This window comes from Pelodiscus sinensis, chromosome 2 (assembly GCF_049634645.1).
Source record: "Pelodiscus sinensis isolate JC-2024 chromosome 2, ASM4963464v1, whole genome shotgun sequence".
NCBI classification, from domain to species: Eukaryota; Metazoa; Chordata; order Testudines; family Trionychidae; genus Pelodiscus; species Pelodiscus sinensis.
In genome coordinates, this window is record NC_134712.1 from 110274534 (window position 1) to 110376593 (window position 102060).

Genomic DNA, 102060 nt, shown 5'->3' on the forward strand with positions numbered 1-102060 from the left:
AAACACATATCAATGAAGACCATTATATTGATTCACCATTGTGGAGCGTGTTCCCAGTGGAGGCCATCTTCAAAGGATTCCACCCGCGGGTTGTGGGTTGAGCCCCATGTAAACCCAAACCACAACACAGACCACAAACAAATGAGCCATGGGCCACATGTTGAGTAGTCCTGTCCTAAACACTGGCTAAAAGGTTACCGGAAGCTACTTTCTCCTCTTCCCTCTCCCCTCCACCCTGATCCATGGATGTAGAATTAGATGTGTTCTGAGAACATCTCCCAGCTTGAACCTTGCAGGCAAGAGAGTCAGGACAATGCCCAGTTTGAAGATCCCATTGGGGTTGGGTATGAGATATGTGCCTGTGTCTCAAGGCAGTATGCATGTTCACTGACAGTAACTCAGGGTATGTCTACACTACCCTCCTAGTTTGAACTAGGAGGGTAATGTATGCATACCGCACTTGCTAATGAAGCCCGGGATTTGAATTTCCCGGGCTTCATTAGCATAAGCGGGGAGCTGCCATTTTTAAATCCCCACTGCTTCGAACCCCGTGCAGCGCGGCTACACGGGGCTCGAACTAGGTAGTTCGGACTAGGGTGCCTATTCCGAACTACCGGTACACCTCGTTTCACGAGGAGTAACGGTAGTTCGGAATAGGAACCTAGTCCGAACTACCTAGTTCGAGCCCCGTGTAGCCGCGCTGCACGGGGTTCGAAGCAGTGGGGATTTAAAAATGGCGGCTCCCCGCTTATGCTAATGAAGCCCGGGAAATTCAAATCCCGGGCTTCATTAGCAAGTGCGGTATGCATACATTACCCCGCTCGTTCGAACTAGCGGGGTAGTGTAGACATACCCTCAGGCACCTGGCAATTTTAAGTGCCTCCAGGATTAGGTGGCAACTGAGCAAGGCTTTTGAGGATTTTAGTGGTACCTAAAAGAATTTAAGGACTTAAGTCCAACTTTTATGAATCTGGAATCAGGCCATAGTGTACAGAGCAGCAGAAGAGCCAAACCAATGCTCAACAACATGATGAAGAGATCCCCTTTTTGGGAGACATATAAGGATTAGAAATTTCCTATTCCTTCTTCTCCCGCTAATATATCCATGCAGCAGTGGGTGGGTTCTAGCCTAGCATGAAATGGAGACATTCATTCTCAAGTAACATTTAAAGATGCAACAGATATACACAACAGATTTTTCTACTGCTTACATACAGTGAGATATAATTAACAGCGCTAGACAAACTGTAAATATATGTTCTTATTTTACTTACATAATTTAGCCTTCTGGCCGATCGGGGCTTTGTTTCAACAATACCTTACTGCTGATGTATGTGCAGTTTTATCTGGAATGATTGATTCCTATTCTGTGTTCTCTAAAGGATTCAGAAAAGCAGAGTGGAACTTCTAGTATGCTCACACGTGTACCAATACATATAGCACCCAGGATTTTCAGATATAAGACTAAACAGTCTGAGTTACACTGGTACCATTTAAAAATAAATACATGTTGTTTTATTTGACACGATGGGTCTGCCTGGACCCTCAGGCTACGTCTAAACTGCACAGTTATTTCGGAATAAGCTATTCCAGAATAGCTATTCCGAAATACAGTAGTTTATTTAAAAATTGAATGTATACACTGCAGGGAAGCCTCAAAATTAGTCCGAGGCAGGCTTCCCTAGTGTAGACATGCTCTCTTGATTTAGAGCCCCAGGGTGAATAACTTAGAATGGCCCTGGTGAGGGGCTATTTCAAAATAGCCACACATGCCTTATTTAAAAATAGCTATTTTGGAATAGGCATTATTCTTCATAGAATGGGGTTTACAAAAGTCAGAATAAGCCGTCTGTTATTTCAAAATAACAGAATTGTTGTGTAGCTGCTCATATAGTTATTTCAGAATAACAGCTGTTATTCTGAAATAACTTTGCTGTGTAGGTACACCCTCATTCTCTGTCTAGCAGGCACTCTGCTTAGAAAGCTAACCTGCTTTAAAGCATGTGGAGAATGCATTCTTAGGCCAACAATGCAACCATTATAACCAGTGTCCACCAAAGGATACATGAAAATATAAAACATTCCAGAGAACCTACACTTTTACTTCCATCAGGGCCACCTTGCTGAAATAAGTGACTGTCTGTATGTGAGCAGTTATAATTCTTTTGAGGTCTTGCTACCTGCTGGAAGGAGAACAGCAACACTGGTAGCATAAAAACACTGCATCCTTCTTGATATCTTCAATGAGCCAATTTCAATTCTCACTTCAAATGCAGAGTGATGTTACTCCATCAATTTCATTAGTATTATTTCAGGTTTAAACTTTAAGTGAAAGCAAACTTTGACCCAGTAATATTTTATAATATTGAACCTTTTATAATATTGAACCTTAAACTAGTTACGTAAACTACACAGTTGATTAGATTGTGCATTTAAAATAAAGGTAGACTTAGGGGGAGCTTTTTATATTTGAAGGTTCAGGCAGCTCCTTATTCAGCTTTTAAAAATGACAGTAACTTGTATTATTTTTGCACTGAATGGCAATTTCAATTATATTTGCTCTAAAAGTGTACTTTTAATCTGAGACATTGATTTAAAATAAAAATCAAGCCACTATTAGAAGTTTTAAAAAAGTCTCACAACGTTAATCAGCATTCATTATTAACTTTCAGTCACAAGCAAGTCAAGAAACTAGAAATCATACTTCTTCCTATAGCACATTTGATAAGGCACCATTCTATTACAAATATTCAGACTGAACTGGGACACCAGACTCTTTGAATTTTGGGGAAAGTGGGATCTGGATCAGAACTATGTGGCTCAGGCCCATCTCTAGCAGATGTAGCTGAATCACATTCAGCTGCTTATATGGTGCTTTTCAGTCATCTTACCCTGAAGCAAAACTGTAACATTATGGAATGAAGAAGCCAACTTTTTGCTGATGTGACCAAAATGGCTGTTCAGAAGTGACCATTTTTCCAGTTGCAAGAGTTACCTCTGCCTCTCGTAATTCATCAGAAATCAAGTGAATTATCTAAAGTGAAGATGAATAAAATGAAGATATTGATGGTGAATCTTAAAGCTGGCTCAGTATATAAAGCATTCAAGATTATGGCTGGTTAAACGAACTACTTGAGTCTGCAAAGCTGGGCTGGAAGTCACATAAGCACAGGTTTGTGTATGAGATAACTAGTACTTCCCTTTGCTGGACAAACAGTCAATATTGTGAAGATAGCTATTCCTAGTACATTTGTCACATTGCTGGACATGGTTCCAGGAATTAGAGAGTGAAGCAGTAACAACCCCTCCCCCCCAAAAAAATCTGTTGGCTTTCATTTTGGGTAAATGATCAGTAGGTTCTTGCTTTGGATAATGACATGAACATATATAATTCGAATACATTTTAGTTACTGAGGCTGGTAGCTATTCTGTACCAGAGTTATGACCCTGAGCTTTCATTCTGTTGTGTGCACAGCACTGAAAGCAAAAGACAAACAAATAATAATAAAAAAGAGAATCCTTGAGAGCTGGTCAAAAGTTTTCAGACAGAAAATTTTTCCTCCTTGTCGGCAAACACTATTTTGTCAAAAGTCAAGACTTTCTACGGGAATGTCAGTACAATTTATTCTTCAAAAATAAAATCATTGCAGCATTTAAATAATCCCAAAGAGTTTCTTTTCACAACATTAGTTAGATTTTTCATGTGTAAACTCAATCTTTGTTTTGAAACACATTCTTTTACATTCAACAACTTTTACCCTTAAAATCAAAATCAAAACAAAAAGTTTCTGATGATTTAAAAAAGTAAATTTTTGTCTTGTATAAAATCTCAAGATTTAATTTTATTCTAATTCCAAATGGAAACAATACTTGAAATTGGAGTATCCCACAGAAACTGAAAGTCTGATTTTTTCACAAGTCTAAGTATCCCAGTTTCTCCCAACCCTTCCATCCCTCATCATTCCACAGTCAAAGTATCATGAAAGTTTCATGAAATTGGGATTTCCTCCTTCCCACCTCTACTATTCCTCCTCTCCAGCTACCCAGTTGGTGTCAGCCGATGGTCAGGGCAGTGTGTGTGTGTGTGTGTTACACCCGAGTCTTCAACTGCTGGGACGCAAGGTCCCATCGCAGCGGGCAGCCTGGGAGGCTGAAGGGCACCCCAAGAAGTTTAACGTCCATGTCTTTATCTGCTAGGATCGGGATCCCTTCGTGGAGGGCAGCCAATAGGCTGACAGACGCCCCGAGGTTTATAGGAAGAGCTTATTACATCTCAGATTTTAACTGCTAGAATACAGGATCCCTTTGCAGCGGGCAGCCTAGGGAAGCCTGAGAGATGCCCCTACAGATCTGTCCCCTGGAAGCGACACAGTCCAAACGCCCAAGCTCTCCCTATACCTGTCCCTTATGACCGGCTGACGTTCTTTTAAATTGTGCTTGGTTCTGTTACAGCAACTGAAGGAGTCAGGTTAAAGCTTAAACAGTTACAGGTTTATTAAAGGAGCTTATAAATCATGTGGTTACAATGGCTATTGCTCTATTTCTTAACTGCTAGCAAATATAGATCTTAAAAATGGTTACAAAGAAAATAAATACAGAAAATAGAAATAATGGTACCAAGTGACAGCTTAATCTTTAAAGAGCTGTAAGTCTATGTGTACACTTAAGACAAAGGACCACATCCAGGTACAATTTTTACCCCCTTCTGTGCCTCTCGACTCCAGCGGGTCAGGCCAGGGCCAGTCCCTCAATTCCTAGGAAAGATGAATACGAGGTGGGCGTCCCCGTGGAACCTCGGGAGGTCAATCACCTAACCCAACCAGCAGATAGATGGAAGATTGACACTCAGAGTAAGTGTGCTGCTGGACCCATCTTTATACCCATAGGGCCCGTATCCTATTTCTTATCTAAAATGCCAAATTGTACTGGTATGTCTTTGTGATGCCAGTTCTTACAAGCAAGTTTCAAGTTAATTTACACTTGCAAGAGAGAGAACTAAATTGTGAGTACTAGACATTTTTTTTACTGGGCAGGGGATTCCTCCCCCCATGGACGGCTGTGTATTCGTATCAATATGGGTTTCAGTCAAGGGCACTCCTCGGCAGCCTCTTGGTCAGCAATTGGCATATCTCTGTTTACAGCCATCCAGGGTCACAGCAGCCTGCATATCGGGCCTTCTGTTCAAGGCTTTTACTGCTGTGTGTGCCCTGTATGCTCCAGGCAAGCAAAAATGGATGTTACAGGGGGGTTCCTGTCTGGCTACATTGGTCATTGCCTCCTGTGCTCAGAAGCCTTAATCAGTTTCCTTGTTCCAGTGCAGTGTAAGGCTATGTCTACACTACAAAGGTAAATTGGAAAAAGAAACACAATTTGCAGTATGCAAATTGCATATCTTTTTCTGATTTGCTTCTGAAAGAGGCTTTTCTGAAATTTGGCCCATTTACATGGGGCCAAATTTTGGGGGAAAAAAACCTCTTTTGGAACATCCCCCCCAAAGAAGTGGGTCGCAATCACCCTCTGGAAGCTCGCCACACCAGACATCTACCAGTCAGTGGGCAACCAGTTTGGGGAGGAGAAGTCCACCATCGGGGCCCTCCTTAAGGAGGTAAGGAGCTCCTGGGCTACAGTCCCTGCACGGGGGGAGGAGAGACTATTGGATGGGGGGCCCTCAGGAAAGGGGGGCTGGGGACCATGGGGAGTGACAGGAAAGCCCTGCCCATAGAGGCTTGTGATGCTCCACCCTCACACAGCCTTGCTGCTTAGGGGGAGCGGCCTCATAAAAGGTGAGTCCTGGGGCGTTTGGGGGGGGGCAAAGGAGTGGAGGGGGCTCATGCATCTCCTCTCACATTCTCTGTTTTGTGTGTTTATTTGTCTCCTTCTGCAGGTGGTGACAGCCATCAACTCCCTGCTGCTATGGAGAGTCATCTGTTTCGGAGACCTGGCCGTGACCGTGGCTGGATTTACTGCCCTGGGGTTCCCCAACTTCAGGGGAGCCATCGATGGGACACACATCCCCATCCGAACACTGGACCATAGAGCGACCCAGTACATTAATCGAAAGGGCTACTTTTCAATTGTCCTGCAGGCCCTGGTGGACCACCAGGGACAATTTATGGACATTTTTGTGGGGTGGTTGGTCAGGGCACGCGATGCCCGAGTGTTTAGAAACTCAAGCTTCCACAGGAAGTTGGAGGTAGTCAGCTTTTTCCCACATCAGGACTTTGTGGTTGGCGACATTCACATGCTGCTGTGCATAGTCGGAGACACAGCATACCCACTAATGCCCTGGCTAATGAAACCCTACACCAGCCACCTGGATCCCAGGCTGCAGAGACCTGTTTAATGCCTACCTGAACCGAGCCAGGATCCAGATGGAGTGTGCCTTTGGCTGCCTGAAAGGCATGTTTCCTGTGCCTCCTCACACATCTGGATGTAGGGGAGGTGGCCTGGGCATTGCTACGGGAGGGAGCAGAGGCATAGCAGGGTGGGCAGGTGCATGGGCAATGGCCATAGAATGGGGGGCAGGAGGGTGGAAGCCAAGAGCAGCAGCATCAAGAGGGTGCTACGCCATGCGGGATATGTTGGCACACATAGTGTCACACCGCTCCATCATCTGGTCCCAGGCATGCTCCCGCCACTCTAAGTCTGCATGGACCCTGTGCACCAGGGTCTGATGGATGTTGCAGAAGATGCTGATGTGCTGCTGCATCAGATCCTCCTGCAACCTGGTTCGTCTGTAGGTCCCCCGGGCTCTGGCAGGTGGCTGTGGTGGTGCGTCTTGGCCCTCAGTCCCGGCTGGTCTAGCTGTGGAGAACATATGAGAGGGAGAGGCCGTCAAGTCATCCCTACAGACACATTCCCTGGGGCCGTGCCCTGCTCTGTGACCAGCAACTAATAGTCCACTGCCAAGAGGAGAGGGATGTCCCTGATGCAAGGCCATGTGTGGCCTGCATAACAGGTCCTGTCTCACAGGGGCCCCAATGTGACCAGAGGATCGTGCTACCTCTTCCCTCCATACACACCATGGACAGGCAGGCAAGGGAAGTGTCCAGCCACAGTGGGATCCCCTCATGGGTGGCAGAGGAGCCAGAAGCAGTCTGGCCCTTCCTGGGGTCTGCACACATAGCTGCCACTCGCTGGGCTGTCTGTGGGAGCGGATGCTGCCTCGCATGTGCAGGTATGTCTGTGTGCTGTGTGCAGCACTCCTTGGTCTGTGTGGGATCATGCCTGCACCCTTGTGACTAGCCTGCTTCCAGCCGGGTGTGTGCCGCCGCTCCCCTCCCCGGGGGCAGGACGTGTGTGTCCTCCCCTGAGCCTGGCAGCAGAAACCCGGGCATGTTCAGGGGTTGCCTGCTGTGTCCGCAGAACACACACTCATGCTGCACATGGTTGCACGTGCATGGACTGGAGCACGATGTGCTGCCTGAGCGACACTTGCCCCCAGCTCCCTGTGCGCCTGCCTCCCCCACCCTGTGTGTATGACAACTCACTTAAAGATACCTCCCAGGAACCCAGGGAGGCCTTGGGAGATGTCCTGGCTGACCTACACCAGCTCCAAGGACAGGGTGATGATATCCTCCCTCTCCTCCTTTGGCTGGTCCTGGCCCTCTTCCTCCTCCTCCAGGGTGACCTCTGGCTGGACAACTATGGGGGTCTCAACCCCGGAGACCAGCAGGATGGGTAAGAAAGACATTTCCCCACCTCTCAGGATGCGGTGCAGCTTCTCGTAGGAGGGGCAGGTTTGGGGTCCTGCCCCTGAGCACCAGCTGTGCTCTGTTGCATGGACATATCCCTGGCAGAGCTCCTTGACTTTGCTCTGGACCTGTTGCATGGTCAGGGCTGGGTGTCCCCGCTCTGCCAGGGACTCGGCCATCCAGACATAAATGTCTGCATTCCACCGTTTGGCCCGGAGATCTTGCAGAGTCTCCTCCTCACCCCACAATTCAAGGAGGGACTCTATCTCCAGGCCAGATCACGTTGGGGCGTGCCTCTTCATCCCCCTGGGGGAATCCAGGGACCCCTCCTGTTGCTCCTTTGCAGGGATGGGGGGTGCCGGGGGCTTGAGGCTCTGCCATGGGTGTCCTGGCCTGTGGCAAGGAGAGCCATGCAGTCAGGTGCTGCTCTCTGGACAGTTTCCTGCCACAAGGCTTGTTCAGGGTGCTTGTAGCTTTACCAGGAGACAGGGACTATAAAGTTGTGATTAGCTGGTATGGAGTGGCCACCAGGTTACCTGTGCTTTTTCCTGAAGTCCTCTTCTTGCGCAAAAAAACCCACTCCTTCCCACCCACACATGCCTTTCTGTGAAAGAGCTCTTCCTCGTAGAAAGAGGAATACCAATTATGCAAAATCCCCTCTGTTCTTACATAGAATCATAGAATCATAGAACTGGAAGGGACCTCAAGAGGTCATCGAGTCCAGCCCCCTGCCCTCAAGGCAGGACCAAGCTCCATCTACACCATCTCCGACAGATGTCTATCCAACCTGTTCTTAAATATCTCCAGAGAGGGAGATTCCACCACCTCCCTTGGCAATTTATTCCAATATTTGACCACCCTGACAGTTAGGAATTTTTTCCTAATGTCCAATCTAAACCTCCCCTGCTGCACTTTAAGCCCATTACTCCTTGTCCTGTCCTCAGAAACCAAGAGGAACAAATTTTCTCCTTCCTCCTTGTGACACCCTTTTAGATATTTGAAAACCGCTATCATGTCCCCCCTTAACCTTCTTTTTTCCAAACTAAACAAGCCCAGTTCATGAAGCCTGGCTTCATAGGTCATGTTCTCTAAACCTTTAATCATTCTTGTCGCTCTTCTCTGTACGCTTTCCAATTTCTCCACATCTTTCTTGAAATGTGGCACCCAGAACTGGACACAGTACTCCAGCTGAGGCCTAACTAGTGCAGAGTAGAGCGGCAGAATGACTTCACGAGTTTTGCTTACAACACACCTGTTGATACAACCTAGAATCATATTTGCTTTTTTTGCAACAGCATCACACTGTTGACTCATATTCAACTTGTGGTCCACTATGACCCCTAGATCTCTTTCCGCCATGCTCCTTCCTAGACAGTCGCTTCCCATCTTGTATGTATGGAACTGATTGTTCCTTCCTAAGTGGAGCACTTTGTATTTCTCTTTATTAAACCTCATCCTGTTTACCTCTGACCATTTCTCTAACTTGGTAAGGTCATTTTGAATTATGTCCCTATCCTCCAAAGAAGTTGCAACCCCACCCAGTTTGGTATCATCTGCAAACTTAATAAGCGTACTCTCTATCCCAATATCTACATCATTGATGAAGATATTGAACAGTACAGGTCCCAAAACAGACCCTTGAGGAACTCCACTTGTTATCCCTTTCCAGCAGGATTTAGAACCGTTAACAACAACTCTCTGACTACGGTTATCCAGCCAATTATGCACCCACCTTATCTTGGCCCTATCTAAGTTATATTTGCCTAGTTTATCAATAAGAATATCATGCGAGACCGTATCAAATGCCTTATTAAAGTCTAGGTATATGACATCCACCGCTTCTCCCTTATCCACAAGGCTCGTTATCCTATCAAAGAAAGCTATCAGATTAGTTTGGCATGACTTGTTCTTCACAAACCCATGCTGGCTATTCCCTATCACTTGATTACCTTCCAAGTGTTTGCATATGATTTCCTTAATTACCTGCTCCATTATCTTCCCTGGGACAGACGTTAAACTGACCGGTCTGTAGTTTCCTGGGTTGTTCTTATTCCCCTTTTTATAGATGGGCACAATATCTGCCCTTTTCCAGTCTTCTGGAATCTCCCGACTGCCATGATTTTTCAAAAATCATAGCTAAAGGCTCAGATACCTCCTCTATCAGCTCCTTGAGTATCCTGGGATGCATTTCATCAGGACCTGGTGACTTGCTGACATCTAACTTTCCTAAGTGATTTTTAACTTGTTCTTTGTGTATCCTATCTTCTAAACTTACCCTCTCTCTGCTTGTATTCACTACGTTAGGCACACCTCCAGACTTCTTGGTGAAGACCGAAACAAAGAAGTCATTGAGCATCTCTGCCATTTCCAAGTTTCCTGTTACTGCTTCTCCCTCCTCACTAAGCAGTGGGCCTACCCTGTCCTTGGTCTTCCTCTTGCTTTTAGTGTATTTATAAAAGGTCTTCTTGTTTCCCTTTATGCCTGTAGCTAGTTTGATCTCATTTTGTGCCTTTGCCTTTCTAATCTTGCCCCTGCATTCCCGTGTTGCTTGCCTATATTCATCCTTTGTTAGTTGTCCTAGTTTCCATTTTTTATATGACTCCTTTTTTATTTTGAGATCATGCAAGATCTCCTTGTTAAGCCAACCTGGTCTTTTGCCATATTTTCTGTCTTTCCTACACAGCGGAATTGTTTGCTTTTGGGCCCTTAACAACGTCCCTTTGAAATACTTCCAACTCTCCTCAGCTGTTTTTCCCTTCAGTCTTGCTTCCCATGGGACCTTACCTACAAGTTCTCTGAGCTTATCAAAATCTGCCTTCCTGAAATCCATTACCTCAATTGTGCTGGTCTCCCTTCTACCTTTCCTTAAGATCATGAAGTCTATTATTTCATGATCACTGTCCCCTATACTGTCTTCCACTTTCAAGTTCTCAACTAGTTCCTCCCTATTTGTTAAAACCAAATCCAGAACAGCTTCTCCTCTGGTAGCTTTTTCAACCTTCTGAAACAGAAAGTTGTCTCCAATGCAGTCCAGAAACTTATTGGATAGCCTGTGCCCCGCTGTGTTAGTTTTCCAACATATGTCTGGATAGTTGAAGTCCCCCATCATCACCAAATCTTGGGCTTTGGATAGTTTTGTTAATTTCGATTTACTGTCGAAAGAACACGCTTGATGTGTGGATGTACCTCACTATGGCTATTTTTCTGACAAAACTCTGTAGCGTAGACATAGTCTGTTTGTCATCACCAGCCACCTAGGGCACATCTTCACAGCAGGGCTACACCCGAGATAATATGTGCAGCTTGAGCTATGTCAATTGCATAGCTTAAGTCAAAATAGCTTATTTCTGTTTTTGATGCTGTCTACACAGGAAGTCTGAGAAAGAGCACTCTTCCTCCGACTTCCTTTACTCCTTGCATAATGCGGGTTAGAGGAGTTGGAGTAAGAAGTCCTCCAGCTCAACATTATTTCAACATGTTGAAATAACTGCTTGTAGTGTAGATGTGGACTTTGGTTTTTTTTGTTTCAGAATGTTAGTTATTCCAAAATAATGCTGCTGTGTAGAGATAGCCCTAGATGCCCCCTGCAACTACACTCTTAGGCTCTGTCTACACTGCAAGGTTCTTGCGCAAAAACGGTTGTGCAAAAATCTGCGGAGCGTTCACACCTCAACTGAGCTTTTGCACAAGTAAATTGGCAGCAAAATGGCAGAACAGAAGGCTTTTTCTGGTGTAGGTAAATCTCCTTTTACAAGGCATAATGACAGCTGTTGCCCAAAAAGGCATGTGTGGATGCTCCGCAGGAATTTCTTGTGCAAATGAGCCTATCGGAAAAAGCACAGGTGCTCTGATGGCCATTCTGTGAATAGCCATCTGTGCTTTCTTGCCCAAGAGCGTCCACGCTTTGGGCTGTGGCCACACTTTTGCACAAGAAATTTTCAAGCAACAGCTCTTCCGCAAAAGCCTTCTTGCGCAAACACCCCGCAGTGTAGACCAAGCCTAGTTGTTTTCTAGCCACTGTCAGCGTTAGCCCTCTATTGGCACAGGAGAATTTGGGCTGGAGAGCTAGTTAGCTCCAGCCCAAGCTCACCTGTTAGCAAGCTTGGACCAGCTGCACAGCTGAGCACGCTTAAGGGGATGCTCCAGTGCGGCCGCCAGGAGCTGTCCTACTCAGACACACTAGTCAGCCCCCTTCTGCTCGTGCACCTGCCTCCCTTGCCAGCCAGCGCTCGCGAGGGGGTGGGAAAGAACCTTCCCCGGATCCGCCTCCCCTCTGAAGTCACCAGCTCCCGGCTGCGAGGGGGAGGAGGGGGGAGCATGTGGAGGCCGGGGCTCTGCTTAAGCTGGAGGGAGGGAGGGAGGGGGAAGAAAGGGAGCCGAGCGAGCGAGCGCGCGGAGCGAGCGGCAGGGAGCTGGATACCCTGGACAGCGCTTTGCTTCTCTCGCCCGCCTGACCCCCGCCAGCCCGCAGCATGGTGAGTGCGGGGGCCCCGGCCGCCGCTGGGCTCTTGCCGAGGGAGCCCCAAAGCGGCGGGGAAGGAGGGAGCCGGGCAGCCCCAGCAGCTCCCGGCCGCCGCGCTGCGCCCGCTCCCATTGTGCGGGCAGGGAAGGGCGGCGGGGAGCGGGGCGCGCCCGGCTGGAGCGGGACCCGCGCAGGCAGCGCCGCCAACCCCCCCGGTGCCCGCAACCCCGGCCCCTGCCACCGGCCCGGAGCCCCCGCCCCACGCCCCGGCCGGCGAGGGGCCTGAGCGCGGGGAACAATAGGAAATGGCTGGTGGGGGAGGGGGCTTCCCCCCCCCCCACACACACACCCCCCCCCCCCGAGCTGGCGCCGGGCGGGTGACGCGGCCCCCGCCCAGCATCTCCCTCCCGGCACGAGCGCGGGGCCCGGGAGAGCCCCCGGGGGCCGTGCGGGAGCAGCCCCGCGATGGACGCTCCCCCCCTGCGGAGAAGCGGTTTAACCCTGTGGCCTGGATTCGCCGCGCCCCTGGCACAAAGCGACCCTAAAGCCGGCTTAGCCCGGCCGGATTGCCCCGGGGAGAGGCAGCGCTCCTCTGCCACCCCAGCCCTAAGGCCGGCGGGGGAGGGAGGGGTTTGCCAGCGGGACAGGGGGGAGTGGCTGGGGGGGATCACTATCGCCCGGCAACCGCATAGGTGGGGCATGAGGGGGAGGGAAAGGAAATTTGTAACATCCTCTCTCCCTCCCAGCCCCTCCAAAATAAAGGTCCCGGATCTGATCAGCCCCAAATTACTAGGGAGTCTAAGATGAACTCGGATGCCAAGTTCAGATCTAAACTGGAATCAATTAATTGTGCGAGTCAAATTCCTGGAGCACTCAGTCTCACTTTCATCAGCTGCAGCTCGCTCTAGCCACCCCCAACACCCTCTTTCCAGGACTTAGGTTTCCTTACATTCATTAGTGGCTTGGGCATTATTGGAATGGGAGTCAGAAGAACTGGGTCTAATTCAGCTCTATTAGTGGGTGAACTTGGGCAAGTTAGTTCTCTTCCCGTGCCTCAGTTTCCCCATTCATTAAATGGGAATAATTGGGCTTCTTTAAAAAAAAATATTTGAAATCTAAAGGTAAAGAGTGTTGTAAAAATCTTGGCATTATTGTTGTGGTTATTTGTATAATGTGACTCTCTCCCATGAAGTATCACAGAGCACTTTACTCTATATTTAACACTTGGGATTGAACCTAGAATATAAACTTGCTTGTGTGTGTACTGGAGCAGAAAATGAAAGGCCAGTAAATGTGCCTCATGAATGACTCGGAGTGATTTCAGAAGGCGAAACAAAACAAAAAGAAAGACTCAAGCCACGTCTACTCTACAAAATTATGTTAACCTAACTTATGTCAGCATACAACCACAGCACTTATTAAATTGCTTGTGTCCGCAGCGTGCATCCTCATGGGAAGTACTTGTATTGATTGTACTGACAGAATGGTGTATAGCAGGAGGCCTGTTCAAAGCCAGTAACAGTCAATATAAGAAATGCAGTGTCCACACCGTCATTGTGTAGACCTAATTACATCAATGATGCTACACAGCCTGGGGAGGTGGTATTGCTGAGCATAGAATTGCAATTATTGGACCCAATATTAAGTGAAGACACTTACACTGCTAGCTGAGACAAAACATCTTATATTGACCTAATAATGTAAAATAGAACAGGCCTTAGCCACAATGACAGTACAGGGTGGTGGATTTGCATTTATCTATAAAAACCTCAGACCTGCCCATATAGAAAGACTCTCTCCTTATAGACTATCTGTGCCATCTATAAGGCCGAGATTGACAGGAAGAAAAGATCAGCTTCCCAAAAGTAATCTAGCAAAGGTCCTGAATTTTAGGACTGTAAAAGAGTCTGTATTTTGGACAAACATGTCATACTTTTTGCCTGAGAACCTGTCAAGTGTGTATTAGTGTTAACAATTCTGTGGTTTGAATATTGCAACCAATTTCCTACTACTGTCCTTTATCGGGGGAAAAGTGACTATTTTTACAGATAAAGAAAGCTTAACATACTGCATGGCTTCAATGCCTGTTATGTGGATTTCATAATGTTCACTCTAAAGAAACACAACTATAAAAAACTATTCATCTTATTTTACAAAATTCTTAAGCTTAAAACCCCGATTTCTAATTCCATCTTGAAACTGAGGCCCTTAATTCTGCATCTGCTTGATTTCCTAAATATTCAAGTTCATGTGTACACGTTATTGACTATTCATAAAGGTATGTTAATACACATTTCTGCATTAATCATGCATACATCTGTTTTTAGAGGATTTTTTTTCATTTAAAGATGAATGTAAACAGCATAATTTTAACACTCACTTTTAGGATGCTAGAGTGTGAAAACTGCAAAGTGAAGCAATTCTGGCACTTACTCTGAAAATGCAAGGATATTCTTATTACATATTACCAATTTGCATGCATATAGTACTTTCTTCAGGGGGCTCCAAAACACTTTAATAACAGTAATGAATTCAGCTTCACAGCATCTCCCTGAGTTTGGCCCATTATTACCCATTTTACAGAGGAGAACATCGAGCCACAGCCAGACAGTTCAGTGACTTGTCAAAGGTACCATCACAAATTTTTGGCATGGTTCACAACAGAACTCTGTGATGTGGTTTAGCAATAAGACTATTCATCCTCTTTAATAGTATGCATGTTACCTGATGAAAAGCCATCTTTCACACATAAAAATAGTTGGAAGGAGATTTTTCTTTCATCCATATGTGACATCCAGAAAGAGCCACCACTTTTGAAAGTCAGTGAAATGAAGTTAAAGAATTCAAAAGAGGTCACGTGTTCTCGTTCTAAAAATGGGGCCCAAGTTATTCTTTGTAAGTTGACCACTTAAGGGCCTAATTGTGCCTGAATGATACCTAGGAAGGCAGGAGGGATATGCTGCACCCACTGAATGGATGACAGAGATGATGCTGAGGTGCATACTGCTTCAGGGCTGCAGGAGGAATTCCAAATGAAGCACTTACAGTAGCATAAAGCATGGCTTAAAAGCCACAGTCCTGCTGTAAATGAGTAGCCCTTTTCCAAGAAAGCTTTCTAAAAGGTATTAGACCTGATCATGCTCCCATTGAAGTCAATGGGAATTTTGCCATTGGCTTTACCAGAAGTAGCATCAGATTCAACATCAGCTACGTTTTTAGACTCAGATGCATATGACTGCATTCAAAAAGTAGGCCTGAATATCATTACTCCAGGTTTGCTGGAGTAACTGTTGAAATCAGCTCCAGTGGAGAAACACTGCGGTCACAAGGCATACATTTGTACAAAAAAATTGATTATGTGGCTGTATGGATATATTTTGCAATGGCGCCTAAGTATGAATATGAAATAGAACAGTTTCTTTTTCCTTATCAATATGAGATTCTTTAGACTTGCTCTTTTCTTTAATAAAAGCCAATCTATAATCAAGAATGGACACAAGATCATTGTATTTCTTTTGCATTTTAGGGATATGGGGGATAATATCTCAAAAAGGAGGAATAATTTGCCCTATATACTTATAGGCTGCGTCTACACTGGCATGATTTTGCACAAATACTTTTAACTCAAGAGTTTTTGCGTTAAAGTATTTGCACAAGAGAGCGTCTACACTGGCATGTGCATTTGCGCAATTGATGTGCTTTTGTGCAAAAGCATCCATGCCAGCATAGACTCTCTCTTGCTCAAGAAAGCGCCAATGGCCATTTTAGCCATCAGGCTTTCTTGCGCAAGAAATTAACATTGCCTGTCTACACTGGCCTCTTGCACAAGAGGGCTTATCCCTGAGTGGGAGCGTAAGAGTATTTGCACAAGAAGCACTGATTTCCTACATTAGAACGTCAGTATTCTTGCACAAGTACTCGCGGCCAGTGTAGACAGGTGGCAAGATTTTGCGCAAAAGCACCTGCTTTTGTGCAAAATCTTGCCAATGTAGACACAGACAGTGAGTATGTAGACATCAGAATTAATAACATAAGTTCCTGTAGTTGTGCAGAACAAAATTAAGCCAATTCCAAATCTTGGTGATGCATTACTTAGACTACAGTAATGATGATTACAAGTGAGCTTTGTGTTCCAACGCATATTGTGCAGCATGAAAACATGAAAGTAACGGTGTACAATACAATTAACGGCCAGGTGTGCAGAACTGGTGAATCAGATCAAGAACTCCCACTGAGATTTTCTTGATAATCAAAGTTATACACAGCTGTTGGAACCTATCAAAGTGCTTCCCCTTATGTGAGAGCGGATTTCAGGTCAGTCACATTAGGCAAGTCCGGTGGCCCAACCCCAGACTCTGGCCAGAGTGATTCCATTTAAATCAGTGCAGTTACTCTGGATTTCCACTTATATATTTGATATCAGAGGCTGAAACCTGACACTCTCTTTTCTGGTTCACACCAGGGGCATAGCTATTAGTGGGCCAGATTGGGCCATGCCCCCTCCCCTCTTGCCATCCACACCCCTCCTGCCAGTTCTGTTCCTGCCCTACCACTTGCTTGCTCAGCCTGTCCGGCACTCCAGACACCCAGCTGGGTTGGAGCTTGCCCTGCTCTAGAGCTCCTTTTTGGGTGAGAGGGTCAAGGCTCAAGAGTTTGCCCTGATCTGCCCACCCAGTGCTCTGGCCAGAGTCTGGAGTTGGGCTATGGGACTTGCCCTGCTCTGCCCACCCAGCGTCTTGTTGAGAAGTGGGATTGGGGCTTGCAAAACCCCCAAATTCCATTGCCCAGCTGGAGTGCCAGAACAGGCAGATCAGGACAAGCCCTCATGCCCTGACCCACCCCTCTCTACTCAGCTGGAGTGTTGGGACTGAACAAGGCCTGTGCCCTGACCCCCACTCCACTGCAGGAGTGCCAACTGGATGGAGCGAGGCAAGCCCCTGACTTTGCTCCTCTGCTGGAGCACTGGACAGAGTGGGGAAAGCCCCTAAACACATTCTCTGGCAGGAATACCAGGCAGGGGGGCAGTGCAAGTGCAGCCTCCCCTTTTTGACAGAGCATCTATTATCCCCAGGGCACTGAACAGGGGGAGAGGAGACCCCAATGGTTCCTATCCCTACCCTCCTATCATTGCCCGTCCTCCCTGAATCCCCCCCCCCACCTAAGTGTCCCCATCTGCCTATGCCACTGGGTCACATAGCAGCTACTTAAACTCTGAATCAAATTGAATAGTTCTTGGATGTTTGGCTTTAATATACCGAAGAGCTCTGAGGCATATGGTGCATTGTTATGTTGCTGTTAGCAAATATTATGTATTCTTCTGCATCTGTATTGATCTGGAAGGAAGTGTTCCATGCATCGTGGACCTACTTGCATTGCAAAAGAACTCAGCCTAATGAAAAAAACAAGAATAAAAATGCATCCCTGGGTTTTTACCAAAATTTATTTAGGTGCATGCAAATCGAATAAAAATAATGTAGTGTGGTTTGCTTTCTCAGCAAGAGTGAGGAAAAAATATGGCTTTAACGAGAGTACACTCAGGGCAGAAGTCTTGCCTGAGTAAAAATTCCCCTTGGACCAAATTTATTTCTGAAGTAAATTAAATTACACGAGGGATAAATCTGACCTAGCAACTTCAATGGGACTTTTACCAAATAAATGTCTTGAAGTGCCATTTACCATTGACTTAAATGGGAAAAGAACTAGTTGGTTAAAATATAACTAGAACTGTTGATCCACATCTGAGAGGCAATGCTGGCTTACAGCCTTCAGATGAGTCAGGGCAAGGATATGGTGACAATGACGGAATCGTGGACAGCTGCCTTAAGGCAAACATGGTGACCCAAGTGACAATGATTCAAAGTTAAATATGTGACCAGAGCGAGCTAAAAAAAAAAAATCAGTGAAGAATATGGATAGCTGCCCCAAGAGTAGTGAGCACTTAAATAATTGGGCTGTGTCTAGACTGTCATGATTTTCCAGAAATGCTTTTAATGGAAAAGTTTCCCATTAAAAGCATTTTTGGAACAGAGCATCTAGATTGACACATACGCTTTTCCGCAAAAGCACTTTTTGCAGAAAAGCGTCCGTGCCAATCTAGATGCGTTTTTCCACAAAAAAGCCCCTATCGCCATTTTTGCTGAGCTGTCTACACTGGCCCTTTTGCGCAAAAGTTTTGCACAAGAGTGGCCCTTTTGCGCAAAAGGACTTTTGCCCGAACGGGAGCAGCATAGTATTTCTGCATGAACACTGACAATCTTACATGAGATCATCAGTGCTTTCGCGGAAATTCAAGTGGTCAGTGTAGACAGCTGGCAAGTTTTTCCGGAAAAGTGGCTGATTTTCCGAAAAAACTGGCCAGTCTAGACACAGCCCTGTTCTGTCTTTTTCATTGGTGTAAGCACAGCAATGTTATCAGGTGTCCTACTTAGCAAGAAACTTGGCGCCATGGAGCACACATCTGCTTTCACTTGAGTCCAGTGTCATTGATCTCCCTGTTGGGCTGATGTGATTTGTGGGCCAAACTCTGCTCCATGTGGATAAATACTTATTTTTTTCCTTTTATTTTGTTGAAGAAGCAAATCTAAATCTAGGACATCAGACTAGAGGATTATGATGTTCCTTTCTGAACTTAAAGTCTGTGAGCTTTTGCTATATTTTGCCTACACTGAACTCTTGGAATGAAATAATAGATGTGCTGGTCCAGATTTTCAGCTAGTATAACTTAGTTTGGCCCTACTGACTTCAGGGGATATTTGCCAAGTTACATCAATTGAAGATCTGAATCATAGAATCATAGGGCTGGAAGAGACCTCAGGAAGTCCAGCCCACTGCCCAAGGCAGGACCAATCCCAACTAAATCAACCCAGCCAGGGCTTTGTCAAGCCGAGACTTAAAAACCTCTAGGGATGGAGATTCCACCACCTCCCTAGGTAACCCATTCCAGTACTTCACCACCAACCTAGTGAAATATTTTTTCCTAATATCCAACCTACACTTCTCCCACTGTAACTTGAGACCACTGCTCCTTGATCTGCCAACCGCCACTACTGAGAATAGCCTTTCTCCAGCCTCTTTGGAACCTCCCATCAGGAAGTTGAAGGCTGCTGTCAAATCCCCCCTCACTCTTCTCTTCTGCAGATTAAACAAACCCAAATCCCTCAGTCTCTACTCATGGGTCATACACTCCAGCCCCCTAATCATTTTGGTCAGCCTCCGCTGGATCCTCTCCAATACGTCCACTTTCTATAGAGGGGGGCCCACAACTGGACACAATACTCCAGATGTGGCCTCACCAGAGCCAAATAAAGGGGAATAATCACATCTCTGAGTCTGCTGGCAATGCTCCTCCTAATGCACCCTAATATGCCATTAGCCTTCTTGGCTGCAAGGGCACACTTTTGACTCATATCCAGCTTTTCATCCACTGTAATCCCCAGGTCCTTTTCTGCAGAACTGCTACTTAGCCAGTCGGTCCCCAGCTTGTAACAATGCTTGAGATTCTTCCGTCCCAAGTGCAAGACTCTGTTGAACCTCGTCAGATTTCTTTTGCCCCAATCCTCTAATCTGTCCAGGTCACTCTGGACCCTATCCCTGCCTTCCAGCGTGTCTACGTCACCCCCTAGCTTAGTGCCATCTGCGAGCTTGCTGAGGGTGCAATCCATCCCCTCATTCAGATCATTAATAAAGCTGTTGAACAAAACCAGTCCAAGAACAGATCCTTGGGACACTCCGCTAGAAACCGACCGCCAACCTGACATCGAGCCGTTGATCACTACCCGTTGGGCCCGACAGTCTAGCCAGCTTTCTATCCATCTTACAATCCATTTATCCAATCCATATTCCCTTTACTTGCTGGCAAGAATATTTTGGGAGATGGTATCAACAGCTTTGCTAAAGTCAAGGTATATCACATCCACTGACTTTCCCATATCTGCAGAGCCAGTTACCTCATCATAGAAACTAATCAGATTGGTCAGGCATGACTTGCCCTTTGTGAATCCATGTTGACTATTCCTGATCATTTTGCCCTCTTCCAAGTGCTTCAAAATGGATTCCTTGAGGATCCCCTCCATGATTTTTCTGGGGACAAAGGTAAAGCTGATTGCTCTGTAGTTCCCTGGATTGTCCTTCTTCCCTTTTTAAAGTATGGGCACTACATTTGTCTTTTTCCAATCATCTGGGATCTCTCCTGATCTCAATGAGTTTTCAAAGATCATAGAATCATAGAATCATAGAATAATAGGACTGGAAGGGACCTCAAGAGGTCATCGAGTCCAGCCCCCCGCCTTCAAGGCAGGACCAAACTCCGTCTACACCATCCCTGACAGATGTCTATCCAACCTGTTCTTAAATATCTCCAGAGAGAGAGATTCCACCACCTCCCTTGGCAATTTATTCCAATATTTGACCACCCTGACAGTTAGGAATTTTTTCCTAATGTCCAATCTAAACCTCCCCTGCTGCACTTTAAGACCATTACTCCTTGTCCTGTCCTCAGAAACCAAGAGGAACAAATTTTCTCCTTCCTCCTTGTGACACCCTTTTAGATATTTGAAAACCGCTATCATGTCCCCCCTTAATCTTCTTTTTTCCAAACTAAACAAGCCCAGTTCATGAAGCCTGGCTTCATAGGTCATGTTCTCTAAACCTTTAATCATTCTTGTCGCTCTTCTCTGTACCCTTTCCAATTTCTCCACATCTTTCTTGAAATGTGGCGCCCAGAACTGGACACAGTACTCCAGCTGAGGCCTAACGAGCGCAGAGTAGAGCGGCAGAATGACTTCACGAGTTTTGCTTACAACACACCTGTTGATACAACCTAGAATCATATTTGCTTTTTTTGCAACAACATCACACTGTTGACTCATATTCAACTTGTGGTCCACTATGACCCCTAGATCTCTTTCCGCCATGCTCCTTCCTAGACAGTCGCTTCCCATCTTGTATGTATGGAACTGATTGTTCCTTCCTAAGTGGAGCACTTTGCATTTCTCTTTATTAAACCTCATCCTGTTTACCTCTGACCATTTCTCTAACTTGGTAAGGTCATTTTGAATTATGTCTCTATCCTCCAAAGAAGTCGCAACCCCACCCAGTTTGGTATCATCTGCAAACTTAATAAGTGTACTCTCTATCCCAATATCTACATCATTGATGAAGATATTGAACAGTACGGGTCCCAAAACAGACCCTTGAGGAACTCCACTTGTTATCCCTTTCCAGCAGGATTTAGAACCGTTAACAACAACTCTCTGACTACGGTTATCCAGCCAATTATGCACCCACCTTATCGTGGCCCTATCTAAGTTATATTTGCCTAGTTTATCAATAAGAATATCATGCGAGACCGTATCAAATGCCTTACTAAAGTCTAGGTATATGACATCCACCACTTCTCCCTTATCCACAAGGCTCGTTATCTTATCAAAGATAATGGCCAAAGGCTCTGCAATGACATTTGCCAACTCCCTCAGTACCCTCAGATGCATTAAATCCAGGCCCATAGATTTGTGTATGTCTAGCTTTTCTAAATAGGTCCTGACTTGTTCTTTCACCACCAAGGGCTGTCCAGCTCCTTCCCATGCTGCATTGCTTCGGGCATTTGTCTGGGAGCTGACCTTGTCCATGAAGACAGAGGCAAAGAAAGCATTGAATACTTCAGCTTTTCCCACATCATCTGCCACTAGGTTACCTCCCTCATCCAATAAGGGGCCCACACCCTCTCTGATCACCCTCTTATTGCTGACATGCCTGTAAAAACCTTTCTTGTTATCCTTCACATCCGTTGCTAGCTGCAATTCCAGTTGCGCTTTCACCTTCCTGGTAACTCCCCTGCATTCTCAAGCAATATATTTACACTCCTCCCTAGTTATCTGTCCAAGTTTCCACTTCTTGTAAGCTTCCTTTTTTTTGTTTAAGCTCACCAACTATGTCCCCGGTAAGCCAATCTGGTCGCCTAACATATTTGCTTTTCTTGCTGCTCATTGCGATGGTTTCTTCCTATGCCTTCAATAAGTCTTATTTAAAATACTGCCAGCTCTCCTGGACTCCTTTCCCCTTCATGTAAGCATCCCAGGGAATCCTGCCCATCAGTTCTCTGAGGGAGTCAACGTCTGCTCTTCTGAAATTCAGGGTGTGTATTTTGCTACTTTCCTTTTTTCCTTTGGTCAGGATCCTGAAATCTACCATCTCATGATCACTACTTCCCAGGTTGTCACCCACCTCTACTTCCCCTACTAGTTCCTCCCTGTTTGTGAGCAGAAGGTCAAGCTGCGCATGGCCCCTGTTCAGTTCCTTCTGAACTTGTACCAAGAAGTTATCCCCAACATTCTCCAGAAACTTCCCGGATTGTCTGTGTACTGCCATATTGGTCTCCCACCAGATGTCATGGTGATTAAAGTCACCCATAAGAACCAGGACCGGCAATCTGGAAGCTTTTCTCAGTTGTCCAAAGAAAGCCTCATCTACCTCATCCACCTGATCTGGTGGTTTATAGCAGATCCCAACCACAACATCACCCCTAGTGCTTCCACCTCTAAATTTAACCCATAGACTCTCAACAGTCTTTTCTTCCTCTAAGTACTGGAGCTCTGAGAAATCATACTTCTCTCTTACATACAATACAACTCCTCCTCCTTTTCTCCCCTGCCTGTTCTTCTTGAACAGTTTATACCCTTCCATGAGAGTGTTCCAGTTATGAGAGTCATCCCACCAAGTCTTCATTATTCCAATCAAATCACAGTTCTTCAACTGGGCCAGGGCTTCTAATTCTTCCTGTTTGTTTCCCAGGCTTTTGCATTAGTGTACAAATACCTTAGATAACCAGTTGATTGTCCTATCTTCTCCATCCAAATCAGGGGTCCTCCTTTGTTGCTCGTTCCTCCTTGTGATTCTTCCCGGTGTCTGACTTCCTCACTTACATCAGGGTTTTGGTCACTGTTCCCCAATGAATCTAGTTTAAAGTCCTCCTCACTAGTTTTGCAAGCCTGCCCGCGAAGATACTCTTTCCTCTCTTGGTTAGGTGGACCCCATCGCTTCCTAACAATCCTTGTGCCCGGAACAGATTCCCATGGTTGAAGAAACCAAAGCCCTCTCTCTGACACCACCTGTGTAACCATGCATTTACTTCCTCAATTTGACGATCCCTACCTGGACCTTTTCCTTCAACTGGAAGGATGGACGAAAACACCACTTGCACTTCAAATTCCTTAATCCTTCTTCCCAGCGCTACATAATGCTGTGACCCGCACAAGGTCATTCTTGGTCATATCATTAGTTCCTACATAGAGAAATGGAAAGGTTAGCGAGTTGAAGGTTTAATCACTTTCAGAAGACTCTCGGTCACATCCTGAATACAAGCTCCCGGTAAGCAGCACACTTCTAGAGATTTCAGGTCTAGACGGCAGATGGATGATTCAGTCCCTTTTAAGAAGGAGTGCCTGACCCCCACCCGTCTTCTTCTTTTGGGGGTGGTGGTCGTGGAACCCCCATTCCTAGGTCTATGCATCCCATACCTTCCAGTAGATGGTGTTCCCTTCTGCTTTCTTCCCTGAGAGGTCCCTGCCAAAGCATTCTCCACTGCAGTGCCCGTGGAGAGAGCCTGATAGCAGTTACTTACCTCTACAGGGATGGGGGATAACTGAGTTGGCCTCCTTCTCCTTCTAGATGTTGCATGCTGCCAGTTCTCTTCCTTATCCTATACTACCCTGACTGGCTTTTCAGCCTGCTGTGCCTGCAGGATTAAATGCTGTCTTCTATCGAGGAAGTCTTCATCCTCTCTGATAGAACGTAGGGTTGATACTTGGCCTCAAGTCCTCTAATTTTTTCTTCCAAAATGATGACAAGCTTGCACTTAGTACAGATGAAATCCCTTCTGTCTTCTAGGAGGACGACAAACATGGCACATGTTGTGCAGGTAACAACAGCAGACCTGTCACCATCCATACCTGGCTTCCTTCTGAGAGATTCCTCAGCTGTTATCAAATGCATCCTTGAAGGGCAGGAGTGTAGTGAAAAGATTTTAAAGAACGGCGAGTGTATCGCACCCCCTTCCCAACTCCCTCTCCAAGCTCCCTGTTAACAGCCCCTGGTCGCTGACTCACTTCTTTACAAAGCCCTGGACTGCCTGGTAACGCCTACCCCTGATTAAGGCTCAACCAATGAGCAGAGGCTTCTAGATTTCAAACTCTGATTAGAAGCTCACAGCTTCCACTTGCCAGCCACAGCACTCACTCTGTGAGGGGGAGGACGGGATAAGGGGAAGGGAAAGGTGGGGAAAAACCCCCGAACAGCCAAACACAAGCTCAGCACACAGCAAGAAGACCCCAAACACAAACACACACTAAAGACAGACACTTTCCTCCAGGGTCCTGTATTAGCTTCCTCCTTTATCTGGAGAACTCCCTCTCCAAACTCCCTGTTAACAGCCCCTGTTCGCAAGCTCCCGGGTCACTGACTCACTCCTTTACAAAACCCTGGACTGTCTGATAGCAGTCTTGATCTGAAGTAATGTTTAGTTGTTTTGTCCCTTTCATTCGTTTTGGGTCAACTCTGATTTTCACGGAGCAGTAGGTGTGTAATTGTGTGAAACTTTGGGACACCTTGGCTATGTCTACACTGCCCGTCTCTTGCACAAAACATATGAAAATGAGGCGAAGTGTGGAATATCACCACACCTCATCTGCATTAAGGAGACTCCATTTTTGCGCAAGAGGCTTTTGCTCAAAAAGGAGCAGTCTACACACCTCCTTTTTGTGCAAACCCCCCTTCTTGCACAAGAGGGCTACGTCTACACTGGCCCCTTTTTCGGAAGGGGCATGCTAATTTTGAAAGTGGGAATAGGGAAATCCACGGGGGATGTAAATATCCCCTGCGGATTTAAACAAACATGTCTGCCGCTTTTTTTCCGGCTTGGGGAAAAGCCGGAAAAAAAGTGGCTAGACTGGCCCGATCCTCCGGAATAAAGCCCTATTCCGGAGGATCTCTTATTCCTTTGAAGTAGGAATAAGAGATCCTCTGGAATAGGGCTTTATTCCGGAGGATCGGGCCAGTCTAGACGCTTTTTTTCCGGCTTTTCCCCAAGCCGGAAAAAAAGCAGCGGCCATGTTTATTTAAATCGGTGGGGGATATTTAAATCTCCCGCGGATTTCCCTATTCCCACTTTCAAAATTAGCATGCCCCTTCCGAAAAAGGGGCCAGTGTAGACGTAGCTGAGCTGTTCTTCTGCATTTTTTGAGGAAGAACGGCTTCTGCAAAAGAGGGGGGTTTTGCTAAAAAAGGAGCCATCTACATGGCTCATTTTTGCGCAAAAGTGGCTGCTCATTACTTATGCAAATGAAGCACGGTGATATTCCATGTCGCGCTTCTTTTGCATATGCTTTTCTGCAAGAAGGCTACAGTATAGATGTAGCCAAAGGGTCTTAAGAGAATTAGGTGTCCACTTCCAATTGGAATTCAGTGGCATTTAGGTGCTTAACTTCCTTATGGGACACTGAAAATCCCAGCTGTCAGGCTTGGGTACATTTCAATGGCAATATGCAAAGCTGTTATGTAAGGAAGGATGTACTGACCCATAACCTCCTCTCTGCAGGCAGGAGGCAAATATAATAAGAACCAAAAATCTTGTCTCATAATCCATTAAAGTTTGGAAATTGCCTTGAGATGCTTCAGTAAAAAGTGCAGCAGAAGTGAAGGGCCTTAGCCACCTTATCACAATGTGCTGTAAACTGGTCATTATCATATGCTTTCTGCATATCTCATCTCCATGCACTAGCATTCCTAGGCATTTATACATTGTGCCATCAACTGGGAGAAGGAGATGAGTTTCTGTTTTCTAGAAACTATCTTGGCACAAATCCACTATTTACACAGGACTCATTGGGGTGGGCTGGCTCGGCGGGATACCAGGAATTTCCTGGTGGGTTGTCGTCTGGTGGGCCATCGTGTCCACACACCATTGCCCCTCACTCTAATTGGCTCTGCGTCCATGCTGTATGCGGCATGCAGAGCCCGACCCGCCGCTCATGACGCAGGGGGTGGGACTTGAGGGACATGCTGGGGTGACGTCATAGGGAGGGCCAGTCTCAACCCATTGCCCAGGCCTATTTTGAGCATGCTCCTGTGACCCATGGTAAACAACGATATCTCAGCCTATTTCTGATCTCATGTGTAGGGGCCTACCTAATTCATGGTCCATTTTGGTCAATTTCACAGTCATAGGATTTTAAAAATGATTTCAGATATTTAAATCTGAAATTTCATGGTGCTATGATGGTAGAGGGGCTGACCTGAAAAGGAGTTGTGTAAAGATCACAAGGTATGGGAGTTGTGGTATTGTTCCCCTTACTTCTACACCGCTGCTGGTAGCAACATTGCTTTCAGAGCTGAGCAGCTGGAGAGCAGTAGCTGCTGTCTAGGAATCCAGCTATGAAGGCAGAGCTACCACCAGTAGCAGCACAGAAGTAAGGATGGAATGGTATGCTGTTTCTGCCCTTACTTCTGCACTGCTGTCTGCAGAGCTGGGCGCTTTGGCCAGGTCTACACTAGACCTGGCAGCTCGGCTTAAGGTACGCAACTCCAGCTACGTAAAATACATAGCTGGAGTCGACTTACCTTAAATCGAGCTTGGCAGTGTCCCCACAGCAGGAGGCTGATGGGAGCAAATGCTCCCATCAACTTCCCTTACTCCTTGCAAAAAGCAGAAGTACTGGACGCCAGGGGGGACAACCCTCTGAGTTCGATTTAGCGAGTCTTAACTAGAGGTGCTAAATCAAACTCCAGAAGATCGATCACAGCAGTGGTGATTTTCCATTGAATGTAGACAAGGCCTTACTCAGCAGCTGCCCCACTCTCTGGCCACCTAGCTTTGAAAGCAGCAGTACAGCAGTTATGACGTCATGGTCATAGTATTACCACCCTTACTTTTGTACTGCTCCTCACAGAGTGCTGCCTTTGGAGCTGGGAACTTGGTCAACATTATAACCACCACTCTCTAGTTGCTCAGCTCTGAAGGCAGTGCAGGAGTAAGGATGGCAATACATGACCCTCCTAAAATAACCTTGTGATCCCTCTGCAACTCCCTTTTGGGTCAGGACCCCCAATTTAAGAAACACTGGTCTACCACAGGAAATCCATATAGTACAAAGTAAAAGCACGCACAAGGCCAGATTTCATGGTTCATGATGAGTTTTCCATGGGTGTGAATTTGGTAGAGCTCTACTAGTGTGGCAATCTGCCTCATCAGATCTTCCATTCAAAATCCAAGGTGATGTATTAAGTCTATATCATTTCATGCAAAGGATTTGTATGGTGTTTATACGTAGACATACTCAGAAACCACAATGGTGTAGGACAATATTTCTTGTAATCTTTTCGGTTCATGTGCAGAATGCATTTTTATGTGCACCTAGGCATGTATGAATGTGCACCACCAGTAGAAATATAAAACCAATAGGCGCTCTGCTAATCAGCTGAGCAGCATTTGAATCTCTCTTGAGCAGCTGCACAAGTGCACAGCTTACAGCAGCTTACAACCAAGCCTAGTGAGTGGGCCACATGAGTGGCCCTCCATCTCAGTGTGCCACAAGATTGAAATCCAATGGTGGGCACCCCTTGGCCAGCAGCCCATCATGATTCCATCTGTAGCTGCATGCACCCCCTGTCTGCTCCCATCTCCCAAACCTCTCATGCACTGATTGGCTGATTCTTGCCCCATCCCTGTTCCTCCCCTTCTCTTCTAGAGCTTGAATGCCACGAATTAGATGACTCATAGAGCTCCAAAACTGCTGGGGGGGGAGGGCGGGAGAGACGGGAGACGTAGGGATAGGATGCTCCTCCCCCTGTCTCCCAGCATTTTGGGAAAACCATGAATCACCTGATTTGTGCCCTCTCCCCACTCCTCCCCTACCCTCTCAGAGCTTGAACAGTTGTGAATCAACTGATTTATGGTATTCAAGCTCTGAGAGAGAAGGGGAGAAGCGTCCAATTCATAGTGCTCCAAAAGTGCTGGGAGGAAGGGGAGGAGCAGGTAAGGGCGGGGCTCCAGTGCATGAGAGGTGCGGGGGAAGGGAGTAGAGACAGGGTACACAGACTTCAGGTAGAACCCCGATAGGCTGCATGTGGCATACAGGCCACAGGTTGCCCACCACCTGCTTATAAGGAACACTGGTGTAGGGTATTAATATGTGAGGATATGATGGTTGGATATGAAAACTCCTTTAAAGTTTAAATACAGTCATATTTTAGACTTCACATGGATTTCACAAACATGAAGGAAGAGATGATTGCAGAATCAGTACTGAACACATTTAAGATAATATTGATAATGCCTATTTGTATTATTCATAGAAGCCAGAATTCGGTTCATGTGTCTCCACAGGATTCATAGAACATTCTTTCTGTGGTGGCCAAAAATCTCACCCGTAGTTTTAAAGTAAATATAAAGAGAAGAACTTTCATACCCACTAACCACTAGACTGGCACCTTGACACAAACCTTAGAGGCCATGGACCCAATTTTCCTGTGCCTTTATAGCTTGTGTAGTTACTTACACATGTAGAAGGGTTGTGAAGAGAGCACTTCTCTGATCAGCTATCTCACATTGAATAAATAGCTACAGGATGATCAAAACAGTGGTGAATAAGGCCATCATGACTTTTAAAGGAGATCTGTATTTTTAAGTAAAAAGCTAGAGGGTTGTATGCCAAATGATAAGATACCCTGAGTACCTGAGGTAGTCAGCATAAATTATTTGAAGCTTTTCCTTATCTGTTTCATGTCTTCTGAAGCAGCTTCATCAGAGCTGTACTATAATGGAGAAGTGGTAGTGCAGAGTCCTGAAAACAGCTTGAAAATCCAGAGCCTCTGGGTGGTGACCCTGGTCTTCATCAGGTTCATGTGATATCTGAAAATCCACTGATTCATCAATTCCAATCACTGAAATGAAATGCACCAGTGTTTTCAAAAGGAGAAATGGAGCCCTAATTTGCATCAGGGCTGCTAGATTTACAGCAGTGTAACTTCTCTTTTTCCCAGAGAGGTTCTCTTTTCAGAGATGCAGAAATCAAGACACTCAGGTTCATGTGTTCTAAAATTGTTCTTCTGACTCTTAACTTTAAAAATACACCAGTTTTTACGAGGACAAAGAAGGCAGTACATTCTGAGTTTGCTTAAATATAAAGGACCATTTTATTCCATAGTGTAAGCCTGATGAAGTCAATTCAGTGATACCAGGGCTGAATTTGGTTTAAAGTTTCTCAGAGTCTTACTCCACTTTACAGAATGTTTTATTAATCTGGGCATATAAAGATGGATTAAAAGCTGAGCTGTTGCTAGGCATTTAGAATTAGTTAATGACTCTGATACAGTTGGAGTCTAAAGTATGTGAACAGTGATAGAGTAATACAAGTTGGGGATTAGTTTGTAAGGGAATGGGGGTGGGGTGAAAGTAAGGAAATCAGGAATAGGAATTTGCTTACCATTTAGTCAGGAAACAAAGTGTTAGCTTATTTTTGGTGGCGTCTGGGGATGCCATAAGTACATGAGGGAGCTTCCCTGGCTTCTCATCCTCAAAACCACTCCTCCTCATTTCCTACTCCAACCCATGGACCTGCCACCAGTAAAACAGTGGAAAGGTATAGGGCCACAAGTGGCACCCTGTCAAAGGGTGCAGAAGCAGCTGTGTTGTCATTCTGCCCTTGCCTCTTCACTCTCCTTTTTATGCCATTGGGGTCCATGAAGTCACATCATCATAAAATTGGTTTAACCATGCAGAATCAGTCCACCTGAGTCAAAACATTATGCTTTGTAATTTGGGTTCTCTCTTCTCCTTCGAAGTCTCTGTTCTGAATAGAATAAGATGGGAGGGCTTGAATCCAGCACTCTGTTTCCACTAGGGCTCCAAACATACTTTTGGGCTGCGTCTAGACTGGCAAGATTTTCCGCAAAAGCAGCTGAAAAACTTGCCAGCTGTCTACACTGGCCGCTTGAATTTCTGCAAGAACACTGATGATATCATGTAAGATTGTCAGTGTTCTTGTGGAAATACTATGCTGCTCCCGTTCGGGCAAAAGCTCTCTTGCGCAAATGCGGTATAGTTTTGCGCAAAAAAGCCCTGATCGCGAAAATGGCGATCGGGGCTTTCTTGTGCAAAACTGCATCTAGATTGGCACGGACACTTTTCCGCAAAAAGTGCTTTTGCGAAAAAACATCTGTGCCAATCTAGATGCTCTTTTCCGCAAATGCTTTTAACAGAAAAACTTTTTGTTCCATGAGCAGTTCCAACATTTTACATGCTTTTCCTACAGTGTAAAGCTGAATGGAACATCAAATTTCAAAATTGACCATGAAATGGAGTTGTAGAATTTTTGTTTCATTTTCAACTTTGATTTAATAGAAAAAAATATGAAAAAACCCCCAAAGTGCCTTTATCTTATTTAAACGATTCATTTTTAATTTTGGTTAGAAAAAATTTCATCGACAGTTACATGGTCTTGTGGAACATTTAGATTTCAATGATAGAATTGTTCTCATTTGAAAAAAAAGTCAGAATTTTTGACCAGCTCTATAAATTCTATAAAGAATTGGACTCTTGTGCAAGTAGTGTCTCCTAGATGATGGCATGTAATCTTTGTGATAATCAGATATATACTTAGCAACGTATTTACATTGGAATCTTCTGGTAATTCTAGAGAGTGGGGAAAAAACCGTAATGTTTGCCTTGGATAGTAAGTTATGATCCTCCCCGCCCCCCCTTTTTTTTTTTACAATCAACACATGGGACTATGACGTCTAAAAAACTGGATTGCATTTGTCTGTGTAATAAGACTGAGCATTTGTCTACACTACCACAGAAAGTCAACTGAAGATACATATCTCCAGCTGGAGTTGAGGTACCTTAGGTCAAGTTGCCATGGGGTCTGCACTGCAGGGGGTTGACAGGAGAAATTCTCCAGTCAATTTACTCTACTGCAGATGAGAAAAGTAATTGGGGTTGACTGCAGAATGATCTGCAGTTGCTTTGGCAGGTCTTCACTGGGTCTCAGAGCTTTGATTCCCTCTGTAGAGTAGATGTAGCTTTATTGTCAGAAAATGAGAAAGATCACATGTGACAGGCTTAAAAGATTAGTACGTTGGTATGGCAGAAATTATTTTCAAGCATTTCACTTATAAGATTAGTGATAAAAGCTGAAAAAATTCAATTAATAGTGAGAAGTTTGCCCTCTTATCTAAAGGAAAACCATTGTAAAAGGGATAGCATATTACAAATGCACTACTGGGGGAATGGTGTGGCAGTCTAGGATTTTGAATTTATAAAAAGTGTGTTGCTTATCTGTTGTTTTGTGTGTGGTTTTGCTACATCAGAAACCTGCTGTGGGCTGTGTAGTTTATGTCAGATTCAAAAGGAGATGTGAATTCTTGCACGGAAATACATGTGTATCAAATGCTGTAAGGTCTGCTAATCAGGTAATATTTAGACTTCTAAGCATATCTGCCCCTGCTGGCTGTTCTGACAACGTTGTGAGTGAAAAAAATAGAGGTTGAGTTAAGGTCTCTTCAGAAATTTTTCCCTTAGCAGAAGCTATTGACCCTTAGTGAGAATCAGTTAGAGATTTCTTTGTAAGGGTCACATATCCATGAGATTTCTTCAATAGAGATTTTTAAGGTGGCTTGTTTAGAAAGCCTATTAAAATCCAGCAGCATAATCAAATCTCTTCTGCAATGCAGCAGAAAAAACAGACCTCAGATATCACATTTGCTTAAATGGGGACCTGTTGTACTCTGAGCAAGAGTCCAAGGCCATAGTTCACAGTGCCCTTTCATTTCATCTAAAGGAACATAATTCACCAATGACAAATGATGTTTGGAACAGATCCTCTAATGTTTTCGGCAGATGTTACTCTCATTTGAGTCTCACAGTTGATTACAGAGCACAGGGGAGCATCTCAGTCTCTGCTTGAGAGACATGATTTGTCCCAAGAAAAAGTTAGGATGATCTCAGCGATCCTGCTCTGCTTAAACAACACAGACATATGCAGAAATTATAGAGGAACAATCATAAATAAAAACCTGGAATAATCTTTGCCCTTGGAGGCATGGACTGAATCAAAGTTAATTATCGTTCTTAATGGATAGATTTCCAAATAGATTTTTGAACCCTTAGCTTTGCTTATATCTTTTTGTTTGCTAAAATCTGAAGGGAGGAGATTGTAGAAGAGGTATTGGCCATATCTTTTCTTCCCTAGGTCCATAACTGTGGAATACCCTCTCTCAATTGGAGACTTATAAAAAAAAATCTCTTAAAGCAGGTTTAAAATCTTAAAAACTAGACTGGCAGAGTCTTTTTAAAGTTCTTTAAAAATAGTTAACCTGTTTTATCATGAAGCATTTAGGTTACTGTCTCTGATCAAATTCAAATCCCAGGCAAGAAGATTCATCTCATGTAAAATTAATGTAGCTATCTATACCCATTAGATTTGAGTTGAAGTATATTAACATACACCAGGTCTGAATTTGAATCTAAATGCCACTAAGTAGAACACTGGGGAAAATTTTACAGACACTTCAAATCTAATTGCTTTTTGATATGGTCACTTTGCATTTTCACAAACATTCATCGTTTGCCAAAAGCTGACAAATATTTGTTCTCTTAATATTCACATATGAACCAAAGTGCAATGTATTTGGAGCTGCTTTGTAATTTCTAATATTGTACATTGACCTGGCTATTGAGATGTTTTCTGTATTGCTATATTGGTTTAATAGAATAGGAAACTGTCTGGGGAAAAAAAGTAGGTTGGGTAAACATAACTCAAGATAAGCCATCTTTTTGCAAACACTTGATGGTTGTTGAAGGACATTGCCAGGACTACTCACCGTGAAGATTTTTTTTTTTTTGGCCTCCTCTTCATCTAGTCTACAAAATTTATTTGAACCAGGGAAGGAAAAGACCCATGAACACAGGAGAAGTTTAACAAGCTTAAGAACACATGCTGTCTCAAGAGAGCAAGTAGTTGATTAAGGAAATTATACTGACACACTAGCACCCACTGAGTGTCTGCCTGAGTTACCATCAGGGGATGGTGAACCCTTATCTAAGATAGATGGGTGTAGCTTGCTGTTTTAAAATCATGTTCCTCTAAATGCTTTGTTTCTACTGTTAAATAAACATTACTTTGGTTTTAAGAAGAAAGATTTCTGTATATGCCACTCATTATGGGCTCTAAAAGGAAAGAACTTCAGGGACATGAATTCAGTGGGATCTGCTGGGAAGGCACAATTGTGCCAAAGGGTACTGTATCCCAGGGTCTGATCTAAGAGTGGGAGAATTGTAGAATTCCACCCCTGGAGAGGTAAAGGCATAAGACCTAAGGGAGGTGAGCACTTGGAGATTAGGAAAGGGACAGAGTGATGGTAGCCCTGTAACCAAGACAAAGGATATTTGTTACTTGTACTGGGACTGCTCCCTTTTTCTTCATAATGCTTGTCGTCCAACTAAAGCAGAAACATTAGAGTAACCAATCATGTAACACCACTAACAAATAGTCAAATTAGTTAGTGTGTAGTCTAAAATAGCCACAAAGTGTGTAAGTAAAAGAAATCTGTTCAAAATGTCTTTTACAAAAAACGTGGGAGGAGTTATTTTATTGATGCACCAGTCACATGACCTTTCTAGCTTCATAGTTAGCAAGCTAAGGCTAGGTCTACACTGCTGGGGGGTGGGGTGTTTCGGAAAAAGGTATGCAAATTGCAAACCACAATTTGTGTACCTTTTTCCAGTTCTTTTTTCTACATGGGTCCAAATGTCAGAAAAACCTCCTCTTTCAGAAGGGCCTTTAATCCTTATAAATTGAGGAATACAGGGCTTCCGAAAGACTGCGTCTGCTCTTCTGAAAAAAATTTCAGAAGAGCAGACACGTTCCCTGGACATGGCGGTGTTCTTCCAGGATCCCGAAGAAACTCCATAGTGTAGACATAGCCTAAGTTACTTGTCTATTTCTTCCATCCATCCAAAGAACATGGAGATCATTCAAAAGCAGAACTGCTGTAGAAGGCATTATTTGGAATTGGTTTACCAATGAATGGAATGCCAGAGCTTTGACACAGTAATCCCCCCCAGAGGTCTATGCCAGTGATTCACTCTCTGCCAGTTTGAAAGCACATTACTCTTTGGAATGATTCTATCCATGCTGGCAGCAGCATTGTAGGAAACAAGGTTGCTTTACTTCAAGCTGGCTGTGAAAATACATGTCTGAAGTAGGAAAAGGAAGAAGCAGAATTTGAAAGACATAGGTTGTTAAGTGTCACTTGAGGATACAAAACTAATCCTGCAGAAACTATACCTCTGCATTTTAGACTGGCTGGTCCCAATTTTTTAAATACATTTAGGAGAAAAGATGTAGAAGGTTTAAGCAGTTTGCCTCAAACTGGTTGTATAAGGAGATTTTTGGTTTAAATGTAGTTGTGTGTGTTTTAAAGGAAAAGAAAAGGGTGAAAAGATGATGGGGGAGGGCATGTGCTTGCTTTTTTGTGTTCTGTCTGCATAGTAATGGGTTGAGAACTGTTTTCAAAAGAAGCTGCTGTTCTTCCTTGAGTCTTCCAAAATATTAGGAATGTCCAGTGAACTGCCAAGACTAGCTCTCTCAAAATGTATTCAGTGTATTCAAATTGTAATCTCAATCACATGAGCCACTCTGCTGGCACAGGATAAGACATCACACAAACAACTGAGTTTCCTCCTCTCCGCTGACTCCAGAAGTCAGTGTCCAAGAGCTGAATCAAACACCCTGTCCATGTTGCAGGGAGGTGAAGATAATGGGGTAGATTCTGCTTCGTTTACACTCTGTTTATCTTACTGATTTACTGTTGTGTTGCACAGCATGTTTATCAGGGCAGATTTAGGTCCAGAGGGTGAGATGCTCAAAGGTAGGGACCTAAATACCTTTGAGAATCTCACCCAAGGTATCTGTAGGGAAATCAGTTGTCCCAATTCTACTCTTCATTCATAGCTACAATTGTTACGGAGTTTTAAAAAGAAACCCAAAAGCAAACACACAGGAATGGTAACACTAACTAGTGGTGAAGAGTGGTGCCTATTCCTGTGGTTTATGACAAGTCTCTTGTATTTTTAAAGCCTCAACTCCTAGCATTATTGTGTAACTAAGGCTGTGTCTAGACTACAGGGTTTTCTCGAAAAAAGTGGCCTTTTTTCAAAAAAACTTCCCCTGCATCTAGACTGCTGCCACGTTCTTTCAAAAGTAAATTGAAAGAAGGCGGCAGTTTTTTTGACCACGGAAAACCTCATTTTACAAGGAAGAATGCCTTTTTTCGAAAGTGCTCTTTTAAAAAAAGGCGCTATTTAATGCAAACTGTGCTTTTTCAAAAGAGAGCATCTAGACTGCCTGGGTGCTCTCTTTCGAAAAAGCGGCTTGCTTTTTCAAAAGCACTGGTTGTAGTCTAGACGCTCTTTTTCTAAAGAGGCTTTTTGTAAAGTATCTTTCGAAAGAGGCTTTTTTGAAAGATACTTCAGAAAAAGCCTCTTTAGAAAAAGAGCGTCTAGACTACAACCAGTACTTTCGAAAGAGGCTTGCAATCTAGACGTAGCCTAAGTGAGAAATTCAGCTTTGATTTTTAAACAAGTAAGTTTTCAGCCCTTTTGATTTGAGGGAAAAGCTTAAAAATGTGATCTTAGGTGACGATTAGAAATATGGAAACCAGAAAGTAAACACTTCTCCCCCACAATGCATTATTTTTGCAAAATATCATGATTTCTGGGGTCTTGACTTGTCATTTTCACACACTTAGGATTGGCAGTACTGTGGTTACTCAGGAAGCTCAAAACCAAAAAGGGTCCTGTTCTTTAGGATTTACCTGCACAGGACTCCTACTGATTTCAATGGGTTTTCTGTGCACAGCAGGTTTGCAGGATCAAGTCACAAAGTTGGATTTTTAGAAAACTTAACATTACTAGGGGAAAAAGTTATTGTGATTCAGATGTAAAGCAAGTGTATGGCACATTAGGTCTGTTTCAGGTTTTATTTAAACCATTTAATGAGGGAGGAATTCGGTTAATCTTACTGGATTTGCAATAGTCTGATAGTACTTTCACACTAGTATCAGGCCCATTATTCTTACTTGTGAATTCAAGTCTTGTCTACCAGAGTATGTATCTGTTAAAATATATTTTTAATGAATCCTGAAGTCAATAAGGTATAATTATTGGGTTTGGAACAGAAAAGAAAGGTGTTAATTGCATGTATATTTCCCACTTTTCCAAATTGCCAGCTGCTTAATTAACACCTCCTCCTATAATGCTAATTAGCCTTAAAGACATCTCTACAGAAAAGAAAACAATGTTAGTAGACTGAAAATAAGCAGTGGACCATCTAGATTTTGTGTTGTGCCTATCACCATAGAAGCTCGGGACCTTATTTAATTAAATAAGCCTTAAACCCTTCTAATATACACACATTAAGCCATACACATCTTTTGAAAAAAAATTCTTATAACCAGGAAAATAATAGTGCTGAGTAAAATCTAGACTTCAGAACACATGATCAATCATTTTCACCGGTGAGTAGATATAGAAAATCGTATATCATGCTGCCTGCATTTTAATAAGCACAATTATTCCCATTACTTTTTGTTAAAATATATTTTTCATGAATTCTGAAATCAATAAGGTATAATTTTTTAATTTGGGGCAGAAAAGCAAGATGTTAATTGCATGTATATTTCCTAGTTTTTCCAACATTTTGTTTTTGAAACAGTCTCAACCAGATTTTAATTCTTATTATATGGTCCATTGGTTGAATTCAGTCTACTAACATATCTATCACTATTCTACTAACATAGTTTTCTTTCCTGCAGTGATGTCTATAAGGCTAATTAGCATTGTAGGAGGAGGTGTTAATTAAGCAGCTAGAAATTTATGTGAGTGATTAAAGGCTTTTTTGAGTTATTGAAACATTAAAAAAAGATAAGTGAAATTGAAAATCCAAGTCTTAAGTGCACATGGTTAATGCATCATTCTCTGGACATATGGCCAATTCAAGGTGATACTTTCACAGTGTTCCTGTGCTGGTCGTGTACATAGAAAGTGATTGCTTTATTGTGAACACAGCCCATTAACATTTTAGTGATTTAGTCTTCGAGCAGTTGCTGTGTAGAGATTCCTAAATGGTTGCTGAAATTTGTCTCCCATACCGGACGAGGAATAATGGATCATTGTCTAACTACAGCATAAATTAAGTGTAGCAGAAACTTGAAAGAAGCAAGTCCTGAAATATATAGATGTTCAGAAGGCTTGGAAATACTAGCCAGATTGATTTTTGTCCTGTCCATTGACATTTGCTTGCAGTAGAAGAACTGTACTGCCACACTAGAACAAGCTGCTTATGAAGGTCAAACAAAATTGTGCAGTGCGAGGTATGGAACCACACTCAGGAAACATGCAGTAGGAAATCCTCTCCAGCTGTAACAGGAGGAGCAGTCTCTTGTACATTAATCCTAGTCTTGGGGACACAGTGTTACATTACAGAAAGCTGGGACAGCAACCAAAAAACCTAATTCTTAAACATAGAGTCCCCTTTGTCTCATTGCCCTACTAGGAATTGTGGGAAAACTGAAGCTGTTCATTTATTTTAAGGTTCATTGTCTAACTAGCATAGGGGTCCTGTGAACAAGCTTAGCATCTACTATGCCTCTTATGTCTGAAAAGTGTTTCATCGAAAGAAGGTGATACTCCCTATGCTACAACCAGTATCATCTTTCTCTCCCCATCCCTCTTTCTGAGGTTGAGTGACAAATTAAACATGGAATTGTGTATGTCAGTTTGCAAAAAGTACTTTATGGTCTATGTGCTTTAATGATTCTATGATAATTTTTATCGTGACAGCAAGCAAGTAAAATCTCTATGTACAAAGGAAAAAACAAACATAAAGCATGTGGATACAATGTAACATACATACAAAATCCACACACACATATAATCTTGGTGCTGTAGCCTTTTCTTCATCTCACCTCCCACATTGTTTATTACTATTATTCCTCGTGTTAAGCCTCCATGTGTAAACCGTGAGCTCTTTGGGGTAAGGACAGTGTGTATTATTTACCATTAAGAAACTTTTTGGGTGCAAAGCGTACAAATAAGGAAATATTTTATAGTATTAATGTTCCAAATACAACTAATCTGAGTCATAATTTTTAAATGAGCAGTTACTCTCCGCTGTTTTGACAGAGTTGTTTTCTTGCTATAGCTCTTTACATAGAGTGACCAAATGTCCCGTTTTAAAGAGGCAATCCCATATTTAAGGACAAGAAGCAATGGGCTTAAACTGCAGCAAGGGACGTTTAGGTTGGACATTAGGAAAAACTTCCTGTCAGGGTGGTTAAACACTGGAATAAATTGCCTAGGGAGATTGTAGAATCTCCATCTCTGAAGATATTTAAGAGCAGGTGAGACAGACACCTGTCAGGGATGGTCTAGACGGTGCTGAATCCTGCTGTGAGGGCAGGGGACTGGGCTTGATGACCTCTTGAGGTCCCTTCCAGTTCTAGTGTTCTATGATTAAGCCCTCTTGTGATGTCCCAACTTTTTCTTAAAAATAGACAAATTGTCCCATATTTTCTGTCTCCTCCCCCTCAATACTGATGGATCCTGCTGCTGGCCAGATCCCTGCTCACCAGCTGTCCATCCACTGGGAGTGAGAGGGAAGGTCCAGTGACTGACAGTGGGAGCGGGTGTGCAAGGTGTGTGGTGGGACAAAGCTGCAGTGCGTGTGGTTGCTGCTCCCCCTGCTGGTTCATCAGTGCAGCTCCCATTGTGTGTTGGCTTTTGGCCAGCAGGGCCTTTGTCCTCCTCCTCCCCCATCCTATTTCTGGCCAGCATTGACTGTGAGCTGTGGTGGCAGGTGAGCACCAGGTAGTGGATGGTTATGTTTCGCCTCTGCTGCCCACCCACTGACCCTGTACACACTCCTTTCACCTCCCTTAGCTCCGCTGCTGCTCCAAATGCTCCCAGGAGGGCATGTCCCACTCCCAGCACTGTCTAGAAAATCAGCCCCTGGTGAGAATGCTCAGTCCCCAATAGCCAGGTGGGCAGGCACCTTCCTACTCCCATTGCCTCTGGCTGGACCAGTGCCCCAGAAAACCCCAAGAACCTCCAGCCTTGGGTGCTGGCCAATCCCTGCACATGCCAGCCCCGCACATTCCTGATACGGGGAAGACTCATCTAAGCTCTGGAGTGGAAGCCATTTCCAGCTTGTTTGTGCCCTAACCAGACAAGCGCCACAGCAGCTCAGCACCCTGTTCACCCACCCCACTTCTACCCTGGGTCCTGCCCCCAGGGAGCATGGGCTGCTCTGTCCCCTAAGCACCCTCCTCTTCTGAGCCCTCTCTCTGACTGGCGCCACAGAAGCCTTTGCAGTCAGGTTCTCTGAGCCCCAATGTACAATGAATCCTTAGGGCCTAACCCCTTCCCCCATGCTGTAGCTGGGGGACAGGAAACAGCTGGGTTATGTTGGTGGCCAGCAGCAGCCTGGAGCTGTTAGCTGCTGTTTTACATGGTGCGGAGAGGAAGGGACAAGCTGCTTCCAGCCACAGGGGAGTGAGCTCTGCAAAAACATGGGTCATCTCTTCACCCTCTACCGTTCCACAACTGGAGATAGATCTGTCCCTTTCCTCCCACACAATTCAGAAAGGCTGCAGCTGGACACATTCTGGTGTGAACCCTAGAAGAAATCTGCATGCACCCCATTATGTTGCTTCAGGAAGACACAGTGCCAACTACCAGTAGAGGTGGCTCCATCCTTGGGACCCAGACAGGCATTGATGACTGAGAGCGCTGGGCTATGAGGGCCGGGTCAGTTAGTCACCCCCTTGTGCAAGAGAAGTATATGAGATTTTTGTGTGTCTCACTTTTTTCTATGTGAACCCTAAAACCTTAAAGATAAGAAGGTAAATAAAAAAGAATCCAACTATGCAATATTTCTTTTTAACTGGGACTCTGCTAACTTGATGCTAATTTGAATGTTTGTACTGCATAGTTCTGACAGATTGCCATTGAACTTTCTTGAATGTGGGTAAACTTTCTTTTACAAGGTGTCCTGTATTCACCCTGTCTTTACACCCCATTGTCTAGATTGCTCCTTTGTAAAAGCAACTTCTAAACACTGCTGCTGCTTCTTAGCTAGTTTCATGTTATTAAGCCCAGCTGCTTGAAAATGTAGGTAAATATTCTGATTTTTGGTGTGCATGCGTAACTCGCAGTGAAGCCAAAAATAATTAAACATACTCCTTCAGAGGAGAATATAACAAAATTATCCTTTCTGTAACAACATTGCTGTGATTTTTCAGTTGTAGCACAGACAAGCACCCTTATTTTCCATGCAATGGCTTTCTCTTATTCTAACCAGTGTGAGAAAATGACCACTAACTCAGGTGGGTATGACTAGGCAGAATTCTCACTTACCTTTTCATTTTTGACTGTTGGTTCTCCCCCTCCCCCACTTAATCCCACTGCAGTGACACACACACAGGCACACTTACAATATGGTCATTGACAGGACTACATATCACCACTAAAGTTATATTATTCAAAAGTCATGGTTATGGAGACTTTTTGGAAGTCAGTAATTGCTGCCATTTTCTTGAGAACTGACATGCCACATCTAAGATACTTTCCCAATTAATCTTCTATAATTACAAGTTAAGCAGATGTTCTACTACGAAGTAGGTAGAATAGAGTAGGATTACTTTTAAAAGGATTGCATTGATCTGCTTTGGAGGCCATTTCATTTTGCAACACCGATAATAAATAAGTGGATAGATTATGCAGATATGCCATAAATACTTATTTGACAGTTGTTATTTGGCATATATACCATATTGGTCCATAACAATAATACCTTTTTTCCTTGTTTTGTCAAATGTTTGAGATTTAAAGCAGATGAGCTCCTGTTCTGGGTGATGTGATTGCTATATGTAACTTCAGTATTTCCATTTCTTAACTGTAATAGTAAAGTAATAAGAATAGAGAGCACATATACCATATAGTTTCATTGCACAAATTCAGAAACAATAAAAGCATAAAAATAACATCAGGAAAATAGTTTTTTCCACATAAAACAGAAAAGGTCAACATCTGGCCTTTGGGGGGAAAAATCAGTTAGGAGAATATTAGAGTCAGTTAATAGCTAAGCCACATATCTTCAAGGATTTAAGATCTAACTAGATATTAAGAACAGCAAATATTATTCCATTCATAAACTACTTACGTTATTCAGTGACTCAATAGGACAAAAGAAGAGATACAAAGACACGCTTAAAGCCTCTCTCAAGTCCCTGGATATCGACACCACCTCCTGGCACAAGACCGATCGACATGGCGCATGCTGATCCACCAAGGCTGTCAAACATCTGAAGCCAGAAGGACAACCATAGCACAAGAGAAGCGAGCACTCCGTAAAGCCAGAGTTGCAAGCGCTGCAACAGTGGTGCCTGCACATGTCTGCCCGACATGTGGCAGAACATTTCGTGCCCGCATTGGCCTTATCAGCCATCTGCGGACACACCGTGGACAGCCCACAACTTGTTAGATGTCAAGGTCCTCTTTGAACACAATGGACGAACATCAGCACAAGCATCCTCTAACTTATTATTTCTAGCATTTAAAAAAATCAGCCATCTAGTCACATTGTAAAACCAATGGCTCTTTCTGCCACATTTGATCTGACAATAGCCTGGAAAAAGAAGGCACATCTTAGGGTTGGTATATTTAATGTGAGGAATTAACACAATCAAATGTTTACAATGGTTGGCTGAGTGGTGTCTGTAAACTTGTGACCAGGAATTAGATTATCTGCACAATGACAAACAAATCTCAGCTTCACCCATTTCCCCTCTGCCTTGCCTCTTGTATAGTTATTTATACCTGTGAAAAATATGTATAAAGCTACCAGTGTGATTGACTTGCTTATTACATCCACTTTGTACATGTTTTTGTATGCATAGTTGGCTGCACGAGGGGCAAAGGAATGTAAAATGAGACCCCTTATTATCACCTGAAGATTTGAACAAATCTTTTTCTTACAGGTGTATTGCTTGCTCCTTTACCCCAAAAACATCAAGATTTTCTTTTGCAGAACGTAGCACAGAATGATGAGACATGAAAGGCCAAATTCTGTCCTCGGTCACATCCATTCAAAACAGTAGTGATGCATGGCTGTAGTATAATTTTAATATCATTTTGTATAATTTTGCCATTTGTGGTTTAATTAGTGTTTCACAAACCCTCTGCCCATAACATACTGATTATTGTATAGGCATGACCTGTAGCTTTCCAGGTGTATTAATAGTGCAAATGTAGCATTGGAGTAAGAACATGGAGTATGTAATTTGGTGATTCATAACTCAAACTGGGCAGGGTTGAGTCAGCTAAACTAAATACATTTTTTTTAAAAGAACAGGAAAAGTCAAATGCTTTGTATTTTCTCTTTCCCAGACAAGATACAGTGTGTGAATTGTATTTGCAATTCAAAAAGGAAAACCAGAGATTTGGGTGGCATTTTCCACCTAGTAGTAACTAGTGGATGATGTAGCGAAAGAAATCTATCTTGGCATATTCACAGAGCAGTTCCATTAAAACCTCCCAGAGATAACAACACTCTTTTATTTCTTAACATTCCAGAATGTTAACACACAGAGAGAGAGAAAGCAGGCTGATCCCTAAGGCAGAAAGACTACTCAACCCACCTTGCTCTAGGCCCGCTCTTGGCAGACTGACTCTGATTCCACACTTCCTTACAGAGTGCCCTAGCTTATAAGCAGGGCCCGGAAACCTCACTCTGGCTTAGAGACATAGATTGTAATTTTAATATAGTTTTCATTACACCCCATGATCTTATCTGTCTCTATGAACATACCAGGTGATTAACTTTGGTCTTTCATTGGAGACACCAACCTGAAGTGCTTTTAGAAACTAAAGAGCCTACCCTGCTTTTAAAACATGTAAAATAAATATTAGCAATAACTGATATTTCTATAGCACTTTCTGGCCAAGTGACAAATCACTTTTAGTTATCCCAGTACTCCTTGCTAGGTAGATAAGTATTAATTTCCCACAAAGTGAATGAGGTAAATAAGATACAAGAGGAACTAATTAATCTGGGGATACTAAATCAAGGGTGCTAACCTCATACTTCTGGTCAGATTCCAACATGGGCAACTAAATTGTTTGGTCCTGGCTATTTGAGAAACCATTTTTCTCTATGTGATATCCTTCTGAGGAGCTACCCTGCTTTAACTGGGGGAGTACAACCCTTGGGTTACTTTTGTTCAGTGGTTCTGCCTACCTAAATGCCTCAGTTTATTATCCCAAAATGTATCTCACAGTGTTTCCCAACTACAGAGACCACCCCACTTCCCAAGTCCCTTCTCTTCCTTTTACTGAGGCTAAAAGCTGTTCTCACTTGCTTCCCTTCTTACAGAGGCAACTAGAGGCCAACCCCAGAGCAAGTCAGGCTGCAAGGGGAATGGCTTCAGGTGTTTTATTCATGAAACAAATGGCTGTGCAAGTTACTTAACACATTCAACCATGTTACAGTAGTAAGTCTTTTTTTTAATTTGCTAGTATAAAATTAGCCGTACACAGTGGGACTTTGTTTCCACTCATGTGTAAATGCAGTTTGATACATTTAATGTGGTTTTGTCAATTCAAAGGAAGTGAGAATTTTGTCAGTTAGTGACATTTATGCCTTGCTCTCGCATTGGTGAAACATAATGTTCTGGAACAATAGGTAGAGCTGTGGTGCATGCATTTTTGTTGTTGTTTAAAGTTAGGAAAAGCTCCTGAGAAAGTAAAAATAGGCACAAATGCCCTTGCCGTTTGTTTTGTGTTACAAATTTTAAGGATGGGAAAAATGGGAAAACTCAAAAGGAGATTTTAAAACATTTGGTGTTTTTTCTTGCATTAGGTTATCATCAGCTGTTGCAGATCTCACAAATAAGCCAGGTTCAATCAAATGTGAGAAAGCATTCTACCATTATGTACAATTTTGTTTTAGACAAGCATATAAAAATATCACCAACCCCTGTGTGCCTCCCCTCACCCTCATAAATGTTGACAACCTCTCCTGAGCCAGCACGACCTATAGTGAATCCCTCCTCACTCACAGTAGCTATGTTCTGCTTGAGCCACTGCAACAGCCACTGGTGGTCTTTCCAAACAATTGATGCTTGTCTTTGTGCAGCTTCACTTTGAGCCAAATAGGTTTGTGTCAAGCAGGGTGGTTGCCAACAACACATGGGCCTTCTTGGATAGACAACATTTCTGATCATTTCACGCTTTGGGAATGGTGGGGGAATAGAAGCATTTAAGAGAAATGCTGAGCCATTTTCAGAATCTAAAATTGACCCAGTGGAGTTGAGTTCTGTTTTATGTGATCTTTATCAAGTGGTTCCTACAGAAACTGACTAACTTTTACTACAGCCAATAGCTCTGATGTGGTGTGTTCCCTTCCATTTAGACTTATGGGGGCAGAAGTGTTAGTGGAAACTGGACTGGGCTGCAGAAGGGGGGAGCATGGCCCTCCAACTAACAGCCCTGTTCCAATTTATGTTGGTGAGAGAGACAAGCCTTTGAGCTACACAGAGCTGTTCTTCAGGTCTGGAAATAGTACTCAAAGTGCCACAGCTAAATACAAGATCAAACATATTGTCCTAACTACTTATGCGAAACATATTCTAAGGGACCATTCAAGGTGAAGTGACAGACAGGCAGGAGACATTTTGTATGTTGTCATCAGAACTACTAGTTGAATTTGGATACTTCTATTCCCCAGCATCCATGAGCAAACAGAACCCTTTGTGGTCACATTTACCTGAAGCTACATCTATATATTTTCCTTCCACTTTGCCCTGCCAGAGAAGGAGTTTCCAATCTAGAGCATTTGATGGTAAAATGCTTGCAGAACAGATGCTCATTAGCAAACTGTTCCTATTTTGATTCTTCCCTATAAAAACCTATACTGTATGAACAGTATATGGATAATTTTTGCATAGCACATGTTGTCTTTATAATAAAACTTATCAGGAAACCAAGGCAACCAAGAGACAGAGGTGTAAATGTAAGGCAAGTATAAGATTGATTTCCATGCCCCCCATACTGTCTGACCTTGTAGCAATGTTTCAAATATAATCAGCATGAACATATCACATGAGCACATTTTGTTGCTACTTATTCATTTCCACTGCTGTTGCAAAAATAAATACCTAATGAAAAATCTGTACGTTGCATATTGTTATTTGATGGCATTTTGTCCTCTGTGCAGTTCATGCCAATAAGGGTTGGTTTCGGGAGGGACAAAGGGCAGAGGGTGAGAAATGAGTAAGAAAATTGATGACAGTGCCAATATCTGTAGCCATGTGCTATAAAGAGAGGAAAGAAAATAAAAATCTCTTAATTTTGAGCCTGGTAACTCAAGCTTCTTGGCAGATAAGAGACATAGATTAAATTAATGGAGATTGCCTATCTCCTAGAACTGGAAGGGACCTTGAGGTCATTGACTCCAGTCCCCTGCCTTCACAGCAGGACCAAGTACCATCCCTGACAAATTTTTGCCCCATCTCTCTAAATGGCCTCCATGAGGATTGCACTCACAACCCTGGGTTTAACAGGCCAATGCACAAACCACTGAGCTATCCCTCCTCCCTCCATAGAAACGATTTGCCAGAAATGCACACAAACAATCCAAATGTTTACATTTCAGACTCTTTGTTTTCTTCTGTTTTTACATACAATAGACTATGTTGCATTATATGTGCACAGTAGTCACTGATGAGTTCTGTCAGAAGTGGCATAATTTGGATTACTGATTTCTTTTTGGAAAGTTTTATTTTGATTTCTCAGTAATTTTTCAAAGTAAGTACGTACGTCTACACAGCAGGGCTTAACTAGAAATAAGCTACACCAATTGAGCTACATCAATTGCACAGCTTATTTCGAAATAGGGAGCATCTACACAGCACTTATTTCAAAATAGAGCACCTTCCTCCAACTTCCCTTACTCCTTGTACAATGAGGGTTACAGGAGTTGGAGTAAGAAGTCCTCCAGCTTGACTAAGTTATTTCAAAATAATGATTGCTGTGTAGACATACCCTATGAGAGAGAGATAATTTTCCTGTTCTGCCTCCTCCATTAGGATGGTCTGTGTAAATAAAGCCAGGCTTTGTAAACAGCTTCCATAAATTAAGGTGGCCTTTGGCATGTTTAACGGCTGGTACTAATATCCCTACTGTTGTTTTCATAGGTTATTCACTTATGCACCTGTAAAAGCACCTGTAGAAGTCACATACAAATGCAAACACTACACATGATCCTACAAATGTATTTCATTTACAGTGCACATATCAGTTATGATTTTTTTCTGTATCTGATGCACTGTCCCCTCTTTTAGGCATGGATAGTTAAATGTAGTGGTGCATGCAGATTAATGAAATTATCGACCCTTGAAGAAAGTAGGCAAGTATCTTTTACTCTCCTCTTCTTCTAAGTGGTTGCAAGAAATCAGTGTCAGTAATTCTCATTAAAATGCAGCCCAAAGTGGACTCACCTACAAAATTCAAATAATAGGAATGTGCATTAATTACATTACTCAAAATGTGTACATGATCATGAAAGCAAGCATCTTTATATTCTAATCCCAATATCTATAAATCATCTAAATTCATGAAAGAGAGAAAGAGGGAGAGAGAGAACTAATTAATCTACAGATAGTAGTGTCTCTGTGAAATACAGAACTGGCAAGAGTAGGATCTATTCTATTGCACTGAACTTCTCTTGAATTGTACTACAGGCAGTCCCCGGGTTACGTACAAGATAGAGACTGTAGGTTTGTTCTTAAGTTGAATCTGTATGTAAGTCGGAACTGGCGTCCAGATTCAGCCACTGCTGAAACTGATCAGTTTCAACAGCGGCTGAATCTGGACGCCAGTTCCGACTTACACACAGATTCAACTTAAGAACCCCAGGCATCCCCAAGTCAGCTGCTGCTGAAACTGATCAGCGGCTGATTCCAGGAAGCCCGGGGCAGGGGCTTCCTGTAGTCAGCCACTGGTCAGTTTCAGCAGCGGCTGACTTGGGGACGCCTGGGGCAGAGCAGCTGGGGTGCTGCTGAGTTGGTCCAGTAGCGCCGCCGCTCCGCTACTGGACCAACCCAGCAGCACCCAAGCTGCTCTGGCCCAGGCGTCCTGATTCAGCCGCTGCTGAAACTGACCAGCAGTGGCTGAATCAGGACGCCTGGGGCAGAGCAGCTGGGGTGCTGCCGGGTTGGTCCAGTAGCGCCCAGAGCAGCGCTACGGGACCAACTGGCAGCGCCCCAGATGCTGTACCACAGACGTCTGGAGCAAAGCCGCGGAGCACGGGGGCAGCGGGACAGCCCAGACGCGCTGTGGCTGTCCTGCTGCTCTCGGGCTCTGTGGCTTTGCTCTGCTTTGCTCCCCGTCTCCCTGGTCTGCAGACCAGGGGGGCGGGGAGCAAAGCCGCGGAACACGCAGGCAGCGGACAGCCCAGACGCGTCTGGGCTGTCCGCTGCCCTGTCCGCTGCCCGCATGCTCCGTGGCTTTGCTCTGCTTTGCTCCCCGTCTCCCTGGTCTGCAGACCAGGGGGACGGGGAGCAAAGTGGCGGAACACGCGGTCAGCGGACAGCGTCTGGGCTGTCAGCTGCCCGCGTGCTCCGCCGCTTTGCTTCCTCTCCCTGGTCTGCTGGAGACCAGGGAGATGGGCCCCGTTCGTAACTGCGGATTCGACATAAGTCAGATCCGCGTAACTCGGGGACTGCCTGTAGTTGCCTGCTGACAGGGTAGTATAGCAGATTTACAGATCACTGGTGGGAGTTAGCATGGCATTTTCCAAATGGAAATGGAGCAAGTCTTTCCTTTCATAAAACTTTAAACAAACAAGGGACTGGATGGCTCAGAGAACTGAAGATGGGGAAGAGTTTCCAATCTGTGTCATTTCACTAAAATGTGATGATGCCTGTTAAAAATTAGTTTTCTGGCCCTAAAACAATTTCTCTCTGAAGGTACTCTATTTCACTTACCCACCATTACAACAGGCAGCCTGCTGGTAACATCACAGAAAGCCCCAGACCCGGATGGAACTGTCCTCCAATGTCAGAGATTGCTTCCAGCTCAGTGCAGGGAAATTTTTGGCAACTTGTCTTGATATCTGTTGTATGGAGAGACACCACTCTCTAGTGCTACCACCTGTCAAGCACCTTTCATAAAAGCTAAACTTCTCAGCAACAAGATTTGCCTTTTCTCAATTATCTCTTTGTTTGGAACTTTCCTCATCATTTGTAAAATAAAACTAACATGAAATTGGTTTCTGTTCTGGTTTTGTTTTACTAACATCAGATGAACCACTCAGTATTTTCTAGAGATTCACTTCTTCACCCTAAGGTGCTGCAAAACCTGTCCCCTTCTGAGACATTTTCCATAGTACTGGAGCCAGTTCTGTGCAAAGATGAGGGTACAGAGATAGAAATTTATTCCCAGTAGGCACCTATTTCATTTTGACATCTGGAGTAAACCAAATCCTGCCCTGTCATGTGCAAAATGCATTAGAGCTTAGGGAGTTCTGCAGAGCAAAACAACAGAGAAGCAGTAATGTACTGCTATGTAACTCTTAGGAGAATTCATAGAGCACAGCAGGACATTTTGACTGGCTGGTCCCCTGTTTTTCCAAGATTGTGGTCTCTTGCCAAGGATTGTTCATTTAAGGGGTTGGACTAAGCAATATGGGAGTCTATGAAGCAAAAAGGGTTCGAGCTTTCTTATGAAGGTAAAAGCTTTCTTATGAGTCCATTAGAACTCAGGATATCATTCTTTATTTCCCAACTCTGCCCAAGACTTCTAAGCCAGCTGGGATAAATCAGAGCAGTTCTATTAACTTGGAGCTTGGGTGAATTACTTAGTCTCTTTATGCCTCAGTCCCTCTTCTAGAACATAGCGATAATCAAACTCTGAGGGTGTGTCTAAACTACATGCCTCCATCGACGGAGGCATGTAGTTTAGACGTAACCTGAGGCACTCACATTGTGGAGACGAAGGACAAACAGGCTGTGTCCAGACTCAGGGGTTTTTTTCGGGAAAAGTAGCCTTTTTCCGAAAAAACTTCACCTGCGTCTAGACTGCAGCCGCGTTCTTTCGAAATTAAATCGAAAGAACGCGGCTTTTCTTTCGACGGCGGTAAACCTCATTTCACAAGGAAGAACACCTTCTTTCGAAAGTGCTTCTTTCGAAAGAAGGCGTTCTTGAATGTAAATAGGGCTTCTTCGAAAGAGAGCATCCAGACTCACTGGATGCTTTCTTTCGAAAAAGCGGCTTGCTCTTTCGAAAGTTCCGCGTGCAGTCTAGACGCTCTCTTTCGAAAGAGGCTCTTTCGAAAGAGCCTCTTTCGAAAGAGCCTCTTTCGAAAGAGGCTTGCAGTCTAGACATAGCCACAATGTGGACCGTATAGATTTTGCAAGTGAAAAAAAAAAGCTTCCTCCCTTCAAAACAAAGCATCAATACATGTAACTAGTGCACAAGCACACTGCAGCTGACAGCCAGGTAGCTTCATAAAGCAGACCAGGGATACTGACTGCTCTCTTTTCAAATATAGATTTTAACAGAATAATTACAAAGCAAGCACTGCTGAGGTAAAAAGGTGGCCAAGATATATTTTCTACACATAAAAAGGCACCCATTACAGATTAGTTTCATTTAAAGACTTCTCATTTTCATTTCTAAAATCTCTAACTAAATTGCCTTTTTTTCTTCAGGGTCTAGTGTGACAGGTGTATGCTACTTCCATGAATGGTATTAATGGGAGCTGTAGGCATAGCCACTGCTGAGTATAGCCCTAAATCTAGTCATGTCAAAAGAGCACTTTTTTAATGGGGATGATTATTGTCAGCTATTTTACATGTAAAAGGCTCTCTGCATGTTTATTTTTGTACTGTATTTTTTGTGGGGATGTAAGTCACAATCTGTCATGTGTCTTCTAGGAGCAGCTAAAGGCTTTGGACCGGGAAATAAACACGTTTGTGGATTATATGTTTGGGTCTCGAGGTAAGTGTGCTTTTTCCCGGGCTCCCAATAAGTCATCTTTTCATGTGCAAACAAAAGCTGTTTGAATCATCTGCAGGTCTAATATAACACTTGAAAATAAGAAAGAAGCCGTAGCTTTCATAAAGGCTGTGACCAAGATGTTCAACGTTGACGCACCGTTTGGAGTGTTTCACTCAGGCCCACAATGGTGCGGATGGGCACGGGGGAGAGGGAGGAAGGATAAGAGGACAGTTGCCCTGGGGCCCAGCAATTCACAGGGACATGGGACTTTTCCACCACCGCAGTAGCAGTAGCAGTGGCCAAAGCCCCAGGCTAGATTTTCTGAAAATGCTGAGCACCCACCTTCTGGAAAATCACGGTTGCCAACTCTCCAGGATTGTCCAGGCATTTCCAGGAATTAAAGGTTAACCTGTAATTAAAAATCGTCATGTGATGAAATCTCCAGGAATATGCCCAACCAAAACCAGTAACCCTATCAAGCCTCTGTGAGGTTTCTCAAGTTTGGTACTCCAGAGCTGGTTCTCCCAAAAATCACTAGTCAGTTATTTAAGAAAAAAAGTCTTTAGCACAGAGTGTAGTTAAAAGTCTGTTGAAAACAGAGGAGCTCTGAATTATGGTGCCAAAACCAACCTTAACTCTAGCTCATCCTCTAGCTCAGAGGTTCCCAACATGGGGTACGCATACCTCCAGAGGGTATGAGAAGCTTGTCAAGGGGGTAGAGGGAATATCTGGTAAATAACTAGATTATCCTAATTGAAATATTCCAGAAGTTGTAGTGTTAAAGTTGTGGATTCTAGCCTAGAATTTATTTCCTTTCATATTGAATAGGGGGTACGGGAAGGTTTACTAAAAGCCAAGGGGGTACAGGGACCGAAAAAGGTTGGGAACCCCTGCTCTAGCAGATCGCATCCCATTTGTTTACACATAGATATATCACACTACACCATCATGTTCTGCATTTCCATTCTAGCCCACAAATAATACCCAAATAATTGCACTACAAACCACTTCTACACTTATCACATTTGGGCCATTGACCCCAACACAAAGTTTCCTTCACTTCAGCTACCAAATAGATTGGCTATATACATGAGGTATGCCAGGGTAAAACGCACCTCTAAACACAAACACATCCTAGGACCAACCTGTCCCAGAGGTAACTAAATCTGGGTGAAAAAATGTTTATAGAAGAAACAAGGTGTACATCTATTCTTTGCAGTCTTCCTTAAGTATTCGCAAAATACATAGCTGTGTTTTTGTGCACTCAGATACTGTGGTAATGAAAGCCATATAAACACAAATCAAACATTAGCTATCTGAATTTTTACTGTCTCATTAATACTTGAATGATTTTGGTGACTCAGATCATCTTCTCAAAAATGTCCAATAATAAAAGCTGTTCAACAAATGTTCGGAACAGTTTTTCCATCAGAAAATGCCATGACAAAATCACATTTTGTGAGAATGTGTGCACTTGGTTTGAAGTTTCATGAAAATTATGGAGATATTTGACTTCAATGAGGTCAGAATTTTTTTTCAGTTTATTCTGATTTGTCACGTTATTTATAATAACATAAATCAAAGAAAACAACATTTGGATAAAGTCAAAACAAAATATATTTGGAATATTTGTGTGTCATGCAAACTTCTAAGATTTTGACTTTTCATCTGGAAAGAGGATGAAATCAGACTTCAAAATCTTCACATTTTCTGCACAGAGGAAACCCTATTCCAGGCATAAGAATAATCTCATCTTCACGTGGTTCATCTAGCTAACAAAGGGACTAGTACTGAAAGATACTGATTGCAGTGTAAGTTAAAGGTACCAGATCCCTTCAGGCTGAGATCCACAATCTCAGCAAACCTCATGCAGATTCAGGTCACTTCTTTCAGACCCTTTCTAGACTTTGTCTGCTTCCTATATCTATCACCTCAGAACAGACCCATCAACGCAAGGGGGGAGGTAGGCAAAGGGGACAGTTGCCCCAGCGCCCAATAATTCAAAGGGGCCCAGGGTTCCTGGTCGCAGTGACTGCTGGAGCCTCGCTCCCTTTTGAATTGTCACCAGAGTGCTGCTCCGCGCAATTCTGAGGGTTGGGGACAGGGTACGCGTGCCATGATCCAGGCAGCGCTGACGGCTGGCTGCCATGCTACCTGAGGGGGTCATACCTGCTTCCTGAATCAAAATATGAAGACCTACATCATAGTGTCATTGTAAAGATTATAACAGAGTTTTCGGGTGCCTCATCTTGCATTTCATCAGATTAATAGTCTTCGGATCTTAACATTCCTATTTTTAAGGGAAAATAGTTACAGAATTCTTAAAATCTGGTTTTTAAAACATTCCTGTGGGAACAGCAATCACCTCCATTAGCTTTGAAACATATTTGATCTTTGCAAAACTTTGGATTGCACCATTTCTGGATTTTTACCTGAATCTATGTTAAAAATGAATAGAATGGCTTCCAAGAAAATACTTGTAAAATAGGCCTTTAATACAAGCTAGTTAATGCAGTGTAATAACCCCGTGTGTGAAGGCTTTGTTCCTTTTTACATACATAAAGGCCATGCCCTTTTATCCTTCTCTCTCCAGTGCCTCCAGAGCCAAGTCTTTGAGATGGATGAATTGTGGTTAACATAACCACACAACAAATACTATTGCTCCCCTGGGTCTTCAGAATGCACTTTAGTAAAACAAATACTGCCTGTGCCAACTCACTCAGAGATTCACAGTTGGCATTTGAAAGGCAAGGTCTCACAGGAATGACTGCCATTTGAAAGGAATTGAATATTAATAGCCCAAATCAGCTACAGAATCAAAAGTCTATGAAAACATGTGTAGTGCTTAGGGAGGGATAGTACTAAAGCTATTCATGCCCAGACACTCATCTCAAGGAGCTTAGAATCATAACTTATTGGAAAAGAAAAAAGCAACTTCATTCTCTGAGTTTGGTAGGAAATAGTGTCACTCTGTTCCCCATTAGTAGCTTCAAATATTTTCCCGAGTGCACCTGTGCTCTTATGTCAGCAATGTTCATTTTTCCTCACTTGTTGCTGAGCTGTCTCTCACCAGTTGGGAATAGGACTTCAGTGGCATCTTACTCTAACTCTTGGGGCTGATCCTGGCCTTTACTATGACTAACTTTTATTGATCCTACTGTTCTAAATGGCATCTTTGGACATAGACTGGCACCCAGAGTCAGGGAAGATTTAAGGTAGTTTAAAGTCTTCCTCCTCCTTGGCCGCATGGATTGCAGAAGGGCCAGGCCTGGCCAAAGAGTTTGTGGGGACCAAGGCAGCCCCCTGACAGTGGCCGCTCCCAGGCAGAGCAGTGAGTGAGCAGCCAGGCCTGCAGTGAGTGAGCGAGCAAGCACTGGGTAGTGTAGGGTCCTGAAGGCACCAGGCTCAAGGTAACCGCCTCACTTGCCTTGTTGTAAGGCTGGGCCTGAGAAGGGCTAAAGATACTGGACATATTAGCCTGTGTCCAACATATAAGCTGTTAGCTGTTTTTTTTATGAAGATTTTTTTTTATAAGGAGATGAAAAGTAAGCCTGTTGCCAGCTGAGAACAAAATAGCAATATGGGAGCAGTCCTCCGGTAATACAGTGCTTCAAAATAACTTGTGACCTTACCCTCTGCTGGGTTAAACTAGTACACTAAGGAGAGATACCTGTCTTGAAGGGATTTAGAGGCAAATCATTTTTTTCAGATTAGAGGGGTTCCTATCTGAAGGCCTCTCATCTTCTTGCTACCCACATCAGCTGGCAAGAACAGAACTACAGTGAAACAGCAGCCCAAGGTGCAGTCTGATACTACATTTCTGAATTTACCTGTGGCATTAAACTATGCAATGGTTAGACCAGTTAAGCCACAAGACACAGCTGTGCTAGTACAATTATAACTAGTTAAGTAGTACAAGTACAAATTGCAATTACATTGCATCTCAAACACTAGCACTGAAAGTATGATCTTGTTTGTTTATGGCCCCATGCAGTAGCATGCACTTTTATTTCAGTCGTCTCTGTATATGTAGTGGCACAGCCCAAAATAACATGGCACTCTGTAAAATGGTCATATAGACAGGTAATTCACAAAAAATTGCTCAAATAGATGGAGAGATTCTCTCCCTCCCTTAACAAAGGAGAAGCTCTGATGAATTCTAGTGAACTTACTAAAAAGACTAAAATATTAAAGCATTACAGACTTCGTTCCTCTTGGTTTGACAGCAGGCCATCTGAAATAAATGATTACTGTTCCTTTAAAAATAACCCATCTTTTTATTTTGCTGTATATTTTTAGACAATGGCTGACAAGCAGGGTATTTCCAGGGGCAAGGAAGCAGGGAAATCACTCTGGATGCCAACTTCCAGGGCTACTGAACTTCTGTGCCACACAGCTTTTTGTTTTCCTTCCCTGTTTCTGTTTGGTTGGATTTGGAGGAGTCCATGCACCTAAAGCATTGTTAGTCCTTTGGAGACCACACATTATTTTCTAAAACCAATTTCCATAGTAGTATTGAAAGTCATCTAACACCGCCTGCCATCCTGCACTAAAGGCAATGGAAGCTCTGCCATTGAGTACCATCAATCCCTTGTATGGCTTTGTCCCCTTCTCTGGTAGCTACGTCTCATAAAGCAGTTTACACTGACTGCAGCTATTGAACTATCACTTCTTTTGGCTCAAGCAGTGGATAAATTCTTAGCTTGCATATAGCACTTTTTACCCACAGATCACAGAGCACTTTCAGATGAGGCTAGTATCATGATCCCCATTTTAGAGATGGAGAAACTGCAGCACAGAGTGATGTGATTGACTAAGAGTCACCCCAGAGGGTCAGTAGCAGAACTGGGCATAGAATCTAGATAGCTTCAGTCCCCATCTTCTGCTCTCTTTCCACTAAACTGAACAGAATACTTGCGCAAGAGGGCTTAATTCCTGAGCAGGAGCATCGGCGTATTTACGCAAGAACCACCAATTACTGTACAGCACAAAGTCAGTGTTCTTGCGCAAATACTCATGGCCAGTGTAGACAGGCACAAAATCATGCCAGTCTAGATGCACCCTCTGTGGCATTATTTTGCCACCAACTTCAGTGGTGTTAGGATTTCATTCCCTGGCTCTGGCTCATCATTATTTTTAATTTAAAGTTAGTTTGAGATGCAATCTGAGCGTGTGTGCACATCTCTTTTATTACATGCCATGTTCCAGGGCTCTGATAGTGTACTGTCACTCACTGCTTTCATCTGGAATTTAGTTGTTGGAATGATTCAGAATGGTCAAACTTACAGCATGGAACACTTTCCCTAGTAAGTAGATGAATTTGTACCCATTTGCACATAAAGGAGTCTGACAGACAGTAGACATTAATGTTAACTGCTCTCTATTTTCCAATCAGATCCATACAGTTTCCCCCAAAAATGGAAGAAGAGAACAATTTTCAGTGTGAAGCTTCAAAAGCGAGCACTGAAAGTAAACCAATAGTAATAAGTATTATGTTTAAGTGGCTTGACATTGCAGCCATTAGTCACTTGCAGTTAAAGCATTAGGACATAAGCTGTGCTCCTTTAGCGAGGATGTGAAAACTTGCTGTGCGTGTCTAGAGTGGAAGTAGCTTTCATCACTTATCTAATTTTCCATTTTAGCTCACCTCATCATCTGATTTCTAACAATTACTTTTACTCTAGTTGCAAAGGCAGTTTCTGGTTACCTTCTCAGTGTCTCTAGTGGAACTCCTTTGCTCTGGAGACTGCATGCATGTGTGAACTCCCTTTAGAAATCAGCCTTCTGATGCAGGCAAGACTGGTGTTATCCTCATCTGCATTACAATTTCTCTCTCATTTTTAAAGGTGCACTCAGTCAAGTTTTGTATGGCTTGAGTTTTACCTTACTTTTATTTTCTTATGCCTTATTTGTACTCATCCCATGTATTGGATGATGGCCCAAGATCATCTTATATGTCTGGTCATCTTTCAGACCAAATAATTTTTTCCAATGCCATTCTAACTGTCAAGGCTCGTATGCTCTTGTATAGATGATACTGTATCTCTGTGCAATATGCTCTCTTGGAACAGACAATGCTTGTGCCAGAAGACATGCTGAATGTTTATTAATTAATATTATCACATCTAAGACAAACACATTTTCAGATTCCAAGGAAGAAAACACCATTTCATCTTGCTAATACAGAGCGATCTGAACTGAGAAGCAAGAAAATCCCAAATAATTTCAGCTCCATTACTAGCTGACTGTACTTTTAGACAGATTTATTCTTCAGCACTCCCAGTAGTGAGAATGAAAAAAAATACAGTCTTCCAGTTTTAATAGACGTGGTTGACACTAAGTTATTCAAACCACAGACTATCTAGTTTTAGACAAAATTCAAGGCAGGAAGTGACAGAAATAATAAACACACATTTATTATTGTGTTATTCACAAAGGACAGTTCTAAATAATTTAAATTTTGTTGTTGAAAACAAGGTTTTCTGATGAAAAAATCTTTTAACAAAACATGAGAAGATAAAATATTTTTTCTTAAAAAAAAAAAGTCAGTAAATGTTTGATGAAAGTATCCTCTTGAGGAATTTTTCAAGCCCCATTTAGAGGTATTGTTCAAGAGTGAAAAAGTGAAACTAAACCCACATGTGGTATTTTACTGTCCAATTTAGCAAAATACAAAAAGTAAACATGAATGGTAAAACAAAAATTGTTTTCTTTTAACAAATCCAAATGATTAATACAGGTAAGGGTAGTTTTAGCATAGTTTGTGATTTTTTTTTTTAAACCCAAAACTCATGTCTCAGATAAGGAATATCTTTTGGACAATTGAGCAGTCTTTAAAAAAAGAAAGCATATATGATGAAGCAATTTCATGTACCATAAAGTCTGTTGCTGAAGAGATTTTGCTGTATTAAGATTACTTTCCCTGGAAATTCAGTCTTTCATTTGCAGATCTTGGCAGGAGTGCAAACCATTATTCTTTGCTTCTGCCATCCCTTTGTTCACCTGGAAAAGAATGATGCCATAGATTTGGCATATGAGGCTTGATCATGCTCTTCCTTTTCAAACAAGTGTTATTACTATTAATGAGATTACTTGTGTGAATAAGGCAAGTAGGATTTGGTCTTAGTATTTTTCAGGATCAAGCAAGTGTACCCCATGAGCTAATGAGAGAGCAGGCCCTAAATTTAAAGAACAATTATTTGATAATAAGCAAAACAAATACTGAAAAAGAAATGACAGATTTAATGTTTGACTTTCCCTATACAAAAGCCCAAGTAAATAAAGTTAAAAATATGTAATAAAATTGTTACTGTCTGTGAATAATTTTTCCAATGTGTACTTTGTGTGTGTATAATATTATTAAAATGCAGGATATGTGTTCAGACAATTTAGTATTTAATTTAATTTTAAATTTTAAATTTTAACCACAGACGTATATTGACATGAATTGAGTATTTGGCAGCCCATTACTGTAAACAGCATCTCCTTTGGAATGTTACCTCAGGTTATTTGCAATGGTATAATGACCATATTGGTCCCACCATGTGACACAGGAAAGACAAGTCTCAGCACGTTCCCACCAGCACCTTTAAACAGACACTCTGAATATGGATAGAAATGTAGCCGTGTTAGTCTGCTGTAGATGGTTTATTAGGTGATGAGCTTTCGTGGGTCAGACCCACTTCCTCAGATCAAATAGTGGAAGAAAATTGTCACAAACCATATATACCAAAGGGTACAATTAGGAAAATGAACACATATGAAAAGGACAAATCAAATTTCAGAACAGAAGGGGGATGGGGAGGTAAATGTCTGTGAGCTAATGATATTAGAGGTGATAATTGGGGAAGCTATCTTTGTAATGGGTAAGATAATTAGAGTCTTTACACCTGAGTTTGAATAAAGACTCTAATTATCTTACCCATTACAAAGATAGCTTCCCCAATTATCACCTCTAATATCATTAGCTCACAGACATTTACCTCCCCCCTTCATCCCCCTTCTGTTCTGAAATTTGATTTGATTTGTCCTTTTCATATGTGTTCATTTTTTTTAATTGTATCCTTTGGTATATATGGTTGTGACAATTTTCTTCCACAATTTGATCTGAGGAAGTGGGTCTGGCCCACGAAAGCTCATCATCTAATAAACCATCTTGTTAGTCTTTAAAGTGCTACATAGTCCTTTTGTTTTGTTTCACACTGAATATGGGCTGCCTCCTTTTAGCAGTACCGAGCAAGCCATTTTGAATTGCTCATTGCATTTGTTTCTGTTCAGATTCCAGGGTCAGAGGATGGCTCCTGTTGGATTCTTACCTACCCACATTTTTCCTTACTGTAATATATCTACTATCCATATGGCTTGGCACCATGTTTATGAAGAACAGGCCTGCATTCTCTCTCAGGGGTCATCTCATTGTATATAACCTTGGAGTTACAGTGCTTTCCTTGTACATGCTCATAGAGGTAAGTTTTCTTAAATACAGCACCACATCTGAGAAGGACAAGCAGTAAGTCATTTAGTAAATCATGACTTCCTGAGTAATCTGGGGTTTCAAATTACAACTTTTCAGCCAGTTTAACAATTGATCTGAGAGACTCGGTAATAATTTGACTCCTAGAGCACCTTGTAGCCATGGAGTTCAATGCCATCATTAATGAGCTCTGCCTCACACCTAGAGTTAGTCAGTTTCTGCTAAAGCAGAAAGTTTGCAAATCTGCATTTGAACTTTCAGTGATTGCCCTGTTCAGCTATAACTATGTCCTTTTATTCACCATTTGTGACCATTCCAATGCATTATGGAGGTGTAACTGCATGGATCCCAGAATATCAGAGAGAAAAAGTAGGTGGGGTCATAGCTTTTACTGAGTTCTGTTGGTGAGAGAGCTTGAAAGCTTGCCTCTCTGAACAACAGAAGTTGTTCCAATAAATTTTAAAAAATCTTACCCATTTTGTTTCTAATTCCTGTAATTTTTAAAAATTTGCATGTATGTCTATAGGGAATGACTATTTGTTCAAATGTCCATGTTTATATATAATAGAACAGATATATGTAGAAGAGTATGAGTTAATTATTCCTCATTTGCTGCTTACTATCATTTGTTTACATTGCCACATGCCATGAAAAGCAAAAGTTCAGCTGACTTCGAGAGTTTGGGAATCCCTAACTCAGCTACCCCCTGAAGCTCCTAGACTAACTTAGATAACTGTGGACCAGTAAAAAATGCATTCACAGAAATAAGCCATTAATGAATAGAAAAAAAGAGGATTCAATTTGCCTGATGGTTTAGTGAATAATACATTCAGCTCTATTGTGATAGAGCATTAGTTTTTTTTATTTTGCAAATGGGGAAACTATGACACAGATTAAATGATTTGCCCAGAGTCACACGGGAAGTGTGTGGTGGAGCCATGGATAGCACCCAAGTAAGCCTGATCCACAAGGATGTTTTTTCCTCCATATAGGAGATGCTCTGAGAAAATGCAGCTCTGCATTCCGTGTTCTCTCTAATCACTTTTAGAAAACTACACTGGTCTAAAAACTTCAGAATCACATATGTATGGTTCCATTTCCAAATGTCTGTCAGTTGAACAAACAAAGATCTTGGCTATTGTACCTAGCGCTGACCCTGGATTACTCAGGCATGTACCTATAATGGACATTAGGGGGTGAGCGAGGAGAGAGATTTTGAGCAACTCATCCTCTCTTGCTGGTTAGAATATGTACAATTGATGGGAAATGGCAACAGAAGCCTTGTGGCCCCTATAGAAACACTTTGCCCTGAGCTCAAACTAAGGATAGAAAATAGGAACAGGGGCAAAGGTCAGAAGTAACAAAACTGGTATCATTTGGTAACCACAGTTCTAAGGAATCTTGCATTTCAGATGTTTTGGGTTTCTGAGTAATTATTATGGATAATTCCAATTACTTAACCTTCAATGTTAACATGCTAAAAATAACCCTCATATTTGTCTGGTAAGTAACCCAGCCCCCATGAGAAATGCAGGCTGAATTACGCACTTGTTTTTGGAGTGACCTCTGGAGGTGCTAGATGACATTCCAGGCTTGTTCAGACTACCCTCGCAGCATTCCAGACTTCCAGTGCTGCACAAGGGCACCAGCATCGAGTCATTGACAAGAGAAAAACAACATACCGATTGTTCTCTCAGCAGAGTGACAAACATTGCTTTGCTCAGAAGTCAAACCAGGGCCTCCTGAAAACAGTCACATTTAAAGGAAATTTCTTTTGATCTTAACAAGAGACAATTTGCCTGATCAAACCTATGGGCTCAGATCTGGCTTGCCCAGTCACCCAAGGGGCCAATCCTCCATGAAGAGTCTCCTCCCATTCAGAATTTACATTTGCATTCCTTGAGCACCCATCATAATTGCTGAAACTAGATGAAGCCCAAAAATGGGGAAGAAATGAGCACAAGCCCACTTACTGGAGGGTTTGGCCACTACACAACAAATCCGCTCCTTAGTAAAAAAGTAACATTTACGGGGTTAACATTTAATTTGTGGCAGAGGCACACAGAATGTAATCCAAATAGTAAGGTTCAAAGAAAATGCAGCATATTACACAGAAAAATCAGAACCCTGCTCTCCTGTGGCCAGAGGCAGACTCCGCCCTCCACTGAGGTGGTGAATACATTAGAACTTAGAGGGTGTACATTATACAGCTGAAGTGCACATGATTTTTGATATTTTTAATACACTCTTGCTACTACAGATTTCCCTTAGCTTGCTTGACCTTTCACCTTCTGAAATTGTTTTGCTGTGCATAATACTAGTTTGTCACTGCCCTCGTTATTCATCCAAGCCTCACCTCTGGAACCCCGAGCTCAGCAGCTTTATCGTCCAGTTCTCTCTCACACAATTTCTGTTGTTCACAGTAACAGAGCTCACTGCTCCGTGTTCTACATTGGTTATGGATCTGTTTATGCATCATCCCTTAAATCATTTCCCATACCTTCTAACCAACCCTGACCTCAATGCCTCTTAGAATTCCACCTGGCCATCTATGAGTCATGTCACCTGTATAGGGCCCTTAGCACCACATAGTGCCAGAAGCACCTCCTTCCCACTTGTTCCCAGGTGGAGGGGGCCCCAGTGATGCTGGGCTTAGCTGCAACAGATGTGCCACATTAGGCAGCTTCCCTCTAACAGGGGAATTCTGTGCTTGGCCTTTGCAGCTGGGTTATGGCTCCAAGATGCCTGCTGAATAGTGCACAAGACCCATAACCTACCTCTGCTTGAATATCTGGCTCATGGTCTGAATTACATCAGTTTACTAACAACTGGCTTTTTTTCATCCCAAAAGATTATGATTTTTGAATAAAGATCCAAATGCTGATGGTCATGGGGGTGTGTATGCCAACCACACATACATACAGTGGCTGTATTTTCCAAACCAAAAATTGGGACACATGATCTGACAAAGGATTTTTTTCTTATTTGTGAGCGGGCTGGGAGTATAGGGGTCTCAGCAGAGCGGTGAGTGAGGGGGCTGGAGGTGCGGGGTGTCAGCAAGGTTTTGAATGAGGGTGCTGGGGGTCCCATCCAGGAAAATCCAGGACATACAGTTATGCCAACCATACATCCCAGATTTTCTGGGACAATCCCAATTTCAAATATTCCGTCCCGTTGTTCCCATATGCCATTGGAATGTCCCAGAAATTCCAATATTTCACCAAATATTTTGGCTGGGGGTGGAGAGTGAGCTCCGAGGCTGGATCCAGCTTGCAGGGAAGGCTGAGGAAACAGCAGTGGAGGGATGTGGTTCCTGGAGGCTTTTCCTGCTGCTCCAGAATCCAGCCAATAGGAGCAGTGGGAGGCAGTGCTTGGGGCTCAGTTTGGAAACCATGTGAAAGTAAGTGACCCTCCCTTCCCCTCATACTCAGATCCCATGCTCCCATCCCTCTAATTCACCGCCTTACCAACACCCCACACTTGTACCCCCAGCCCGCTCACTCATCGCCCTGCCGACACCCTGCATCCCCAACCACCTCACAAATCAGAAAAATATCCTGTCAGATCAGGTGTCCCAACTTTTGGTTTGGAAAATATGGTCACTGCCAGGGGAGGAGGAGCGTGGAGAGGAATTACAAACCAAATCCTCTGTCCAAATCTAACCTGCCTCCTAAATTGCACCCAGAAGCAAACAGACAGCAATTTGGGGACTAGTAACATTTGATCTATGGAAAATCCCATGAAGCTGCCAAGTTTCCATGCCTGGCCTTGCACATAGGTAACTCCAGCAAAATTCACCTCAAAGAAACTGTTACAACACTCAGGTTACGTACAGACAGACACAAGAGACACTTTTGACTACAGACAGTATTTGGGACCCCAAATACCTTGAAGTTCAAAACAGAATCCTGAACTGTGACTTTAATAACTGAAAGCTAGATTCTCTTAATAATTGAAGCAGCCACGAAGTCTACCAGGTTCTTGAGTAGCTTCCCTCAGCAGTCAGCTGCAATTGCTATCCTATCCCATTTAGATTAAACCTTACCTAGCATGCATTTGTTCACATCATACCTTGTCTAGGCACTGAGAAAACCAAGACACTGCACCACCTGGGTCAAATCAGATGGAGAGTAGAAAGGTGTATCATCAGCATATGGCTGGCATTGCACCTACCCTGTAGCTTCATACACTTTAGTTCATATGCACAAAATGAGGCACATGTATTTTAAAAGTGAGGTCAAGTAATAGATTAGAACACCATGAGTAAGAACCTTGTCCTCAGAGTAACAATTAACATAGCCTATTGGTTTCTTTCTGAGAGGAAAGAATAGAACTACCACACTTGAGGAAGCCTACTGAGTCTTGCCAATTTTTGCAATCAAGTCAAAACCACCACAGGATCCCTGGTACAAAAGGTTACTAGGCTAGTTAAAAGCAGCATCAGGAACACCATCTCTAAAACTTCATCAACCAGTAGGGTCAGTGTTATACATGAGCTTATACCCAAATCAACAGCTAGCAAGAAAATCTCAAGCCTCCCAACCACTTTTCCAATTACTTTACCCAATAGGGGTCGAGCAAAGCCATATCTATCCTAATACTGCATTCATCAAGTCATAAGCCGTATCAGCTGGGTTGTGTTAGTCTTTGTAACTCAACTTTGGGATTACTGTGCACCTCACAGATTGCAACTAATGATTGGAAAAATGATCACAGTATTTGAATTTGGTACAGTAGTGAACAAGCTAAATGAAAAAAGGGACACTTTCTCTCAAAACAGATTTTGTTTATTTTGGTAGCTGAAATTTATTATTTCCATCATAATGTGCTGCAGTAAAATATTACAAATAAACAAGTAATTCATTTATTGCAAAAATAAAGCCTTAGAGAAGGCCTCATATGTCCATATACCCCAGTTTAAGAAATACTTTTAAAAACTAAGGAACAATTTTTTTTTTCATGAGGAACACTAAGGATTTTTTCTTGAGCAAAAAAAAAAAAAAAAAAGGATCAGGGGAAAATTATTGAGCAAAAATAACTTTAAGGGTCATTTTGAATTCTGTTGTTCTCCATGGCACACCTCCAACTGCCTTGCGGCACACCAGTGTGTCACGGAACACAGTTTAAGAAATACTGATATTCCCTGCTAAATCTTAGCTGAGAAGCAGAGAGAGGAGAGCAATTTTAATTCAAGTTATGAAGAGGGCAACTTTGTGGGATTTTAGTGTATAAAAGACCTCCTGGAGGCTCTCCTGGCACTTTAGTGACAGTGCAGTACTAGAGCTCAGAATTCAGATCTTTGTGAAAGTGTTCTGAGCCTGGAATAAGTGGAACCTGAGAGATCATCCCTTCCGCCCAGCAAGTGATCAAAGCAGCCTTCACTGACACTAGTGTGGGCTAAGGAGAGGGAAATGGAGGTCCCACTTTCCACAAAAGATAAATTCCAGGATGCATTATACAACTGCATTTATTTCTGTGAAGACCACCATCTTGTAAGCTGCGGAGCACTACTGATTGATGGGAGAGTTGATAGTACTTGGAACTTTATAGGATCAAGGCCATATGGAAGATAATAGGCATAAAATAGGAGTAATAGGAGAAAACTTTCTGTCAGGGCATGTCAGGGGAGAGGAAGAGAGAAATCTGCATTTAAAATAATTTCCCATAGTGAGTGAAAGGTCACTGAGGACACAACAGAAAACAACAGTGCACTAAATGTAAAACTGTTTCTATGGGGGTGAGAACACTGCATGGTTTTTGTTCCTTTCTCAGGCTGTTCTTTCTTGAGCTGAGTTAGGAGATCTCAGTGACCGACTTTGCTGTTTTCAGTAGCAGTTGTTCCTGTGAAATAAATTCAATGGCTACGTCTAGACTGGCATGATTTTCCGCAAATGCTTTTAACGGAAAAGTTTTTCCATTAAAAGCATTTGTGGAAAAGAGCATCTAGATTGGCATGGATGCTTTTGCGCAAAAGCACTTTTTGCGGAAAAGCGTCCGTGCCAATCTAGACGCGGTTTTGCGCAAGAAAGCCCCGATCGCCATTTTCGCCATCGGGGCTTTTTTGTGCAAAACAGTTTTTAGCTGTCTACACTGGCCCTCTTGTGCAAAAGCATTTGCGCAAGAGGGCTTTTTCCCGAATGAGAGCCGCATAGTATTTGTGCAAGAACGCTGACAATCTTACATGAGATCATCAGTGTTCTTGCACAAATTCAAGCAGCCAGTGTAGACAGCTGGCAAGTTTTTCTGCAAAAGCAAGTGCTTTTGCGGAAAAACTTGCCAGTCTAGACGCAGCTAATGTGTTTAACAGGAAAGACAAAACTTTTGAGCTACCTATTTTAGGCACAGCATGATAATTCACCCCTTTCCTCAATAAGACAATGCCCTGATATACAGCTCAACTATTACTGACTTCAGTGGGAATTGTATCAGGTATCCAAAGGCAGTTTGATATTAAATCAAATACAATTAACTTTTCAAATGCAGAATTGCTATTATTTTACTGATACCACAGAGTCACATGCAAAAACAGCTATTCTCTATATCTCTTGTAAAGCCTTCTGGGTTACATTTACACAGCACTTTACATCTTCAAGGTTATTTGCAAATATCACTAATTAATCCTCATTCCCCACCCCCTTTTTAAATTAAGGCATTATTACTCCTTTAAAACATGGGGAAAGTGAAGCACAGCAAGGTTATGTAATTTATAAACACCAGATAGTTAGCGAGCAGTAGTGCTGGGATTAGAACTCAGGAATCTGTGATCCCTAATCTCAGGCTGGTCTACCTAACCTACATTGCCTCCTTAAACAGTTTACAGTTGTCCTGACAGCAGAGTATTTGAGGTGTTCAGAACACATGGGCAGCAAGCTTTAAGTCCTAGCTGCACTGCTTCTTAGCTTCCTATCCAAAACCTTGGATTGTACTGTAATTCTTTGAGACACATCTAAAAATAGGCAACCTCCATAGACACACACTTCCATGGATACATAGGGTAAAATTTTATCTAGACATGCAGGGATTTGATTACACAGTTCTGGAAGTGTAAACTCTGCACCCAGAAAGCATATCTAAGACCTTAAAATACATTTTTTGTTCAGGATTTATTCAGTATCAAAAGAGGGATTAAAGATCTTTTTTCTGCTTATCTTTTGCAGTGGAGTAGTAAAGTGCACACTTCTTTCTCTGCCCCTCCAGTAGGTCTCAACCTCATTCTAATGAGACTACCCCCCAGGGCTGAGAGGTAGTTCAGCCGCCATGCTCAATCAGTCTCAGATCCTTGGATACAGACACTGCTTTGAAGACTGTAGACTAACCTTGGACAATCCATATTTATTCTGGACTATTTTTCCTGAAGTTTTTGATCAGTGGATGGCCATACCATTGGATCTCTCTATTTGTTCAAGAACCACAAAAATTTTTATTTTTTTAAATATATTTACAACAAACTGCTGTTCAAATGAGAAGAAAAACAGGTATTTCCTCTCCAGAGAAAGTGTGCTCTAGCTCTTGCGCAAAAAGGAGCCATCTACAAAGTGCTTTTTTGCACAAAAACCTCTTGCGCAAAAGTGATCAGAGGAAATGTAAATGACAGCGTGACATAGGCAAATGAGCACTCCATTTGCATTTCCTCTTGCGGAAGAGGATTGTAGTATAGTGTGGTTGTAACATGGATAGGAGTACCCCGCTAGCTTTAATCTAGCTAGTATGCTAATAGGTCACAGCATTACACCCTTTAGTCCTGGCTAGCAACCAGAGTAGGAACCCACTTGACACCTTGGCTGTGTCTACACTGGCATGAATTTCCGGAAATGCTTAAAACGGAATACTATTCTGTGTTCAGTTTTTCCGGAAAAGGAGCGTCTACATCAGGCATGTCCAAAGTCCGGCCCGCGGACCAATTGCGGCCCGTGTTCCGGTTTAATACGGCCCCCCAGGTAATTTGGCAATATCTATCTTTTATGGCCCCCAACGAATCCATATGTATTGAGATGAATACATTGTAAAATCTCAGGTAATGTCAGTTGGTCTAAATCAGTTATAAATATATTTGGACACAACATGTATACTTGGTGTTATGTTCCTGTTCATATTTTTTGAACTTAAAAGTTGACAGACAACCTTTATTACCAATAATATGTAATGTACTTTACAATGTTCCTGACATATTTCAGCTTCCTGGATTTTTTTTTCATCTGGCCTTGAGATATGAAAGGCAGAGTGATTTAACACCTGTTTAGATTTGTCATCCATGTGACGAAATGAAAAGTATGCCGTTTGCAATAAACGTCGCATAAAATAGTTAATTTGCGTTTAAATTTAATGGTTCAAAGAATGTCAGGCAAAATGGTCGGCCCTCACGCATGTTCACTTCATCAAATCTGGCCCTCTTTGAAAAAAGTTTGGACACCCCTGGTCTACATTGACAGGCTGCTTTTCCGGAAAAGCCCTTTTTCTGGAAAAGCGTCTGTGGCCAATGTAGACGCGCTTTTCTGGAAAAGAGCCCCGATCGCCATTTTCCCGATCGGGGTTTTTTTCTGGAAAAGACTACTGGGCTGTCTACACTGGCCCTTTTCCGGAACAGTGTTCCGGAATAAGCACTTATGCCCGAGCGGGAGCAGAATAGTTTTTCCAGAATAGCGGCTGATTTTGTACAGTAGAGCATCGTTGCTTTTCCGGAAATTCAAGGGCCAGTGTAGACAGCTCACAGCTTATTCCGGAAAAGCGGCTGATTTTCCGGAATAAGTGGCCCAGTGTAGATACAGCCCTTGTGTATTCCTATTGAAGTAATTCAGTCTATGAGTGCAGGGGACTGCACTTGACTTCAGGGTTGATTTGACTTCAAGGTGCTTCCATTTCTGAGATTATTTTTCTCACCTCTTCCTCTGAGCCTCTCTTTCCTTCTCTGCTTTCTGTTTCCCACTCTTGGTTTTTCCCTATCCCTTCTTCTGCTTGCCCATTTTCTCTCTACCCCCGTTCACCTTCCCTCACACTCATTTCTGCCTTGGGGATCTTCTAATGACTTTTTAAAAGTTTATATATATGATGCATAATGCTCCTTGTCAGAAGCTAAATGGTCCCAACATCACCTTAAATAGAGCTAGCTGTGGCTTCCTTTTATTCCCAGTGTAAGTGCCAAGTCCAATATCTGTGTTAGCTCTTTCAAAGCTCAGGATATACTGTAGGAGCCTGTGTTTTCAGAAGGGCTTTATCAAAGAAAACAAGAAAGAGCATGCTGGAGAGGGAATCTGGAGTCAGTAGTCAATAGGGAAGTCCTTTAAAAATTCCAGTAATTATTATGCTTGGATGCAGTTCCCGTCTTCTCTCTGTCATGTTCTGCACCTGTGGCTGTTGGACATGTGCTCATTTAGGAAACCATGCATGGGAAGCTTGCAAGGCAGCATTCCTAATTGCTCACCCACACAGCTAAAAGCAACTGTTCCAGTCCAGAAATCCACTTTTAAAGAAGCCCATATAAAAATTATCAGTGTTGTGGTTCAGTAAGTACATATGATTCTCTCTCTGCTAATCTAGTATTATAGGATAATGCATGAGAAAGTTGTGATTATGTGGCTATAATCCCATCAAGAGGGATCCAATGATGTATTAAACTCCAATAGTTACTTTGTTGCATTTAGCCAGTGGAGAGATTTCTGGCATGGCATGACCTGCCGCCACAGTGAGTATGTACTGACCTAACTTCACCACAATTACTCTTTTGAAACAGGCAGGAGTTAGATTTCTGTAACAAAGCTGTCACTGTGAGCTTGCTCCCATTATTCTTGTACTTAAGATTCTGCATAAAGATGTATATATGTTCGTACTATAGTGGAAGCCTAGTAATTACTGAGCTGCAATGATAAATTTTAAAAAAAAACCCAAACACACATTGATCAGGCTGTTGCAGTTAGGGAGAATGGTTTAGTATCATGTTCACATGGCAATATGAATCTTCCCTCTCCAAAGTGACCCTTTACCTAAACAAAGTGAAGCAATAGGACATGGACACTACGTCGAGGTAGAGGCTGCCAGGAAGGCAGAATATTTTATAGAATATTTCCTGGAGAAAGAGAGAAAACGATCACATTTAGGAAAAAACTTATTTCCTTAGCCCTTCTTCCTCTTTCATAGAATCATAGTCATGGAGTCCAGCCCCCTGCCCAAAGCAGGACCAATCCCAACTAAATCAACCCAGCCAGGGCTTTGTCAAGCCAAGACTTAAAAACCTCTAGGGATGAAGATTCCACCATCTCCCTTGGTAACCCATTTCAGTATTCACCCCCCTCTTAGTGAAATAGTTTTTCCTAATATCCAATCTAGACCTCCCCCACTAACCTGAGACCATTGCTCCTTGTTCTGCCATCCATCACTACTGAGAACAGCCTCTCTCCATCCTCTTTGGAACCTCCCTTCAGGAAGTTGAAGGCTGCTATCAAATCCCTTCTCACTCTTCTCAACAGACTAAATAAGCCCAAATCCCTCAGCCTCTCCTCATAGATCATGTGCTCCAGCCCCCTAATCATTTTGGTTGCCCTCCACTATACCTTTCCCCCTAATGTCTGAGAGACTCACAGTACCTGAACGTGTTTTAGGGCAGGGACTTTTCTTCCTAGGTGCACCCTGGATAGGAGACTCAGGCTGCTACAGCAATACATGTAAATAATATGGTGTGGTTTCAACTACACAGGAAGGAAAGGAATAAGTCTAGTGGTTTTGTCAGGATACCTGGTCTGCTACTGACTTACTTTGTAACACTGGACACATCATGTAGGGGGATACTGAGGCACAGAAGCTAAATCAAATAAATATAAAAACAGCAGTCATAACCCTGGTGGGAGGACTGATTGAACCCCTTACTATGTGTGAGCAGTTGCAGATTCCACATGCATTCCCCTCAGCACCATACCTACCAGCCACACTTTAAAAACATCCAGAAGAGATCTGTTAGTTTCTAAGACTGGGATTCTTTGGGGGCATACCTATTTCAGAAAGCAGAATGACCATCCATAGCTGAGGAGACATCATGTCTATTCCCTTAAGGAAACAAGATGGCAGGTAGGCCACTTGAAAGAGAAAATTAAAAGATCAAAGGTGAAGTGAAAGGAGTTTTTACTAGAAATCAAGGCACACACAACCAATTTCCAGTCCAACCTTCTGGCTGTTAAAAAAAAGTCTGACTTGTGCTCATCATCTGATAAAGTGAGTTTTACCCACAAAGCTCTTGATATTATATTTTGTTAGTCTCTATGGTATCACAGGACTATTCATTCTTAGTGAATGGCGCAACACAGCTGAAATTGGACTGGGTCTTGGGATGGGGAGGAAAGGGACTACAGGTGCTGAGGATTTAACTAAGCCTGAAATAATGCAAGATTCATGATAAAAAAAGTCACAAGAGTTGGTTACACTGGACTCAAAGTGACATAATTATAACCAAAAACCAAAAACCTGTACCAATGAGAAAAAAATGGGGAGCATCTTTAATTCCTTCAAAAGAAAGGAAAGGGGAAGAGCTGTAAGAAAGAGTAGAATCTTCCTTCCCACTGAAGCTTTATCTTCTACCTTTGGGTCAAATCTTGCAACTGGATACAAGTGTGCAGCCCTCTCACTCTAGTTGCAAGATCTAATTCTTTATTAGTAAAGGTGAAAGACTGTTTCACTATTCCAGCAACTGGAGGAGCCTTATTAAAACAACAAATATTATGAGCAGTTGCAATACTTACTTCCTTCTTGTTTGCATTAGCAATGTTCGTGGTTAAAACTCTAGCTAAGCTAGTTGCATTTATTTGATCCACCCAAATAAATTTGTCACTGGAACTCCAAATGTCATCCTTAGTAAAGCTATATCCTACTCAAAATGCTTTTCTCAAATGAGATTCTTTTACTCCAGCCTTAGACTTGATGGCTACGTCTAGACTACATCCCTTTCGGAAAAGGGATGTAAATTAGACGTATCGCAATTGCTAATGAAGCAGGGATTCAAATCTCCCACGCTCCATTAGCATAAAAATGGCTGCCGCTTTTTTCAGCATGGAGCTTTGTTGGAGAAAAGCGTCAGTCTAGACGCTGATCTTTCAAAAAATAAAGCCTTTTCTAAAAGATCCCTTATCCCTCCCTCATTAAATAAAAAAAGGGATCCCTCCCTTTCCGAAAAAGGGATGTAGTCTAGACATAGCCGTACTGTTTGCCAGTCAAAGGCAAGGTGACAACTAAAGTTCTTACAGAACCTTTGAAATGACAAAGTAATGATTAATTAGCTAATTTTTAAAAGCTTATCAGGAAGACTTTTTTGTCTATCCAAAAACCAGATGTACCCATTCAGGTTCATATAAACTGCCCTGCAAATCTGTAGATATCTGCTATATAGTCACAGGTATCCGCATCCTCAAATGAGGATACAAATATCCGCAGCTCATTTTTGTAGGTATGGATGTAGGTAAAGATTTTTGTATTTAGAATCCTGCAAGTCTGCAGAGATACATGGGTATCCACTTCTACTGATGTAATTGTGGATAACTGCAGATCATTTTTGTGGCTGCAGATACCAATTTTGTATCTGTGCAGGGCGGGGCAAAGGGAGCAGTTACCCTGGGGCCCAGCCATTCAAAAGAGCCAGTGGCTTTTGGAGAGCAGCAGCGGTCAGGACCCCGAGCTCTTTAAATCACCACTGGAATGCCATGTGATATTCTCTGTGCGGCTCTGAGGGCTGCCTGCTCCCAACCCCGCCCTTTCCACCCGAGGCCTCATCCCTTGGGAAAGCATGGAGCCAGTCCCTCCCACCTTTCCTGGGGACCTGGCAAGTCTGTCGGCACCCCTGGATATGGGAAACGGTTAGCAAGGGCATTGAGGGAGGTGGCACTGAAAAGCAACCAGGCACAAGTGTTCCTCCCCACCAAAGAATTGCTTCTGCCAAATGCACCTCTATATGATCAGGAGGGATGATTGGTAAGTTAGCAGGAGGGATGATTGGTAAGTTAGGGACTCTCCAGTCAGTGACTCTCCAGTCAGTGCAGTACGGTCTCTGTACAGAGGACTGTAATTTACTATTGGGTATTCTGACTCCCACCGTGCTGTTCATCAAAAAATCCCAAAGGGGGTGTCAGCAGGAAGGTGACAGAGCCAGCCAGTACCAGCATACCAGGGCAGAGTGCTGTGATAAGAGAGAGGAATGCTGCAGTAGAGTGTGAGGCAAAGGTCTTAACTGCTATTAGTTTTCCCACAGAGTAGCCCAATAAGAATCTTGCTGACTATGCCCTCTTCTTTCTCTACAATGCTGGCAGCCCCGCCTCTCTTTAAGGGGAAAATGCGAGGCTACCACTGCAGTAAAATATCTGAGACCTGTGGGTCATTTCCCACCCTCTTTTGCATGTGACCTTTTATGTGAGAGGAGTTAGTGGGCACAGGCCAGAGAACACAATTCCTGGAGGCACATGGTAGAATACAAGACATGGGAAACGAAGCTCTTCAGCAGCACATGTTGCGTGAACTCAGCTGCACCAGACATTTGTGAGGGGTCCTCCTCCAGCTGGATAGGCTAGGCAATGGTCCCAGGCTACGTCTAGACTGCCACTTTTTTTCAGAAAAAGGTATGCAAATTGCACGCCGCACTTCGCATATCTTTCTCCGATTGTTTTTTCGGAAGAGGCTATTGCGAAATTTGGCCCGTCTACATAGGGACAAATTTCAGAAAAACCTCCTCTTTCAGAAGAGCCCTCATTTCTCATAAAATGAAGAAAACAGGGCTTCCAAAAGAGCCTGTCTGCTCTTCCGCAAAAAATGTTGGAAGAGCAGATGCATTCCCTGAACGTGGGGAGTTTTTCCAGGATATTTCTGGTATCCTGGGAAAACTCCATAGTCTAGACCGGGGTGGGTAAAAGGGTCTCGGTGGGATGGATCCAGCCTGATAAGTGGGTTGATCTGGCCTGCAGAGGCCCTGCCACTCCTCCGCTCTTCCGCCACCAGGCCGATTAGGACCTGGGGGTGGGGGAAGCGCATGAACTTTCCTCCACCCTGCCAGGAGCACACTCCTGGCAGGGCGGGAGGAGGCTTCACATGCTCCCCAGGCCCTGATTGGCCTGGGGGTGGGGGAGCACGGGACGTCTCTTCCCACCACCAAGGGCATGGGTGCTTAGTGAGAAGGGGGAGCAAAGAGGCTCCCCCACCCCCAGACCAATTATGGTCTGGGGGTGGAGAAGCCCAAAGCATCCTGGCCTCACCCCTTCCTTTTGAGGCCCTGCCCCTTCCAGTGCAGCCTGGCACCACTTCAAAAATTTCTGAAGTTGTCCCTGGCAAAAAATTGTTGCCCACACCGGTCTTGACAGAGCCCCAGTCTACCCTCTAGCACCCATTGTAAACAAGACTAGTGGTATTTGGACTGTTCTAAAAGAGGGAGAAATCTTCTTTCCCCTCCAACATCTTCCTCACTCCCCACCCCACCTTTAAAACAACCCTACAGCAAAGACCAGGAGAAGTATTTAATCATTTTCACTGCATCAGTCCACTTTTCTAACACCCATTCTCGCAGCACAGCAGATACTTAGTGGCTTCTTTTGGCTGTAGGTACTTGATATTTTTAAAATTAAAGGGACAGTGTGAGACTTTTTGATACTTATTTATAAGAACCATGTCCTCTTCTAGTTACCTGTGCTTTAGATTATATAAAATTGAAATTTTGGAAACAATTTCAATTTAATTTTCATCCTTACTGGCATTGGTTTATGTTTGAACTTCATTCAGTCTGAACAATGCAACCAATTCAGTTTCTATTTCTTTGAGTTTCACAACCTTGCATGGGTTTCAAATGTTTCTGGAGACTTTATTTAAATCAAGTAGGTGATGATGGAGTCGAGGACAATCTGGTTTCACTGACACATCATTGATTAAAACATTTCAATAAGTTATATAATATTTTATAAAACCGTTCTCTCTCCTTAAAATAAAATATATTAAAAATGAGGACAGTTACAACAGAGAGCATCCTTAAGAGATTTAAAAGCTCTGTTTGCCTAAGCCAAAGCAATACAAAGTGCTTTTTGCTTTTCCAGGTGATATATGCTTGTGACTAATTAGAGACCAGCAGTCAAGAAATTTGAGTTCTGTGATCAGAGACTAAATCATTTGTGGACTGATTTTCAGAGGTGAAATCAATGGGACCCGAAAGGGACCCAGGGTAATGAAATGTGACCACAGAAACAGCTGACAATGAGGATTAAACCTATGGCTTAAGGAGGACAAGCCTGTACCGCTTGAGCTAAAGCAGAAAAGCTTTTGTTGGGGAAAAATAGCAAGCTGCTTAGCTGTTGGATCCTGTCACTGAAGAAAATCATTTCCATATATCGTAAGCCACCATATTTCATTGTCACCTCTGAAAAACAAGCCACTAATCTCCCTTTTGATCTATTTCACTATCCGTCTTCTGGGGCTGTTGTGAAACACTTAAGTTCTCACATAGGTTAACTTTACTGTAAGGTCGAAGGTTTATTTTCTTCAGTTTTGGATTTTTACAGTTCTGTACTGGAAATAACAGTATTTTGTAGAATCCCTCTATTCTGTTTCAGGGATAAGCTGCAGCGTACACAACACTGGACTGCAGAGCCAAGAAATGTAAATGAAGGGTTTGCCAAAGAATTAAGAAGCCTTTTTCTTATGGTTCCCATTATTTTTTTAAACCCTTGTAAGTACACAGAATGAGCCCCTGGGGTTTCTCACTAGTAAACGGGCGTGTTATGATGAAACAAACTGTATAAAGGTCATTTTCACAAATAAAGTAAGGCTATTTTCACCTTCCACAAAACAATCTGTTATGACGGAACATCATGGAACAGTAGAGCTAAAAGACCGAGGTATTTTTGTTTCTTCGCCCACTGATTGAATAAGACATTACATCACAGTTCCTTGAATGTCCAATGGGAATAGCAATTATTTCATCCATACACAACTCTCTCATTGCAGACAGAATAGCTATTTAAACTTCATTAGCAAACTAATTTGCAAAATACGAATTAGCTGTATAGCATGTATATATCTATATAATAAGTATGTTACACTTGCCTGTATGCACAGTTTAGGAAACATGGCCTTATGCCTCCTGTGGTGGAACAAGAGATGCTGACAATCACTGAGTAAAGGGTTTTTCATAGGGCATATCCATGTCGGTTGTGGCAGCAAAAGTCAATATAATACTCAGCAGTTCTTGTCATTTTACTGCCTACTGGAGTACAGGAAGTGTGGTTCCTGAACAGCACCTAAAGTTGATCGAAGGCAGAGATAGCCTTCAGTAAGTGGCAGCATGCCTCAAAACACAAACTTTACCTCAGCTTGCTCTTCAGAAAGAAGAAAAACAATTCTCTGGGAAACAAGCAACTGTTTTCCCCCCTCATTCTTCCACCCCACCCATGCAATCAATCAACAAACCACATTGCTACTTCAGAGATGCTTTTCCAATGGCCAGATTTTGCAGTCTATGTCACAAGTCAGCACAAGAGAACTTGTATTCCCTGTGCAATGCAGCAAGGACACCGGCTCTAGGTTCCTGACTCCTCAGCCATTACCTCTCTTGGATTGACTCTCTCCCCCCTTCTAGCAAGGTTTTTACAGATTTCCTAGTTCTCTGCCTACACAGAGTTCCCCAGCAAGCCAATGACCTAAATAGTGTTCTGTGTCTGCACTTTGCTGTGTCCTAAAAGACTATAAACAGAATAATTGCCCTAGGTTATACATTACCACACAACTCTTTCTAAGCAAGTACATTTATTCTTAAGGTGAAAGTTTTACAGAGCAAACATAATAAGAACAATAGAAGGTTCTATATGGATGTAGTAAGCTTACCAGAGATCACTCCACCAAAACCAACAAGGGCTCTGGTCAGCAACAGTCGTTCCAAAAGAATTGGACTCCCTCCTTTGGAAGGAAGGCCTTAAATCAGTTTAAATTCAGCTCATTTATCCAAAAGTCTTTGCTTTGACAGTCTCTTGAAAATCCAGTATATGCAAGCGTCTGTAGGTGGCTGTATCTCCATAAAGAGGTGTTTCAGCCTGAGTAGGTTTGTCTAGTCTTAGGAATTGGCTAAACTGCAGGGGGGGTTCGGGATACCAGACATGTCCCAAAAAACTTCCCTGCGTCCAGGGAATGTGTTTGTTCTTCCGCTTTTTTTTTTTTTTGCAGAAGAGCAAACACACTCTTTCGGAAGCCCCTGTATTCTTTGTTCTACAAGGAAGAAGGGGCTTTCAAAAGAGGGTTTTTTTCCCTGACATTTGGCCCAGTCTAGATGGGCCAAATGTTGGGAAAGCCTCTTCCAACTAAAGTATTGGAAAAAGCTACTCAAAATGTGGAACACATTTTGAGTAGCTTTTTCCAACAAACAGATGTAGTCTAGATGTACCCTTAGTTTTGACAGAGATCCACTCACTTTCCCTGATGTGGACTTTCAAACCCACAAAATAATCACCAGTGACACTCTTTGCATTGTTAAATTTGTTTTGTAGTGTTGCATGATCTTAAACTCATCACAAATTCACATACAACCTTAGTGCAGCATTAGGGTACTCCTGTGGAATTATTTGAAGGCTCTTTGCCACTTCATTCAATATAATATGTTTTCTCTTCTCATTGGATAAAGAGAGAGACAGACAGAGAGAGAGAGAGAGAGAGAGGGAAAACATACATCCTCTCCGTCTTCCCCCAGCACAAACACAGTTTTAGTGTGTTTGGAAGAACAGGGAAGGATATTGGCTGCACCGGTAATCTGTTTAACACTTCTCCTAGTGCCCTGCACGAGTCAGATAAAAGAGCTCCCTTCAAAACATAGGCTCTCTACAAAAAATGCACATGATTTCTTAAAGAATTGCAGGTTTCAAACTCCTGTTAAAGATAACTTATAATAGGTTTGAACTTTCAAATTCAGCAAAGAGTTTGTTGCATTGTGCATTTCCATCACCACCTTCTAACCTTTTAATTCTAGAACAGAATCCTATTTTCATATATGCAAATAGACTGTTTCAATAGCATCTGTTCGTGGGATGAATCGGCAGTGGCACAAATTCTGGGCCATTTCCACTGAAACGCTGAACGGAAGCACAGGGGGATATGAATGAATACTTTTGTTGAGTGATTTTCTGTGTGTGTTTTGTTCTAGCTTATTCTCTCCAGCTGGGAAGGCGGCTATAACTTACAGTGTCAGAACCTTGTCAGCGCAGGAGAAGCTGATATCCGGGTGAGGCAGAAACATCAACTCAGTAACTAAAAGATATAATGGTCTATTCCTACAATATGCTGTGGTACAATTCCCTTGCATCACTGGCCTATTTAGGTTTTAGCATTAGGATTTTTTCAAATGATCTTATGTCAGGTTGCTATAGAGTGGGATGTATATAGATGCTGATCCAGGTTGCAAGTGTCCTCATTCCCCAGTATAGAGAACATTGTGAGAGGTACATTTTTCTTCTGGAAAGGCTGTTACAAAAGCCTATGTCCAATATTTCTGACTCATTTGGCACTGCATTATCAGAAGAGATGCCAGTACAAAATGGAAATATTTTCTAAGGAAATCATCATTTATTTAAAAACCAACGATGAAATTGTCCATGCACATTTAATTTCTTGTAGGTCCAAACTAGAGCCTGAACCAACCTGAACTTGGGGAATGTTTGAACCATATTTTGCAACTTTGGCTCATCTCTAGTCTTACACACCTTAAATTCAAATGTTTTGTCCTTGACTGTTCCAAATTCTCAGGTCACATCTTCACTAAGTGGAAGATTGATGCTGGCTTGATCAATCTTCTGGAGTTCGATTTAGCGTGTCTGGGACAGACCCGCAAAATCGAACTCAAAGGGCACCCCCATCCGCACCACTATTTCTACTCCTCATGAGGAGTAAGGGAAGCAAATGGCAACATTTGCTTCCATCAGCCTCCCTCTGTGGAGATGGCATAGAAACTCAAACGTAGACGCAAACTATGTTACTAATGTAGCTGGAGTTGTATACCTTAATTCCACCTTCCCCTTCAGTGTAGACCTGGCCTCGGTCAACTCTCTCACCTAGTAAACAAACAGCCCTTTATTTCTCTCTCTCATACAGGTGGCCAAGGTGTTGTGGTGGTATTATTTTTCCAAAGCAATTGAATTCACAGACACTATTTTCTTTGTACTGAGGAAGAAAAATAGTCAAATTACTTTCCTTCATGTATATCATCATGCCACTATGTTTAACATTTGGTGGTGTGTTCTGAACTGGATACCTTGTGGACAAAGTAAGTGTTTTGATTTATTTTCTCAGTGGTATGTAAAGGAGCTGTAATCACCTCTAGCTGTAGAGAATTTGCACACAGCTATGCATGGCAAAGCATGTTACTAGCAATATTAGCTACTTGCAGAATTATTCACAAATACCCACAAAATCAAGGGGAGTATATTGTCATATGGGTTTATTTTTAAAGGTGGCGAACACCTGCTGCTCCTATTAGAATTGTGAGGGCTCAGAATCACTATCAGGCCACCAAACTATTCCATAGGCTCAGATATAACAGTGATGAGTAATGCCATGATTTAGTCCGGGGTATTATAGTATAAAGCATGGGCAGGCAAACAAAAATTCACTGCCTGTGACCTGTCCCCTTAAAGGCAGTAGCAAAATTCCCATCCATTTCAATGGGAAGAGGATTCAACCTTAACCTCACATAAGGCCGGGGCTATTAGCAAAGCATGGTATTACGTTTGTTCGCAGTTGCACACAAGTAAATGAGAATTAACTCTACTGAAGTGTAATGGAGTGACACTGTTGTAAAACTGATGGAAAACTACACCCTGTACTTGGCAGTATAAATGTAACACATTCACTGTGCCTTAAAAACACTCCTTTCTTTGAATAACCAATTCTACATTCATGAATTTGGTTCATGTTAAAGTCTCATTTTGAAGTTCTGAGATTTGAATGCATAGGTGGCAGCAAGTCACAGGGATGCAGAGTAACATGCATTTTATCCAAGTGAAACCAGATGTCTGTGTGACAGAAAATTGGCCTTCCCCCTCTCTCTGCACATCAAGTCAGGAATAATAATTATATTGTGAAATTTGCTATTATCAGATCACATTCATCTTGACTGGAAATTGTCACTCTCACTGTCTCCTCCAATACCCAAGGTATCTAATGCTAGTTAGAGACTGCTCTCTGCATTCTGGCTTAAAGTGGAGAATTGTTTCTAGTACAATTTTGTCACTGGAGAAATGGAGTGAATTTTTCCTGTAGCCTTGTCATCTAAGTTGAAAAGAAAATTAATATTTTAACTTTGTTTTTAAGCTTTGGTTCCCACATCCCTCAGAAGGGAAAGTTATGTCAATCTATACAAAATTCAGGAGTCCTTCAGCAAGCAAAGCACTCACTGAAGTCTAAAGATTTTCCTCAATTAGAGCCACAGAATTTGCCCTAGAGTAAACGAATTGTACTCAGGCACAAAGAGTGAAGTTCTCACCGCTGTGTTTAGCAATGGGAATTGTGCATGTTCTTTTACCTCCCCAGGCACTAGGCTGCTGTTTATGGCAACATGATAATATAAATAGCTGAGCACACAGAGCTTAGAGAGAATGAAAAGATCAACAAAGGATTTTTAGAACAAAGAAGGCATGGCCTGAAATCTAGAAAATAAAAAGGAAGAAGGCAGAAAGGAAGCCACAGAGTAAAGTAAACTACAAACTTTCAGTCAGACTTGTTAAAATAAGGGCAGCTTTGAAGCCAAAGAGGAGCCTATTACAATGTGTGTGTCACTTGCCCTTTGGTGTCTTAGTCATTGATCACAACTCCACTGTGCTAGGCCCTGTACAAACAGAACTAAGATGTCTTTGCCCCAGCTCTGGAAGGGGAATGAGGTCCAGCAAGTTAGAGGATTGCTAGGTCCTATCCTAAACTTAGAGTATGCTCAGAGCACAGTTAATTCCCTTCTTGTTGCCTTAGTTTGCACTGAGGGAGTGAGGGTAGGTCAGCCTACATGGTACACAGATACTGCTGCATGACAAACCCAGGACGAGCAGGAAAAAAAATTACACTAGTGCCACTCTCCTCAGTTCGTGTGACAACACCCCAAGTGCTGTATGCCCCGTGCCATGGCTTGTGAGTAGCCCTTGCGCAACCCCTTTAGTGTTACAGAATCAAGCTCGGCAGCCCTGTCAGGGAAGGAGTGGCACAAGTGATCAAACTGGGGTAGACCGGCACAGAACTCCACAGCCATAGGGAGGGGGAAGGACAGTAATCTCACCTGTAGAATCCAATGCAAGTCCCGAGTACCCTGACCAGAAATGAGAAAAAAAAGAGTAGAGATGATTATTACTGGGTGCAGTGGCAGTATGCTAGAGAGACAACTTGTAGATTATTAAAAACAGCACCTTGTAAATGTTAAGGATGTTTCCCAGTAGAAAGTCCTTCATCTCACCTCTACTTGTAGTGCTATATAAAATGTTTTCCTGGTTGGATTCTTACAGGTTTCTTTGGTCCCACTTTGAACAGTTTTATCCATGTTCTCATGTACTCCTACTATGGATTGTCTGTCATTCCTTCTATGCGCAAGTATCTGTGGTGGAAGAAATACCTCACTCAGGCACAATTGGTACATTACTTCATTTTCTCTTTATGTTAGAAGAGATGGCACAAAACTGTAACCCTGAATATAAACCTTTTGAAATGTAGAGGATGAAGGACCTCTGATCCAAATTCCTGTACACAAATTCACTCCCAAAGTCTTCATTTTCAGATCAGATTCTTAAGCAGAAATCTTGTGAGAAGACCTCACAAGGATTGAGTACAATCAAATGCAAAATTGCTGTCAAAGCCAAATTCTGCCTTGAAACACTAAAATGAACAATGTGGATCTTAACAGAGCCTTCAGAACCCATTTGCATAAGGAATATATTCAATACTATCTTAATTCTGAACTGAACTCAGAGTGGAAAATGACTGATGTGCTTAGGAAGTTATTTGAGCATGATGATAGACTATCCGCTTGCTGTAGCTTTTAAAGTATAAATTTTAAAGCTTTTGAAATTCTTTGGAAAATAACTATGTACAAAAGGCATTTTTTTTATGAATTAGACTTACTCCCTCAGTTTATTCAGTTATAGCTCCTTACTTGACACTGTTTTTATAGCTTTTTATTCCCATTAGAGCTGCAAAGTCAATATAGTTCTGAGACAATGAGTTGCATTCTGGTCTAGCTCACACAAGATACACAATCATTGTTAAAGATTCTACATTTAAAATCTAGTTGTTATTGGTGATGCATGAGCCAATAAGAATCCATCTTGACTGGTCTGTTCTAACAGAGGTTAAACATACCCACACAAAGAGGAAAATGAACATACATGCTTTTACTTGTAAACGTTTTCGGAAGTTATCTGGCATCACTGAGAAACAATCAGTGTGCTCCCCCCACCTGGTGCCCTTTTTAGAGAGTACATTTTCAAAGTAGAACCCTTCTTTAATGAAGCCTATTTATAAATGCAAAAACCCTGACACATTAACTTGACGGAAATGATATAAAAACTTATTATTGTAACCCTTCTGCTGGGTAGGCCCGGCAGCAACCAGGGCTGGGTTCAATATCTAAGGGTCCATCTCACACAGAACCGGCTTGAGCCCCCACCCAGTAGCCTGGGAAATTCACACACCCATGGGTGCCTCAGAGGCAATGCTTCCCCACTCGCAAGCACAGAGTACCTGAGTGTAGAAAAGAAACATTTAATGAAACAGAGAGAAAAGTCACATGGCATTAACTTGGGAAAATACCACAAACAGAGCTCATAGCCCAAACCATGGGCAAAGTCCAACACCCCAAGAGTCTCTGGAGTCCAGCATCCCAAAATCTCCCAGAGTCTGACACCCCAAAAGTCTCTGTTCCTGGTCAGTGCCGCCCAGAGTTCAAAAGTTCGCCTGCAGGGTTCTACCTCCCAGCCTGGGTGGAAAGGAGGCAGGGGGGCTGATAGGGGCACCTTACGTGGTCCGATGCTGACGGCGCCACCTCTTTATATGGTTCTGCTGCAGCCTTTACCACGAGCCACTCCACCATGCTCCAACAGCTGTCTTCTTCCACTCCACCAGCCGCTCCACTGGTTGCCTGTTGCCACTCCTACCGGCCGTCCATTCCCACCGGCTGCTCCGCTGGTCACCTGCCGTCGCTCCTACTGGCCACCCGCCGGTCATTCCACTGGCTGCAATGGGTCTGGCTCCCGGCCAAACCAGTGATTTCAGCTCTTAGTGATTTCAATTCTTTAGCCACCACCTAGATTGGCAAAAGATGCCAGCTCCGACTGGACTAGCAAAAAGACTCCTCTTGGAGTCTACTTCAGGTCTGTCCTTGAAACAAAAGGGGAAAAGAAACAGGTTGGGCCAGTCTTACAGCTCACACCTGGCAGGCATGAAGCAGGCTGACTCCAGCCCTTTAGCCCTTCCTCCCCAACTCAGTTCACTCAACTCTGGAAGGGGGGAGGCTTATTCCTCACAGGCCTCTTCCAGTGATAGTCTCTCTCCTGCAAGCACTGGTGTAATGTTTTACAGTTCCCACATTTAGGGGTAGCATGATGTGACCCCCACAACAGCCCCAAATTATTTACAATATACCACATTTCATTCCAACACTGATCCTCCATCAGCCCTGGCTGAGTTGGATTTACATAGCCACACCTCGGATTCCTTCCTCCTCCTGGCATGAGCTATATTTACATATCAACCATTAACAGTTAATTATCTTGCAGAGTTAAACAATTGGAGTGAGCACACCAACCCCCAGAGCAGCTCCGTCCTTTTAGCTGGCTGATAACAAGCAGTAGTTCAGCCCCTGCTTACATTACTAAAGCTAAATATGAAAAATGGAGTTTTGCACTTAAACGGCCATTTTCAAACCAGGGTGTGTTTTTTTGTTGTTGTTTATAAACACAGAATATTGATTCTACTTATGTTTTAATTCTGATGTTAATTATTTTAACCTTGTACAATTTCTATCAGTCACACTTTTTAAACGTGGATTCTAACTTGTATGCATGAAAGACAAAATTGAACACTTTTTGCCAGCCAATCTCTACCTTTCAAAATTAAAAATAGCCTTTATTCATTTCAGGATAATGATCTTAGGGTGCATTTGTAAGTAAATACAATGGGCCTGATTTTTGCTATCAGTAGAAGTTCACTGTGTACCGTTCTTTCCAGGTTTGAGCAAGCTAAGCATCAAAATGTAGGGATAATGCTATGCACTATTCTTTTTCAAAACATCATGTTTGTGGGCACAACCCAGACCAGATGGGGTTGTGTAACCACCTGCCCTGTAACTTCTGGGTGTCTAAAATTGCCTACTGCTATTCATCACAACCTGGATGCAGCAGCCGACCTACAAGAATACAGGTCACATCCTGAATGCTAAGTGCTATGCAACCCCGGGTCAGCAACTCTGACTCTCACAGCCAGCCTGCACTGCAATCATCTCATGATGGCTTTCACCTGCCTCAGTTACTAGCTTAGTGACCCCAACACACTCCCAGTCTTGAATTTTCCCATAAACATGTACCCTTCAGTGTCTGGCCCTCTCCAGGACCACTCAGAGAAATAAGGTTAGTTGATCCTTTCAAGAACTCCAAAGCATGTTAGATTGTAATTTAATTTCAAACAAAGCACTGGATTGATTTATAGTAAAAATAAAATACATTTAGAAACAAAGGACAGAGGTTAAGTGATGCTGAGTAAAAGGAAGAGTGTGTGTAATAGTTACAAGCAAATAATAGTGAAAATATTCATCTGAAAGTCTAGAAACTAATTTGATCGGGTACAGATTTTGTTCAAGATGGTTGATCTCACTAAATCTTCCTTCTCCCCAGCCATGGATGACTTTTCCCTCAGTCAGGACCTTCCAAAGCACAAGATAGTATCTTCATAAGCTAAAGAAGCCTCTCTCTCACCTATCGTCAGTCCCCAGGGGTTTCATCACCTCTGTTGGTTGAAGGACCCATTTTTCTCAGCTTGCAAGACAGCTTGTGTCTGTCAGGTGATGGATGCCGAAGATCCCTTCTGTCTTTGCTTATATCTTCCGAAGTTCAATGCCCTTATTTCAAAAGGCCAAATGACCTCATACTGTTTTTTCCTATATGTGGGAGGATGGAAGTGGGACTTCCATTACTTTGATTCTACCACTCTCAGGTTTTACTCAGGGGATAAGTAAATAGCCATGCCATTCCCACCTGTCTGGCAGAGACCTGTTTCTCCCTTTGATAGTAGACTTTGTAGTCAGTGTCCTATCAATGAGTATCCATAATGCTTTTTAAAATCACCCGTGTATCATAGGCTTTCATAAAACAGTTCATTTGATACATTTTATAATTCAGTTGCTTATGACTTGAGGTACAGAGCCCCTGTCTGTACAGACCAGATAAAGTTTCTCTTTCCTGCTAGAAGCTGTCTGCTCACCTGCTTGATAGCTTTGTTTACCTAATATGGAAATGTCTTTACTTGATGACTAGCTATTCCTTTGTCTTGGACAGACCTATTTATTAAGTCTTCCTGATAGGCCTGTCAAACATACTTTAGTAATCATTTCAGTAACATTTAATACATTACATAAGATTACGAATCATCAAATAATACATTACATGTTGCTGTTTAAAAACAAATATGATGATATCAGTGCATATCTTTTCACCAGGTGAGAGACATGTTTTTAAACTCCACAGAACTTTCTGTGTAAGCTTGATAGCTTATCTCCCTTATGAACAGAAGTTGGTCAAATAAAATAAATATTAACTCACCTACTTTGCCTCTAAAGCCACGTTTCCACTTGCAGGAAGATTGATGCTGCAATAGTCAATCTTTTGGCATTTGATTTAGCAGGTCTAGAAAAGACCTGCTAAATCAGACACTGAGGGTGTCCTTGTTGGTACTGGTAATGAAGTTTCTCCTATCAACCCCCTGTTGTGGGGCCACCCCAGAAAATTAAAGCTAAAGTATGTCAACTCCAGCTATGCAGTTGTCATAGCTGGAACTGCATATCTTATATTGATTTTCTCCACCAGAGTAGAGCTGGCCTAAGAGTTGCTAACATAGTGAACCACAATAGGCCTCTGTATAGTAGACAGTATGCTATATTATTCAATGAGGGAGCACACATTCAGTAGTGTTTCTTATAGAAACTTCTTTGGTCATAAAAACCAATCCCATTATTTATGGCCTGCTTCATAGAAAATTGACACTACGAAATCATGGCAAATGCACTGCTGATTAAAAAGTTGTAAAAACTATTAATTACATAAGATGTTAAAATGATATACTGCTCAGTTAACTTTCCTATTGAGCTTTAAATTGTATGACTTGGAAAAAAAACTTTGCTACGTAGATTATCAAAGGCTCTCCAAAGCAGGAAGCATAACTTTAGTACAATAAGAAAATGTAAAATTACATAAAGCAAGAGCCCAAAACAAACATTCTCTGATTTTGAAAAACCTGCTCTAGTCTGGGTACAGTACACAAACCCATGTGCCTTTAAGTCAGCATTAATACATCAAGAATTGTGCTGCATTAAAAACATGTTACATGCTGTATTCCTTACTGGTAGGAGGAGGCTCTCTCCTCATTTGCATTTTAAAGAATGCTCTTTATTATTATTTTAGAACAGACACCAGCAAAAAACTTTAAACTGGTCTTGTGAAAATATGTAAATTTATTTTTTGAATCAGGAGTGTGTCTTAATTATCTTGTTTTCTTGCACACTTAAAACAGAATAATGCCTCATTCTAAAAAAACTACACACAGTACATTGGGTTCATGGAATACTGCACAGTTCAGTTGGTTGGACAGGGTCATATGATCCAGCTATTTAGGCTACATTTGGTAATCCAAAAAAGTGAGATCTTTTCCAGCTCCCCTCTCCATCTCGTTTCTCCTTTACCTGCTGCCTGTAGTCCCAGACCTCTTATTTAGTCTTCAATATGCATTTCATCATTTTCTGGACGGGCTTCTTCAGGTCTCAGATGTTCCTGAGGTTTCTCTCAGGTTCTGCTTAAACATGATTTTAATGCAGGCAGAGTGTTCTAGGAGTATCACAATCCCATTAAAAGAGACTAGCTACCAGTTTGCCATCCAGTCTCGTAAGTAAAATCTGTTCTCAAAAAAAATCTATAAAATGGTCAGTCCTTACATTCTGTAGTACAGACCTTACATGAGAATAATTCTGACAGCCTCAGAACAATGATCCCAACACAATGCTCAGAACAACAACAGAAAAGCTATAATATGAGGATTGCCCAGGAAATGCCTGATTAAACAGTCACCATCCTCTTTCCTGAAAATGTCTAAAATGGTAATAAACAAAAATAGTCTCATTTACATTTATGTAAATAAAATGCCTGAACCATCTTTTACAGATTCAATTTCTACTCACCATTATCCACACACTTAGTGCCGCTGTGAAGCCTTGTGGATTTCCATTTGGTTGTCTCATGTTCCAGTCTTCATACATGGCAACGCTGGTTATTCTGTTTATAAACTTTTATATTAAGGTAAGCTGGGGAACGTAAAAATCATATACTGAGCCCTGATTTCATGTTATATTTATTAAGCCAATGATTTTCTGAGCCAATGATTTTCTGATGAGTGCAGCTTTTTCTGAATTTATACTCTCTTACACTGAGCTATCAAAAACGTGGAATGTTTTGCCAGATAGACTGATCCATGACATACGAAACTGTAATACAGTCAAGTTTTGCTAATACTTTATTGAAAGGATACGCCAGATTTCTTTTTAATGTTTGTTGTTTTTGTTTTATCATTTTAGTTGTTACAGAATATGGATGTAGTAAACTATGTGGAAAAAAAAATTAAGTGATCCTTAGCTCAGGGAAATTCCATTTCCATTCTCACTAAGTGCTGAATTCTACAGTGTTCTGAGTACTTCCTGCAAGCTCTTTGCTATTTTTATTGGCATTTGAGGACAGAAAAGGAAATAAAGTGATGGAATAATTGTTAATTTTTGGGCCTTCAGGGCCTGACTACAGTCAATAGAAGGACCTCAGTGAATTCAGCAGGCCCTGAATCCAGGGCTGGCCCAAGCCATTCGTGCGCCCCAGGAGCCAGTGCTTCCCCCGGGTGCCTGGAGGGAGCGCAGCGCCGCCCCTGGGTGCCCGGCGCATGCGCAGCCCCACCCCCGCCCAGTCCAGCAGCCCCGAATGGTGCTCCGTACAATGGGGCGCCCCAGGCGGTAGCCCAGTCAGCCCGTAGTTTGGGCCAGCTCTGCCTGGATCAGACTAGAAGACACTAATCCTTCAAATTTTCCTTGTGCAATTAGGCTCATTGAGTCCATCAGAACTAACAACAAAAAGGTTTAGTTTCATAAGTGAAGGCAGGCACAAAGCAAGACAAACATCAGATGCAATAGACAACATGAAATGTCACAAGTAATTCTAATAATGATCATGAATGCTCTTACTTTTTAAAAGCTTTAATTTTAAAGACGAGTTATAAAAATTAAAGCCACCACTCTATCCCAATTAAAAGAAAAAAATTAAGTACATGCAAATAAGCAATAAAACTTATTTAGAATAGATGTAGAAAATATGAAGGAATATCCCATCATACACAACTTATTGATGGAAAATAGAAGATAAACCTAATAAAAAACAGTGACATTAAATGGAAAAAATCCATATAGAAAACAGAAAAATACATTTTAAAACAAAAAAAATTATAGCCTTTCTTAATCAGTCTATATTAATCAGTTAACCATAAAGTGGCAGATTGATAAATTGTCTAATTATCTATCAGACTCCAGCCCTCTTCAAATCAGTGGCACAACTCAATTTTTTTGTTTTCCAATCTTTTTTCCATGCCCTTGAAAATTGCTGAAGACCTCGGTGGACCACTTAATGATTTTTCCAAATGTTGTTTGTACCATTAGTTAACTATTGTACAGTGTTCTGGATCAAAGCAGTTTATTTAAAAAAAAATGTAATCACCTTTCCTCTGTCCACCTGAGTAGAGTTCTTGGACCACAGTTTGAGGACTTTAGTCTAGATGAAGTTTGCATTTGCAATATGCGTATATGAAAATGTGTAAAAATAAAAAGTAGAGATTAGGTACATAGATTGCTTTATTATTTTCCTCAGCATGACAAACAGGAGGGACAATCAAACTCAGCCTGGCAGAACAGCATGCATGAGAACTGTTTCTGGACAGATAAGCAATTGATCAAAATCACAGTCCCTGATCTCCTGCTGGGGCCAAATCCTGTTCCCACTGAAGTCACAAGGAGTTTTGCAAGTGAATTCAATGGGAACAGGCTTTGACATCTGGAGTGGAAAGAATAAAGCCACTTGAGCAAGGGCTATGTTGCTTATACCACAGATACCAGAGACTGCTGATTCATGGGAGAAGGTCAACAGACATCTGATCTTTGTCCAATGCAAGGGAGAAATCAACGATCAGTGTGGCTAGGAGAATCTCTGTACCACATCCAAATCATTGCCTCCCCATAGCCCACAGTCCGCCCACCCACACTCCCCTGCTCTGCTATTTGGGGCTCATCCCCACCCAACAGTCCTCTTTGCCTCTTCTCTCTATGGACCCATAGGGAAGCCCATCTCACCCTGACCCAGGACTGTGTAATAGTGAAGCTTGAAGGTGAGCCATTGGGCATTTGTGTTCCCTGGTACATCAGAAGTAACAATTCCACTGCTTCCATCCATGAAGTGCTAGAAGCAAGGAGGAGGGGAGGTGGATTCTCCTGAGTAGGCACTGATTCACTGACCAAGAGGAACAGGGGCTTTATCACCATCTGAGCTTGGCGACATCAGAGATGAGCCCCAGAAAGGGCTATTCTCCACCTAGGCACAACAGCCTCAGACCCCTTCCTGTTTGGCTCTTCTTTCTGAGGTCCTCAAGCATCTCTGCCCTACCCCTTCCCTTTCTGTGTGAGGAAAAGTCCATTAAACCAACTTCAGATAGGGTGGATGCTTTCCAGGGTCTACAGTGAGCTAAGTGTTCAGCTTCACTACTGACTTGCCCCTTGCCTTCTTGTGCTGGCTACATGCTTTTTGGGCATTTACACAAGAGCAAACAAACTTACAAACAAAACAAACCAACACACCCCTGCCAGAAAATGAGGCATTTGTTTGGCTTGCTGCTCCAGTGTGAGGCCCACCTGTCAATAGCAACCCTCCCCCCTCCAAATCTGCCCATTTGCCTATGTTATTTACTTAAGTCTTTGGGACATTAACTTTTTCTTACTGTATGTTTACACATTGTGTTTAGCACAGAGTCTGTTGTCTCAGTCCCCATCTTTAGGTGTTACACTATGTTGTACATAGCACAACTCCTCTAGACCAGCCTATGAGCAGATATATATTCGCTTCTAGCAGACACATGAGAGCTCAAGTCAAATTTTCATTATTAGCTGTAAGAAGTATGTTGGATTGTATGTGGTGGGAGGTGGGGAAGGAGAATGCTTCTACTAAACTAAACCAACTCTTCACTTTGGGTTTTTGTTCTTTATAGACATACCAGAAAAGGCCTTCAAGAACCGATATGAAGAAGATTCCTCCTGCGACAGAAATCAGGAATGGTTTCCATAAGGACTATTTCGCTGCAGCCAATGGTGTTCTGAACAATAAGAAAGCACAATAAGTACAGTAATTCAATACTACACTGTAGTATTTTTCATTTTTTCTAATAAAAGAGAGAGACTGAATTACAAGACAGTTTTAGTGTAGACTCTGACTCAGCTTGGTTACATTTATCAGATCTTTGTACCAGACATTTATTAACGTATTGCTATTTAGATTTTAACAACGTGTAGCTTTAAGTGCTTTGCCCAAGATCACCATCAAAATGAGAGGCCACTGGAAACATCATATCCTTCCCACGTGCAAAAAAACAAAACAAAAAAACCAAACCATTCTACAATCTCGAATGCTGTTAAAATGCCTTACAAAACATTTCACTGGAAACCCCAAAGAGAGATCACATTTTCAAGGTAGCCATCAACAGATCACGTTTTACTCAGACTAAAAAGTTTTGGCATGTCCTAAACACACAGAAGGCCGCCAGAACAGGTTTGTTATACTCTGCTGAGTTATGCTGAAAGGCAGCTACATGATCAATGGTTTTGACTAATTTAGACGTGGAAATCAAAGAGGGTAGATAATTTAAAATTAATGCCTGACACCATCAGCACTCCAGTTTTGTACCTTCACAGCCTCTCTCAAAATAGGGAGGAACTGGTTTAGAATTTGAAAGTGGAAGGCAGCTTGGGTGAAAGTGATCATGAAATCATAGAGTTCACAATTCTAAGGAAGGGCAGAAGGGAGAACAGCAAAATAGATTTCAGGAAGGCGGATTTTGGTAAGCTCAGAGAGCTGATGGGTAAGGTCCCCAGGGAATAAAGACTGAGGAGAAAAACAACTGAGGAGAGTTGGCAGTTTCTAAAAGGGACATTATTAAGGGCGTAAAAGCAAGCTATTCCACTGCGTAGGAAAGATAGAAAATATAGCAAAAGACCACCTTGACTTAACCATGAGATCTTGCATGATCTAAAAATAAAAAAGGAGTCATATAAAAAATGGAAAGTAGGACAAATTACAAAGGTTGAATACAGGCAAACAACACAGGAATGCTGGGGCAAGATTAGAAAGGCAAAGGCACAAAATGAGCTTAAACTAGCAACAGGAATAAAGGGAAACAAGAAGACTTTTTATAAATACATTAGAAGCAAGAGGAAGACCAAGGACAGGGTAGGCCCACTGCTCAGTGAGGAGGGAGAAACAATAACAAGAAACTTGGAAATGGCAGAGATGCTTAATGACTTTTGTTTCAGTCTTCACCGAGAAGTCTGAAGGAATGACTAACATAGTGAATGCTAGTGGGAAGGGGGTAGGTTTAGAAGATAAAATAAAAAAAGAACAAGTTAAAAATCATCTCGAAAAGTTAGATGCCTGCAAGTCACCAGGACCTGATGAAATGCATCCTAGAATACTCAAGGAGCGGATAGAGGAGGAATCTGAGCCTCTAGCTATCATCTTTGGAAAATCATGGGAGACAGGAGAGATTCCAGAAGACTAGAAAAGGTGCCCATCTATAAAAAGGGAAACAAGAATAACCCAGCAAACTACAGATCAGTTAGTTTAACTTCTGTGCCAGGGAAGATAATGGAGCAAATAATAAAGGGAATCATCTGCAAACTCTTGGAAGGTAGTAAAGTGATAGGGAACAGCCAGCATGGATTTGTAAAGAACAAATCATGTCAAACCAATCTTATAGCTTTCTTTGATAGGATAATGAGTCTTGTGGATAAGGGAAAAGCGGTGGATGTGGTATACCTAGACTTTAGTAAAGGCGTTTGATACAGTCTCACATGATATTCTTATCAATAAAGTAGGCAAATACAACTTAGATAGGGCTACTATAAGGTGGGTGCATAACTGGCTGGATAACCGTTCTCAGAGAGTAGTTATTAATGGTTCTCAATCCTGCTGGAAAGATATAACAAATGGGGTTCTGCAGAGGTCTGTTTTGGGACCGGCTCTGTTCAATATCTTCAACAACGATTTAGATATTTGCATAGAAAATACACTTATTAAGTTTGCAGATGATACCAAGCTGGGAGGGGTTGCGACTGCTCTGGAGGATAGAGTAATAATTCAAAATGACCTGGACAAATTGGAGAAATGGTCTGAGGTAAACAGGATGAAGTTTAAGAAAGACAAATGCAAAGTGCTCCACTTAGGAAGGAACAATCAGTTTCACACATACAGATGGGAAACGACTGTCTAGGAAGGAGTACTGCAGAAAGGGATCTAGGGGTTATAGTGGACCACAAACTAAATATGAGTCAACAATGTGATGCTATTGCAAAAAAAGCAAACATGATTCTGGGATGCATTAACAGGTGTGTTGTGAGCAAGACACAAGAAGTCATTCTTCCGCTCTACTCTGCGCTGGTTAGGCCTCAGTTGGAGTAGTGTGTTCAGTTCCAGGCACCGCATTTCAAGAAAGATGGGGAGAAATTGGAGAGGGTCCAGAGAAGAGCATCAAGAATGATCAAAGGTCTGGAGAACATGACCTATGAAGGAAGGCTGAAAGAATTGAGTTTGTTTAGTTTAGAAAAGAGAAGACTTAGGGGGGACATGATAGCCGTTTTCAGGTATCTAAAAGGGAGGTGGGAAAAAACTTGTTCATCTTGGCCTCTGAGGATAGAACAAGAAGCAATGGGCTTAAACTGCAGGAAGGGAGGTGTAAGTTGGACATTAGGAAAAAGTTCCCAACTGGCAGGGTGGTCAAACACTGGGATAAATTGCCCAGGGAGGTTGTAGAATCCCCATCTCTGGAGATATTTAAGAGTAGGTTAGATAAATGTCTGTCAGGGATGATCTAGTCAGTACTTGGTCCTGCCTTGAGGGCAGGGGACTGGACTCAATGACCTCTCAAGGTCCCTTCCAGTCTTAGTATTCTATAATTCTAACACACACTTCACCATGTGTCAGTCCTCAGGACATCAAACAGGATAAAAACTGCCCTGCATAATCACAAATTATTTCAATTTCTGGAAAATAATTGAACTAACGGTGAATAATTTGTGCCGTAGTTCATGTGCCCTACGTTTACAACTTCAGCATTCACAAACACACACACACACACCACACACATTTGCTTCATGCCCATAGAGCCTAATCCAAAACTCATTGAAAACAATGGAAGTCTGTTGATTTCAGTGGGTTTTGGACTGACCATGCAGTCTCTTTGGCCTTGTCTAGATTAGTTTTTAAAGGTGTAATGACAGGCCAAGTCTACATTAAGGGAGAAAGTCAACCTAGGATATGCAACTCCAGCTACAAGAATAGCATGACTGGAGTCAACATACCTTAAGACAAATTTCTGCCATGTCCCCACTGCGGGAGTTGGGGTGGGGGTGTCAATGTAAGAAACTCTCCTGTCATCTTCCCTTACTCCTCACAACCTGATGGAGTGCTGGGGCCAAGGGGGCACCATCAGGTTAGATTTAGTGGGTCCTTACTAGACCCGCTAAAATCAAACGTGGGAGATTGATCTCCAAAGTGTCAATCTTGGGGTAAGGGAAGACAAGCTCAGATGCAGTTACCTAATTCTATCCACTTAACTCCTTTGAAAACTCTAGTCAAGACAGAGCAATTGTATTTTAGAGCATCCTAGTTGGTCAAGGTCAAGCTAGGGAGAATTTCTGAAGTTTAAAAAATAACCTAGTGAGGACAAGCCCTTAAGGCCACAAAAAGCCTCAAATGCATGCAAAGGAAAATACCAGTGTACAAGCAGCATGTATGTGAATCCAATTCAAGAGAGAAGGTGAACCTTAAAAAGTAGAAGAGAAAGTGAACCTTAAAAAGAGTGAATCCAGAACACATCCTATTGGAATTGCCATATCAGAGCTAATCTTGTAGTCCATCTGTCCAGCCTCCAACAGTCACTAACGGTGGCTACTGTGTCCTATAAAGAGGAACGGAGGAGGTTATTTCCTACCTATCACTATTAAGTAGACTGTGCCTTGAAGTATGGCTATCATTGGCCCTTGTAATTTTATCCTTGATACCACAATTATACGTGCGATCCTTAGTCAAATAAATGCTAAAAATGCTATTAATTTTATTTATGCTTACCAGTCTATTCACCTCAGTAATATCCTGCAGCAGCAAGTTGCTTAGGTTAACTGGCTATGCTTTTAAAAAGTATTTTCTCCCATGCATTTCATTTCTTTATTTTTGCCTTTTCCTGTTTAAGCCCTATATCAAGAGGCAGAGCAGCGTACCTCTCCCTTAATTCTCTTTTGCAAGCTAAATAGTTCTAGTTTCTTCAAACCCCTCTTATTTATTGAAACCTGCCAGTTCAAAAAATCTCTCTAGGAATTTTTTAACTGCCTTTTCCTGGATAATAAGTATAAATCCCAATCCAGCAGCTCCTACACAAGTTCAGGAAGTGAAGGAGTGCTTTAATCACCCCTCCCTCTCATCTTTCATTGGCTTATTGAGGGGAGAAGCTGAGTGAACCGAGGTGTTGAAGAGATGGGAGAACTTCCAAATCCCACTCTTTAAATTCTCTTCAGCCTGCCTGGTGAGTCCACACATTCTTCCAGCTGGAGCCAATTACTCCAGAAGTAGCACATATGAAGATACAGCCAACTGCCTCATGGCCTTGTCTAGATAAGGATTTAAAGGTGTAATGTGAAATGTGTTATCTAACTCCATCTTATTAACCCCTTTAAAACCAATAATTAAGATAAAACATAAGGAAGAAGGGGCAGACACACTATAGTTTTGGGAGCCAGAAGAAAAGGAGCAGACTGAGGTGATGGTATAACATAGGAGAAGATGGATATTTTTGATCAGTGGGAAGAATTGCAGGCATTGGACGGGTCATTTCAGAGTTCAGTTTGAATGTGTATGCTGTGTGAACAGAGTCAGATCCCTGATTTGACCCTCTTCTAGGTAGGACTTGGACTGCTTGAATGCAACCAATTAAGTTGATGGTGAAGAGCAAAATTCACACTTCAGCACAGACACCCACAGTAACAATGCTGCTAAATGAGCTGTCTTAATAAATTGGATGACCAAAACTAGCTGCATTAGTCAAATATTTACGTAAATAGCTCTGAAATATCTTCCGACCCCTGCTCATCGCACCACACAGCGACATTCTTGCTTCACATTGAGCTGATGTCTTCATTCTCTCCACAATGAAAATCTCGCCAATCTCCGATATGTCAAAAACCTTGAATTTAGAATTCATCTGAATTGGTGAATAGCTTAAGTTTGTTCTTCAGACAGGCCTTGCTTGCAAGTCCTTTCCAAGAAACAGTATTTAAAAAAATCTCAAGATGTGAGCAATTAGTCAATCAGATTCACATGGTATGTTAGAGACAGTGTGGGTGAGGTAATATCTTCTATTGGACCAACTTCTGTTGGTAGGAGAGACAAGTTTTCAAGCTACAAAGAGCTCTTCTACAGGTCGCTGAAATACAGTACTTCATCCACCTTGTCTCTCCAGTACCCGGGGATCAATCTGGCAACAACCATACTACAAATAACAGATGGGAAGTGTGAGCTCTTTAAATGAGGAAGAACTTTGGAAGATCTTGCAGGTGTAGATTTTGTATGAGACGTGTTTCCAGCTGTGACAGGAACAGACAAAAGCAGAACAACTGACTAGGTGGGGGTGGAGGTGGAGCTGGTCAATTAATAGTAGTAAATTGAAATGGTGAGTGATTAGACTTCTGAGCCAATGCCAAGGCATTACTTATCACCAAAGCAGAGTGGAGAGGAAATCCCATTTTCCATATGGTCAGAGTTGTCATTGCCTCTCAGACACATTACTCTAGCGTAAGTCATGTTAGCCTCACATCAGGAGCAAGAGTCCAGACTGGGAAGTTTAGTCAGAATAGAACCCATAACCTTTGGGTGCAGAGAGCATGAATATGTTCCTGAACATTCATTTGACTGGCGGTCTGGAAAACATCAGCATTCTAGTGATTCAAGTTTACTCTGAAATCCAAACGCAGAGAAGTTGAAAGATTTTTTTTGTTGTTGTTGAAGCCTAATTGTAAAAAGGAAAATAAACATTGCCTTACTTGAAATGTTCAAAGGGCTGAAAAAAGTTAACATATAAAAGTGACACCTTACCAATCCAAACTACCAGAAAACTGGAATCAGGTATATTCTGAGTTCTTTGCATGTATTTTAACACCAAAATGCTGTAAACTTTGAAAACAAAAGTGTTGACTTTTTACATTGATTTTCCTGTAACACTTAACATTGTAAATAAACAAAAATTTTACAATCAGTATTTTCTTTGTTATTTGAGGCAACCTCTTGGGGTCAGACTATCTTAGGCAATCTTTGTGTGAAACTTGGACAGAAAGAACTGTTGGATGGACATTCCCCTGGGTGCAGATGGCCTGAGAAAGGCCCTCCACACCTTCATGTACCCTTTGTCATTAAGCAGGTTTCATGGAACTAACGTTTTAGGACAATTGCTTGCTATGCTTCCCCTTGGTGTCAGTTTTTCAGGGGAAGCTACAATTATAATTGTGACTGGATGGAGTCCCCCCAACCCTACTCCCCATACATGAATTCACATTCAAAATAAGCATGTGCTTATCGAAACCAAGGAAGATAATGCATTGCAGTACTACATACAATGGGCTAGGCCTTTACTGGGTGCATTGGTGATGAAACTAGGGAATGCTGCCTCACACCCTGGCTTGAAGTGGTTTCCATCATTTACAGGGTTTACAGTTTGAGTCAATGGCTTTCAGCACCCCCATTATACAAGTTGTCTCAGCCCTCTCATCTTGGAATTTCCTCTTTCCTTAAATTCCTAAACCAGAAAAATAGGGATTCTATCCACAGACTGCTTCTAGAATTTGTTCTATACAGTTCCATGCTGTCCCACATCTCTCAGGGCCGGTAAGAGGCGTGTGCAGTCAGTTCCCACATACACTGTCCTGTGCTTTGTTATTGACCCTGCCTGTGGAGGCGGCGCATCCTACCTGAGGTGCATCCTGATGCTGCGGGCTGCAAATGGTGGTGGTGGTGGCCCCCCACCTGGAATGGACCCCCAGTACATTGAAAAAGAGGCAGCGGCTACCAATAGCAAGGGCTCCCTGGCTGACCAGCCCCCCACTCTGCTGGCCCGGGAACTCTGCACTGCTGGGGAACAGTGGCCAGAGTCCCACATGGGCAGAGCCAAACCTATGGACCCGGTGTGCAACTGCCAGTGGCCTGGGCTGCAGCACCCCATTCAAACTAGGCCCCACAAATAATCACGCCAGCCTTGTCTCTGCTTTATCGATTCCCCATCTTGTAACTTCTCAGGGTGGAGATGGTGGGACCCATCTAGCCTGGATGCCACAATGCAACAAAAAGAACACCCTTCAGACTGTCACTGTGGGTATGTCTACACAACACCCTAAACTCGAAATGATACACACAATTTGAGCTATGCAAATTGCATATTTTATTTCCAAAATAACGCTCTATTCTGAGACATCCTTTAACCCTCACGGAACAAGGGTTACAGGGGTGCCAAAATAGCGCATCTGCCATTTCAAGACCTCTCTCGAAATAGTGAGCACGTTCAAAAGACACAGAGTAGCTATTTTGGGATACTTCTAGTATCCTGAAATAGCCCCGCTGTGTAGACGTACCCTGTGAGAATTACCTCATGTATTGTACAGGAGAAAGAAAGTGATCCACCACAATCCAATCCATGTTGTTCAAGCTTATTCTATCACCAATTTGAAGGATGGCAGCTTATTTTCTGGCCATGTATCCTAAATCACGTTCTATCCTAACTTACAATCTTGCTTGTCCAATTTAACTCTGAATGTCTGCGCATATTTTGCAATGCACTAGCATTTGAGGGTGCTGTGGAATAACTTTGCAGCATGGCAATATAGCTTCACAGCTTGTATTACAGTTAATAGGATTCACAGAATTTGATCCTCCCTCTGAATTTGGAGTGTTAACTAGCTTATACATTCATTTGGAGAGAGCTGGGCAGAGAGGGGCCTCCATCTGGCTACTTTACTGCAATTATAATTAGTTATGTCCTCAGTTTCTATTATTTGAATGCTTATTTACCTGATTTAGGGATACACTGAGGCAATTTCAACTTACAAACAAAACAAAACAACCGACACAACCTGGCCAGTAGTTTCTGGAACTTCAAACCTCCCCCCAGCCCACCACCACCACCATCACTCAAGCAACCGGATTTTGTAGACCCAGTAACAGTTCTCTCAATAGCCACTCTTTTTCCTGGACAAATGGGAACGGAAACAGGTACATAGAGGCTTGAACATCCATTTCAAACAGATGGCTTCTACTCTAATTCAGAGGCGGAAATGAAGTCATGCATGCCAAGTTCCAGCCACAAAGGAAAACTGGCAGGAAAGTTGAGAACCCTTGAAAAGAGGGCGATAAAAAGGCCCCAATGCTCAGAGATGCTGAATAGCTACAACTCCCAAAAGCCACGGAGGTTAGAGATGCTGAACACCCATTAGGATCAAGCCCAATCTGAGAGTGCTCTCAAGCTGAATTACGGCAGCTCTCAATTCTGTCTTAAGACTCCTAGTTACTATGGGAAATCAAAAGAGCCCAGACTGCAGAGTCATGAAAGAAATATTTCAATAGCATTCCTGGAAAGAGCTAAGCAGTCTGTAGCACAGCCATTGCTAGTTACAAAGAGGATTCAGTTTGACGGACTGCCCCTGCCAGCAATCAGACAAAAGGTTTTTTACCAATAAAAATGGAGCATGTATCCATTAGCGCAGTATGGGGGACACAGTGCCACTTTCACACAAAGTGGCGACATACTACAGCACTGTTGTCTGCTCCAAGCTTGCCAGTCTCTGACCATCCTTCCTCCTCCCACCTCCTACTACAGTAAATTCACATGTAATTTTAAGAAAGTTCTTCTCAGACCAGCTGAATCGGAACTCTGAGATGTCCAACAAACATCCCAGAATTATTTAATTGGCAGTGTATTTGCCATCTCCATAGAAACAAAGGGAGGAGATCTCCTCCCTCAACCTCACTGCCACATACACCACAGAGCTGCAATAGTTTTGTTTCTTGTCACTCATGCAGCCTAAAGCTTCCACAGCCTTTGTCCTCCTACCACTCCATGGAGAAACAACTATCGATCTAACAGTGGACTTCTTTGCTAGCAGCTTCCACTGGGAGCAGTGGATGCCAACCACATGCATGAGCTCTTATCCTGCCTTACTTCTTCAGTGGAAATGTGATGATTTCCACTTACAGCGGATTTGGGTTTGAGAAACAGCTTTTTTATTGTCAGTCTGAATGAGCCTCAGAGTAGTCATGTATTGGTTAAATAAACAGCTGCCTTGGCATATGTCATACATTACAGTTAGGAATAAGTACTACAGAGGGATAGTCTTTAAACTCATTTCATAAGTCTTTTGTAATCGATGACATCCATTTATTATAATCATGTCCTACTGCATTTGTTGTTACCTGCTATGAAGCACATTGTCAAAAATTAATGAAACTTACTCCAACTTACCAACAAATACCAAACAAGCCAAGCAAACCTGGTGCACATTCACATACATTTTTAAATGACTTCACAAGCTTAAAAGGTCTTAGGAAACTTGTTATTGGTGATGTAAAGATGTTGCTGGGCAAAAATAAATAAGCCTCAAGCTCGGCTGGCCCAGCCTTTCTTCCAAGTTCCTTGAAGAAACACCAAATGGTCAAAAAATGGACAAATGTAGCCACTTGTGAGGTAATTTGAATTTTATTTTTAAAAGTCCCCTTCATCCACCAATACAAGACATGACTAAACTGAACACAAACAATGCTTTCTATAAATTCTGCTGAAGCTCCTTTAAACACACACTATTCTCTGAATATAGAAATTTGGCTAATTACCAGAGGTGAGGAGGTTTTAAAATACTCATATTATATGTACTGTGAAATAATTTACCTGCTACAGTATATCATTTGTTTCTCTCACTGCCTCTTGACTGGCAGTGTTACTCACTTGAATTCTAGCAGTTTGATAGCTACAGTTTGAAGGGGAATCCTCTAATACCAGGAAGAGACACTAAGATGATGGAACTACAGGTTTAACTTTATAACTAACTTCTGGTATTTTAAGCGTTGTTATGGGTTTCCTTGAAAACACTTAAATCCTCCATTGAGAGAGCGAGTTTCCAAAAAGATTTTATTATGCTGGGGAATGGGTCGGTGAATGGGTCAGTTTGCATTTTCTAGCTTCAGATACTGTCCCAATTTTAAAAAGTAGTCATTGACTAAAAAGGGTGCAGTGTTATTTATAATATTTATAAGATAGTCTCTTGCCTATGTGGTTCATTAATATCTAAGTTTATATTGTATTGTACTGTAGTTCTGCAGGCACTTTCAGTCTCACAGGAACTTTGAATTCCCCAAGCGCTCCCTTATTATAGGCCTTGTTTAGAGGCTTTAACAAATGTTTAGAGAGATTTTTTTTAAAAATAGTCCTTGCCTGTTGGCTGATCCTTTCATTTCTGCTTTGATTTCCCATTCTTCCTCCTCTCTCAGGAAGTTCACCAGTAGGAGTCTGGTAAAAAATCTGCATCAAATATAATCTACAACATGAGGTTCAAAATTTGAAAAGATATGGGCCTGCAAGTGTTTCTCCTATTTTTCATTGGTGTGCCTAAACCTCTCTCTGTGGTGTGGGGGTGAGAGAGGGAGGAGAAGGAAGAACAGTGAAGCAAGAGAAGGAAAGGACAGGGCCCAGAGAAAATATGAACAGACAAACTTCACATAACATCACTTTAACATGTTACCAGTCTTGAGGGAAATTATATGTTCATTCCAGAAGATACTCTATTTGAAATATTCATTCTCCTTAACATTTAACTACAGCCTAAAGGCCACATTCACCTTCTGCATACCAAGATAAGGCCAGTCAGTCTTTGAGGATAAGCTAAGGGTGAAAGGACAGAGAAGAGGGGTGTCCATTTATTAGGATCCTATAGAAAAACTAAAACCAAAAATCAGACTGCTCAGGGATTTGTCCTCCTTCAAGATCAGCTTTGGCACATGCACTGTGCTAGTGAACTCTCAGCACTGTAGTGGTTGTCACATAGTAATGATTGTGGCTTTGGGATGGGTGCAGGGTGAAGGACAGCTTGTTACATGATTAGAATATTGTTGGATGTTTTCTATGCATGGAGTTCACTACTCTTTGGAAAGTAGTGTTAAAATTCAGCCCCATCATAATCTTTCAACTGCCACTGCTAATTTGCACACATAGAGTAGTGAGCAGTTGGTAAATATTTAATTCCCAGAAGTGGAAAACTTCTCTGGCACATAGCCAGCCTGCATCAGAACAGCACAAACAGCACAAAAGCATTCACTGCAAGCAAATTATACCGGGGGGAGAGGTTGGTTGGGAGGATGTGGAAAGGAGAGGCAGGAAGGGATGACTAGGTAACACTAATAAACCATCTCAGAAAGGATTAAGTGTGCCTGCTACTCTTGCTATTTCCAGTCACCAATCACACAATTTTAAAATTGCATCATGCAGTCTTTGATTACAACTACCACTGGGTATGAAAAGCTCTCTTGCTTGGTTGGTACAGACTGTTGCCAATATACACACATACAAAACACTGATGGATGTAACATCCAGCAAAATGTCTGCCATGTAGAAAAGAAGGTTTAAAGATGGAAGCTTGAACAGAATTGTCTGTCTTGGTTCATAATAAGGGTGAGAAAATTAAATTCTATTTCCACTAACAGGAGAAAAGGGAAATAAGAGAACTAAATATTACTGCCACCATCTATGGCTTTGTAAAAGGCACCATGTTCAGGAGAGCTGCCGAAGTGAACTAATTGGCTTCAAGAAAGAAATAATCATGGTGCTTTGTCACAACAATATTGCCAGCTAATCATTTGGAGAACCCAAAGTTTCATGAACTTTCACCTTGTACATGGCAACACTGGCTCAGTTCAGTAAGAGGACAGAAAACCTATGGACAATCATACAGATAACTAAATGGATATTTAATATTTTATTTGAATTAAAAGAAAAATAATCTAAGGGGGTATAGAAGAAAGAAAAAAATGAAAAGCTATCTAGGGTGATCTGAAAAATACGTCCTTTCTTCTACCAGCCACGAGAAATAGCTATGTATTATTTGATTTACTTTGCTTTCAGTAGTAGTCACTGAAATGGGGTGAGATGCATGCTGATTTTCAGTGAATAGTTAGAGGACAAATCCACCTTGAGTCTTACCTTTCTATCTAAACACTTAGAAACACAATTGGCTTTAGGAACTTTTTCAGTCAGACTTTTCAATTGATTGGCAGTAAAAGACATGGTACCTGAAACACATGGCTTCATTTCTTTACAAGAAACAAATTATTTTACTAAAGTATTCGAAGAGAACAAGCAAGTAGGACATGAAAATATGGGGAACACATAGAAACATTTATGTCTATGAAAGCTCTATTCTTATGAAGATTGGTATCAAACAGAAAAAATTAACACAGAATTCAATGGTAAGAAAAAGGCAGGTTGCGTGTATTCCATCCCTCTGCCACAGCAAGTCAAGTTAGGTCTAGTTTACATCAGAAAAGGAAGTAAACCTAAAACCATTTAACTATATCTTTGAAATAAAAGCCAAAACATGATTACAGCTTTTAAGAAAAAACCCATTTCACTGCAAGAACAAAAGTACCTAATATAGCTTGAGCCAACAGGACATGCTTTAAGCAAGTGCTTTGATTGTTAGGGATCTCTCCTGCTGTAACTATGCTCCTGTGAACAG

General features: G+C 42.4%; 1 protein-coding gene across 1 annotated transcript; it reads left to right on the forward strand.

Moving 5' to 3' along the window:
- Positions 1-12047: 12047 nt before the first annotated feature.
- Positions 12048-89444, forward strand: ELOVL2 (ELOVL fatty acid elongase 2). The gene is made up of 8 exons (XM_075921261.1): positions 12048-12169; positions 50200-50263; positions 58541-58728; positions 76870-76947; positions 77814-77985; positions 80207-80331; positions 86120-86254; positions 89244-89444. The coding sequence occupies exons 1-8, from the start codon at positions 12167-12169 to the stop codon at positions 89370-89372; spliced, it is 894 nt and encodes a 297-aa protein (XP_075777376.1). The 5' UTR covers positions 12048-12166; the 3' UTR covers positions 89373-89444.
- Positions 89445-102060: the final 12616 nt, after the last annotated feature.

What these genes read in the sequence shown, in the direction of transcription:
- ELOVL2 (XM_075921261.1), top strand. An exon ending in CCTTGTACATGCTCATAGAG is followed by an intron (nt 58,729 to 76,869) that starts GTAAGTTTTCTT and finishes GTTTTGTTCTAG; the next exon opens with CTTATTCTCTCCAGCTGGGA. An exon ending in TTATAAACTTTTATATTAAG is followed by an intron (nt 86,255 to 89,243) that starts GTAAGCTGGGGA and finishes TGTTCTTTATAG; the next exon opens with ACATACCAGAAAAGGCCTTC.